Here is a 144,179-nt window from a genome sequence, read left to right as displayed (position 1 = left end):
TACATATTGTATGTAGAATGTACAACCTGTTTTAAAAAAACATGATTCTAAAAGATAACGAAAAATAAGCATGTGCTCTTTTAACTGTTCTTGATCAGGGCTCCATTTAAAAAAAATGAGTTCAGATGATCAAGTTCTTTGAACAAGGAGTAGGGGAAACCAATGGCAATGCTATGTCATCTCGGAAATTATATAAATTATTACCATCAGTATTACAAGGCTATGAAGGATGCATTCACATCTCTTCTGTTATGGATACCTTTGACAAATTCTGTATACAAAAAAAAACAAGTTCCTTTTGTATCATAACTTTAATCATTTAGATTATTTCTCCTACATATTTTTATATATTGCTTTCTTTAGTTCAAATTGGAATCTCAGATTAGCATCTGGAACTTTTAAACCTCTCCTCTCTGTCCATGCCTCTGGTCGACATGTGTACTTCAGAATAATTCCTGACTGTCAGATGTATAGCAGAACTTTCACATAACTTCTTGATAAAACTGTCTATATCCCTTTTTCGAGACTGCAAACAAAAAATCGAACAGGCAATTAAAGAGGGGCCGGGTTGAAACCTCATTCCCCCCGTACAAACAGATCCCCGATCCGAGCTCTTTCCCGGTTCTGCCTCTGGATTTATACATTAGATTCATCACAAAATATAAACATGTTAGAAAAATGTACTGAATTTATTGTTAGCTAAATTATCAATGTTAGGTTATTGCATATTCTTCAGAGCTGTAACTAATGAATTGAAAAAGAGGGGATGGATATACGTACTACACATTTGTCTGTCTTTTCAACATATCTAACACACATGTGAGAAAAATAAGTTTTAGAATACGAAATATCTCTCTCATTTTGTAAACAGATATTGTAGGATTGTTAAGGTATTTTTTTTAAAAGCACCCCCCTTTTAGTGTAATATACACCACAAAAAAAACACATTTAGTTAGGATAAAGAACTGATAAACGATAGTCCTATAATGTAAGACTTCAGAGTTTTATATAATTTACATTCAACATGTTTATCGGATTTTTTTTTACTATCAATGTTGAACCATTAATTTTTATCGGATTTTTTTCAACTACCAATGTTGAACCGTTCAACAATGATAGCAAACAAAAATCCGATAAAAAATGTTGAATGTAAATGATATGAACCTCCAGTCTTATATTAAAGGACGATATATAAGACTTCTAAGGTTCGTATTATTTACATTCAACGGTTTTATCGGATTTTTTTTTACTATGAACCGTTCAATATCAATAGAAAAAAAATCCGATATAAAACGTTGAATATAACTGTATAAGTGATATGAACCTCCGAAGTCTTATATAATAGCACTACGGTAAATAAAATAATTGAAATTCAGTTAATTGAGTGTGAGAGGCTATTTCAATCCACTTTATGAGTGTGTATTATATAATGTTACAATGTAACAAACCTATCAAACACACCGTGTAAAATAACATTATCTCCCCTGGAAATGCTTAACAACAAGACACAAAAAACTGCTACCTTTTTTTGCCCTACATCACATAATTATGGAAACACATTACATAGATAGGGAACACTGTGCTTGTGTACACGTTTGAATGTGTAGGTGGCACACTCAGAACGATCGTCTCTAGATTTTTTGAAAAAATCTTCCATCGCTTTCCGGGTTCACGTAGCAACACGTTTCTTTCCCTTCTAGCTATTCCTGATTATGAATTAATTCAAAACATGCAGTTATCCCAAAGCAACAACTATTAAACAACTCACCTATACCAATGGTGATCGTCTAATTCCTAGCAAAGTCATTTAATCGTAACTTTCTTGACGACACCCATCGTCGTAGCGTCTACATTGGAGTTTGCGAAATTACATGATTTGACAGGAGAGCGAAATAAACAAGGGGAGCAATTTTATCGAACCGCATTCCGGACTGAGAATATTGGCTAAAATTCATAATTACATTGTTTTCTAACATTTGAACATCTATCAAAAAAAGAAAGGCGTGGTACATTTTAAACATTAATCATGAATCATGAAAACGAGAATGAACCCAGCAATAAATAAAGATATTCAAGATTTTTTTATTTGTAATAATAATTCACAATAGAAAATAAGTCCAAAGTGACCGAATACAGACATAAACCAGATATTTAAAGAAAAACTTTTGTTCTTTGGGTAACTGACAGGCTACAAGAACTGGTTTGAATATTGATACGACGTTTATTAACCATTAGGATGATATTGCGTTGGTATGATGTGTACATGGCTGTGTTCATATATACATGTATTTACGTTGTTTAAATACATGTAGATTTGGATAAAAAATATTATTCGTCATTGTTAGCGTTATCATGGGAAACATGTTTACAAAAACAAGAAGAAAACGAAGAACAGAATTAAAAAAGCAATACATTTAACAAGACCATAGCCAGTGCATTGTATTTCAAACATGTGACAATGATTCAGTCAGTGAATTTACTGTTTACTCAAATATAATAAATGTATATAGTCAACGAAGGATAACACACTTTTGACACAGTCATACAAGCATTTTAATTTGCTTTGATATTGTGAGAAACGCCGTCCTCTCTGACTGTATAATTCCCCGTTTGAAAAGTTTGTGAGGATATGCAGAAGCAAAAAAGAACAACAATAATTAACTGCAAGTCCATCAAACCTATCAAAATCAAAATAATGTATTAAACCTGATTTTATACATCTCCCAATTATATGACAGTGGTTTATAGTTTTGTTATATCGACAAAATTATGTGAGCAAACAGGTTAATGTGACAAGAAATGTACCCAACAACAAATTCTGCACAGATAAACAACACAACTGACTTAAACATAAAAAACAAATAAATATTCCTTACAAAAACGCAAACAAAAATGTTGCTGTAGCTAATAGAAAGTTTGATAAATATGCAAAAAAATAATTGTATACCGTATGTTATATACACTTTCTCGATTTATACGCATAAGTTAAGATAAAAATACAATGTACAAAAAATGAACACAACACTGTAAAACAAAAACTCCAGATTAAAATTCGCATATCAGTATCAGCATGACGAGGCCTTTTCAAAGTCAAAATATTCGATAGCGGGATGCATAAATGCTGAGCCCCAGAAAAACAAAAGAAACACAATAAAAGGACAAGTGAAGGGAAAACAGTTAAGTAAATCAAAAACTACAAAACTTCAGCGCCTAGAATCTATAACTCAAAAGCATCATAATATAAAACCGGTGCATTTTGGAAAGACAACCCATCAGTGCCCTTAAAAAGCATACACAGAACACAAAAAAATGTAATACTTCCACAAAGGCAAATAAGATTAAAACACACAAATATTATGTTCACATAAATGATACATTATTAGAATTTTATATGGATATGATTTGTTTCGTCCTGGTGAAATTTATGCGACCACTGATATTGCAAAACGCAAATACTAGGATGAATTCGAAATATCTTGAATACTATTTTTTTTATCATCATGGACAGTACGCTTTTGTATATAAAGACTATTCGTGCTTCTCATAACAGCTTCAGAACATTGCATAGGAAAAAACAAAAGGTTTATAAAAGTTGTAATTTCATTGTTGAAACTGTTGTGAAAGCATTGATAACATACACACATTTTTATATAAAGGGTTTCACGCTTTACATGATGTTTGTTTTTGGTCAACGATTTTACATACAAATAAAAAGGGGTGAAGAAGCATTTAGTTCTTTTTTAACTTTAAAATTTGAGAATGGGAACTATGGTAACGTAAGCTCTATTCATCGTAGTAAATGTTTTCTTTGTTCATAGTTTTATAATATGTATATAATCAAAACATTGTAGTTTGTTGCGCCATAAAACGTTCAAATGAAATAAAATCCAGGTCAATAATGAAAGAAAACTGTTCTGAATAGAGATTTATAAATTCACTGAAACAATCTTTTTTTTTAATTTTTACAGTCATCATATTAAACATCATCAGAAAATATGAATATTATGATTTCTTTGAGGAAAGTAACATATCTCTCAGTTTATAATTACTCTTAAATTAAAATATTGTTTCCGGTTTAAAGTTCTCACTCTGGTTGTTAAAATCCCCATGGATGTGTTTTTTTTCACTGAGACTGAGATTAAAAATTGTCCAGAAGTTCTTTCGAATTTTAAGAATCCACATACTGTTAATACCATTACGCGAGTACAATAATTTTGTCGTTCAAAGTAATAAAATCAGCTCAATTTCAGAACAGAACCAAGGTTATCACTCGGACAATACAACTTTTCGCTAAATAATTATTTCACCCTGCTGAACTGTTTAACCACACCACATTCTGTATGTATGTGTCTGTCCGAAGTCAGAAGTCTGCAATTCAGTGGTTGACGTTAGTTTATGTGTTACGTATTTGTTTTTCGTTTATTTTTTGCACATAGATTTGGCTTTGAGTTTTCTTGTTTGAATTATTTTACATTGTCTTTTTTTTTGGGCGATTTATAGCTGACTATGTAGTATTGCTGTTCGTTGTTAATGTCTGTGTCCTTTTGGTCTCTTGTGGACAGTTGTCTTATGAGTAATAATACCACATCTTCTTTTTTATATTTATTGATTTTGGAGGCCGTACGCTGACCTATAGTTGTTGAATTCTGTGTCATTTTGGTCTCTTGGGGAGACTTCTCTCATTGGCAATTATACCACATCTTCTTTCTTATATGTAATATCTGCATTTAAATGAAAAGAACGATTGTAAAACTTCAATCATAATTTATTTCTCATGCATTGCGCAATAGACAGAATGGAACCTATAGCCTCTAGCAGCATAAAAGAAAATACAATCTTGTGCACTTTGAAATGTGCCATTTGGTTCTCCATCATCAAATGCCAAGTACGTCATCTTGACCATTTTCCCGTTCTTTTTTATCCATCTCCAATCACCACCGGTCTTGTATCTATTGATGTTACGTCCACCGACATAATAATGCACACCTTAGAAATAAAAATAAACAAAATTGTACAAAAAGAACATTCATGTGATATGCATTTAGACCTAAAATTTAATGTCAAAAGCGTCATTGTGTGAAAACGGTTCCATTTGACATCAACTAGTGTTTAAAAACCTTAACTATTGTTAATTGGTAATTGCTGAATGACTTTTCTTGCAAGTGTTATAGCGTATTTCAAAGTTTGTAAGCACGGCGAATAAACGAGTTTGTTAAAAATATGTTCTACTTTCTTGTGTGCTCTTTCAAACTGAACTGAATCTATGGTTCTTTACTTATACCTACTATTGTTCTTGTACATTTCCAAGTTAACGTAGAAAAATATGGAGTTCACGACTAAAACAAGTGTTGTTATAGTGTTTCGTCTAAATTATAAAGAAAATACCTGTGTTCATTTTTAGAAGTTCGTACTTCATCAACATAGCTTCATTTAGAGTTTCGAAATTTTCCAGGTATGCACCTCGTCGGAGGCATTTTGTCTGAAGCATAACAAACGTCCAAAAGAGGAAATACAATATATATAAATTCTTTTAATTATAAAACAATAATGCGAAAGTTATATGTAATCTTGAAGACACTATATAACATGTGTACAATTAAGTTGTTTTCATTTTTTTTTATCTAACTATTCCTATAAAAGAAATATCATCAAATGAATATTTCACCTGTTTGTCACTTTTTGGCGAATTGGGTTAGTGGAATTAACAACAGGTCTTCAATGCAACGAGAAATTCCCGCACCCGGAGGCGTCCATCAGCTGGCCCCTAAACAAGTATATACTAGTTCAGTGATAATGAACGCCATACTAAACTCAAAATTGTACACTCCAAAGAAGTATTTTATTTGTTTTTTAATCTTTCCATAGTCGTGAACATTCTTGTAATTAGATTGACAGTTGTATTAAAATAATACATAAAAATGGGAAAACAAGAATCGACCACTATACCTCATCAAACACCAAACTCCGTCTGCTCTTATACAAAAACATACAATCAAAAGTATCGACAAACGAAACAATTGGTCAAGACAGCATAACTTGTGACTTGATATGGACAAACAAAGTGTTAGCGTAACATAATTTTTATGTGGACGTTCTTTGACTATCTATCTAATTGTTTCTAATGATGTTTTCACATTTTTTATAGCTATTGGTTCATTGTTTAGTCATACCCGATCACTCAGGAGTTGATATTAGAATCACCCCATTTTGATTTTTTCGAAAGAGTTCTTATAAGGTAAATACACACTGTTACCACGGTTACTGAATAAAAACCAGTAAATTTAATGAGCACATGTGATCAACGACCACTTAAAAGATAGTTATAATATGCTCCACCTCGTTGATAAGCAAATAATTTTCATCAACTTTTCGATGTGACTATGTCGACCCTATGCATTGATTTGATGAGTATATACATATGACGATTTCTATAAATAACTTACAAACGCAGCATCACCGGATATTTTATCTTTTTGTATAAGATAACATCCTTTACCAACTCGTCGGTATGGATAACTGCAATCATCTGTAAAAATAAAAAAATAAAAACGTTTTACCTAGATATACTCTGGATGCAGAAGTTTAAATATTGATTGTTGAAAGGATACACGTACAAGCCGGAGGTGAAAAAAAACGATATGGGTTGATACATGCTACATCAATATATATAGCTATAGTCTATATTTTGCCATGAGACAAGAAGAATCTATTTATAATACTGATTACTATTTTTTGGCAAACTATTTGTTATATGATTCACTCCCATTTTATTCATATTAGAGAGTTTTCCCCCATATATTTCATTTGTTCGCCATTATTTTCCAACATATGTCTTATGTATTTTACAAATCAGTTATAAATAAAATCACTCGTAAAATACTTGGCGACTCCAATTATTTCTATTATATTTTTCCACTTGTCCAATTACACCAAGTTTTTCTCATTCATTTTATTAAAAATTCTTAACGACATCTGTTATGTAAAAACACGAAACAATGACGTCATACCGACTTTACACCTCATATAGTTCTGAAATAAACAATAGTTACAGATAACTGGGCAGTGATTATCCTTTATCAAATGTATTGGTAACTAAATATATATTTGTTAATTGTGCCATTATCATCGGAGAAGATAAATACAAATCGCAATATTTCTGAATAAATAGTGTGCATTATTTAAAAATAAAATATATATATATATATATATTTGTTAATTGGCGATAATCATCGGAGAAGATAGATACACATCGCAATATTCATGAATTTAATAGTCTGCATTATTAAAAAAAAAACCAACAAAATGTTACCATACCAGCATGACAATAAACCAAAACAAGTCCAAATAGTACAAACAAACAGTACAAGGCAAATTTCGTGCTAACAGTGTGGATATTTCCAAAATGGTAGTCAATATTAACATAAATGTTGGTGTTTTTATATCAGATTAAATTTCATTTTAGTGATAGAAATTAACAGATTTCTTGAACCTGATATTATTTTTTAGCACGATTAAAATTAATAGCATGCAATTAACATGTTTAAATTACAGAGAGGAAACAATTACAGGACTTTATTTTGATTAGTAAACCAATTTATAAATTCAATATTTTACCGAAGCATTACCCAAAAGTAGAAAATACTGATCTAAGCCTGGTTTTATAGCCAGCTAAACCTTACAATTTTATGGCAGTCGTATAAAATTCCAGAATATTTATTTACTTATATGTAATTTAAGTATTGTTTATACAAACAGAAAAGTCATTTCAGTTTTCAAGTAATTAATTTCATGATAAAGATGCTGACATCATGGATGCAATTAATTAACATACACAGACCACTTGTTATATCTTGAGGTTAATTTGTCTAACATTTGACACTTTGAAGTTACAACTGGAATCTCACTAGGAGGCACACTAATCTTGTCTTAATCAGATACATGTCACAAACAATCACTGTGGAGAGGAAGCAGAATATGATACCAGATCTCTTCAATACTGATTACACAATAATAGTATATTATTTGAGGGTCAGTAGGTCAGTCTCCTCCCCTGGATGTTAGATGTACCCAATCTGTGTGTGAAGCCAATTGCATGGTCTTTGTATAATCAGTTTCTTGGTTCATAGCAGTCTGACTAGTTGATGGAGTTTTACAGTGCTATTATTCAATTTACATCCCACCTCCCCCTTCCTATAACACCTTCAATAATGTTTCATGACTAGAGAAACAACTCAGCTTAAACTAGTGATATATTTTTTCTTTATTTCAGTTTTCCTTAATATAATTTTAACACTGGTCATTTCTAAAATTTCATTCATCCCAAAGCATTTCGGGGACAAATTTTATCAAATTTATTCCAGTGCCAGTTTGATAGACCCCAGCTACTTCACGAGTACATGGGCTATCCCCAAGTCAGACCCTTGCACTACCTGGCTGCCGATGAGACGCCTAGTCTCATCACCTAAGTGGAGAACGCTCGCTTCACATTCCCCGGCTGGCGCATTGTCGGGCAGGCAGGTTCTTCCTTACACTGAAGGTTGCAAGCTGACTTGCTCAGGCAGGAACTCAAAATTGCGTTTGTATGCTGAGTGTTTCTCAAGGGCCAAAAATTAAATGACTTTTTAATAAATATTATTATTATTCTAACTGTCTTTCTGCTTTAAGCAAGTATGATTTGCTGAGACTATGTTTTGGTTTACACATAGAAACCCCTCATATTTGCCTTGGTTGTAGTTTGTTTTGGAGCAGTTATTTGGTCTTTTTTGCTCATTTATGTGGGCTACTTATCATATTGCCATGCTGACTTTATTGAGATTTGCTATATCAGGATCCCTCAACAGTTGCACAAACAAAGATTACACAAACAAAAGATTACACAACCTCCTACTGAAACTACAGAAATAATATTTCCATATGAGACTACAAGAAATAATATTTCCATATGAGACCACAAGAAATATATAATAAGAGTCTACAAGAAAATACAATAGAACACTACAAGAAAATACAATATGAGACCACAAGAAAATACAATATGAGATAGCAGGATACAAACACCTTTGAAGTTTGTATAAATACAACAATGTGTGACTAAAACAAATTAACAGACATTATAGGTAGAAATGTCAAAAATAGGAATGTGTTATAAACGAAATTACCATAAAACCAAATTCATATATCAACAACGAAAAAAAAAAAGTCATATAGACGAAGCACATCAGCAAAATAAAAAAAAAATGGCAAGGACACAAACATATAGCATTGCACAATAACGCAATAAGGGGATGTATTAATGGATATTACTAACTAAAGGCAGCAGTAGTATACCGATGATCAATAGTTATAGACAATATAGAGAAATCACATCCGGGTTACAAACTAAGACCGAGGGAAACACATCAACTATAAGAAGTAGAAAAAAACCAACAAAAACAATAAATTGCATAAAAAAACTACGGTATGCTACGGTTTCTTTATTTGAGGCATTTTTAAATGTTCGGACTCCTTGGTTTTTCCCTAACAAAACAGGGTAAATATTTTACCGAATAACATCAATTTTTCTTTTTCATATAACAGTTGAATAGCTCATAAAAGGTGATTTATCAAAATTGAAACTGATTCTGGATAAATTTTCTGTCGATTTGGAATCCAAAGTATACCATCGCAAATATAAGAGTCCGAATAAGCCTTTTTCCACCATTTGTTTTATGCAAAACCTTTTGAAAAAAAATCCATCACCAATTAATTTGTTTAGCTTTTTTGTTCCTGAACTTTTTCTCTTCTGACTTGTCGTATCAATTTTCAATTTCACCTATTTTCATCCTTAAGTAAAATTTCCTTATTTGAAAATTGATTGTCTTTAAGATGTATTAAAAGATCACATGCAATGCTTTGGATCACATTTCGTAATGTCTTCTCGTTTACAAATAATTTCCCGCTTATTACATAAGTTATGATGTTTTAAATAACACAAACAAAAGATTTAAATCAAAAGCATTTATAATAAAAACACAAATCCTTGAGGAAAACCATGACAATAGTAAAAATCTAACAAAAACATTTACATAGCATTAATAAAAAAAAGCAGGAACAATATGAATATATCGGTAAGTTAAACAAAGTAATTTCAAAAGTTCGTTAGTAGATGAAGTTTTTTAAATATATTTAGGTAGAAGTTAGAAAACAACTATAATGAATGTTTCATTTAGTGCCACCATTGCTGTAACCACAGAAACAAAAGAGCTAAAGGATGGTTATGATTTACCTGTATATGGACTAGATAATGGTACTTTTTACAGCATCCATGTACCAGCACTGATTTGTATATGCTTAAGCTTGATATGCGTTATATCCGTTATAAGCTATTCATTTTATCATCAGCACATATCAACATTCTTTCATTGGACAATATGCGAAAGATTTGCTGTTTATATGGCAATATGTGATGGTCTTTTTAATATTTCACATTTTTCTGACCATTTGCATATAGTTCTTACAAAGGAACTACCAACACCAAAATATCTTTGTGCATTCTATGGATTTTTGCTGGCAGAATTTGTCACAGCTCAGAATTTATTAGTCAGCATCGTTGCAATTAATGTTTTTGTTTTAGTCTATTTTCGGAAGAAACTTGACTTTGGATGCAGGGATTATCGTCTTCTTGTATTCATTTTTGGGGCTCCTGCATTAGGACTAACAGTAGCAGCTGGATTAGGACAGCTAGGTCCTAATGGAAGCTTGTAAGTAAAAACATAAAGAAGAATAACTTATCGTCGACGCACTGTGTTCCTGTCTTTTCGTGGTCATGCGATTCCGTTATTTTTTATTTGTACTTTGCTATGTCTTTCTTAATCGATAACCGAGATAAAAACAAAAATCGTTAAACTACTGTCGCTTTAATTTATTTTTTGTCTAATTTGACTGATTCGATCTTAACAAAGCTTTTGACCATTCAGACTGCTAACATTTTGCTTTTAAAACGTGATTTATATGCCATGTTTACCAATTTTTAAATCTCGGTGTTCTATTTCAATATATACAAAATATTGAGCGAACAAGATCGGATGGGTTGAAAAGGAAAGCATCTGCCTTGTCAATGCATGCACCAAAAAATTGTATGCAAATACAGTCCAAATTTACCGTTAGTGAATATAACACAATCATCCAATTCCCAGATCAAATAACTATTTAGGTATTTTAAGATTCAAGTCTCTTGGTTGAGTATACCTCATCACAATATTTATCGCGGATATCTATTACAGAAGAAAAGGTGATCATCAGAATTGAAAAAAAATTGTTAAGCCTTTTTTTCCGACAATTCTTATATATGTCGTTCTTCTGAATGTTTTATTTTTCTTGTTATGAAATTCTGGTAACCGACATAAAGAAGGAAGAAGTTCATCGTCATTTATGGTGTTTAAACAAAAAGATATGAGGAAGGGTTTTTTCATTTTCTAAAATCTCATATTTTGTGACTGATATTAGGATGTATGTTGGATTTTGCTATGAAATCCGATTTCCTTTGTAAGAAATTTCAAATAATGATTTATACATGCAAACAATATATTGTTAGAGAGTTTGTCTGCTAAAATTTTGAGATTTGTGATGTTTCAAAATATCATCAACATTTTAAAGGGGCACTAGCTACGAAATGTATAAAAAGTATGATTTTTTTTGTTCAATAATAATTTGCCTTAAGCAGCCAGTATGGTTCAATTTTGTCAAATTAATCGAAAAAACATTTATGATGAAGAAAGTGAATAATTCGGTCGCATTGAGTCCGTATTTATGTGAACTTCTATTACACCTCTTAACTAGAGATGGATAGCCCATGAAGTGTGCATTTAAAGATAAAGAATGTAAACATTGAAATTGAAACAAAGGTAAATCATTTGATAGACTAATTCAATCCACAAAAATAATTTTTGTACAGGTGAAAACGATGATAAATATTTATTTGTAATCTATAATATGGAATTAAACAGACCTTGAAAATTCAATTACACGAGTTGGGTTTCTATTTATATCTCTATGTATGTTTATATTGCTTATATGACCATCGGAGCTCTTCGGAGGTTAACTCAATAGTTACTTAGATGGCGTCAAGACTAAAGATACGAAACGAAGCCATATATTATCTAGCATTTTGTTATGTAGCTAGCTAAACCTCTCACTTGTATGACAGTCGCATCAAATTCCTTTATATTGACAACGATGCGTGAACTAAACAACTAGACAGAATAGGTAAAATGTCAAAAATAGGGCTACAGCAGTCAGCATTGTGTTGTCATCTTAATCACTTTAAAAACAAACAAATGTAACAACATGAACAAAAAAACTCAAAAAGACGTACGATGGTACCATTATCTGTTTGTTTGTATTTTTCTTTGTTAGCCATGGCGTTGTCAGATATCTTTCGCCCCTCTTTTAAATACGAAATTGTTTGAAATAGAAAAAGTGCATAGAGGCTTTTAATGTAACACTATTAATTATGTTCGAGATCAAAAGAATTAAAAACACCCATATTTGATATTTCAAATAATTAAAACAAACATGCAATGACAAGTGCATTTAATAACTAAACTATGACAGAGAATATTGGGGCACCACGTCTAGTTTAGCTAAATAAAATATAGAATCAAAATTTACAATTAACACATTCCTTCTGCAGACTCCCTTATGGATTAAAAAGGCACTGGGGGATTTTGCAACACCATTCAAGGTATAATTAAATCATTCAGAAAATAAAAATATTCTTTCATTACATTGAGAAAGGAAATGGGGAATGTGTCAAAGCGACAACAACCCGATTATAGAGCAGTCAACAGCCGAATTCAAAATGTTTTCCCTACTGCAAGGAATAGATCATCGCGGACTCCTTACAATGTATATAATATGTTTTCTCAATTATTTCAACCTTTAAATAATATTCACTTTTTTCTTTTCAGTTGTTTCTTCGATGGTGTCAATGGACATGTAGCCAACTTTATATTTACAACCATTTTTCTTTCCGTCATAACAATGACCAATATAATTCTTTACGTCATTAGCTGGTTTCGTATCTATAAAGAAGTAAAGGCCATCAAAAACCCACATAAAAGTTTGGAAGCATCGCACAGAGCTGCGAAAACCATGTCTCTATTCGTTACCGCTTTCCTAGTACAGTGGTGGGCCATGGCAACGTATGGTATTTGGCAGTGGGAAACGGATGTTCCACAAATTTTGTTTCATTTCGTGACAACGTTCTCAAATTTAGGAGGTGTACTCAATGGCATAGTATTTATCATTATTGTTCGTAGGAAACATGACGGAATGGATTCATCAAGTAAAACACACGATATCAAAGAATCGACTACCGACAAACAGTCAACATGCACAGAAATCTAAAGAATCAAGTTTAAACCTAACTAATCTTTCACCGCTTTTAGTTATTCTTGAATTGTATAATCTAAATTTTATATATTATCCGATATTGAATTAATACTGCATCAAAATTTTGCGTACAGGTACATTATGTTGTTGTGAGCACTTACATACACATATAACTATAATAATCATAACAGTTTAACCAAGTGCCTTTACTGATTCTGCCTAGAAAGCTCTAACGGTATATGTGCAGTATTAAAACCAAAGTAGTTTTTACTCCTATTTGGGATTATTTCCAGTGATCTAAAATAAATAGTTTTGCGGTCTAATGTCAATATATTCTATTAATGAGTTGGACTTTTGAGGAATTATTCTAAATGAATTGATGGAAATACAGTGTTATTATCTTTTTTTCTTTCTTAAAAAATATTGTTTTCATACATGCCTCTAAAAGCTCTTTCAGTTTAAAAAAAAATATAGCTGTACCAAATTATTGGACACTTGTAAACATTTAAAAGAGAATGAATGAATTGTATGCTGTCAAACTGTCCAGCCTATTTAAATAAAACAGTTGACTTCTCCATTATTGTCGTTTTTAATCATTCTTTATATGTATAGCTGTTGGCATCGGGATACTCTAACTATTTTTTAAGTTTTTAATTGTTTGATTGTTAACAGATCGACAAATGCTCTTAATTGTAAGGAACAACAAACAGTAGTATGCCCAGTGTCCATAAATTCCTTTAGTTACGTTGTTAAAGTTAACGAATAACATACGACTTATAGTTATCAAAGGTACCATGATTATAATTTAGTACGCCAGACGCGTGTTTCGTATACATAAGACTCATTAGTGACGCTCATATCGAAATAAATGTTTTTGAAAATTATATGAAAATCAATATATTTTACAATCATGATTGTTGTCGTAAGTTTATTTTACCACCTTCCACTTTCACGACTTGTCGGTGTTTTTCTATGGCAGTTCCTTTAAATTTCTGACCAGTTGAACAGTTTAGTTCGATAAAAAAAAATTAATTTGGTCAGAATTTTGAATAAACTGTACACATGGAAAAAAGTATTGCAAAACCAAATTGAAATTCAAATTAAAAAAACACTCTTTACTTTTTTGTGATATAATTTATTGAAATAGAGCTAGTTAAGCACTATTTATGATAGTTTAATCAATAAATATCGACTCGATAAGTTCTTATTTGAACATACTGTAACAATAGACAGATATTTTTGTCCACATTGGTTTCAACACTTCAAATAACCAAGTTTATAAAGTTATGTGATTGACATTTTTTAATTGTTCATCCAAAACTCATACTTGCAGCAAGATGGCAGATACTCAGCATGAGAGACGCAGGTATGTCGCTGTGACAATTGGACGTTTTGTTGGTCATCACCATTCCACTATAAGTCGTTTTGAGAATAAAAAATCCAGCAACAAACGATATTGACCTTCCGAGATCACAAAGACTCCCTATAACATCTGCTAGGGAAAATTAAGCATAATGAAGGTCTGTCAGAAGGAAACCCATCGCAAACAATACAATCTTAAAAAGAGAGTGATTATCATACAGGAGCATTTAGACAAGAACTGTTCGATATAGGCCCATCGCTACTGGTTATCGTGTGATAAGAGCATTTGGGGAACCTTTGCCTATGAACAAACACACAGTTGCCCGTATCCAATATAATACAAAGCTCGCCAAAGTTGGAAATAATCACCGTGGAAGAAGATTTAATATTCAAATGGAATTTAGTTTATCTTCTTTTGCACGATCGTAGCCCGAATTTGAACCATATTGAGCATTTTTTGGAACACTATTGGGCGTAAAGTGCACAATAGAACACCCAGTTCAAAAATTTCATGAAATAAACAATACTCTTCGTCAGGAATGTTTACTGCTACCTTAGCAAAAAAATAATTGGCCTTTATGGCAGGAATCAGAAGACGTTTAGATGCGTTTATCTGTTTGAATGGAGGCTGCGCATAAAGTACTAAATCTTTGGCGTATAACGATCAACCATGATATGAACAATCATCTAAAGATTAATTTTGTAATGTATGACATTGTAAAGTTCGACTACAGTAAAAGTTGTAAAATGCATTTTTTTTGGTAAAAAAAACCCACTTCATTTTGTTATAAATTCTTTGGTTAGATAAAACTTTTTTTTTTATACATTTTTGTTCGTTTTAATGCTAATTTTATCATAAACTACATTTCAATATTATTTTACAAACACTTTATCATATTCCATCCAAAATAAGAGGCGGATTTTATAAGTTTTGAAAAATCAAGGTGTTGCAATACTTTTTTCCATGTGTATACAATAAGTTGAGATTAACACTTACAGTCAAGTCATAGTATGAAACAAATAGTAACGTTTTAAAATAAAGTGACACAAACAGTGAGAGTAAATGACACACATACAAAAAAGTGTTTAAATAAAGTGAGACAAACAGTGAGAGTAAAACACACACATATCAGAAAGTGTTTAAAAGAAGTAATACAAACAGTAACAGTAAATGACACACATATCAGAACATGTTTAAATAAAGTGATACAAACAGTAAGAGTAAAGGACATATCAGAAGCAAAGAAAGATGTTGGAAGTTTGCTCGGGATTTTAACTTTTGGAATTGAAGGAGTCAACCTACCAAACTACAGCAGGTCCAAAATTATTAATAAGTACAATGGACTAGCAAGGGGTTCTTTAGTGATTTTATTCACACTGACTGCATATAATATTATTAAACCCTACAGCATATATAACAATAATAAAAACACGTTAAATAGACAACACATAACAACATAAAACAGAATTATAGACAAAGGGGAATAAATCAAATATATTCCAATGCCCTAACTTCACAATCTTATATTAAAACTTAAATGCACTTATAACGTCTTATAATCATGTGCTATAAAGTAATTCAAATCACTAGCAATTTCAAAGTAAGTGTTACGACGTATTCATATAAATGTTATACCATGCAGTTTCAGGTAAAATTACATATAAACACTATAACACTATTTGATATCACAAATGATATCAGATATGTTCCTTACGTCGTAACTACAATCCCCTTCCCTTTCATAAATGTGACCTATCGAATTATACTATTTACCGGATTTGTAATCATATAAGCAACACGACGGGTGCCACATGTGGAACAGGATTTGCTTACCCATCCGGAGCACATGAGATCACCCCTAGCTTTGGTGGGGTTCGTGTTGTTTATTCTTTAGTTTTCTACGTTGTGTCATGTGTACTATTGTTTGTCTGTTTGTCCTTTTCATTTTTAGCCATGGCGTTGTCAGTTTATTACGATTTATGAGTTTGACCGTCCCTCTTTTATTAAAAGCACTTTGGAAAATTAATGTCATATTTTTAATAAATAGCGTCGTTTTCCAGAAATTCCATTGAAAATGACAAAAAAAGCGTGAAAACCAAAACTTGTGCTTGTGATTCAATTGTTATTCACTATAAAATCAAATAACATATTTTATTTAGAGCTATGGATGTTAATGACATAACAAGTATACTGTTATGACGCTTCTTGTTAATTAAACAGTCAATTACAACAACCATGCAGTTGCCCCCCCCCCCCCCAAAAAAAAAAGAAAAAAACGCCATCTGCAAAAAGATAGTTTTTAGCTATTTTTTTATAAAACAATTTGTATGTAGTCGATATTAAGTTGAAAAACACATATCTAAACAGCCGAATGTTTGCGCCTGTCCAAAGTCAGGAGCCTCTGGCCTTTGTTAGTCTTGTATTATTTTAATTTTAGTTTCTTGTGTACAACTTGGAAATTAGTATGGCGTTCATTATCACTGAACAAGTATATATTTGTTTAGGGGCCAGCTGAAGGACGCCTCCGGGTGCGGGAATTTCTCGCTACATTGAAGACCTGTTGGTGACCTTCTGCTGTTGTTTTTTTATTTGGTCGGGTTGTTGTCTCTTTGACACATTCCCCATTTCCATTCTCAATTTTAAAAATGTTAAAAACAGAATACACAGGTCATTCATGCTTTTAGGGGAAAGTTTTGGAGCAAAACCATGATATTTTAGTTTTTCAATATTTAAATATTTATATGTTTTCTTACTTTTCCTAGTTGCTTATACTGCATCTTGTAATGACTAAAGAAGTGAAAATTATCACAAGCGGTATTCTACTGTTGCTTTTATTTATCTAGTTTTTTTTTTATTGTTTTTATGTCATTTAAAATTACATTATGGTTGTGGATATTTATTATGTATTGAACCCTAATTTGCTCTTAGTGATTTTTCTCACTTACTTTGTATATGTTGTCCTCTCCGGTTTCTAATGCTGCGAGATCTCTCGACAGTAATTAGTGATATATAAGTTCATGAATAAAAACGTACAGAGTGTTATGTATAGGTGTAAAAAACATGGATTAAAACAATCTGACTAAAACTCAAATATGTCATGACTCGCCTGCTCATTTATCGTATGAGAATAAAGAGATCTACATTTTGATAAGATTTGGGTTAACTTTATGAGATAGCTAGCAGGTATGTTCTGGCGAATTTAAAGAGATTGTTATTTCTAACTAAATCTAAATATGAAACTAATCACTTCACGTATAACCTCCATATGTGCACTTTGAACATCCTTAATTCTACCAAGCAATGTAGGAGGAATCTTGCTCATTTTTAGTGCAGCAGATGGATATGTGAATGGAAAGACCAAAAACAAATGACGTAGGTATAAGAAATTTTCTGAGAATAGAGCTCATTCAACACTTAGTTTGCATTTGATTTGGAATTGTGGTGATTTGTTTTATAAGGTCTGCATAAATTTTAGGAAAAGAAATCCATACAAGTAACATAAAATGGCATTTAGTTTAATTTTGGTAAAATTTTGGAATGTTCAATTTTAACCTTTGACCATACAAATTATTCACGACCGGGCAAAACAGAAAGTACACGTAATAAACTTTCGAATGATATATAATATAGCCGTATGTTAGGTGGGTGCATTAAATTCTTAAACTATGCGTCTTTTTTGGAAAATGTCACTCGCCTACTAATGTACTTTAAAATATATAGAAGATTATGACATTTCTAGACTGTCATCGATTTATACTATTTAATGTTTATTAAATATGTTTTAATGATAAAGGTTTTCTTTTAATATGTGTGTTATTAATTTCCATCACTTCCTCTGCATACTCTCATGTATTGTCAAAGTTTTACCAAGGCTAAATAAAGAGGTTCAGAACAGGAAAATGACTGAGGTCTAATATAGTTAAGTATAAAACTGAATACTTAAGATTGAAAATCATAGCTGTATCAAATAGAATAAGCACGTCATACTATAAATCATACATCCTTTCAAACGTTTTCATCAGAAAGTAAATTTTTATTTAAAATGTAATTCAAAATTTCCGTATGTAAAATATTTTTTCTGTAAACGATAATTTACAAAAAGTTATTTAAGGTCATATGATGGTTTTAGGTAAAATTTCAACATGTCATAAAGTTACAGATTACAGATATCGTCCGTTTTTTGCATAAATTTAGGTTTTCAAAACACCTACAAATGATTTAGTTCAAAAGAATTTATAACAGTTACTTAATATTTAAAAGGACAACATTAAAGTGGTAGAAACTGAACAAAAGAACAATCACATAAATGTCATCAACAAACCAGGAACAACGTAAATACCTGTCAAGAAGTGATCTAGAAAAAAATTACAAAAGCATATTTATTATAGTTTCGCAGCAAGAATCTGATGTTGTTTAAATATTTTTAAGTAGAAGATAAAATAAATATCTATGATGAACATTTCATCTAGTACAATTAGTGATGTAACCAAAACAACAACAACGGAGCTAAAGGATGGTTATGATTTACCTGTATATGGGCTAGCTAATGGTACTTTTTACAGCATCCATGTACCAGCACTTATTTGTATATGTTTCAGCTTTACATGTGTTATATCTGTTATAACTTATTCGTTTTACCATCAGCACATATCTACATTCTTTCAGTGGACAAAATGCGAACGATTTGCCGTTTATATTGCCATATGTGATGGACTTTTTAATATTTCTCATTTTTCTGACCATTTGCATATAGTTCTTACAAAAGAACTACCAACACCAAAACATCTGTGTGCTTTCTATGGATTTCTGCTTGCGGAATTTGTCACAGCTCAGAATTTATTGGTCAGCATTGTTGCAATTAATGTTTTTGTTTTAGTTTATTTTCGGAAGAAACTTGACTTTGGATGCAAGGATTATCGACTTCTTGGATTCATTTTTGGGGCTCCTGCATTAGGACTAACAGTAACAGCTGGCTTAGGACAGTTAGGTCCAAATGGTAGTTTGTAAGTACAAAAACATAATAGATGTTCTAATAATAGCACCAAACAAGGCGATATACTTGATAAACACTTTCATTTTCAACTAGGTGATGATGGCAAAGCAAATGTTGTCTAAACAAACTTATACTAATATTAAAGAACGTAATTAAGAAGTTGTTTTAGCGATGTCAAAAATATCGTTAATCTATTTCCGTACAAAACCTGGAGAAATTTTAGATGAGGGTGATTTATCGAGACTATAGGCAGGACATTCATATCTTTGATTTCAATTCTTTAGAAATGGTATTGTTTAATGGAGACGAAACACACGTCTGTCGTATTAAATTATAACTCTGGTACATTTGATAACTATTAATGGGAATTTACACCTGTTTATTTTAAATATGACACCAGGAATATAAAAGCGAAGTATGACGCTGCCTGTTGAGTTTACCTTCCTCTTAACACAATATTATCGGTAATATTTGATTGTGGGGGAAATGGTAATAGCAATTCAAATGAGCTGTTAGTCTAATATTCAAATGATCCACCCATATGTCGTTCTATTTCAAGGTTTTCAATATGAAGTAAATAGTCTTTTATTGTACTGATACACAAGGACAAAAGACGGGTTTTAAAAAATCTTCAATTTCCTCTTTCGTGAATTGTGTAAGCTGGAAACTAAAAGAACTAGAAGGCCGTACGGTTGCCTATGATTCTTTACACAAAATTCATTTGGAATTTGGTGGATGGTTGTTCTATTGGCAATCATACCCTATATCCTTATTTTTATCTAGAAAAAAACGTCTGTGATAATTTGGATTATCAAAACAAACACCATTAGTTGTACAAATGTAGTTCAGAGACAAACGTTGCAGTGGAGGATGTTAGAACACCATTCAAGGTATAACGAAATAATTCAGAAAAATAAAAATATGCGGCAATGAAATAAAGGCAACATTACAATACCGCTGTTCGAAATTCATAAATCTATTGAGAAAAAAAACCAAACAAATCCGGGTTACAAACTAAAACTGAGGGAAACGCATCAGATATAAGATGAGAACTACGACACAACAGAACACAACATTAAAATGTAACACACGCATAAACGAACTATAATATAGCAATGGCCATTCTCCTGACTTGGTACATGCTATTTTAAATAAAACATGATGGGTTTAACCTGGTTTTGTGGCATGCCAATTCTCCCTATTGTATGGCAATGTTAAATTTAACATTAAAATGACAATATTACATGACAGGACTACATTACAAATAAATGGGAGAACATATAGGACAGAGACACACATGAATAATACCTAACAAAAGGTACCAGGTTTAAAATTTAATACGCCAGACGTATGTTTCATCCACACAAAACAAACCAGTGACGCTCAGATGAAAACAATTCGAAAGCCAAAAACAAGTACAAAGTTTTAGAGCACTGAGGACCAACAGTTTCAAAAAGTTGTGACCAATACGGCTAGGGTTTTCTGCCTGAGATAAGAACATCCTTTTTATTTAGAATAGTTCCTACTTTTGCAAACAGTAAATTTTATAAAATGACTATATAATAGATGTACATGATAAAACCGAAGTGGTGACTTATTACAGAAGAAAAACGGACACATTACATGAAACAACATAAACCAGCACATAAAAATACACAGCCGAGTTATCCAAAGCTATGAACGCACAACGTGACGTCACATTTGAATTTCTAAAAAGATTTTCCCAAAAATAAGATAGAATTAGTATGGAATTAGATTTGTAAGACTGATATAACATTTATTAATAACAATGAAAATTACAATACTAATTTATATAAAATTGTTGTAGTAATTATATAAATAATTACATTATCTAGCTAAATACTATGTCGTTGTTTCTTCTGAATCAAACTGTAAACCAAATATCGTATAAACTTCGTTGCTCCAAACTAAAATCTAATAAATGAACTGATTGATTATCTTTACCATAACACACAAATACAAAAAAAATAGGATTTACATAAAAAAAAACGTTAAGACATTGACATAAACTGATGCGAATAACAAATATAACATCAAAACTAAATACCTGAATTTGGGATAGAAAAGTACCGTGACACGTCTTATAGCAATGCGAATTGACACTCAGCAAGTCAGTCACTATCGGGAGTAAGTCACGTTCGGTAATTGAAATATCAGACGACGCAATTAACATGTTCTTCCTACTGCATAAAAAGGTATCTTTGGAATCCTTATTGTAAAAAATGTATCAAATTACCGTATAGCATAGCGTATTATTTTCGCGGAGTATAAATTTCTTTTATTTTCGCGGAAAGAACAAAATCGCCAAAATAAATTCCTCCATTTTGAAAGTGCATATGCAAAGGTACCGATAAAAGTTTTGAATCTCCCAAAATAGTAAACGCCAAAATATGTTGTTTACCTTATTTAATGTTATAAAATAACCCACTATACGGTACTTAAATCATTGACTCCTTTAATGATTTTTTTGTTTTTGTTTCAGTTGCTTCTTTGATGGTGTTAAAGGACAGATAGCCAACTTCATATATACAACTATTCTACTTTCTGCCATTACAATTACCAACATACTTCTTTACGTCATTAGCTGGTTTCGTATTTATCGGGAAACGAAAGCTATTAAAAAATCGCGAAAATCTTTGATCGCTTCGCATAGAGCGGCTAAAACCATGTCTTTATTTGTTTTCGCTTTCTTAGTACAGTGGTGGGCCATGGCAACGTACGGTATATGGCAGTGGGTAACGGATGTTCCACAAACTTTGTTCCATTTTGTGACAACGTTCTCAAATTTGGGTGGTGTTCTCAATGGAATAGTATTCATCATTATTGTACGGAGGAAAAGATACGGAACTGATTCTTCAATTAGTATACAATATATCAAGGAATCGACTACCGATAAAACAGTTAATACGCACAGAAAATTAAAAAGCGAAGTCTAAACTTTACTAATCTTTTGTCGCTTTTAGTTATTTCTTGATTTATTTTATTTAGATTTTATGTAAATAGAAATTGTGTACAACATCAAATTATGGTGAACAAGTACATTATGTTGTTACCAGCACTTCAATGAACTATCATAACAGTAAATTTCACTGTTGAAAAGAAGAAGAAACAGAGGAAGAAGAAGAAGAAGAAGATGATGAAAAAATAGCACCTTATACTGTTATTTGCTTTCCATTATCTTAAGTACTTTAAATCCCGATATGTGCAGTATTCATATGAAACGATTGCATAGCATACCTGGTTGTTCTGTCTCTTTGGGACCTTCTGTTTCCTGTGATATTAAATTATAGTTCTGTAGTTTAATGTTAACCAAATCATAGAAATAACTTCTATTTCTACACCAAGGCCTTGATTGTCGTATTTGGTACATTTCTCGGAATATTCGTCTTATACCGTCTTTCAACTTCGTTCTTGGTCTTACAACTTTTGTTATTGTCCGACATTTGCGGCAGATTTTCGGCAAATTATAATCTGGAAGAAACGAAAACACACCTGTTCATATCGCAAAGTGCTTTCAATCCCATTCAAAAAAGTTCAGTTTGAAAAAAGCAATCGGTGATCGGAAATATTTGGAGGTTACATTTATGTTGCTTAGCGAACCAAACCATACTGTCAGTCATATCTATAGATTAAATGGCATTACATTTAAAACTCTAGTGGGAATGCTACATTTAAAGTATAAACATAATGTAATTGTGTCCTGAATATATAAAATGCTTGCCTTATTTTCAACATTAGGATTGTAGATTAAAAAAAAAAGAGATATATTTTCAAAATAAAATTCAACAAGAGTGCAGACCGATTTACTCATGATTTAACTTACATTGAAAGTCTGTGACATGGTTCTACTTCGAGTGTCATAAACAAACAAATGCTTTACTTGGCAATCACGGCGTCCAAAATGTGCCAAATAGTTACAATATATTTTTCAAGCATAATTCAAAAGTATAAAAAATAGTATAACCTGATCAGTTTTTATTTAGTTGATTAACATCTAGTAGAAAATGCATGAAATGAGTAATTTCTCACAAACACAATTTATAATATAACCCATTTATTGTTACTCTGGACCCTTTAATAGACAGCAAACCTCTACCGTACATGATACCATCATTAATTTAATGTAAATAACGTAAATGCATATATAAACATATATCTCTATAACTCTATACAGTGCCACCTACTTAATCCGTTACCTAAGTATTCTAACATCCGGCTTTAACCGACACACTTGCATTGTCCCAAATTATGCCTATCTTTGAAGACAAAACCTGAGTATTCCAACATCCTGCTTAATCCGACATTTTTTTATCCCTTAGTGTGTGTCGGATTACACAGGTTGTACTGTACAAATATATTATAATTTAGTATGTTATTTCTATTTTCATTTGATAAATAAAACTCTAATGATTGGAAAATCATTGTCAAAATTTCTTTATTTCTTAGCTCGTTCAACTATATCTGAACATCGCAAAAAAAATGCATTTATCTTTGTTACCATCTAAAATATTACTGATTGAATAAAACAAAAAACAATATGTTGTTGATGTATCAATTTCCATTTTAATGTAAAATAATCATTGGGTCACCGACTTCGTTTTTACGGTATACATTATCCACAGTGGTGTTCTAGCTTAAAAATACAACAAAACATCGAATGTATCGTAACGGCATCGCGTTACAGGCCGTAAAACGTTAATTTATGAAGTTTTTCACGAACAACTAGGCAACAGATTGATTATCAGACAAAAATGACCAAATGATTATGTTAGGTCATTAAAACAGAAATTTATGTATCAACAAAATATAGTTTTTTAAGAAAAATTTATATATATATTAGCAATAAAAGACAAATTTAAGAAATATTTTCGTCGATTGTATGTGCTTTCTATACAAAAGATGTTTTAAGAATTCAATTAGTTTTAAGATGAATAAAGAGATAAATGCATTAATATTTCAATTTTCATATATAGTTCAAGTAGTCAAAGTTGTACGAAAAATATTAGACAATTCTGTCAGATAGCCTATTTACTATTCACTCACCTTGATAGGAAGTGAAAATAAAGAAATATTGACAATACTTCACAGCAACTTAACCTTAACCAAATAAAAGAAATTCGTTATCAAGTTTTGAAATAATTTTACTCGATATTTTGCAAAATATTTATCCTATTACACATCATAAGACTTAGTGAGTATTTCACAAGAACTATGTTTTTTCAAGTAGTTACCATGGAAATAAGGTAAAGGACAATGGAATATGACAGAAACAATAATTTTCATGAGTTAAATCAGATATTTGAAAAGTATTCATCTACGCAATTATCAAGCCTATGATATTGACTATAGTTTTTATGTGTCTTTTACTCTTTCGTACACAATTAAAATTGGATGTAGGTTGTTTATGTGTCTATTTCAAATTTGTTTTGTTTGGTATGTTTGAAGGTTAATCAAATGATTGTAATATTTTATTTTCTCTGTGATTCTCTAGTACTAGTATTCTAATAAATACTCATAAATTATGATAAAAAGGCAAATAAAAGTATAAAGCTCGCATGATTTTGATTTTCGGTACAAATACAAAACCATTTGCTTTCTTCTTTTTTCTTTTTATAGATTTTAACTCTGAATATAGACAACCAAGCAAGTTAAGATAAAAGGTGTTTTTTTTTCATTCAAAGGACAATGACAAGCTGCCCAGTATGTAGCAGACATGGGAAGTCCCCTAAATTATTATGTTATAATTAAATATGAGGTTAATTATGATTCACGGTTCAACCTCCTTGCCCGATGATAAATAGAATTGGAATGTTTTTAAATTTATGTCGCTAGTCCTTTTACGAACTGTGTTCTGCTTATTGTTAAAGTGACCTGTAGTTATTTACTTTTTTCGTCATTGACAATTATGCCACATATTGCAATATTTACACTCGTTAAATATCTATATTTTGTAAAATAAATGTCCCTAAAGCATCATGCATGTACAAAGCTCCTTATTAACACCATCTGCATTTAAGGGACATAAGTTGTCAAATTTTTGTTCACACATTTAAATCAAACTAGTTAAACAAAAAGTATAAAACTAACAATGCATGGACTCGATGGCATGTATCTGAATTTCGCATGTTTTTGTCTAGACGCCGTCTAATTAACCATTAAGATGACATTCAAAGACAGCCGACGGTCATATTACCTGATATAAACATTAATATAAATATAAATAGATAGGGACCACGTGCATTTAGATTTTTCTATGTCTATTTTATTTCATATTGTAGATTAAACTTATATTTATCGTCGTTTTACCTGTATAAGAATTTTTTTGTGAGGGAAAGAATCAGTCAATCAAATGGCTCATCCTTGTTTTACTTGCAATATTGATATTCTTTTCCTTTAAATCGCTTGATTCATATGCAACCAATCTTCATATAAGGGTTCAAATTGAAGGTCACAAGGCTATGGATTCAATGAGGCAATCAGCGATGTTTCTAAGCTTATTTTTACAAAATTGAACTGGACTGGTTGCTATATGCGAATTATTTAATTTATCTGATTTAATTTCTCATTTTCATTAATGATTTAACAAATTAAATAAATCACATTTAATCTCTTTTTTCTATTTCGTAGCTAATGCCCCTTTAACAACTTTACAATATATAAACATAGTTTTAACTTTCGTCTATGGTTAGATATAGGAAGATGTGGTGTGAGGGCCAATAAGACAACTCTCTATTCAAATAACAATTCATAAAAGTAAACCATTAAAGGTCAATGTATGGCCTTCAACACAAAGCCTTTGCTCACTCAGAACAAAAAGTGTAAAACCATTTAAACGGGAAAACCAAGTCTAATCTATATAAAAAAACACGAGAAACGAAAAACACGTATAAATTACATACACAAACGACAACTACTGTACATCAGATTCCTGACTTAGGACAGGTGCAAACATTTGCAGCGGGATTAAACGTTTAAACGGTACCAAACCTTCTCTTTTTTCTGAAACAATAGCATAACATCACAACATAGAAAACCACACGACAAAATATCAATTGGAAGGCTGGACTCAATCAAAAAAAGTAAATTAGTGTTGCTTATTTTATTCTAATCATTATGAGGTATAATATACAGTTGTATCGTATGTGGTGACTATGTGAATCGCATCTATCCCATCGAATTGGAGATAAAGGAAACTACAGATACAGTTAAGTCGGCTTCATATCTTGACTTACATCTAGAAATTGACAATGAGGGTCGGTTGAAGACAAAACTTTACGACAAAAGAGATGATTTCAGCTTTCCAATTATGAACTTTCCATTTCTAAGTAGCAACATTCCAAGAGTTCCAAATGGTGAAGTTGAAATCATCCCTTCGTAAATTTTACGGACGCCATCACGAGTTGGTTGACCGTTATGGAATAACCGTTTCACAAATGATATCGGATATGTTCCTTACGTCGTAACTACAATCCCCTTCCCTTTCATGAATTTGACCTACCGAATTAGACTATTTACCGGATTTGTAATCACATAAGCAACACGACGGGTGCCGCATGTGGAGCAGGATCTGCTTACCCTTCCGGAGCACCTGAGATCACCCCTAGTTTTTGGTGGGGTTCGTGTTGTTTATTCTTTAGTTTTCTATGTTGTGTCATGTGTGCTATTGTTTTTCTGTTTGTCTTTTTCATTTTTAGCCATGGCGTTGTCAGTTTGTTTTAGATTTACGAGTTTGACTGTCCCTTTGGTGTCTTTCGTCCCTCTTTTGTATCGTATGTGACGAACATGACAAAATATTATTTTTCATTTTTAAAACAAAATTCCTGAGAAGCCATTTGCTAGTAAATTCGTTATGGTATAGTGAGCACCACAAAAATAACCTGTAATTTGAACAAAATTAAATTTTAAAGTTTAATTGCCATACAAACGTTTATCACATTGACAAAATGAATAATAAGAGAAATTACGACAGTGTACAAAAACAAGTTGTAAGTACAAGGAAGCGAATATACTTCTATTTTTATTTCAATCATAACATTTGGTGCACATCGGTGTTGTGTACATTTAAATACTGAAGATTTCATCTCTGATGAAAACAGCTTACATCTTGTGTGTACATAACTACTATTTAATGATTCATTCTAGGGTAAACATTAAATTATTTTCAAATAACAAGAAATAAACCAAATATTTAAAAACAATGTCCAAGGAAGCCTTGGTAACACGTCATTACAAACATTTATCATAATGCATATGTAATGGCATATCCAACCCTGAAACCATCCTAAATGTCTCCCTTTGACTAGTAAAAAAGTATCAATATGACACTTTATGTTTGTTAAGAAGTTGGTTAAGAACTCACTAACAAAATAAAAACTTGAATTAGCAGAAAGGTGTACAAAGGAGTATAAAACAGATGGATGGACAGAGAAAATGTGATTTGCCAACAGCTAGCACTTGCACATTAAGCATTAGGTAATAGATTGAATGAGTGTCTGATGCAAAACCTTAGAAACATCCAGAAGAAAAATTATAATAAAAAGTATTATCATTCATTTTCAGAACGACAACCAAATTAGAAATGAATACACCCATCTGTGTACCTGATAACGATTTTCAACATGATAGCCCCTAAATTACCATGTAATCTTTCATAGACACATTATTCTGACTTTGAGCCAAACAATATAGGCTCTTACTCTTAATTGGTGTCTAGTTTGATCAATTGACGGATCAACCCCAACATCCTCCTGCATTTGAAGCAGGTGCAAAATAAAGATGAGGAAATATCAACTTATAAGGTATTCAAATAAACATACAAAAAATCAATATAGACAAAAAAGGTTATACTATTATTAGTTAAATCATACCAGAAAAGAGGAAAATGGAAAATTCCTCTATTACTCACTAACTTACAAACAGTTTTAAAATGCACAGAAAGAGGTAGGTTCAGTAAGACCCCTTTTTGGCCACAAAATATAGCAGTCTTACAAAATTGTTAAAATGTAAACTTTTAGTTATCTATTGGAAGAAGAATGCTTCTGCTACATAAATATGGGCAGTTTTTGACAATACAATGCACATATATCGATTACTAGCATCATTAAGTCATGCTAATTTACTGAAATTTTAACAATTTGAGCATTTAAGTTAAATTTCAGACGGTTTCCGTCTAAAATGAAAGTGGCCGCATTCGTGTTTATTCATATTATTGAAATGTAGTTGATGATAACACATAACATATATAAAGGTTGAGGATGAATGCGATTGCGGCTACTTTCATTTTTTGACAAAAAACCATCTGAAAAGTGACGTTTTTTTGCATATTTGATCGAGTTTTCATATTTAAGCTTGAATCGGAGCGTTTTTAATGACTAAATCAGTTAAAATCTTTTACTTAAACTAATTGCATCAATTTAAATATACACTTAAGTGTTTAAAAAGTGTCCAAATCTGTCGTTCGATGAAACGGATATTTGAGGCCAAAATCAGCCCTTACTGGACCTGCTCCTTTAAAAACTAGAGGCTCTATAGAGCATGTGTCGCTCGCCTGGGTCTATGTGAATGTTAAACAAAGGACACAGATGGATTCATCACAAAATTGTGTTTTGATGACGGTGGTGTGTTTGTACATCATACTTTACTGAACATTCTTGCTGCTTACAATTACCTCTATCTATAATGATTTTTGCCCAGTAGTTTCAGTGGAAAATTGTTAAAAATTGACTGAAAAATTGAATAATAAGAGAAATTACGACAGTGAACAAAATCAAATTGTAAGTACAAGGAAGCGAATATATTTCTATTTTTATTTCAATCATTACATTTGGTGCACATCGGTGTTGTGTACATTAAAATACTGAAGATTTCATCTCTGATGAAAACATTTTACATCTTACGTGTACATAACTACTTCATTATGATTCATTCTAGGTTAAACATTTAATCATTTTTAAATAACAAGAAATAAACCAAAAGTGGTACAGATGATTTTTTTCAATGAATTGACATAACTATATACAACAATATAATGTCCTCAATATTAAGCAATATTAGCCCATATCCATGCACCGCAGATGAGCTGGGCACAACGAAGCCGTTACGAGTAATGAAGTAATTTTTTACTTTTCTATATTATTACAATAAACAAAGACAAAATAAATATATACAGTCCCTGGCATCACCTAGGGTTTTCTGTAAACATACAACCAGAGTGGTATTATAACGATGCAATTATCAACAAAAAAGAAAACTACACCATACATGTACGTGCTGAGTGTTCGTGTAGTGCAATACGAGTAGTCAGATAAAACTATAAAATTGTACTTTTATAATCCAACATGGCATCACAAGAACAATTTGATGATTTGAAGACCCTTATTATGGGAATAGATAAGAAAGTTACTGTCTTTTCTACACAGCTGAATAAAGTTGAACGTAACTTGACAAGTATGATAAACGAGGTGAAGGCTGATGTAAATGTGCTCAATGTTAAGTACGAGACCTCCCACAAAGAGCTGAACACTTGTCGTTATGATTTCACAGAGCTCGAAAGAGGTGTTCAAGGTATGGATGCACAGATTCAATTCATAGAGAATGATAAACTTGAAAAACAAAAAATGGAGTTACAAAAGCAAATTGGTGACCTTAAAGAGCAAGCTGTTTTACTAGAAAAACATGATAGAAAGTATAACATACTGATATACGGTATAAATGACACCAAAAAAAGATGAGAGTGTGTATGCTATAACAAGAAAACTCTTCAGTGAAGACATGCATATTGATGAAAGAAAAGCTAATGCTATACCCATCGCAAATGCACATAGAGTCCCTACACATGGGAAAGGTCCAAAGCCTATCATTGTTCGTTTCCTGCATTTTGGGGATAAGCAACTCATCATGTCCAACGCGCACAACTTAAAAGGGAAAAAAATACGCATACTTGATGATCTGCCAATTTCAATGAAGGAGGAGAGATTTTTACTTTCGCATAATGCATACAAAATAAGAAAAAGGGACAAATTACAAATAAGAATTCTAGCAAAGGGGGCCCACATGACATTAGAGACTCGTAAAGATAGTTCAGAAGAATGGTCTATATGGGGATAACTATTGTACTGCAGTTTTATATACTTGTATATACATGTATACTATTCTAAGATAAAAACTGGTTACTATATTTATAAAATGTCATATATAATATATAATACTATTGAGTATATAAATTAACTAAGAATATAAAAAGATATAAATTTAATAATGAATTCTAGAAGACATTATATATATTACATTGAAACAAGAATTTGTATTGTTTAGATTTCTATTTACAGGCTTTAGATTGATAGTTCATGTAGTAAGTATAGAAAAACAAATGTTGCTTTTTTTATTTGGCTTTTATTTTATTTTAAATTTTGCTTCTTTATTTTTGCTCTATTTTGTTTGACTAGTTTTATTTGATACATTAGCTTTTTATCTTAGCTTTTATTGTTATATTGAATAAATGCATGCATGCTTTAGCTTACATATAGGTATTATATGTTATAATTTGATTTGTTTTGTTTTTTTGCTTCTTTCGTTCCGCATTTTGTGTTCAGTTGTTTACACATTACAGAAAATGCATGCTTTAGTCTATTTCAATGCGTATGAATTTATAAGATCACCTTAAGAAGTGTGTATTTAAAGAATTGGAGGATGTGCGGGGTGCTTTTTTTTATATTAAGACTCTACATTTCTTAAAAATAAACATTTCTCTTTTTGTTTATATAGATTAGACCGTTGGTTTTCCTGTTTGAATGGTTTTACACTAGTAATTTTGGGGCCCTTTATAGCTTGTTGTTCGGTGTGAGCCAAGGCTCCGTGTTGAAGGCCGTACTTTAACCTATAATGGTTTAATTTTTAAATTGTTATTTTGATGGAGAGTTGTCTAATTGGCACTCACACCACATCTTCCTATATATATTAAGATTGAAATAAAACATGTACATTTTGTACAATACTCAAAAGGGTATAGATATTTATACCTTAAGGTGAGCTTTAAAAATGAATATTTAGTGTTTGATCTCAATTATAGTTAATTAACAAATTGTGTATGCTTATCCAAAGATGAAAATTGACACCTCACATGTTGTAGTGATGTGATATAAACATATAAGACAAACTTGACCAGATCAGATAAGGAAGCATAGAAACAATGGACATTTTGTGGTTTTGAGGTGCTTCTTGTGTGATCTCTTCTCTTTTGTCTAAACAATTATTTAATGTTTAAACCTAATTTATTAATTATAAGTTTGTAAGAAATGGTGTTTAAATATTGAGATGTAGTACATATTATTATGTAGATCAGTACAAAACTTATAATCCTGGTACCTTTGATAACTATTAGTCTGGCCTAATTTTGATCTAAAACAAATTGAGTTATCTCCCCTAGAACACAGATAAGTCTACATTAAGATTAGAAATATTTTAGTTTCATATTATATATTTTAAATGGGTTTCTTTTTCGTTTTTGTTTGTTTATTTTATGTATATATTTTTTACAAAACATGGATTTCTGGTATTTGGCATATATATGAATATTTTTTTCAGGAAGTGGAATATTGTGAAATCAGTCCTGATGTCTCACATGAACTACTTTTTCCTTTGATTTTACAAATATCATACTTCACAGTTGAAGAACAAATATTATGATGGAAGGAAAAAACATTATAATAATGTCCTATAACTGTCAAGGACTTCACATGAAGGAAAAACGGGGAGATATTTTTGATTATCTTAATTCAAAGACTTAAATATATATTGTCTCCAGGATACACACTTTATAGAACAAGAGGAAGTTTTGATAAAAAACCAATGGAAAGGCCATTGTGTTTTCAATTCATTTGCTTCAAACAAAAGAGGAGTTGCTATACTTTTTAAAAATCATTTTGACTATAAAATACACAAATTTAAAAAAGATGGAGATGACAATCTGGTGGGATTGGATCTTAATATTGAAGACAAGAGATTTACTCCGATAAATGTTTATGGTCCGAATATTGATACTCCCTGCTTCTATGACAAATTAACAGAAGCTATAGATTTCTTTGGAAATCAGCTATGTATTATTTATGGGGACTTTAATCTTGTTCAAAATTTCAACCTTGATACCCATAACTATATAAATATAAACAATCCAAGATCTAGAGAGAAAATTTTAGAAATTAAAGAATATAAGAATCTTGTTGACCCATTCAGAGAAATATACCCTGATGTTAAAAGGTTTACATGGAGAAGGAAAACCCCCCTTTAAACAATCTAGATTAGATTTCTTTTTGATTTCTGAAAGCCTTATAGATGACATTTGAGAAGTAAACATTGGTAATAGCTACAGGTCAGATCATTCACCAGTGATTTTAACTTTAAAAATAAATGAATTTATAATAGGCAGAGGCCTCTGGAAATTTAATAACTCTCTCCTTCAAGATCCTGAATATGTAAAACTAATAAAACAACAAATTACTAACACAGTCGAGCAATATAAAATTCCAGTGCATAGAGGGGATGCTTTACATTGTATTGATAATTTTGAAATTGATTTTTCAATTAATGATCAATTATTGTTGGAGACCCTTCTTCTTGAGATTAGAGGTAAGACTATTTCTTATTCAACATTTATAAAAAGAGAAAGGACAAAACAGGAAATCAAACCGACTGAGGAAATAAAAAAATTAGAATATGAGGTAAGTATAGAGGACACTCTTGATGAAATAGAAGCCAAAAAATGTCAACTTAGAATTTTGAGACAGAACAAGGTTAAAGGTCAATATGTTAGGTCAAGAACCCAATGGATTGAAGAAGGAGAGAGGCCAACAAATTTCTTTTGTAATTTAGAAACACAAAACTTTGTCAATAAAACTATTAAAAAACTAGTTACTGAGGAAAATACTGTAGTAGAAAATCAAAAAGAAATCTTAAAACAATCAAAAATATTTTATGAGAAACTTTACAAAAGACAAGAATGTCTTAAAAAATTAAACCTATCAAGGGAATTACCATCTTTGACATCTAAATTAAATGATATCGAAAAAGAATCATTAGAAGGTAACATTTCCTTTGCTGAATTAACACAAGCTTTGAAAAGGATGAAAAATAATAAAAGAGGGACGAAAGATACCAAAGGGACAGTCAAACTCGTAAATCTAAAACAAACTGACAACGCCATGGCTAAAAATGAAAAAGACAAACAGAAAAACAATAGTACACATGACGCAACATAGAAAACTAAAGAATAAACAACACGAACCCCACCAAAAACTAGGGGTGATCTCAGGTGCTCCGGAAGGGTAAGCAGATCCTGCTCCACATGCGGCACCCGTCGAGTTGCTTATGTGATTACAAATCCGGTAAATAGTCTAATTCGGTAGGTCAAATTCATGAAAGGGAAGGGGATTGTAGTTACCACGTAAGGAACATATCCGATATCATTTGTGAAACGGTTATTCCATAACGGTCAACCAACTCGTGATGGCGTCCGTAAAATTTACGAAGGGATGATTTCAACTTTACCATTTGGAACTCTTGGTTTAATAGCTTCCTTGTGAGCAGTAACCCTATATCAAGAAAATCATGATAGGAAATGCAAGCACGGGAATATCGTATCAATTGGGAGATATATACCCTGTATGCAGGTGCTGCTGGAATGTTGCTACTTAGAAATGGAAAATTCACAATTGGAAAGCTGAAATCATCTCTTTTGTCGTAAAGTTTTGTCTTCAACCGACCCTCATTGTCAATTTCTAGATGTAAGTCAAGATATGAAGCCGACTTAACTGTATCTGTAGTATCCTTTATCTCCAATTCGATGGGATAGATGCGATCCACATAGTCACCAAATTTTGAATTGTTTAGTGAAAGAACGTCATCTATATAGCGGAAAGTAGAGTTAAAGAATATTGCTAACTTCTTATCTTTCTTCCTAAGAAGTTCCTGCATGAAGTCAGCCTCATAATAATAAAGAAACAAGTCAGCAAGTAGAGGGACACAGTTTAAAAGTCCTGGGTCAGATGGTTTTACTGCAGAATTTTTCAAAGTATTTTGGATAGACATTGGAAAGTTTGTTTTGAGGTCAATAAATTATTCATATCAGATAGGGGAAATGTCTGTCACACAGAGGCAGAGAGTTATCACATGTATTCCTAAAGAAGGCAAGTCAAAACAGTTCTTAAAAAATTGGCGTCCAACTACACTTTTGAATGCAACATACAAACTAGCTTCTAGTTGTATTGCTGAGAGGATAAAGTCAGTTCTAAACAGAATTATTGATTCTGATCAAACAGGTTTTATCCCGGGTAGATTTATTGGGGAGAACTGTAGACTTATAAATGATCTTTTACAATTTACAGAAGAAAATGATATCCCTGGTATATTATTACTCATTGATTTTGAGAAGGCCTTTGACTCTATATCATGGGCCTTTCTTTTTGAAAGATTGAAGTATTTTAATTTTGATGACTCTATTATGAACTGGATAAAAACATTTTATAATGATATTACATCTACTGTCACCCAGAACTGCTGTCTGTCAGACTTTTTCCGTGTGGAGAGAGGCTGTAGGCAGGGTGATCCTTTATCTCCTTACCTTTTCTTGCTATGTGCTGAAATATTAGGTATTTTGGTAAGAGGTAGTGATGAGATAAAGGGTATTACGATAGACGATTCAGAGTATATCTTGTCTGAATATGCAGACGACACATCACTGATTTTAGATGGGTCGCCTTCCTCGCTGGATGCATCTCTCCGTATATTACAGTTCTATGCTGAGATATCAGGACTGAAAATTAACTTAGACAAAACAAACGTTATATGGATAGGTAGTAAAAAACATAGTCAAGACAAAATATGTGTAAAGTGGGGACTGAAATGGGGTTTCAGTACCTTCAAATTATTGGGTATCAATTTCTGTGTTGATTTAGATAGAATGTTAAATCTAAATTATGCTCCTCGAATACAAGAAATAGAAAAAATATTACAAAAATGGTCAAAACAGTCACTTACCCCATTTGGTAAAATAACAATTATAAAGTCATTAATTATATCAAAATTTAATCATCTGTTCCTGTCTATCCCAGGACCAGATGATAATATGCTAAGTCAACTTAATAGTAAAATTTATTCATTCATTTGGGATGATAAGCCTGACAAGATCAAGCGGGACCTTCTATGTCAGGAATACTTCCGAGGGGGCCTTAAAATGATTAATTTGAGAAATTTTATACAAGGTTTAAAACTAACTTGGGTTAGAAGATTATTAAAGTCAAAATCTAAGTGGATTCAATTATTTACCTCCACCCAAAATATAAATTTTACAGAGTTGGCTTATTTTGGAAATACTAAAAAATCAAAAAACAAATTTTGGGATGAAGTTTTTCATGCCTGGAAAACTAACCAGACACAAGTTGGTTCCTTTTTCCTTTTTCCTTTTTCGATATTCAAATTTTGAAAAATATTACAAGTCCAAACTAAAAAAAAATTTTCCTTATAATTTTTTTTTCCTCAGAATTTTTTTTTCCTCAATTTTTTTTTTCCTCAAATTTTTTTTTTCCTCAAATTTTTTTTTCCTCAAAATTTTTTTCCTCAAAATTTTTTTTCCTCAAAATTTTTTTTTCTCAATTTTTTTTTCCTCAAAATTTTTTTTTCACAAATTTTTTTTCCTCAAAATTTTTTTCCCTCAAATTTTTTTTTCCTCAAAAAGTTTTTCAAATTTTTTTTCGTTTCCTTATTCGGTTTCTTTTTCCTTATTCGATTTTCATTTCCTTATACAGTTTCTATTTCCTTATTCGATTTCCATTTCCTTATTCGATTTTCATTTCCTTATTCGGTTTCTTTTTCCTTTTTCAATGTTTATTTCCTTTTTCAGTTTCTATTTCCTTATTCAGTTTCTATTTCCTAATTTGATTTTCATTTCCTTATTCGATTTCCATTTCCTTATTCGATTTCCATTTCCTTATTCGGTTTCTATTTCCTTATTCTGTTTCTATTTCCTTAATGGGTTTCTATTTCCTTATTGGGTTTCTATTTCCTTATTGGATTTTCGTTTCCTTATTCGATTTCCATTTCCTTATTCGATTTCCATTTCCTAATTCGGTTTCTTTTTCCTTTTTCAATCTTCATTTCCTTTTTCGGTTTTGATTTCCTTATTCGGTTTCTATTTCCTTATTCAGTTTCTATTTCCTTATTGGTTTTCATTTCCTTATTCGGTTTCTTTTTCCTTATTCGGTTTCTATTTCCTTATTTGATTTTCATTTCCTTATTTGATTTTCATTTCCTTATTGGATTTTCATTTCCTTATTGGATTTTCATTTCCTTATTCGGTTTCCATCTCTTTTTCGATATTCAAATTTTGAGTCCAAACTGATTTTTTTTTTTCCTTCAAATTTTTTTTCCTCAAATTTTTTTTTCCTCAAAATTTTTTTTTCCTCAAAATTTTTTTTCCTCAAAATTTTTTTTTTCCTCAAATTTTTTTTTCCTCAAAAAGTTTTTCAAATTTTTTTTTTCGTTTCCTTATTCGGTTTCTCTTTCCTTATTCGATTTTCATTTTCTTATACAGTTTCTATTTCCTTATTCGATTTCCATTTCCTTATTCGATTTTCATTTCCTTATTCGATTTCCATTTCCTTATTCGATTTTCATTACCTTATTCGGTTTCTTTTTCCTTTTTCAATGTTCATTTCCTTTTTTGGTTTCTATTTCATTATTCGGTTTCTATTTCCTTATTGGATTTTCATTTCCTTATTCGATTTCCATTTCCTTATTCAATTTCCATTTCCTTATTCTGTTTCTTTTTCCTTTTTCAATGTTCATTTCCTTTTTCGGTTTCTATTTCCTTATTGGGTTTCTATTTTCTTATTGGGTTTCTATTTCCTTATTGGGTTTCTATTTCCTTATTGGATTTTCGTTTCCTTATTCGATTTCCATTTCCTTATTTGATTTCCATTTCCTAATTCGGTTTCTTTTTCCTTTTTCAATATTCATTTCCTTTTTCGGTTTCTATTTCCTTATTCGGTTTCTATTTCCTTATTCAGTTTCCATTTCCTTATTGGATTTTCATTTCCTTATTCGGTTTCTTTTTTCTTATTTGGTTTCTATTTCCTTATTCAGTTTCCATTTCCTCATTGGATTTTCATTTCCTTATTGGATTTTCATTTCCTTATTCGGTTTCCATTTCCTTTTCGATATTCAAATTTTGAAAAATATTACAAGTCCAAACTGAATTTTTTTTTCCTTCAAAATTTTTTTCCTCAATTTTTTTTTCCTCAAAATTTTTTTTTCACAATTTTTTTTTCCTCAAATTTTTTTTCCTCAAATTTTTTTTTCCTCAAAAAGTTTTTCAATTTTTTTTTTCGTTTCCTTATTCGGTTTCTTTTTCCTTATTCGATTTTCATTTCTTTATACAGTTCCTATTTCCTTATTCGATTTCCATTTCCTTATTCGATTTTCATTTCCTTATTCGGTTTCTTTCAGTCACCCTTTGGGGTGTTCACTATTAATGTAATTTCTACAGTTGGAAATGGTGAGATTTATAACCTGCATGTCATGATTTATCATCTAAAACTTAAGCAGTAAACAATCTATAAAGTCAGTAGAATGTATGATTATACATTAATTTTGCCGTACAATTTTCTACATAAGAAAATGCCTGTACCTAGTCAGGAAAATGGCAGTTGTTATCCATTCGGTTGAGTTTTGGATTTTTCCATTTGATAAGGGACTTTCCTTTTTGAATTTTCTTCAGAGTTTAGTATTTTTGTAATTTTAGTTTTTAATGCCTGTACCAAGGCAGGAATATGGCCGTTGTTTTCTATTCGTTTGGTGTGTTAAATTGAGCTTTTGGCTTTGCAATTTCATAAAGGACTTTCCGTTTGAATATTCCAAGGAGTTCGGTATTTTTTATAGTATAACTAATCGCCGTATTTGAATATCAAAATAATACAACGCGTGACCGAACGACGCATTAAACGAGTGCGCAGCACGAGTTAAATCCATAGCGGCGTTCGGTCACAAGTTGTCTTATTTTTGATATTCAAATACGGCGATTATTATCAATGTAATAATGTTATTTATCATTTCTTTTTTTTTATAATTACATCTACGAATAAAGATTCTTTGAAAATCACTGACATCATGCTAAAGTTACGGACAGCCCTATTGGTATAAGGAAAAAAGTTACGGACGAGGTGTTTTGAAGTTACGGACATCATAAGTGTTTTGGAAAATCGTGCTGTAATCAATTATTTTGTAGTAATAAACCACGTTTTACATTGCAGAGTTTTCTTAAAAGATTTATATAACTTTTTAATTACTGAACATTTCTTTTGTATTCTTTGTATTATAATCATATGAAGCAAACTTCCTAACCGAAGCCAGGCGGCTCCATTTTGGGCTGTAGGTAACTTATGTTACCCACGGCCGTTTAAGCACAGTGATTACATACATTGTACATAGAATGAATACTACTTTGACAAATCCTTGTACATGAGAGTTGTCTGTCAAATCTTTATTTCACAAAAAATGAATTGCACCGCAATGAACTCAGCTCAAAGCAAAGCACTTTAATGATACACTTAGACAGAGAGCTCAATCCAGTGATATACTTTGTACTACAGATCCTTCATGAACATCATCGACTAAAACCATATATCACAAACATGACTTACTTCATGGTTGGATCTGACAGAAAACCTGAAAAAGACATGAATTTTATCATCGTATTTTAAGTATATATACACAGATTAAAACTTAGGCGCATTTGTGGTAAAAGCATTCAGTATCTAACAACTTTCAATCGCTTTATGCACAAATTAATATAGGTAGAGTGCCTCTCTTGTCGGCAATAAGAACATACCTCCACTTATTTTTAGTCAACTAATGAAGAAACATTCAAAACTATAAAATTTCATTCAAGACTTATCAGTGTCTATTTGCCATCGCCACTGAATCAATGATATATATACACATCTATACATGTGTACTGGCCGGACCAGTGAGTGTAACCAAGATGACTGGGTTAATGTAAGGATAAAACAATCAGGAGCTGACTTTTATTTTACTACCAATCCAAAAGATGAAAAACTGAAAATACAAATATAAATACAATTTTACAATGTGTTCAATGATAATTTAAGTCCATAAAATATACGGATAAACAGTTCGTAGACATATAAAGCCGTTAAATAATAAATAATAATAAATAGATAAATATTCTTGCACACGTCGGGTTCTGTCTGGAATTAAGTTGTCTCATCGCAGATACGAACAGTTTGAACGGTAAAATGTTCATAATTTCTTTATAACATAAGAAAAGATATTAAAACAGTTCATGGCTGATGTAAATACAAAATTTGTAATGTTTTAAATGTAACTCACCCTGTGGTTAGCCATGAATTGTTCCTTTGGACAACGTGTCCGCTGAATGTTCCTTGTAGTTGTGCACATGACACGCTGAGCAGTTTTCGTTACTCAGAGAAAGGGGAAAGTATCATGGATTCCTACACTGTCCTGTATAAAACTCCTAAAACTGGCGCACATTAAGCGATGTACGCAATGAAACGTTAACAATATAAAATGATGGTCACTTGACGAATAAATGAGGAATGAGTTCCAGAACAACATGTAAGACTAACATTAAAGTATATCCGACTAAAACTGACGTTCGATCTTTACTACATCTTCATCCCAAAAAAGCTCGCTATATTTTTCCTTTTTTGTCTTTTGTTCGAGCCTGTATATTGACCTCTAGATATCTTTCAATTACATCCAGTTTGGTGTGTGTTGATGTTTGATAGTTGAAAATATAAGGAAATAGTAACCGAATAAGGAAATGAAAATTTAATAAGGAAAAAGAAATCAAATAAGGAAACAGAAACCGAATAAGGAAAAAGAAACCGAATAAGGAAATAGAAACCGAATAAGGAAATAGAAATCAAATAAGGAAATAGAAACAGAATAAGGAAACAGAAATCGAATAAGGAAATGGAAATCGAATAAGGAAATGAAAATCCAATAAGGAAATAGAAACCGAATAAGGGAATAGAAACCGAAAAAGGAAATGAATATTGAAAAGGAAAAGAAACTGAATAAGGAAATGAAAATCGAATCAGGAAATGGAAATCGAATAAGGAAATGGAAATCGAATAAGGAAATAGAAACTGTATAAGGAAATGAAAATCGAATAAGGAAAAAGAAACCGAATAAGGAAACGAAAAAAAAATTTGAAAAAACTTTTTGAGAAAAAAAAAAATTTGATGGAAAAAAAAATTGAGGAAAAAATATTTTTAGGAAAAAAAATTTGAAAAAAAAAAATTTTTGAGGAAAAAAAATTTTTGAGGAAAAAAAATTTGGAGGAAGAAAAAAATTTGGGGAAAAAAAATTTTGAGGAAAAACAAATTTTGAGGAAAAAAAATTTTGAGGAAAAAAAAAATTTGAGGAAAAAAAAATTCTGAGGAATCAATTTTTGAAGGAAATTTTTTTTTAGTTTGGACTTGTAATATTTTTTAAAATTTGAATATCGAAAAAGGAAAAAGGAAAAAGGAACCAACTTGTGTCTGGTGGAAAACTATGTCAAAACTCAGACATCCATTTTATTTTGAGGAAGTCATTTCTACATCTATATGGCATAACGAACATATCAAAATTGATAATGTCAGCGTTTACTATAAAAATTGGGCAAACCATGGGGTATGGACTGTAAATGACCTGTTAGATGAACATGGAAATATATTACAGTGACTTGCCTATAGGTGTTACTGTAAAATTTTACCTATAGCTCAACCTGTTTTCAAAATTGTCAACACAATAGGGACATTTAAATTGACCAGTTGGTATTGTTAGATTTAAATCTACCTTGATGCTACCTGTAAAAACTTTTATTCACCTAACCAAAATTTTCAGCATGCTTTTTTCCTGATTTTTTTTTTTACCTAGGATTATTCTATTGTGAGATTTTTATTTTACTGTCATTCAAAATCTTATGAGTGATCAAGCCAAACAAGAATGACTATATCATATATTTTATTTTCTTGCAGTTAATTTAAAATTGCATGACCTAAAATGCACTACATTTCATCTAAATGTTTGCATAGCCACTACTAGCAGTGTTTAATACCCTAAATAATCCAGTCGTAATATTTCACTCACTTTACAGCTTATTTCCTAATGCATGCAGAACAAAACTTTGGTTAGCTTGCTTGCTTTGTTTGTATATTGTACAATCATTAGGATAACACCAAATTAAATTCAAATATGATATATACAGGTTAAACTATGCCTATATATATTGTTTAAAGATGCCAATCTTATTTACAAAGCTTGTATAAACAATAATACAAACAAAGCAAGCAAGTCAACCAAAGTTTTGCTTTACATGCATTAGGAAATTAGCTGTAATGAAACCTCAAAATCATATTTGAATAAACAATTTCATTTATTTATTTACACTAATATTTGACATCTCATCCAGAATTCCAAAGATTTTAAATAATGTCTAATTTTATTCATTTTTCACTACTTCACTAGATTTTTTTCTAAATCCATAGTATAAATTCTAATTAACTTCCAATTATATACATCCTAATTTAACAGGTGCAGAATCTTATACATATTTCAGAATCATTTCCATTACTATATTCCAAGTAGTTATCCTCACTTATATTTTGTAATATATTATTTATATTTTTACTATATATCACTTCACCTGATTTTAATATATCCACAGTAAACACTTTATTTCAATTCCTATAATAAATTCCAAATCAAACAATATTTGATTCAGAATTTTATAATGACTATTTCCAATTTCACATTCACTTAAAACATTTCCTCATGTTAGGAATATTTTAGAATATTTTACTTTCATTTTTCATTTTATCACTAGATTAGACTATATCCACTGCATTACTTCAACATTTTATTTCATTTCCTATAATAATTTCCAAATCAAACAATATTTGATTCAGAATTTTATAATGACTATTTCCAATTTCACATTCACTTTTAAAAAACATTTCCTCACATTAGGAATATTTTAGAATATTTTACTTTTATTTTTCACTTTATCACCAGATTATATCCACTGCATTACTTCAACATTTTATTTCATTTCCAAGATCCCATTTAAATAGGGAATCATCTTAAATTTGTAATAGATCCCAAAATTAATAATGAATATTTCAAAAATCACATTTAAAGCCACAGAAACATGTTGGATGAACTCACACTATATATCCTACTTGAATTCCAGTTTTGAAATTTTGAAATCTTTAAAACAACTAAATCCCATCGTATGAAAAATTTAATTTCCTTTAGGAAACACAGCATTTTATGCACAAAACTCCCACTAATATTATAATAGATTTCAAAGAAAAATCACAGCAAGGTATACTCCAAAATTATTTCGAATTTTATATGTCAGCATCATATGTAAGCCCCACAAAACGGTTTGAATGAATTATTTCCTCCTTGATGTCCTTCATGACAATAAAATCTTAAAAGAAACTCATCACATTTTAAGAAGCAAAATTGCTATAAAAAGTCTGAGTAGTGAATTCAAATAAAATAAATCCAATATTGTATGCACAATGACACCAAAAGATTTAAAACATTGCAAATAATAATCCAAAATGAGAATCTTGAAGGGTCATGTGAAGAAAAGAACAACATATCCCTCTGAAAAGATAAACTGTAAACACCTGAGCAGCTATTTCTTGTTTCACTGGCAGCTGGACAATACTATGTATAAGGGTTAGAATTTTAAAGAAGCATTTTGGTGTAAAAACAGTTAAAATTTTCAAACATAGTAATACATATTTATTTTACTCTTTTACTGATTTAGAATTTTAGGTAAAAAATAGATAAATCATATATATCAGGGATTTAAAACAATGAAAACCAAAAATGTTTTCTTCCCTATCAATTTTTAATAGAATAATCCTAGGTAAGAAAATATTCAGGAAAAAAGCATGCTGAAACTTTGGGTTAGGTGAATAAAAATCTGTACAGGTAGCATCAAGGTAGATTTAAATCTAACAATACCAACTGGTCAATTTAAATGTCCCTATTGTGTTGACAATTTTAAAAACAGGTTGAGCTATAGGTAAAATTTTACAGTAACACCTGTAAGCAACTCACTGTAACATATCAAAATTTTGAAATAATGTATAATTTTAAACCCATGTTTCTACAGTTTTATGGACTTATATTAGCACTAAAAAGGTGGCTACAAGATATTGGAATCAACACTGAAAGAAAAAAAAAACATCAAGCTATTATACCTTTTAATATTAATATTTTCTTCAAGTCCGAAAAGGGCTCAAAGGACATGTATACTATTTTAAATCAAGGAATCTTACCTACAGATTTTGTAGCAGAAAAAAAATGGGAAGGTATTCTTAACAAAGTTGTAGAAAATTGGAAAAAAATACATATGTGTGTTACCAAGGTTTCAAAAAACACTAGGTTATGTTGGTTTCAATATAGAATTATTCATTATATTTTAGGGACAAATGCTTTACGTTTTAAAATGAAGCTTGTTAGTTGTAATTTGTGTACATTTTGCAAGGAAGAGCCTGAAACTATAGAACATTTACTTTGGGGTTGTCATATTGTAGCCGACATTTGGCACAATCTAAATTCATGGATTTTCGATAAGGTTCTTATCGAAATTCCACTTAATTTGAAAATTTTAGCCTCTATGAAAATTGTAAATTGAACTTTATTAAAAATAAAGTTATCTTACTGACGAAGTTTAAGAAATTTAACTTAAATAATCAAATTCTTAAAATTTTCGTAATTTAGCATGACTTAATGATGATAGTACCCGATATTATGCTAAATTACTAAAAATTTAAGAATTTGATTATTTAAGTTAAATTTCAGAAGGTTTCCTTCTGAAATGAAAGTGGCCGCATCAGTGTTCATTCATAATATAGAACTGTTAGTTGTATTTGATGATAACACATAACATATATAAAGGTTGAAGATGAACACGATTGCGGACACTTTCATTTTTTACAAAAACCATCTGAAAAGTGACGTTTTTTGGCATATTTGATAGAGTTTTAATATTTAAGCTTGAATCGGAGAGTTTTTAATTACTTACTCAGTTAAAATCTTTTACTTAAACTAATTGCATCAATTTAAAGATACACTTAAGTGTTTAAAAAATGTGTAAAACCTTTCGTTCGATGAAACTGAAATTTGAGGCCAAAATCAGCCCTTATTGGACCTACTCCTTTAAAAACAATCAAGTTTAAATCCATCTAATCTGTTACCGCTGTTGGATGGTGTACTAAAATTTTGCATTTTTCAAAATTATCAGTAAATATATGTTCTCACAGGGTCACCAGTTCTTCACATTTTATTTGATACTTGAATAACTAAAATATAGTATTCAAAATATATTCTAGACTTATTATAAGGGATTTCCGTTTTAAAATTCCTCGTAGTTTAGTATTTTTGTGGTTTTACTTTTTTCTACATATTTATATATTTACAAATATGGGTAGAAACTTTTTTGTTTTAGATATGTACTACTAGTACATATTTAAAAAGTCTACTTTCCTGTGTGTTTTTTTTCTTTTTGACCGGTTCAGATTTAGTGGTGTAACATCTAATTAAGTTTATCCAAATTATTTTTGCAAATAAAACATAATTTCGCTCAAGTTTTAAAATTGCAATGAGGTGAGAGTCATTTTGTTCCATATTAATATGCCTCATTGTGACTTCGAGATGATAACAGCAATAAAAGCGCTTTTCCAAAAACGTATGTAGTTACATTCCTGGTATATTCCGGCCATTTTTGTTTCTATAGGAAACCAATTAATGTGGTCAACTTTTGGATGCACCAATTGTGTAAGATCTTCAAAGGGCAATAACTCCATAAGGGGTCAATTGGGATTTTTTTGTCATATTTTTATAGTTCTTACTTTGCTGAACATTATTGCTGTTTACAGTTCATATCTATCTATAATGATATTCAAAATGAAAATGAAAAACTGCAAAATTTCGTTAAAACTACTAATTTGGTTATTATCTTGAATATTATTAAAGATAGAGATAACTGTAAACAACAATAATGTACAGCAAAGTAAGAGTTAAAAATAAGTCAACATGACCAAAAGGATCCATTGACCCCTTAAGGGCATACGATACAGTTACAGGGAAGGTAATGACGTTGCTAACGTAATTTGTTATTTTCGCGACGTCAAACTGTGACATACCGGTATCGGGAAAAGATGCATTTTTCGACTTATTTTTAACTGATTTAATTTGAAAACGAGTTCATGGACCCCTATTTTTCAAAACGGCATTTTGCTTCATTTTGCAGGGAGATTATGTGACCCAAATTTTATAAAACTGTAAATAGAGGATTTTTTTTAATTCGATAAACATGCAGTAAAAAATTACGTTTTTTCCACAATTCATGAACATTTGATAAATATGAGTTATTTCTGAATGAAAAATTGCATATTTTTTTAGGATATTTATAAAATACAGAAATTACCGATTATTTAACAAAAAACAATTTGTGTTTATCTTTTATAACAAAACAGTAATGTCTTTCTTTCGAAAAAGAAACTACGGCCACAAATCTGAATTTTGAGCAAATATACAAAATTTCGACCTCATTTTACTCAAAAAGTAGCACATGAAGGTATATTTTTTATTACATATTTGATTTCAACAGGTAAAAAATAGCTTGTATGCAAAGTTTCATGAACTTGTAAATACAGGACCAAAACTTTATCGTATGCCCTTAAGGAGTTATTATAGGATTAAACATATTTTTTCTAGAGGTTATTGATGTGTAAACCGGGGCGATTAACTCACAAACTGAATAAAAGTCCGAAGGACTTTTATGTCAAGTTTGTGAGTTAGAGACCCGGTTTACACATCAATAACCTCTTGAAAAAATGTGTTTAATCCTTATAATTCTTCAGCCAAACATACGCGGTTATTAATTTACATTATTACTTTGATGGCTACTGTATGTACCATCAGAAGCACAATGGCATGCCGTAACTAAGGAGTACGCCACCATCTTGACTTAAAAAACCTAAATGTTCGATAAATGCAACAGAAACTAAAATGAACTAGCACCTACCTCAAACACTCTATTTTAATTAGAAACTATCCGAATTTGAAGCGTACAAGTAACGAAATAATCTTCCGTCTGAAAGTTTTCAATCGTATGACGACGTGTTTTGCCATGACGTAAATTCGCCAAATCATTCGTGAAATTTCCCGGAATTTTATTTAATTTTTTTTTTTATACATTTTCGAAGCTTTAGTGCATTTATTTTATTTCTCTTCTTTTTTTTTTGGGGGGGGGGGGGTATATATGCATTAGAATATAACCAACTGTTTTGCAATTGTTTTATAATCTCGACTTGCTGAAAATCCCAGTATCCCTGCAAGAATGTGTATCGCGCATGAATAGATCACAAAAGTAGTTTCGGAAACATGGTTTATCGAAGTGTAAACCAAGAAAAAAAAATCTAATTGACCAATCCAATTCAAGTATTTATAGATATGCAAATGATATAAGAATTATTGCCCTTTATAGTCAATTTTTGACCATTTTTCGTAATTCTTAGTTATCTTTTACAAAAAACTCCTCTGAAAATTCTGGGCCTAATAAAACCAAACTTGGCTACAATCATCATTAGAGTATCTAGTTTTGTAAAAATATTACCGGTGACTTGGCCAACCAACCAAGATGGCCGCCATGGCTAAAATAGAACATAGGGGTAAAATGCAGTTTTTGGCTTATATCTCAAAAACCAAAGCATTTACAGCAAATCTGACTAGGGGAAAAATGTTAATCAGGTCTTGATCTATCTGCCCTGAAATTTTCAGATGAATCAGACAATCATTATCTTGAATATTATTATAGATAGAGATAAACTGTAAATAACAATAATGTACAGCAAAGTAAGACCTTAAATAAGTCAAATGACCAAAATGGTCAATTGACCCCTAAGGAGTTATTGCCCTTTATAGTCAATTTTCATAAAATTTGTAAATTTTTACTAACTTTTTCCACTTCAACTACTTGGCCAAGATTATTATAGATAGAGATAATTGTAAGCAGCAAGAATGTTCAGTAAAGTAAGATCTACAAACACATCACCATCACCAAAACACAATTTTGTTATGAATCCATCTGTGTCCTTTGTTTAATATTAACATAGACCAAGGTGAGCGACACAGGCTATTTAGAGCCTCTAGTTTTGTCATGGTGTTGTCAGTATCTCTTCAGTTAATTTGTTTTGAATGTACCTTTGATATCTTCAGTCTCTTCAATTTTTCTTTTTAAAATCAAACATTATTTGATGCAGGTTCCTTGTGTCTTAGGGGATTTATAATGATGACAAAAATGACATGAATGATATAGCTTGTCACCTGTTTCAGTTCTTACAGCCTTGCCTTTAAATATTTTCCTACTGAAGGTAAATCCAGAAAAGCTTTGGACGCATATAAACTGTTATCACAGAGATATGTCTCGCTTTTTTGTAATTTCAATAATGCAAATGTTGAAATTTAAATAGCAACAATTTAACATATTCAAAGTCAACAAACCATGACTGAGAGAACATGGCTTAAAAATATCCATGGAAATGAGATGTGTCAATGCTAATACAGCTGCATACAAATCTCTATTGACTTATCATAAGTTTTTCCCTTTAAAACATGTCAACTAAGCAAAATTCCAAAGTCAATAAACCATAACTGAGGGGCTTTGACCAAATAATCTCCATGGAAATGAGATATGCCAATGATTATACAACTGCATACCAATCATTATCAACTTACCACTAGTGGTTTCCCATTAACTGACCCAATCACAAACATACAAACAAATAAGCAAAAGTTTCAAAGTCAATAGACCATTACTGAGGAGGCAGGCCCAAATAATCTCCATGGAAATAAGATATGCCAATGCTTATACAACTGCATTCCAATTATCCTTAGATTACCACTGGTGGTTTCCCATAAACTGACCTAATCACAAACATACAAAAAAATAAGCAAAAGTTTCAAAGTCAATAGACCATTACTGAGGAGGCAGGCCAAAACAATCTCCATGGAAATCGGATGTACCAACACTAATACAACTGCATACCAAATACCTTTGACTTACCACTAGTGGTTCACCATAAACTAGACCTAATCACAAACTAATACATTATTGACGACAAAACGGCAAAACCGCCAACACCGTAAACAGCATACCTATGTCTCACTTTTTGACTCAGTTAAGCGCAACAAAAACTTGAAGTGTTTTTTTTTCATATCTGACAACAAAATCTGCATTGACAACTAAAATCTATGTATAAATAAAAAGTTTTCACTTTCCTTTGTCAATATGATGCCTTCTTTTTTCCCATCCTTATGTGGTATTCTATTTACAGTTGTATCATGTGTGACAAAAATTTCAAAAGATTTTAAAACCAAATTCCTCAGAAGCATATAAACTAAATTGATTTTTAAAAAGTTTCATTGCCATACAAACATTTATCACAGTAACAAGGATTGAATAATAATTGTCATAAGATATATAACATCAGTGTACAAAAAAATATATTTAAAGAAAAGGAGTGGAGATGCATCTATTTTTATTCCAATAATTACATTTTGTGGTCATCAGTGTTGTATTACATATAACTAATGAATATTTCATCTCGACAAAAACAAGTTACATGTTCTAAAATACTTTAAAATGATTCATTCTATTGTAATGAGAAATAAACCAATCTATTTGAAAAAATATCCAAAGAACCAAGGGAAAATTACAGTTACAATACACATATTTATTATAATGTATCGGAAATAAGAAACCCAACTCTGAAAGTATTTAGTAAGTCTACTATGACCTTTCTAAACTCTATGGCACTTTGATTGTTTATAAGTAGCTAGTGAAGAATTCACTTATAGAATAGAAACTAATCTCAGCAGAAAGATAAAACAGTGAGACACATCAAAAGTAAAAAAAAATATGGATGGACAGAAAAAAATATCTCTTGAAACTTCAGCTACAGGCTGTAAATAATTGAATGATGTCTTTTAAAAACGCTCAGGAGCAATTGTTTTGATAAAATAAAATTATTTTAAGGACAATATCCAGTTGATGAAAAATGAATACATCCAACTCTGTACCACACCATATCCTTTTTTATACTTTATACCCTATAAATTATCTGTTTGAAAAAAAGACAAATCACCCTACAACGACACATCATTCTGACTTTGAGAAAACTAGTCCTTGCTGTTACTCCTAAATGCTGCATGTTTTTCAGAGAAAGAGCAATTGTCATTTCTAAATCCTAGTTTGAGCAATTGACAGGTCAAACTTACCATCCCCATACTTAAAGCAATAAGATGAAGAGACCATCATGGTAATTTTGAAATCTCAATGTCCAAACATCACACTATTAACTGTTGCCTATTTCCCACTTCTATGCCTTAAAACTTATAAATTTGAATAATAGTAAATCTACAATCAAAATGTTATCAAACAATAGATTCTACTTGAACCAACTATATCCAGATTTAAGTATGACAAAATTTATCATATAAAATTAATACATAATAATAAAAAAGACCAAACACAAGGTGACCCACTTTCAGCAACTAAATAACCATTGAAAAATCTCCATGAATACCCACATGAACCAATATGTAACAAACCAGAAAATGCAGAGACATTAAAAATCCCTCAAAGTAGGACATACAATAAATAGTCATGACTAATATATTAGTTCAAATATCTTTACAATATTTCCTTTCAAGTAGTCTTCATATTTGGTGGAGATTCAAACCATCAAAATTGAGTGCTATTTAAATATACATGATTTATGCTCTATTTTGTCAGTTATTTCAGTTGTTCAATATAGTACATAAATACACAAATTTTATCAGAATTTACTGTAGTTGATTAATTAATCCCTCATAAAATGTATGAATTACCATTAATTATGCAAATATTCCAATCAAAACTTCCGACATTATTAAACAGTCAAATTAATTTTCATGTAAATCATTCATATTTGTACCATATTCCTTTGCAATTATTTCAAAAGCAATCAAATCATTTCACTGTAACATCAATTTAACATTAGAAATTAAATCATAATGCTATTAATAGATTTGTGTGCTTATGTAATAAATGATTGGTGAAAAACAATATTTAATGTGTATGTATTTTAAAAATAATCTTTTTATTTGTTTTCGATAAATTAAATAAGTTTATTAACAATGTTTTATTCTTCAAACAAAGGTATTAAAACATTACAATATTAGAAACAAGACATTCAGCTTGATTTTGCAAAAAAATCATATTCTTAATATGTTAGGATGTCAATTGAACACAACAAAATTTATTCTTTCATTTGACAGCGAATTTAAACTACAAGTATCTAGAGTAAAAATATGATAATAATGTTCTATTAATTTCTCTCTTAATAAAATATAATTGTCATATCTCACTCAGCCTTGAGTTGAGGCTTCTACATGTATTGACAACAATACTTTTTATTGTTAAGATTGTAGAGTAATTCTTTTATCCATAAAACATTAAACTACATTTTTTCAGTAAGTGTCTGAACAGTATTGTTAATGGGACTTAATCTACAGACTTGATTTCTGCTTTTAAATAGTGGTGTTCAAACAAAATGTACTTAGGCCATAAAAATAGAATAATTCATGCTTGCTAGCCCAAACCCTACCACCCAGAAAATAGTAGCCTTCTCCAAATCTTTTATTGACCTGATATAAAAAAGTTGTTGTTATTTAGAGCTAGGCATGTTATAACAAACATCTGACACTCTTTGTCCCAAAAAAATATATGCCTACTATTTACTGTATCTACCGAAGAGTAGGGTTTGGGCAGATCTAAATATATTTTAAGTGAAGCCTGAACCTCACAACAAAACCAAAATTAGCCCCAATGACAATAAACAGCCATGAACTAGAACAAAACATAAAAAACCATTACAAACATCTATACCTATCACTTCTATAATAGCAACAAATAGTACATTCATTGAAAACACACAAATCAACAGTCTTATGGAATTTATAATCAAAGGACACTGGCAACAAACATAACAGTCTTCAAAAGCTTATTGAAAGGTTACTGGGACATTGGTCTACTAAACAACACCTTTATAATAGCTATGTTTTGGAATTTTACTTTAAAAGATTCTTGATATTGTCTTAATTTTCTGGTCACATCTCTATGTTTAGTAATATTTAACCATTTACACTACTAAATTTTTAATGAACATTTCCTAACAACAAACAACCTTTGGAGGGACTAAAATTATAACATTCAGTCAGAGGTACTACTTATACAGGCCATATTTATTTACATGAGGGTTTAAGTAATTGTAACTTGTATCATGTGAATGTGTAAATTTTTAAGATTGCAATTTTCTATCAAAATTTGAATGATCTCCTTTTAACCATTTAACTGTCCTTAAATTATACTTTTGGGGATAGAATATAAGACTTCAACAACAAAAAAAGACTTAGAACACTATTTACATGTATTTATATTTTGGTTTTAAAAATATCAATATTTCCAAGGGATATAATTCTAACTCCAAAAGTATCACCTGTTCAAGTAAATATAAAACACTTGTATAAGAATTACCCCTGACTGACATTCTTAACAAACAACACTAAACATTTAATCTAAACAATAGAAAAATTATAAATTAGCAATAGAAAAATGTGCATAGAACATTTGCATAAATATAAATATAATGATCCTTATATTACGATATAATATGTAGACTATAAATAAAAACTTTGTGTGTATATTTTTATTGTGGTTTTTTATAAACCCTGAAAATGTGAAAGGCCACAACTCTACAGTCTTAACTGCAAATGTTTCATAAATTAGTAAGCTCAGTTTATTATATAAACTTCAAAGCAGACACCATGGACTTTAGTTGTTTTTAACTGTATATTTTACTGTCTATATATACGTTCTAAACAAACAATGCTGCAGCTGATGTAAATTTTCGGTTTCGTCAGAATATTTCCAAATTAATAATTCTTACTTTAAAATCTATGCACTATGTTTCACTTTGTATAAGCCACACAAACACTTTTGTAACAGAGATTAAATGAAAAAAAGAATAAATTTGAAGCATAAAGCTATCCAGAGTTTAATGTTACTCAAGAGCCAACCATTTTTTAAGTATAAAGGAATAACACTAGTTTGATTGTACTAATTAAATTGTCTATTATAAGGTTTCTTTACAATATTTTCAAAAATTATTGCACTGAAAAAAGTCTTTTCAATAGATAATCTAAGTATAAAAATATAATCATTTGAGATTCCATATTTCTAGAAAGAAAATAAGAACTCAATGGAAAAAATCATAATATATATCACTTTAAGCTCATTCTAGTACAAAAATCCAATTATTTTAACTCAAAACCAGTCCTTTAAGGAAATCATGTTTTTCATTTAGAATATTGCCTTCTATTTTGTGTGTGTTTATATATAAAGTCCTAAACTACCATAAGTGGTTTAAATCATGGTTTCAAATACTTTAACCAAATTAATAGCAAATGATTTTGGGGCAGAAATAAAACTTAACAGTATATAAATTTTCAACAACATGACAAAAAAAAGTTAAAGCCCTCATCTGAAAAGACAAACATGTTGTCATTTTGGCAAATTACAAGGTTTTGGTTTTGTTTCATTGGTTTTAAAGGTATCTGTCTTTCTAAAACGTAAACAGATTTATTTAGACATCTTCTTTTGTTTTGTGCTCATCCGTCTTGGCCAGGTTGACAACAGGTTTGTGAGAATACAGAAAAGTGGCTGCAGTTACAATTCCAAGTGCCACTACTGTGTACATGTCTATTGATATGCCAAAGATCATCCAGCACAAAACTGCAGTAAACATCAGTTCTAAAGCACTGGCAAATGTCTTCAAAATGGAATTCAGTGATCGTAGGAATAAACTAGTGACTATGCCAATAGCAGCATTGTTCAGAACTATACATATCACACTTGGTTGGGCCATAAGTTTAATGTTACTCAAGAGCCAACCATTTTTTAAGTATAAAGGAATAACACTAGTTTGATTGTACTAATTAAATTGTCTATTATAAGGTTTCTTTACAATATTTTCAAAAATTATTGCACTGAAAAAAGTCTTTTCAATAGATAATCTAAGTATAAAAATATAATCATTTGAGATTCCATATTTCTAGAAAGAAAATAAGAACTCAATGGAAAAAATCATAATATATATCACTTTAAGCTCATTCAAGTACAAAAATCCAATTATTTTAACTCAAAACCAGTCCTTTAAGGAAATCATGTTTTTCATTTAGAATATTGCCTTCTATTTTGTGTGTGTTTATATATAAAGTCCTAAACTACCATAAGTGGTTTAAATCATGGTTTCAAATACTTTAACCAAATTAATAGCAAATGATTTTGGGGCAGAAATAAAACTTAACAGTATATAAATTTTCAACAACATGACAAAAAAAAGTTAAAGCCCTCATCTGAAAAGACAAACATGTTGTCATTTTGGCAAATTACAAGGTTTTGGTTTTGTTTCATTGGTTTTAAAGGTATCTGTCTTTCTAAAACGTAAACAGATTTATTTAGACATCTTCTTTTGTTTTGTGCTCATCCGTCTTGGCCAGGTTGACAACAGGTTTGTGAGAATACAGAAAAGTGGCTGCAGTTACAATTCCAAGTGCCACTACTGTGTACATGTCTATTGATATGCCAAAGATCATCCAGCACAAAACTGCAGTAAACATCAGTTCTAAAGCACTGGCAAATGTCTTCAAAATGGAATTCAGTGATCGTAGGAATAAACTAGTGACTATGCCAATAGCAGCATTGTTCAGAACTATACATATCACACTTGGTTGGGCCATAGCGCTGAGACTCGTAAATGTGAAGGCATTGGCCAAATCTCCTTTAAATCCCAGAGCTACGACATTACAAAGGATAGAATCTAAATACATGAATACATTCTGTACCATTATATGGACGTCAACCCCTTTGTCTTTCAACAGGTACTCATTGTACACACCTGCAAAACATGAGCTAAACACCTGGACGATGATAAGAAACAGATGTGGATCAAGGTAGGACATGAAATCTGATGATGTGGCACCTGTTTTCTCAGACATTTTGCCATATTCTTTCAAGATACATCCAAATGTAAGGCATCCTAATGATACCCACTGGAGAGTTGTCAACTTCTTATTGAAAACAATCTGAAAAGAACAATTTTAAAATGCTTACTACAAATGGAAAATTAAGACATCAGTAACCACCATGGATGTACCAGTCAAAGTCTTTTTTTTATTGATCATATTTGAAATTCTCAGAATTTTTGTTGAACATGTTAAATGATGAAAATACAGTTCAAAGTTTGGTTCGTCCAAAGCTCTTTTCTGGACTTTTCTTCATCAGGAATGGAAAAAAACCAACACATTTAAATTCAAGGATGTATTATCAGTTGTGGAGGTATACAATAATAAGGGACCTTGAAATAGCCCAAACCATTTCAGGTCAACTTTGACAAAACAAGTCAGACATTAATTACCTTACAATTTTAAGAAATGTATGCTTTTTAAGAGGCTTTCTAATCGAGATAAGCATCTAAAGGAGCCTGTTTTTCAGTGGCTGTTGTTTGTTGCTGAATGTCATATTTGTTAATATTTTTTTTCTTCATAAATTAGGCCATCAGTTTTAAATATTTTAAAATATTTTTTCATATGTCCTTTTTGAGACTTTTAAAAGCTTGTGGTGTGATATCATGGATATAGGTGTTGCTAATTTTATAAGGTAGTTCAGTGACCTATAGTTTCCCAAATTTCACATGATTTGGTCTATGGTGGAGAATGTTCAATTGACATTTATATCCCTTCTTCATATTTTCATATTTATCTTGGGTGAACTTTATTTGTATTTTTTTCTTTCCTGTTGAAAAACAAGAACTCACCTGAAATATGACACCAGTCAATACAACTCTGAACTGTAATAATAGGAAGTATGTTGTTGGATCATAGGAGGCCAGGTTTACAAAAGCCAGGTTATTGTATAAACAATATAACGCTGATGGTACCATGTAATACAGTAGCACTGAAAAAAAAATTAATAATATAAACTGTGTGTCACATTTTTGTACATATATGTTAAGTATCAAAAGGAAGAAAAAACTTCTTTTAAGATTATTATTTATCAAACCCATGTAATGCGTTAATTTCTTCACACAATTAAAGAAACAAATATTTATGCTTTTACAGTTATGACAGTAGTAATAAATAATGATGTGACACACCAATAGATTTTTGAAAGTTCCAGTGGCTAATAGTTCATGCATATTTAAAATGAGAATAAATAAGCAAGTTAATAAGATCAGCAGAGGGTAGGAATAGTAATGATAGTATGAAATACATGTCAAACAATTATTTGGAAATATTGATATGTAGAATAGGGACAAGAATTTAGTCTGCGAACAGGTTATCTACTACTAATCTCTAAAAAAAAGATGTATCAGGAGTTTTTTTTCTCAAAGATAGCATCCACTCTCCCAAAACTTGGATTGAGATTAAGTCACTAATTGAAGGTAATAATTGAAAATTCTGCATGACTGTAAATGACAACCCTGTTGTACCAAACTAATGAGTACATTTTCATAATTTTCCTTCATTGTTATTTAATATTTCAATTTAACTCCACAAACATGAACATATTAATGAAGTTGTTCAAGAACTGAAATCTGATGTTTCGAAAATTTATTTGAGTTTTTACAATTTTCTGTTTATACAGTCAGCTGTTTTTCAGATTTTTGTTATTTGTTTAGAATTTCATGCATACACTGTATAACTATGTACAGTACTGTTCAAAAATATCGATTCGATAACTTTTTTCTCCGATTTCCGATTTTCTCGGAATCACACCGAGTACCGCGGATTTCACTCCTAAAATCCTCCAAAGATTCTCTCCCAACACCGCGTGGCTGTTAATTGGTTTATTGCCCATCGGATGTACTTCAAATTAACGACGCGTGACAACATAATTGGATTACCCAGATAATTTACCTTTGAACATTTAATCGATCTTGGTTGCACAGATGTGCTTTAAAATCACGGTATTATAAATTGAACAAATGTTTTCCTTTCTTTGACAGATACAGATGTGACAATATCATTTAGAATAAGATAATTCTAATCTTTTATATTTGTGTCTTATGCCGTTATCTTTAAAATAGAACGTACATTTGTACATACGAAAAAGTATGAAGAAAATTGTTATTTTGTGTTTCTATTACAGTCCGGTCAGGTCATACATTGTGTTCTTTCAGCAAGGACGATTTTGCCACAATTACATGTAGTTTCTTTTATAACTTATTCAATAAGCAATATCAGCGCATTAATTGTTCATTATTAAAAAATCAACTGGCTAATAAAATCATGTTTTTTTTCGGTAACCCGATTCATCGGATCATCAAGTAAACTTAATTTATTGAGCAATGTAAAATATGATGTTTCACCACCTCGGTACATTTATACAGACTTGAATAATTCAAATTACGAACAGAAACTGTTAAATGACAACTCTGTTGACAAAGGAAATAATTTCAAGTGATATTGATAGTGCTCGTCATTTTCGCATTTTACGGAACGGTTTTCAAATTGACGAAAGTATTTATATCAATTTCGTCATTTGAATTTGGAAAGTGAAAAATATTTTCACATTAATTATATTATAAATGTACTATAATTCTACCGGTGTTTGACAAGTTTATGACGCTCAATCATTTTACGTTTACAAAAGATGTTAAAAGTTGTGATGATAAGTAATCCGCTTATCGCTATCCGATAGGTCACTAATCCTTTAATTATTAATAAAATTTATCAAACCTCATAATTGCCCATTATAATATTCTATTCCAGTTAAATCAGTCATCAATTTATTTTCAAAATTTCCCAACCGCCTACAATTGGCATTTCTTTATCGTATTATCATGATTATTGTCATTTGAATACAATCAGTCACCCCGGACAATTTCCATCATAATTTCAATTAATACATCACCAACTGTAAATCTATATTATGCATGGACATAAAATTAATGTACTTTCTTTTTTGAAAGATAAAACATTAAAATTTAAATAGTTAAAAATGTGTTCACGTTTATTCGGATAAGAATTATATTTTCCCGATAAATCAATTGTAAAAGGACCTTCTGGAGCCTCAATACGATTGCACAAAAATGTCGTTCTGCAACTTTAGAAACCTTGAATGGACTTTCCCACGGTCGGCCAGAAAGGTCACCTGAGTTTACTAGTACGCGATATTTTTTCCCGCCCTTTAAAAAACTCGTGCTGTGGATAACATTGATGTTAACTATTTTTAGCATTTAACATTGTTAAGTAAGTCAAGTTCAAGTTCAACCCAAACTGTTGATAACTGAGATGTGTATCGCGGAATTGTCTTCGCACGGCAAATAATTGTTTTTAAAATCTTTTGTTGAAAATACACAAATTTACATTCATTGTGCGAAAGTTAATATTAAACAAAGACGAATTAATGCAGCTGGAAGTATTCCTGTTGTAACGGAAATGTATTATTATTCTGCTGTACTGCCAACAAATCGTAAAACGAAAATGCCGCAATTGTTAAGCATAACGAATGGTGAATAATATTTTCCTTTTAACTTGAATATACAAAACTTTCAAACACGTAATTTTATTTAACTGCTCAGATTAATTAAGCGAAAGTTTCCGGTTATTTTTACACAAGTATGCTCATTTCGTAAATAAAATATTAATTTACTGGTGAAGACATCGAGGTCAAAATTAAGTAGTTTTCATTTTTTATAAAACTTAAATACAATTGAAAGAATTAACAACAACATTTTGCTTTTAAATCTTTTATTCATTCCAGCAATTAGATAATCGTAAAAAGAAAATGCCGTAGATTTACACAATTAATACGGGGCAATCATTTTGTCTAATGAATGGTGAATAAATTTTCCTTTTTACTTGCATATATAAAACTTTAGACTTATAATTTTTAAATGAAGACTTTAACTTTGAAGTAGAATATTTTGTTTTTCACATATTCCGCTATATTTTATAATCGTTTTTTTTTAAAGCAAGTACATTAAGGTTAAGATATTTTTAGATGGGCTAACAAAAAATACGAAAATATTTTGACTTTAGTTTTTATTACCACAAATGAAATTTAGTTAGTATAAAAGACATTCAAAATTATACACCTGTTTGACACTTAAACTGGTACAGTAGACCGGAAATATAACTCTATTACTTCAACCTTTACCTGTCAGGTAATCCAATTACCCATTCAGTCTTGTGCCGGTATAGATCAAAGTAGGATAAGGGCAATTAATTCCTCGGTGTAGAGAGTGAGCTCGTTATCACAATAAACATTTACCTGATTTTGGGAGAGATTACTCCCAAATTCCTCCCAACATTTTGGGAGGAATCTCGGAGTTTGTCGGAGTGGCTCCGACATTTTCCTCGGTGTAGGGTGTGGGAGAGTTGGTACTCTTGAACTGTACTGTAGTATACTGCATATTGCCCTACATACATGTATACCTATTATTATCGCTATTTTACAAAATTATCCTTTCCTCTTGCTGACTGATAATTTTCTTTCTCAGTGAGGTTGAGTGAAAATTATCACTAAAAACTAAGGGCATTGCTAATCAAATGACACATTCGTCATAGGTTAAATAGAAATAAACAGATTATCATTGGTCATCTCAACTCAATTGCTTTAATTTTCTCAATCACATTGAGATGATCAACGATAATCTATATAATTATATACATTTTGTGTATACGATATACAAACAATAGATAAGAATTCCTTACCATCTTTATGCTTGGTAATATCGGACAGCAGAGAACTGACTGTATTACTGAAAATTAAATGAAAATACTATGGAATGATGATTAAAAATAAACATAAAACAAAATAAATGATGTTCAGTGGTTGTAGTTTGTTGATCAGGTTCATAAGTGTAACTTTTTTATATAGATTATACCTTTGTTTTTCCCGTTTTAATGGTTATACACTAGTTTTTTTTAAACCCTTTAAAGCTTGCTGTTCAGTGTGAGTCAAGGATCTGTTTTGAAGACTGTACTTTGAATTAAAATGGTTTACTTTCACAAACTGTGATTTTAATGGAGAGTTGTCTCATCGGCAATCATACCACATCTTCTTATATCTATGAATGGAAATAGAAATATATCTTCTTGAACTAGTACAAATGTACATGTGCATGATTGCTACGAGTAAATTTTGATCATTAAATATATAAATTGGTGCATCATTTTGAATACATGCATGTCAAAACATGGTCCCTACTTAATGAGACAGCTACTGGTTAAATACCTTCATCATGTTCATAATTGAAAAAGGCAAAATAATCAAAAACAACACTCCTAACAGTTGTCATGAATTCTCACCTGACATAAAATATAACTCTAATCTGCAGTATTTGTGAGAGGTCAGTAAGTGCTTAAATTGGTCAGATTAACAGAAGAAAGAAACCTGTCAACTGTATTAGTATCACATGTGTGTGAAGCCCTTACTATTGAAAATTAGTGTGTAAGTTCTTGTGTTGAAATATAAAATGTTCTTGCATTTCATACATGTGTCACATTAATGCCTTTTTTTTATCCACATTTTCAGTGTTATATAAATAAGATGATGTACATGGTATGATTGTCAATGAGACATCTCACCACAAGACACTTAATAATAATTTAGATAATAAAGCTACATTTGTTTCCTTTTTAATATATAAGAATATACATACATGTATACACTATCAATGTATTTTTAGCAGATTAGATGTAGAACTCAAATTTGCCTTTGTCATTTTAAAATTTCTTTGAACTCCTTGAAACTTGAATAAAAATATAGTCTTCAATCATCTAATCATAAATCACACATGAATCATTTATAAAATTATATAAGTAAAAAACAAAAATAGTTTATGTGTGTACTGTGGAAAGATTTCACAGTATTGTCACCTCCATAGTAAAACTAAGGCTGAAAACCCTGTCTAAAATGATTTTTTAATGAGAAACATTATAAATATTAACAAACAAGATGCTGATAATGATATGACTGTAAAAATAGATTTTATATATATATAAATATACATGTATTCAAGTCAGTGTTCTCAAAAGAAATTTCAAATTGTGTCCAGAAAAAAAATAAACATAAGGGTATTTCAACATTTGTCCAATGATAAAATGAGCTAGACAAATATTCAATTAATAATAACTCACTCTTTTAAAAATATACAAGCTGCTGCCACAAGCTTGACACATTCCGTCAATAGCACAGCTGTAACAGTATTGTAATTGTATGTGTTATCTTTACTTTTAGATGCTGTTACCAAAATACCTGAAAGAAAGCAAAGATTTAGGCATTATTGTCAGTACAAATGTATGTACAAAAAAGCAGTATTTACACATATTACAAAACATAAAAAATATTTTAAAATGCATTCTGGTTTACATCAATGTACATACATGAACATATGTCATGTACTGTAAATGTATTGTGTGTCTCAGATCAAATATAAGTGTTTGCAAAATTCAAATTCTATGTCATAATCATTGATAATGATAATGACAAAAAAATCAAAACTCAAATCAGTAAAACAACTGGTTAAACATATAGCTAAAAAGATAATTGATAAAATTGAGAATGGAAATAGGGAATGTGTTAATGCTACAACAACCAGACCAGAGCAGACATAAATAAATAAAAATTTCTCAATCTTACAAGTTTCTACATGTCTAGATTGACCACCAGCCTATGGTTATAGCCTATGTTTTATGACCTCCATGGTCACTTTTTGTTATTGTGTATAGTATATTACTGTTTAATTACAATTGTACTTCATCCTTGCAATGGTTGTGCCTGATGGCACATAGGACAAGGCCATGATTCATAGCATATGGTGAGTATTTATCAAAGGTTGTCACAGGTTGTACTGTATTTCAAATATGAAGGAACAGATCAACATCTTTTTTAATAAATAAAGAGTTAATAATATATTTGTGATATAATATACATGTATTAACTCTGTCTCAACTCTACAAGTTTAGTTCACCATTATACAATTTTGGTGATAATGTGAGTGGAAGGGCTATGCACCTTTGATGTTATGAGCAATGCCTTTCTGTCCTTAAAACATTAGATATAGAAAATCCAAACTAATCTTGCCATTTTTGTAATAACATCAGGGTTCCCGCTAAGACACATATACTCGTCCTGGACACATGGAAATCGAACTGGACGCGTCATTTTGTAAACCTGTGAGTCCCTAGGACGCGTCCTGATTGTATCCCCTAAGTCCCAGAAACATCGTTTTGCCTAGAAGATTTATGATATCACATTGTCTGAGCAGTTGTTTAGACAAGAAACTAAACCAGAAGACAAAACATCGATGTGATACGTAGATCATTATTTTTGACAGCTGATAGATTTATAATTTATATAATTCAGGGCTTTCCCTTGAAATTGAAGTAGAAGGCTCAAATTAAATTATAGGCGGCTGTAGATGTAAGCTTGGTGCTTTACGGCAGGGGATCAGGGTTAAATAGAGCAAAATCCTGCATTTTCACAATCTCCTGGCACCTAATTTCATCTTTCAAATGACCATTTTTTATGTATGAAATTAAGGAAAGAAAAAAAATGTCAAATATTTTTTTATTTTCATTACCTTATGCTTAAAATTTATTTCCTTTTAAAGGAGTTTTATTTAAAAATGTATAAAATAATCCGGTTTGTTAAAAATCTACATTGATTTGTTTACATACATTGTACATGTAACTACGTGCATTTGTAAACAAATGACCCCCCTTTTCTTGCTAAAGACTGTTACGGGAATTTAAATCATACAATTATTTCTCAAGCATTGACAGAAAATTAATATATCCCGACTTTCTCTGTTTTTGTTTACTGTTCAATAAGTCAGATACATAAATCATTTGGAAATTTTATTTATTTGAGGTCGAGTTGACAATATTCTACTTTCATTTTTGCCCTTGATTCTCAGAAGTCACGTGGGCTTTGAACTTCAAAATATACTGTTTTCCAGATTCTGAACAAACATGAACAATATGATCTACTACATTTTCTTTAATTTGACTGATATTATTCCATAACATAAGATTGTCATCCTATCTGATTGTCTTCATGTTTTAAAAGCCAAAAAAAGGCAATGAGTTAATGACCATCAGAACGTCTCTATAGTTATCATTCAATGACCACCGAAAAGTCTCTCTTGTTATCTTTGAGAAGAAAAGATGCATTCTGACTTTAAATAGACAACCAATTAGTGACCTGAATTCATGTGAACTATATTTAGTCTAAGGTAAACACTGACTTTTATCCTGCTTATCGTAACCGCGACTTTGCAACAATACGTCTTTCGGTTGCCTGTAAACATTTGAAAAAGATTTTTTTTTCTTTTTGAAAATATCTTTTTGTCAGTGAAGTAGCTGGCACTTGAAGCCATTGTTAACAGCGGATTTCCGCTGGCTACCGGCTTCAATGGAAAGCCCTGCTCTTTTGAATAAACAAACATTTCTAAAGGTAAATGTCATTGTTGTTTTTAAAGTATTGCTCAAACATGCCAAATTTTTAGAGGATTCAAACCTGACTTCCGAATGTCTAAAAACATTTCTGAACTTCACAAAAATCCCACTTCTGGCATCCATTGCTTTGTGTGCATTCCATTCAGTGTCATCAATCTTGTAGCACATGTATCAGGCAATACAGGTCAATCAAATTGTATTTAAGAATTTCAAAATGACAAGCACCTTAACGTTAATATCACAAGTAAAATCCCTAACAACAGAACCAAAATGGAAAGTGTTACGGTATTTCTGTTTCTTTTTTAACAGATTTTTGAGTTTTAAAATTATCTTTTTGTTAAAATCATACAGATTTGTCCTCTTTCATGGGTAATGCCTGCCTCATATTACAATTTATTAAGATCATGAAGATTCAAAATCATCTTTTTAATACTGTTGTTTTAATCTTGCATAAATCAGTATTTCAACATTATCAATAAACAGGCTTTGTTATCTTTTACAGTTTAAACCTATAATTTACTGTTTACCAATGCTACGACATCTAGACCCTAACGAAAAAGAAGAAGATTCAGGCAGAGACATATATACACATACAGGGCAGTGTTGTTTGTTCTTGAAACTGACTCATGGGCATGGACCATGGTTGTCTTGTCATGTCATCACTTACCTTGATTTATAAACAGTGCCATATACGAAATAAATATGATCAAACTGAATTTCGTTGGAAACAAATCTTCTGAACACCACCCCATCTTGATTTTGCTATGAAATTGATTATGTTAGACTATCGAGTTTGTGCACGCAAATTTTTTTCTCGGGGTTGACAATTTTCTTCAGCTGCCAAACATAAAATGTTATTGTGAAAAACGCTTTAACGACTAGATAATAACCGATTCCTCGGCCCATATGAAACTCGGACTTATCTAACTCGGCCTTTCACGTATAATCAGTTACTTTACTAAATCTAGAATTAATTATCAGTGGCGGACCCAGAAATTTTCATACGGGGGCTTCAGCCATGCTTCAGTGATTCCCTATATAATCCACCGAAGTTTTCCCATGAAAAGGAGGGGGGCTGGATGATTAAGAATGATAAAAAAGATCATTTTTACCTGAAACTTTACTATTATTACGTGAACAAGATATATCTTCAATTAACAATCTTTAAAAGTAACAATTGATAAGCACAATCTTCCCTTTATTGATTTTTATTTGTCTTTTCTTTCATATTAATTATTATTTTCTTATAACCGGCTTTCAAAATAATTGTCTATTTGTTTGAACTGGAAATATTACATGTGTATTGTTGACACCTTTTGAATCTCATTAATTTAAGTAAAACTAATTATCATATCAATCAATCAAGTTGGAAAATAATAACTGTAATTACATGAAAATGTAATCAAATAAATACTCCGCAAACGGTCAAGAAAAGACAAGACAAGACAAGATCGACTAGACAGTTCTATTCTCAAGTTAACATTGTAGGCTGCATATACATGATATATATATACTTCCTATGTATTTTACTATAATGTTATCAATGTTAAAATATTGTCATAGACTGGAACATTTGACAGAAGGACTAATATATGATGCGTTTATATGTTGTAAACAGTTACATAACTCTAATGTAAATACATCATGGTATTCTAGTATAGATTATATTCAGAGAGAAATTGAATTACCAAATTTTGACCAATCAATTGGTTCTTTATGTCAGTATGTTAAAAATAAACTATGTAAAAGTTATGTCACATTTTGGAATAAACTGAAGTATCAAACAATTAACTCTGAAAAAGGGAAGCTTGGTACTTATTTTCCATAAAAAATTGTTTTAAAAAAGAAAAATATTTAGAATTGCAGGACTTCAAAAAAAGGCAGTCAATTTTTAAATTAAGAATAAGTGCTCACTCTTTAAAAATTGAGACAGACAGATATTCAAAAAAGCATTATAGGAAGATCTGAGCGTCTTTGTACTAATTGCTCACTTGGTAAAGTTGAAGATGAGCTTCATTTTTTATTAGACTGCCCTCTTTATGATATTCAAAGGGACGATTTTTTTCAAGACATTTCTAACAATTGTTATAATTTTATAAACTTAAATAAATCTTCTAAATTTTTATGGCTCTTGACCCAAGAAATTTTTACTCTTATGGAAAAACTAGGTTGTTATATTTGTGACTGTTTTGAATTAAGGGGATCAGGCATGAACACTGACATTTAGTCAAGTAAATAATTTGAAAATAAATACATATACATGTATAATGTAATTTTATTATTCTTTTATTCACAATATATATGTGTTTTTTAGCTTGATTCTAACTAATGCTTATATTCCAATTATATATGTATATGCCTCTATTATTGCTGTTGTTACTAATTATGTAAATCAATTGTATCTGATTTTATGCCCTTTATGGGCCCTGTAATTTGGGAAATAAAAATATTCTATTCTATTCTGTTCTATTCTATACACATTGGTACATGCAAAAAATGAAACGGTAATATATAATATATATAGGATACAAAACTGATTGTGAACATGTCGATAAAAGAATGTTACATAACAGAAAGGAGAGCGTGATATTAGAGGGTGCCGTCTCTTCACAAGTTCCAGTACACTCTGGTGTACCCCAAGACACAATCATTGGTCCATTACTGTTCCTGGCCTACATTAATGACATGCCAGAAACAGCATCTACATCAGAGACCAAATTGTTCGCGGATGACAGCCTTCTCTTTCGTACCATCACCAACCAAGCTGACAGTGAACTTCTTCAAAAGGACTTAACAGCATTGGAAGACTGGGAAAACAAATGGCAGAAGAGTTGTAATGCCAAAAAATGCCTTGTCATTAGAATATCCCCCTAAAATAGACCAGTGATACAAATATCGTACCATCTTCACGGTCATACTCTAGACACAGAGGAAGCAAGTAAATATCTTGGAGTAACCATCAGAAACAACCTAACATGGGATAAACACATAGACAATACAGTAGGCAAAGGAAACAGATCGTCGGGGTTTATACGTAGAAACCTCAAAGGCTGTACAAAACCTGTAAAGGCAGCTGCATATATGTCCATGGTAAGACCCGCAGTGGAATATGCAAGCACAGTATGGGACCCAACCGCTCAAAATAAAATCAAGGCAATTGAACAGGTTCAGAAAAGAGCTGCACGATTTGTGAATAACAACTACACAGACCGAACACCTGGCTGTGTCACACATATGGTTAAAAATCTAAAGTGGGAAAGCCTCGGAGAACGGAGGAAAACAAATAGATTATGCATGCTATTCAAGATCCAGCATGAACTTATAGATATAGACCGTCACCAATATTTGACCCCGAATGATAACCGGACCAGAGGTAAAAACCGCTTCTTCCAAGAAAGAACAAGTACAGACACCTACGGCCAATCTTTCTTCCCGAGGACAATCAGGGACTGGAACAACCTACCAACAACAGTTACAGCGACCAACACCGTTGAGGGATTCAGAGCTGCCCTGAAGGCATGATCTGAAAGGAAGTAGGAAAACCAGTTGTAAATAATTTTAATTGTATATTTTTTTGCGAACGTTTTAAATGTAATTTGTAAATAGCCAAGATAAATCTTTCTGTGTTGCCCGACACTGCGTAAAGTTTTCGCGCGGAACCATTAACATTCAGCAATGAATCCGGTTCCTTACCTGGAAGAAGAAGAAGAATTAATAGTGATTATAATAGAAAAAACAAATAGACAAAGGCTAAACTGGAAGAGCTGCTAGGGAATTTACAACCTTTATAAATTTACATATATTTTTAACTTAATCCTATGTGTTGTTTGTAATAATTTGATAAGTTTGATTAAATTAACTCTGGTACTACTAGTATGCTACAATAATAATTATTAAAAACAGTTCTCGAATCGTCACTAGGGATCTACAATTCAAAAGAATGTGAAATTTGTCAACTTATTCTTAACATTGACATGAAAGAGAGGAGAAAGATTCTAGACGGACATCCACACTAATAAAGTAAACTGACAACGCCATGGCCAAAGAGGAAAACAACTCGGAATACAGGCAAATTATAGTACAGAAGACACAATATAGAAAACCAAAGACTCAGCAACACGAATACCACCGAAAATTGGGTGTGACCTCAGGTGACCGGGCTTGCTCCGTGACATTTTGCATAAATTACAATATCTTCTTTCTCTATCTAAACCTATCCTTCTACTAGTTAAAATTGATAATCTATGATTTTCGTATGTTTATTCAAAAAAGCATTTTAATTTCAATGATTTCTCAAGCTTTTAATATTTTCGTAATAAACATACCAATGAAAATTTATAAAAAAAAAACATCGGTGCAATGACGAGTAGACGAGTAGCCTTTTTTTTTTTAAATTAGGTCTGTTTACAGGTTCATTGACAGTCAATATTCGAAAGTTTATTTGTCATATGTTAATATGCACAAGAGACTTTAGATTTATCGTAAATAATCTGAACTTAAAACTAAAAAAACGTTTTTTCATTTGTACAAATATTTCCATATTTATTTTTTAGACCAACGTAATTGTTTACGTTTTTTTAAATAAAATATATGCTAACTTAGCGACAACAACTTCACAGGCGGTTAAACTGACGTCAATTCTTACAAACCAAAAAGAAATATTATATAAGCATGTGTAGTCACGTTTAAAAAAAAAAGAATTGTACAAGCGTCTAAGTTATGATTTTCGGTTTTAACTGTTTTATTGTATAAATTTCAAGATTGTTATAGTTTAATCAAATTAGATTGATATGACTCATTTTACATCATAATCCTCGAGTCATAATAATACTGATGAAGGATATTTGTTATACGAAAAAGTTATAGATAATTACATTTAATTTTTCCTTTTTTTGTTATCGGTGTTGTTTAGTACACTTTTTAGTCTTTTATATAATTTATTTATTGTGTACATGTATCGTTACTCATAACGATTCAGCACCCTCGTTGGAAAGCTCCTCGACTAGTATTCACAACAACAAATTGAAGTTTTTAACGACATTGACTAGCTATACAGCCATTGCATGGTCGGCTCGATGCCCGAAGGCGTTTATGGAGCGTTTAAATATTTTGTGCAGTTGGTCAGGAACAAGTGGAAGACGCCATTTTGGTAGGCCGTCATCTTGGTTTTGTGAGTTGTTTTGGTTTGGTTTGTTGACTATTTTGATGTGTTATCTTCACAACGTCTGCTTTCATCATCACCCGTTTGATCAGCTTGGCACTCCGCTAACAACGATGGTGGAGTACTGGTCGAGTTCGGACGTAGTAGTAACGATGACAGTAAGCGATATTAGGACCAAAGTCGTGAGACAGTGAAATGAAGGTCGGTTATCCAATATGTAGGATACAGCCCTCGGAAGTGAGTAGGCATACCCCACCCCCAAAAAAAACCCTAACCATAATGGGTTTTGGAGTGTATGCTGACTCGGGTGTTGACGCGGTTTCACATTTGTACAGCGTTGGATTGGTTTCCGTCATAGAAAATAGTATGTCATTGATCCATTTATGGTAAACCCTCAACGAGGCGGATAAAGAAGAGTTGACCGAGCACGTTCGTTTAGCTGTGTGGACTGAGACGTGACTGTAATGGACTAATTATATTCAGACGTTTTAAACGTGTATTTATATACATCTGGGTTTCGCACAGCTCTTAGAACCTGACAACTGAATTTGAGTTCTGCTGCTAACATTACATTGGAATGAAATGCAATTATTTCACATTCAGTGAAAGACTTGTCTGTAGGTTAAAGATAAAAGAATAGGGACAGGGATTGCTCTGTCATCTACCGGATATGGAAAAATAAGAAAGCCAAATTATCATAACTCCTTACCTCCATCTCTATCATGGTTTATTCAGTTTCATTGTCGACGTTAACATGAGAAATGATCATGAAACCGAACAAAACTAAATATTTTCCTTAAACAAGCGAACAACGTTCAATCCTCACTCCTCAATATAATCCAATTTCTGCCTCTTAGGTCACATATATATATATACAACAATAACGACTTCTTTTAGCTCACCTGTCCCACAGGGCCAAGTGAGCTTTTCTCATCACTTGGCGTCCTCCGTCGTCCGTCGTCGCCGTCCGTCGTCGTTAACTTTTACAAAAATCTTCTCCTCTGAAACTACTGGGCCAAATTAAACCAAACTTAGCCAAAATCATCATTGGAGTATCTAGTTTAAAAAATGTGTGGCGTGACCCGCCAAACCAACCAAAGATGGCCGCCATGGCTAAAAAAAGAACACAGGGGTAAAACGCAGTTTTTGGCTTATAACTCAAAAACCAACGCATATAGAGCAAATCTGACATGAAGTGAAATTAATTATCAGGTCAAGATCTATCTGCCCTGAAATTTTCAGATGAATCGGACAACCCGTTGTTAGGTTGCTGCCCCTGAATTGGTAATTTTAGGGAAATTTTGCTGTTTTTGGTTATTATCTTGAATATTATTATAGATAGAGATAAACGTACGCTGCACTCGTCTTATATTAATAAGAAAGAAAGCTGAAAACCAACTAAAGTTGTTAAAAAAAAATAACAAAACATATAACATACCAACAAAATGCTACTAATATCTTTACTTATAAAACCAAAATGCCAACAAACAAACAACAGCTGACATGGTAATAAATATGATGTTTCGAAGCATCCCATGAAAGCTGAAACTAATGCCCTCTTTATGTTTATCAAGGTGGTTATACATGTAGTCATCCGCAAAGTGTAATATTTGTTGCAGGGACATTAAAGCCAGGATGTTCACATTGTCATTAAGATCCATCTCTGATTCATAATTTTTTACTGGTAGGATATGTGACCTAGGTAATCCCATAATCTGTGAAACTCTTTCGACTGTTTCCTTGACCAAAGGACTGTAAAAAACATTAGATAAATCTTCCTCTGTTTTTTCACAAATCTTGTCTATCTTTGTTAGCAAAACTACTTGCGGAATACCTACAATGTATATAAGAAAGAGTTGAATTAGAATGATTGCACATGCTCTCATATGTTTGTGTTTCCGATGCAAATGTCATATAAGTATTTTTCAAAGTTAATTTTACTCATGGATGGAATTTTTCTATCGAGTTTCTGAAAAAAAATGACAATGATATTGTCTGAGATGCTGCCAAGTGTTATGTTTATAAAAGCTAAAAAAAAAATAGAAAGAAGAAGACCCTAATCATTATTTGAGCTTTTCTCATCTCATTTCATACTTTGTCGTTTTCAGATAAAATTTAGTAGAATGCATTGGCGTGGTGTTATTAAACCGAAACAACAAACCACTCAACCATAAGTTTAAGTTGTTTTTCATATATGATAATTCAAATGGGATCATTTTTATAAATGTTGAAATATTTTATAAAATAATAAAAGCAATTAAAGTTCTTTACTGTCATACCTCGTTGGTTCATGCGCATCTGTAACTTTTTTAACCTTTCGGCGACCTTTTCTGCCATAACGTCAACGGTGGTGCCATCTAAAACAAGCACTACACAATGAATTGTTTCACTGATGTGTGCACTCTCTACAAAACCTAGTGTGTCTGTTGAAACAGGGACCGATGGATTGAACTACAAAACAGAATGCAAATAATCATAATATGAGATTGAATTCACTAGATTTGTTTCTAGGTTTCTTTCAAAATAGAGTCGAACTGATATCAGCTAAAGATCCGATAAATTTTAAAACATTAAACTATATCTTTCCATTTGGAATGTGACAAAGGAATTTTAGACCCAAAAATAATATCCAATTTCCCGTCCAATATTACCTTTTTCTATCATTAGGCATTGTTTTCTGATTAAGGTTATTACTTATTATCCAAAGTTTTATTCTAATGAAAATGAAATGACCACTTAAAAAAGTTCAATATCAAGGAAGTAGAAATATAGACATCAAAATTAGGAAGGAAAGGCTGTATAATGTAGTTTAAAGTTTTGAAGTATAACAAATTCAAATCGTTATCATATATTTGGCCACACTTATCGCCTTTTTGATATTATCAGCTCTTATTCATCGCTCTAGAATTTCATATATTTGGCGTCGTGTGTCGTATTGTAGAGAATACGCATCTGTTAAAGTTGATGCTGTTAATCTGTTTGCATCTTTTAATCATTAAAATGAAGCAACTAAAATATAGAACGGGTATCCCAAAATTAAATAAATTTTGTTGGCTTTTTGTCTCTTAAGGTTGTGTTGGAAATGAGTATTGAGAAGCTCATATAAGAGACAGTTTTTAATGCAAATACTAGAAGCAATCTCAAATGTCTGTACCAAGTCAGGAATATGACAGTTGTTATCCATTTGGTAGATGTGTTTGAGCTTTTAATTTTTGCCATTTGATAAGAGACTTTCCATTCTGCAGATAGTATTACATTTTTCATTATACTTTTAAACTTTTCAAACAATTATTCTGAAAATCATTTATAATATATAGTTTTTTTATAACCAACATTATCTTAGGAAGCAAATAGAAAGAAAATAAAACAATTCACAGAAGCAGCGTGAAAAATAATAAGGTGTCAGTTGATTAGATTTGTGTTACCTGGTATCCATCTTGGATGTTTCCATCAAGCAAATAACAAATTTCATTCGCATCTACTCCTTGGTCAGCTTCAATTCCTCTCGTGTCATGAAGTCGGAAATTCATTGGCTTCCCTCTTATTCCTTTTCTAATTTGATACATTCTATACTAAAAGGGGGAAAATGAACTCGATTAAAGGGATATATATAAATGCCGACTGGAAATATATAGATTAACGGCCGTTTGTCGTAATACTCTACAAAAGAGTGCGATAAAAGATAAAAAGACCTTATCTTTAAAAGTAAAGAAAAAAACAATAGTATGGTAAATCATTTTACGATTAAAGTTCGAACTTGTTTTTTAAGAATTTCTAGGTGCATTGTTTCCCATACATTGCTGATTAAAGGCTGAATGATATTGTGCATCAATATACATGTACATATGGCAAAAATTAGTATGCAATGAAATGTCGTTTGGTTATCAAAAACAGTTATGGTAGGCTTTGTTGTTCAAATATACCCTGGTATGGTCCGAGCAGATGAAACCACTTGAATGTTATTCATAAAGCGATATCAATTTATTTAAAAATTTACACAACTGTCGATTCAACTATAAAGGAGAGGAAACTGATGTGGTTTCTTTTAGGCATACAAAACACCATCTGTTTAAAACCCTTACACCTCGTAAGATCGTACAAATAAAACGTATTATACTCATGGTTAACTCCATGTCACTTTTATACATATACAGTCGTTAATTACAGCCGACAATAATACATGTACTTCAGTTATTAGATATTTAAACCTACCACAGTTGTAAGACTATGCTCTGCATTACCACTACACGCCTGACTTGTTATATATCCTCTGAATATTGAGTTTATAGTGTTGAAGAAACTTGACTTTCCTGAGCCTACCTGTCCCACCAATAAAATCCGTGCTTGATGAATTTTTAAACCCGGCAAAGGTCTATATTTTTCAACCTTTTCCTTTAGCTCAGCCAGCAGCTGCAATGACAAAAACAAATTAAAGAAATATCCATTTTATTTTTAAGAATTGATCTTATGCAAACATGAAAAGACGAAGTAAAAAAAATGTTTTTTAGCTATCGTCAGCACACAGGTATTTCAGTTTTGCCGGATGAGTGCAGTTGTTCATACTATTTTGTACGGTATAGTTTGCAATTGTCATATATTTGGTAAATACTGAATAAATAGTTATCAAAGGTACCAGGATTATTATTTAATATTCAGGGCGCGCGTTTCGTCTACATTAGACTCATCAGTGACGCTCATATCAAAATAGTTATAAAGCCAAACAAGTACAAAGTTGAAAAGCATCGAGAGCCTAAAATTCCAGAAAGTTGTGCCAAATATGACTAAAATAATCTATTCATGGGTTTTCGAAAAATTAAAAGTTTTGTAAACAGGAAATTTATAAAAACGACCATATAATTGATATTCATGTCAACAGCGAAAACAAAACAAGACAAATTGTATTAGGTGAACTTGAGGGAACCGTAACCTAAGATAATCATGCCAATATTTGAACACTAACTGGCTATAGTATTAATGCTATCCCCAGTGATTGAGAGTCCACTGGCACTAACCCTGTGGTAATTTATAAAACATCAGATGTCAATTCGAGTGTGTTGAAACGTGAGAGAAAAATATCGTTTGACCATACAGATGTAGAACGTTCAAAACTGCAGTGACAAAGTCAATGGTTGTCTTTTGACTGATAAAACAATAAAACTGAAATTATAAGCGTTTGCCTTGTAAATTTTGTTCTTTGTCATGAGCTCACGTGTTTTCTATCATTTTATGCAGCTCGCGGTTGTGGATGTCTTATCCTCTTTTCCAATTTTGCAATTTAACATAATGAAGTATAAGTGTTTTCAGTTCTGTTAAAAAAATTCTGGAAGATACCAATATTATTATATAGTATTCCATCAATTCTGCTTGAACATAGATCAATAAGTTGGTTCTTTATGTGTTTATCTTTTGACATTAGTAAAGAGGTTTAAATCAATACCTCATAACATAGAACAAAACTTGTATTCTAATTACTTCATATAGACTAAATGTTACTAGCAACTTATTCCAGACGAAGTAAATTTTATTACACCAATTAAAACATGTTTGATAGCGTACTGCTATTGGATGCTGGTATACACGAAATATTCACTTCTTTAGTGTTAAATATATTTAAAATTTTATGTTGTTGTCTTCCAAACTTATTTCGATAGGTACAAATGCACATTATGTTCTTACCTTTGTATTCCATTTAGGTGTCTTTCTCCATGGCTCCTCTAAAAGTACAATAACAGCTATGCCAATTTATAAGATGTTCAATTATTATTATCACCCTGTTTGATACATTGACTATTTCACTTGCTTGATAAGCATACTTCTGTATTTTAAAGCAACATTCTAAACATATTTTGAATAATATATATACCTTCAAAGCCATCCATGAATATCACCAAAACATATTAAGAAATTATAATAACGACGATTCAAATAAAAAAAAATCTGAATTTCAAGGTATTTGAATAAATTACTATTTTTGGAAATCAATGATATCAAATTTAAATCCATCAGGAGGTGACTTTACTTTTTGTCTGCTATTCTTTCTTTTTTCTCCTAAAAGAATATCTTTATTGCACTTTTCTTTGCTGTTCTGACAATGTGTCTGCTATTCTGTTTATAACTTCATTGGCTTTATCGCTTATTTAACATTGAAAAATGTCTGTTTTGCATTTTTTAGCATTCGTGGTGGAGATGATACAATAAACAACATTTGAGATCGCCCAAGGTTTTAGAGGTGTGCGTGTTGATCAGTCCATAGTTTACTATGTTGTGTTATGTTTATTGTTGTTGGTCTGTTTGTCCATGTTTTTGCCATGATGTGGTCAGTTATTTTCGACTTATGATTTTGAATGTAACCTCGGCATCTTTCGTCTCTCTTTGTCAAGGTAGTTTATCATCCCAGAAGTTGCATTTCTTTTCCAGTTATTTTGAGTAAAATATACTCATTGTTTAAACGTACATTTCCTAAATCATTAATGAATTTGTTTGTTTTGTTTTTTGTTTGCTTGTTTACCTTTTAAATTGATCAGGTCATGATAGATGCTTACATTATAAATGTCACTCACCCTCAACTAAATATACTTCAATGTCTTTTACTCTCAGGTTGCCATTAGCAATAGACTTATAATTTTCGTCATTCATTGTGTAGGATGCTCCAAAATTTGTTTTTCCATTCAAGTTGAAAATTGTACCATCAAAGTTAACTTTGCCAGAAAAGGTTTGCAAATCTCGGTCACCAAATGTTGGTCCATAGTCAGCATGGTCATATATGCTATTTCGATAATTAGCTATTGGCATTTTTACCGGTGACCATGTGTCATTTTGATAAAGTTTGAAAAGGAAAGCTTTTGTGTCCGATTGAAAGTTTCCAATACTTCTCCAACTGACTGAAGTGTATCCTCCATATATGAAATTATCATGATTATAAAGGATCGTAACAGTTGGGCCTTTATTGTTACAAGCATTATGGAAAGCTGTTGAGGTACACCCGTCTCCAGAAGCCTTATACAAAAGTGTGTACTTTTTCATACCACCAATCCACTTTGTCATTTGGCTTCGATCTTCCTTTCTAAATTCGACAATCATTTTGATAACCTGCAACTGTTATTGAATTGTTTCGATGAATATATTGTCTTATGATTTCACTACTCCCTACCTTAATATCCTTTGATTAATTCAAAACATTATCCAACGACAACTTACTTCCTGTTCGTTTATACCAAGGTTATATGTAATATCTTCCGTCATCCGTGACTTACGTCGTCTATGATAACGTTTAACTGGTTATATACCTCTAGTGTACTTTCGTTTCGTAGAAAGGCGATTTTCTACTTTCTCCTATTACATGTATTAGTAAGGGAAACATTTAATTTTGAACAAATAAGAACAATGTTTAATCGAATACATCAAATTTAGTAACGAGTGTATGTCAGCGCAAAATTTTCTTTTACGATTATAACAAAGCGGAAATAATCACCGAAAAAGTTGTGATATGTTTGATATTCAGGTAGTAATTTAGGAAAAAACAATAAAATTTAACGCATTAACATGATTTAGTATGTGGATAAATAAACTCATCATAGATACCAGGACCAAACCCAGTATATACGCCAGACGCGCGCGTCGTCCACAAAAGACTCATCAGTGATGCCCGAATCCAAAAAAGCTGAAAAATTACCGCACAACGTATCATTCACTAACTGCATTAGGGACGTGTAAACTACTTTTCAAGTGTGGTTTATGTTTTTTTACTATACAAATAATTGAAGCAAGTGAAGGTATACAATAATCTTTTTATATAATATTCGTCGAGTCTTGACTGGAAAAAAACGCAACGTCACAACAACAAACTCAGAGAACAGCAAAACAATTTGTTTAGCTTCACAGTTTAAATTTCACTAACGAAGAACTGTTATTAAATGTAAGTTAACCACATATAGATCTCCCAATTGATACGATATTCCCGTGCTTGCATTTCCTATCATGATTTTCTTGATAAAGGGTTACTGCTCACAAGGAAGCTATTAAACCAAGAGTTCCAAATGGTGAAGTTGAAATCATCTTTTCGTAAATTTTACGGACGCCATCACGAGTTGGTTGACCGTTATGGAATAACCGTTTCACAAATGATATCGGATATGTTCATCACGTCGTAACTACAATCACCTTCCCTTTCATAAATTTGACCTACTTAATTAGACTATTTACCGGATTTGTAATCACATAAGCAACACGACGGGTGCCGCATGTGGAGCAGGATCTGCTTACCCTTCCGGAGCACCTGAGATCACCCCTAGTTTTTGGTGGGGTTCGTGTTGTTTATTCTTAAGTTTTCTATGTTGTGTCATGTCAAAAATAGGTTTTTTATGTATAGCTGTGTTAGTTAATGAAGTGTGGTTTAGTATGCCCATTTGTGGGCATTATCTTTTCTGGTCTATGCGTCCGTCTGTTTGTCTGTCCCGCTAAGTTAAAATTTTAAGTCAAGGTAGTTTTTGATGAAGTTGAAATCAAATCAACTTGCAACTCAGTACACATGTTCCCAATGATATGATCTTTCGAATTTTAATGCCAAATTAGAGTTTTGACCCCAATTACACGGTCCACTGAACAAAGTAAGTGATAGTGCGATAAGGATATGTGCGTACTATGGACACATTTTTTTTTATATGAATTCAAATTGTTTAAAAAAAATTGGGAACTGAAAACTAACAACTTAAGTAAGCATAGTATGGTATATTGTGACATGTTAACGACTTATTTTCTGATATTTTGTAATCTTGTGTAGACATCTCAGATTCAGTGTTGGCCTCTATTATCGTAGACATTTGTGCATATGATTGAGTTCAATTGGTATTCAAATATAGTTTTGATAATTCTGTGGCAATACAGTAAAACAAATATGTAGAAAATTGTAGATAAAACCTGATTTTATAGTTAGCAATACATTTCAATTGTATGACAGTCGCAATAAATTCATTTTATTAATAATCATATGTGAACAAAACTTATAAACATTCTAAGTAATAGACTCCACTAAATGATTAAAGATCTTTTAAATCAGTTTACACTAGTTTTGAAAAAAAAAAATATTTATAAAATATTAAAGCGGAATATTTTACCAAATCAACATGTCAATCAATTTGGAAGATAAACAAACATTCCGAAAAAGGTTGTACAGTCATCATCAGATTTCAGGAAAAAATCTAAATGCCTGGAAATTTCAGGCAATATCTTAAGTTCTAGGCGTGAGCTTATTGCCTAAAATTTACGCTTAATGCTTAGTTTTATTCATTGCCGCTAACATATACAAATGTACAATTTAAGGCGACTAGAAGGATGCATAATACGTATCAAAAATATATATTTTAAATATATAAAAATATGTTGAAGTATCTTTAACTGTGTTTGTTAACTTTACTATCTAACTAAAATGTTTAATGCTCATCAGTGATGCTGTAATATTTAAAAAAAAAAAAAAAGGACTAAAGGAAGTGCAAATTTTAGGAGCATAAAATGCTTAAAATTTCGAAAGTACACGACTAGCACTATCATGTTCAAATAAAGGCAATGTAGGATATTGACAATGAGACAACTCGCCACAAGAGACCAAATGCATTAGAACCTAACTATAGGTTGTTTAACATCTTATTTATTTCTAAAAATATATAATTGATACCAACATGTATGGAATTACAAAATAATAAATAAATCACACCGATAACCAAGTTAATTTTTTATAAGGACTTCACAGATAATTCATATCTAAAACATATATTTTGGAACAACAAAGCAAGGAATTTCAAAATAGTAAACTAAAAATACCAATAGCCAAAGCTTGTTAAATTCATTTATTTAAAGAATACGGGAAAAAATATAATCTACTGTGAAACATATGTTTTATAAGCATACGATTTATAAACATATGTTTTTATAAGCAACAAAGCAAAGAAATCACAAAAAAGTAATAACAAAATCGTGCTGTGTAACATTGATTTTTGAAGAAAAAAAACGCATGATAATAATTGTGTCCATAACGACTACAGCACTGTACAAAGTATGACCACTGAAATATATTACCATGATAACCGTCGTGGAACGAATTGTTGATATTAAATCTTTTCGATCTTAATAGTTGTGCATTCAATGTTTCAATTTATTCAGTTTGTGAATCCAAAAATAAAAACCACACAAATTAAATAACATCAATCAAGTAAATAGATTTAAGCAGAATACATTTCAAAAAGGTATTATCTGTAAGAAAAAAAGTAGTTCATTGTGTCAGCAAAATCTGTGTTTAAATGACACAAAAGTTAATTTTAAACATGTTTTTAATTTTTTTTTAGAGAAACCTTTAACCAATTCTTACATGTATACATTTTAAGCGTATAGTTATGAACATGATTATCCACCAAACATTTATACATAATAAAATCAAATGTTTTTCTCCCTAATACTCAGCTTTTTCATTTTTCCCTCTTCATTTTGGTCAAGGTAGTTGTCCATGTAGTCATCACAAAAATGTAAAATATGTTGCAAGGTTATCAAAGTTAGAATGTTGACGTTATCATTTAGCTCCATCTCCGATTCGTAATTCTTAATTGGAAGAATGTGTGACCTTGGAAGTCCTATTATCTGTGATACTCTGTCTATCGTTTGCTGAATAACGAAGCTGGAGAAAACCTTCGAAAGGTCTTCACATGAAGTTTCGCACATCTTATCTATCTTTGTTAGCAAAACCACTTGTGGAACTCCTATAATATGTTTGACAATATTTTACTACATTCAACTATAATCATAGTAAACATACTAAAAAAAGAACAATGGCAAGGACAGAGGCAAGATATTGTTTTAGGTCTTTTCTGCCTCGGTTCGTAAAATACATTTGAAAAGAAAAAAAAACACAACTTCCAATCACAAAATTTACTTAAAATACGTCTTTCCAAAACAGACATATGTTGCCGGATTTGTTTACCATTCCAAAACACCTGAGATCGGTTTAAGTGAATATGAGGTTGTTATGTCAAACTTTTAATCTAGTGTGTTTAGAACGTGTCCTTTCATTTTTTATTTTTTTTTAAATGTACAAACACTGTCGTTTTTTTCTTTGAATAATAATGTTGATGTTTTTTTCTGGTGAGTCCTGATAGTTTTTTTTTTATATATCTATTGATGTACTTAAAAATTCCATGAACGTGTATTTATTTTAGAAAATCTAAAATCTTCACGCTCGATGGAGACCTCAAGTAAAGACTATCAGTGCACGGCTGACGAGTATAAACTCAGACTATCAGTGTACGGCTGACGAGTATAAACTCAGACTATCAGTGTCCGCCATTTTTTTGGTAGTATCCAGAACGGAATCCTTCTAGTCGTAATGAGGATGTAAAGTAATATATTTTCAGTGTGAACAGTTCCCCTTCGAAATTCTATGAAAGTCCCATGGTGGATGGTTTCGATGCTTAATTTCAGAATACATCAAACATTCAGGCGCCGCCTTATTGGTTTCACCAGTTTAGAAGAACTTATCATGTGAATCAATTTTGAATTGTTTAATTGTTCTCGACATAAATAAGAAAGTTTGAGACTCCCAAAAAATAAAATCAAAAGGAATTATTATTATAATTTCGTTGGAACTCCAAACCAGAACATTTTCAAAATCAAAAGGTAGCTTACATTTACACATTCAAACAAATTTGTTTTTTTTGTAAGTCGATTTGCACATGGTATGTTAAAAGTCCCTTGACTATGAAGGTTAAATTCCCATATCTCAAATCAATAGAATTTAATTCCTGTCACTCTGTAACGATATTCAAAACAAATTACTAAAAACTAAATATGTTTTTCTGTAACCTATCCAAATAAAAGATTGTATTTTATTAGTAAATTGATCTAGGCAAACTGACAAGTTAAAGTCCTTTATTTCTGTAGCTGAAAACATTTTTTTTTACAATTGATTTTTTATTCGTTGATTCAAGTAATTACACGTTTTATGATGTTTCATCAAAATACTTCTTTTTTGTATAAAAAGTCAAATAATCACCGGACAAACGGACAGAATGACAGCTAACATAAGTGAAAGAAAAACTGTGACGCACAAAATGGGTGTTGTAAATATGTGTTCAGCTAAGTTGTTGCACATTGAATTGAACACCCATCAACAATCATATAATATCTTGCATATTCTATTTTATTCACACTTTTAGTCACTTTAGCCAAAGATGAAAAAATCAACAAAACAAAATTTCAAATAACTTTGACCAATCAATAAAATTATACATTCGAAATAACTGAAACAAATAATAAATATATTTCACTTCCAAACCGAGTTTCTCGACTTTTTCAGAAAATTGACTCAACAATGGAAGATTGTTCCTATGAAACTGCTCTTTGAATGAGAAATATAAAACGTAAGGTTGATAACTGTTTTTGTTGTTGAACATTTTAAACTTACCAATTAACAAATTTTATTTATTCATGTACAGCCTCCTTCGTATGGTCTTCTTGTAACTTTTTAGTTTAAATTTATACTGACCTTTTTGATTCATGCGACTCTGAAGTGCCTTCATCCTTTCAATAACCTTCTCTGGCATGACATCAATTGTGCTGCCATCTATGACAAACACCACACAATGTATTTTGTCTGATAGATGAGGGATAGTCACAAACCCTGGAATGTCTGTTGATAGGGGAACTGAAGGATTGAGCTGAAAATTGTACATTAATTTTTTAATTTGTATAGTACATATAAATAGAACACTGTATATTTTGGAAAGTATGATGCTCCTCAACTCAACTTTGTACATGTTTGGCTTTATAACTATTTTGATTTGAGCGTCACTGGTGAATCTTATGTAGACGATACGCGCGTCTGCCGTATTTAATTATAATCCTGGAACGTTTGATAACTATTCACGCTAGATATGATCAAAGCTGTAGTGCATGTTCGTGGGCGTTTTCTTTCTATGTATTAGAATAATTTCTTTGCCAGTAAGAGATTTAAATGTATACGTATATGAAAAAAACATTTATGGAGCAGGATCTCCTTACCCTTCCGGAGCGCCTGAGATTACCCCCCTTTTTGGTGGGGTTCGTTTTGATAAGCCTTTAGTGTTCTATGTTGTGTTTTGTTTGCTATTATATGTCTGTTTGTCTTTTTCTTTTTAGTCATGGCGTTGTCAGTTTATTTTCGAACTATGAATTTAACTGTCCTTTTAGTATCTTTCGCTCCTTTTTTATTGCAGTTTTTACGTTGCTGCTTAGATTCGGTCATTTAGGTTATGTAAGTTTCGCACAAAAGAAATATCAGCTTATATAGTCACAGAAGATTTCATGTATGTGTCAATAATGAAATTCACTCAATCGGATCACAACGAAGTGATTTGTGTGATTCATTATAAAGTTTTCATTGATCAACAATGGTAATTGCATAGGCACAGAAATAAACAAACTCGCTGGGGATTATAATTTAACATAGTCAATACTTGAAATAAAATGCTTAGAATTGTCTACTGTTCATACCCAGTTTTGTAAGGACAATACATTGTATTGTCTGAAATGTTGGTGGTTTTTTTTTCGATATGAACTATCATTTTTTCAGATATGACAATCGATTACCGGTGCTCAAAATATGGTGGTCCATTTTGATTGTACATTCAACCAAGAAAATCAGTGTTTCGGATGAACTCCAGTGTGCGTTGCTACAGTAAAACGTCACCTTATGGTTTTGTTACCATACATGTGATTCAGAGTCAACTGGGAAAATGTCACTATACAGAATTGACAACATCGGTAAAATAACACAGATTATACGACCTTTCTTTTGTCTTTAGAAGTAATTATTTCATGAATGTGACCGTTATAGTTGTGTTGCCGATTTCAGTTGTCCATTCTCATAACTATTTTGGTTGGCTCCTATATCTTGCTACCTCTACTGATAAAGTCCGCCAGAAATGAATATGCTATCTCGTCACGTACCAATTATGATATGGAAACAACATAATATTTGGTAGAAGGTATCTGCAGCTTCCTATACATGAGATATCTTCTATTCATTTATTTCTTTTAGCTGATACCATTTCTAGGGGCCGTCTAAAACTCGCAATGAGGTGAATGTGTTTAGTCCGTGTTGAAGGCCTTACAATGACTTTTCTTTGCATGCATATTATGTGTTTTTACTGTGAATGTTATTGGATTTGTTTCACGGATGGATACCATATATCTGTTGTGTTTCTATTATACTGATTACTAATATTCCTTAAGATCAACTATTGTTGCGTTTATTTTCGAAATGATTACAACATCGATACAGTCGCTGAAGTAATGAATAGTTAAACTATCAGTGATCTACTCAATCTCATTTTAAATATCATTTCAGATTATTTGTTGTCAACATAAGTACTACTAATGTTATAATATATCGAATCATAAGCTAAATGCTGTATATTTTATCAACGCAAGGAAGATACGGTTGACCAAATTTGATTCCTAATCATGAAACCACACTTCTGTTTTACTTCATTATCTATACAAATATTGCTACCTGGTGTCGATCTGGTATATGACCGTCCAATAAGAAACACATTTCATGGGCATCAATACCTTGGTTTGCCTCAATTCCTCTAGTATCATGCATTCTGAAATTTAGTGGTTCGCCTGATGTCCAGTTTCTGATTTGATACATCCGATACTACAAAAATAAATGCACTAAAACTTATGTGATACTATTTCTTTTAAAAACAATAATTGTGAATAAAAAAAACATTGATCTTAAACAAAGTTAGTGGTACCACCAATACTCAAATAATGTGAAATAATTGGGCCACCATAAAAACATAACATAACATAAACATTGAGTTCCAATGTGACTGTCAGTATGTGTACATGATACACTATATAGGAAAAACGATGATATGTATTTTTAAGATTATCATTGTACGAAAAAATTTAACAAACTATGTGACTTAAGGATGTTCTTAGATGATCTTGAGTGTAATTAAATAAATCAAGAATTTAGAATTGATACTTTAAGCTGGAAGAGTACTAATTAAAGATTAAAATAAGCTAAAAATAGTGATAGGTCATGGAGCTCCTTTTCTAGATATTTGATCTATAAAATATGGAGGGGAAAGGTTGATTCAGACTTTTACCACATATTATCATTGGAGTTATTTCGGTCTCAAAGCAAAAGAAAGAAAATCAAGAATATACTTAAATTTTGTCAAATGACCTTTTATGAGCCATTAAGTCTTATATTAAAAGATAAATAGGTGTTATTGACGTTGTATTGTATGGAAAAACACCACATTTGACACAAATTCCAAAAACCTCACCGAAGTATATCCTTAAATATTTTTTTTGTTTTAGAAAGAGAAACCATGGCCCTGAAAAGTAAAGATAAGCTGGGAACAAATGAGCTCAAAACTTTATTATGAATTTTAAGAACTTGACAAAATTTTTACATTGTTATTTCAAAGTTATTGGTACCGTTAATTCTATTGTTAACTTTTTAAGGGGGCTCGCGGGTATAAATCATTTTTTTAAAGGATTTCGCTACTTTAAACAAAAATTGTCCTTTACTGAATAGAAAAATAAAATTAAAATATGGGGTCACCGTTCTTTACGCTCACAATCTGCCTTCGAGAGAAGCATGCATTTTTGTTAAGGTACTTTTCCCCGTTGAACGAATAGGAGAAAAAAAGGTAATATAGAAAATAAAAAAAGAACTAAATTACAGAAATCGCCACAATTTTACAATAGTTTAGTTTAAGTACAGTTTAATTAAAAATATTGGTCACCGATGAGTGAAATAATTTTTTTTTCAATTTTAATGCAAAACATGGCATGGAAGATAATTTTGAGATAAAAACATTTTTAAAGTCATCATGGGCCAAAACGAATTATTTTTTTCGATATATTTTTGTCCAACATCATACGTTTGTGATTGGTAATCCAATTGCGACTCACTTTGTCCGAGCTATAGCAGATTTTTTGCATTACTATCAAACGGTCAAAACATAAATAACAATATATCATCGCCATATTTTTCGTTGTTGTGATGGTTGTTTGTTGGAGAAACCTATATTCGTTTGACATATTCTATCCTCTTTGGATTTCGATCATTAATTCTGCACATGAGAGCAATTAGATACACTAAAAATACGTAGACAAGTCATTACAAAAAAGTGAGTATTGATTAAACTAAAAGCAATACATGTAGTCCAATTGCGACTCACTTTGTCCGAGCTATAGCAGATTTTTTGCATTACTATCAAACGGTCAAAACATAAATAACAATATATCATCGCCATATTTTTCGTTGTTGTGATGGTTGTTTGTTGGAGAAACCTATATTCGTTTGACATATTCTATCCTCTTTGGATTTCGATCATTAATTCTGTACATGAGAGCAATTAGATACACTAAAAATACGTAGACAAGTCATTACAAAAAAGTGAGTATTGATTAAACTAAAAGCAATACAAATCTTTTCAATTATAATACTACTCACAACAGTTGTTACACTATGCTCTGCATTACCACTACATGCCTGACTTGTTATATAGCCTTTGAAGATTGAATTGATGGTGTTAAAGAAACTGGACTTTCCTGCTCCTACTTGTCCAACCAATAAAAGACGTGCATGAGGCACATTTAGTTCCCGAAGAGGTTTATATTGTTCTATCTTTTCTTTCAATGCATTGAGTAGCTTATATGAAAGATAAATATTGGTTATATTTAAATGCGAATTTTGCCGTTATAGCAATAGACAACTAAGATAGTTAAATATAAACTTATCAATGTACATTTTGTCCGTATATGTCAATTTTATGAGTTTTGTAAGTGAACCAACATTAGAATTGTAACTTTGCCAGAAAAAAATTCAGAGTGTTTTAATAGTTCATTGTACATTATGCCTGTTTTTGTAGCTAAGGTGTTGTTTTTTGTAATTCCAAATTCTAAGTGTGAAGATGAAAGTTATAAAGACAAAAGACTCATCAGTGACGCTCGAATCCTAAAAAGTTCAAAAGGCCAAATAAAATACGAAGTTGAAGAGCATTGAGGATCAAAATTCCTTAAAGTGTTGCCAAATATAGCTAAGGTAATCAATGCCTGAGGTAGAAAAGCCTTAGTATTTCAAAATATTCTAAATTTTGTAAACTGTTAACTTATAAATATAACCATATCAGTGATAATTTATATCAGCACAAAAGGTGCTGACTACTGAGCTTGTGATACCCTCGGGGAATTAAATCTTTACCAGCAATGGCATCGACCCAGTTGTTGTAAATAAACTCATCATAGATACCAGGACTAAATTTTGTATATACGCCAGACGCGTTTCGTCTACAAAAGACCCATCAGTGACGCTCGAATCCTAAAAAGTTCAAAAGGCCAAATTAAATACGAAGTAAAGCACGAGAAAATTGAATAGTCTTTACGATAAACCTGTTTGCAGGTTTAAAGTTTTTGGTAAGTTCCTGTAAATGTTCTTGCTACTCCCGTTATATATTGTATAAGTACGATTGTCGTATTAAAAGGAATTACAAATCCTGAAGAAATAACAAGACAAAGTTTAAGCTTATTTGTATCAATCTACTATTCTGTGAAAATATATATTTCTTGATGCGTTTTAACTGAACATTAAATCTACAGGTCAGAACTCGAAATATTGATAATAAATTAACAAAAAAATATGAACTTGATTCTAACTAACTATATATTAACAAAATCAGAAGTACGTATACCATAACTTAACTGAGTTATATGCCAAAAAGTCTTTTTCTTGGTTTTAGACAATACCTTCTGTATAAGGGTCAAGTGTATGGATATTTGTGAAATTTTACCATAAGTTTCCATACCTCAAAAGGAAGGTTACGATTGAGTACAAAGGTTATGGCCCAAACCATTTAGGAATCAGGATTTTTAAAGATCACGGACAACAACTCAAGTATACATGTAATTCTACGGATCTCTATCAAATTCTACCACTATTTTTTATATAAAAAAATGAAAAGTTGGGAATGATTTTGGGACCAAAAAACAATGCTTTTTTTATATAAATTTCTTATTTTTTAATGGGGTTTAATTCAAAGTCCTGAGTTGCTTTCATTCTTCGATATGCTGATTTTAACCGTGTATAACCATTTTAGATTTTGAAATACATTATCAAGTTGGTCCACATTGAGGTCAATATGGTCAAAAAATAAACTTACTTTGACTTTAATATTAAGTAGATAAAATGGTTTCATGTATTTCGATTTTTTTTGTCAAATTTTAATGATGGTCTAATTCGGGGTCAAAGTGTAAAGCAAAATTATATCCGTATGACATTTGATCCGGAGGTAAAATGTCACAGTAGTTGTTGTTATTTTTTTATCCGGAGGAAAATATTTCCCTGGGATATTTTTTCCTTTGCCGTGAAATTCTATCTGGGTAGTTAACTTATTGAATAGTTATTAGAAAAAAACTTATCCTTTTAAAAAAAACTATGAAATGATAATATTTAGTGTATTTGAATTAAAGCGAAATAGTTAAAAAAAAATGTATAATTGAAAAACATTCCTGAAATATTCAGGTCAATATCATCCTTTTAAAAAGAAAATTATCATGAAACATAAGAAAGAAAACCAGAAGTAATTTCAAAGATCGTAATTGTGAAAATAATAACATGATTGAATAAGGTTAGTGAAATATGTGATTATATATGTAAAAGTGAGTTGTTTTCAGAACTTAGTACAAATATAAACAATTTATAAGTAAGGTAGAAATATAGTTGCATTACTACTGTTAACAGTAATAGAAGAATTTGAGTATGATGATACTTTTAACTATATAAATAGTTTTGTCTGGGGACAAAGATGTAGTTGTTAATCATATGGAAATCAGATATATCATAGCATAACGATATATATTGGGAAAAAAGCATGTTTAACAGCTGGATAGTATTTACCTGTGAAATGTTATCTGTCTTATTAAATCAAGTTTTTAGTCATCTTTTTATATAAATGGATATATAAAAATTAAGATTCAAGGAAAATTGTCACTATGAAATAGATTCAGAAATATATTATATTAATATCTTTAAAATATAAATTCCTCATAATTACCTCCCTTTGATAAATTATGCAAATTTGTTCTACCTTTGTGAAACATTTATAATTATAGACAGGTATATATTGATTGTGAGTAACGTACATAGTAGTTAATATGACTCTATTTCACACGGTTCTGTGAAATATAGTACGGCAAATATATACCGGGACATACTATCCGCATAACACAGATAGATTTTCACTACTCTGGAAAAAATCAACCTGTGAAATACCATGCCTTGAAAAAAATTACCGGGACAAATTATCCTCAGGATAAAATATCACAGAGGAAGAAATAAACCGTTACAAAAGTTCTTATTTATGTGATTTCATCAAAATTTGATTTTATTTGATTGTTTTCCATGTTGAATCTAACTGTTTATTAGGATTTTGAAATTTGGTCAATAGTCAAATTGATCCACACGTCTAAAGGGTCCAAAATTAAACTTTGCTTTATTTCATCAAAAATACAATTCTTGGGATTTTTTTATATGGTAAATCTCACCATGCATTAGATTTTTTATTTTAAACTCCGTTTTCAAGTTGGTCAAAATCGGGGTTCAAATTTGTTCTTTTTTATACTGTGTCTAACTTTGTATCTAATTTGGATTTTAGGTTCATTATCAAATCTGTCGACATTGAGGCTCAAACGGTTCAAAATTATACTTTGGTTAATTTTATCAAAAATTTAATTCTTGTTTTTTTTGTATTGTGAATCTAACCACGTTTTTCGATTTTTGATAACGAACTTATATAGGTGAAAGCTCAATTTCAAAATTTTAAGTTCTTAGACAGCATTTACCCTTAGTTATCACGCTATGACATGTCAACTATTTAATCACAATCCAATTCATAGCTGTTTTGCTCAATCAAATTAAAATTGTTTATTGATTCATAGCTGAAAATAGATATAGCATCATATTATTATTTTAGAAATTATGTATTAACATACTGTTCATTATTCTATATTTTGAAAAAAATAATCAGAGGCAAGCTTTATAGTTTTTGTTTTAACAAATTGTATTAATGATGAATGATATTGTATATTATTATTTTTTTTAACAACTTTGGACGAGATTCGAGTAAGTTTTACATAAAATCCCCTTTTTTTGGATTGATTGAAATTATTCAATCTATGACCGATACTGATTCTGCGTCATATATTGATATATCATATATATATTACAATCCAAATGAAAACCAAAACATATGAGGTTTGGGCAAGGTGCAGCTACAATGATAAAATTTCCTTTGGCATTAATTATGAATAGTCCTGTTTGTAGTGAAGAACAGCAGTTATACACTACTCCTTTGCAGTATATAACAACAAATGATGCCGAACTGGTATTGTTTTTCTATTTTTAACTCACATATGATTATTTAAAGTTATATTGCAGTCCAAAAAGTACCTTTTCATCCCATTTTGGGGTCTTCCTCCATGGCTCATCGAGAGGTAATCTAGCAGGTAAGTCTATTTAATAAAATATTTTACATATAGTTATAAAGATTCAGGCATTCAAATTGTATATGACAGAAGCGGGTTTCTTATTCAAAGGACTCATCAGTAGTGACTTTCAAGTCATATTAAAAAAAAGAATTGTGTGTCCATTTCCAATTATCATTCAAGGCTTTAATCAATGCTGGTGAGCCATTGTCTACGACATCAAATTTACTTTGATTTACTAATTTGTTATATACATATTCCGGGAGTTTGAAGTTAGAATTAAAGTCAGGTAGTTAATACTAACCGATATGTTTTGGAATCATGTGCATGTTTTCGTAAATTGGCTCCTTTACCTTGGCCATTAGTCGTTTCATTTTATAGATTAATATTGTAACAGTATTTTAACAGTTTCATGACAAACTCAATTTGTTACTGTCTAACAGAAAAAGTCATTGATGGAATTGGAATGAAAATTTTCAAACTGGTATTTGGTTTAGATAATATGAAACATTGTTACCAATACATGTATTTGTATTTCTTGTGTTAGTGGAACAGAAAAATTTTATGTAATGGCGTGCCCTAACGGACTTGATTCCTTAATAATGATTTAGATACGAGCATGCTTTAAACTTACCCTCTACCAAATAAACTTCTATATCTTTGATTTGTAAATGACCATTAGCTATAGATTTATATGTTTCGCCATTCATGGTATATGATTGGCCAAAATTGGTGGTCCCGTTTAAATGATAATACGTTCCACTGCTGTTTATACTGCCTGTGAATGTTTTGAGATCAAATGCACCGAAAGTAGGACCAAAAGAAGCATCATCGTAAATAGAAGAATTATTACTGCCACTGAACGGCATTTTTATTGGAATCCACCTTCCATTCTGGTAAAGACGAAATAGGAAAGCATATGCATCGGCATGATAACCTCCAGCACTTCTCCAACTAACGGAAGTATACCCTCCAAATACGGAATTATTGATATTGTACAAAATAGTAACAGTTGGTCCTTTATTATTGCATTTATTATGGAATGCACCCGCAGAACATCCATCCCTTGTTGCTTTGTATAGCAGTGTGTATTTTTTGTTTCCATCAATCCATTTATTCATTTGCAACTGGTCAATCTTCTTTAATTCAACGCCCATTTCATGCAGTTTCTGTCTTAAATGTGTGATTTATATCGATCATTATTATATTTGTAGATAAATTTATCATAGATACAAGTATATTACATGATATGTTATATGTTTGACAATTTTACAATATTCCATACACTTAAATTAGGACGAAATAGATAAGATGTAAACATGATTTTTTATTATTGATTGCTTTCTGCTTTTAACAAGCTTAAAATTTCTGCGAGTACTCTCAAATCGTACTCTCGTTTTTATTTGACCCATTGGAACAATTTGTAATGTATTTTTGATATGCAATGTTAACTTATTTTGTGTTATATCTCGATTTACTGGTTGGCGTCTCTTAAAGCGCTAAAACCCATTGAATTTGTTTTCACCTGTCCAAATATACGAATATGACGAATAGCGCAGCATAGTCCTAATTCAGAACCCAGTTGTTAAAATATCACATACGCGTCCTCGTTTCTCGGGTGTTTTTTTCATATAAATATATTTTCTAGTTTGAAATGTTTTACACTAGTAATTCTTGTGCCCTTTAAAGCTTAATCAATTGATGGTTGGTGTGAGTCAATGCTCCGTGTTGAAGGCCGTAATGTAACCTTTAATTGTTTTTACACATTGTGAATTAGAGAGAGAGAGTTGTCTTATTTCGCACTGATACCACATCTTCTTATTTATATGTTAGCATACATAGGTTATCCTGCATTATCTATTGCCAAACTCTTAAACAAAGTTCAGTTGAAATAAAAATGCCGCTAAAAAACTTTAATTAGGTGAAGACGATTTTGATTTGACCTTGGTCCATTTCATTCGTGTACACAACATTCGATTTTTTTCTTAAAGTTCGATATAAAAAAGAAGATGTGGTATAATTGCCAAAGAGAGAATTTTACTAAATGGCAGAATGCTCTATCCCAAGCTAAAAATTCTAACTAAAAAAATATATGGCCATACACTGCTAGCACGGGGACACATTCTTCTGTATAGATTCAGATTTTTTTGTCAATTGTTTAATTTGATTATTGCGGAAAATATAGATTTGAAATGAGACTGTCTTTCAGAAAATAAAACAGTGCATGAAGCTGCGATAAGGGAAAGACCATATAAAAAAATTCTAAAAAAAAAATCCGATTGACAATATGATAAAAAAAAAATTATTCTGGTCAAGCAGATTTCTTTGATTAAAACTTGTGTTATATATGGTTCTATTTTTAAACAAATTGACAGTAACAAATGAATCCAATGTACAGTAGAAAAAGTGTGAAGAATCGAATCATTGTGACTCCTGGAAAATGGAACTCTTTGGTGTTTTGATTTTCTTCAATACGCTTTGTCATTAATTCGATAAATCAATTCGTATAAATTGTAACATTTAACACGATTTGAAATGATAAAAGATTGTAATTAAATGATTGATTTTCCTCGTTTGATAGGAAGCGATGATAATAATATTTTAAATACACCTATCTCAATTTATAGTTTATATTGGTTGTAGTGCATAGATCACAGGACAATAACAAATCTCCATATATTAAGTTCGAAGTAATAGACAAATATATCAATAATACCCTTAAAACTTTTCTTTTAATTACTTTGGTATTTTGATATTAAAGATCCCCCGGATTTTACAAAAAGAAACACTCACCTGAGTTCTCAGTTCAGCCTCTTTGTTTTGACATGTAATCGTTTGGGTTACCTCAGCCGTAAGAAGGATGCAATATTTTTGACAGGAAAATTTCAGGTTATCCTTCTGTGAGCTCCGTTTGAAAATTATCTTTCTTTACGATATAGCTCTTACTAATGATCCTTATTATTCATGAATACATACATTGTACATGATAACATGATTTATTTTACTTTTATTTAATACTTTAGTATTCTAAATTATGACATCATATGAGAAATAAAGGTAAAATGAAAGTAGGATTTTAGAAAATACTGAAATTTGATAAAGGATACAATCAGATCATGTGTCCAAAGAGCAATTCAATGATTTATTTAAAAAAAACAATCTTTCAATTTATCAATTTATAACATGATAATTGATTTGTTTACTTACAGTATAGTAGCATAATAAAGGTTAAGCTTTTAACCGAGCTTATAACAACATAATGTCGTATGTTTTAGCTGCAAATTCAAACTTTCTCAACAAATTTTGAGCTTTGTCCTATAAAATAAAATTATTCGTAAGTTCAACTTATAGCGTTTTATAGATTCAACATATACAACCTCGTACATTTTTTTGCTGTTCAAAAACATGTAAACTTTTTTCGCATCAATAGCGTTAACAGCAATGTATAGAGGAGATTGACTATGTAATGCTTTTGATTTTATATATATAAAAAAGTAAAATCATTTAAATCTAATATGATCGGCTCATTGGTTTTATTCCAATTGAAGCACTTGTGTAATGTGTACTATTGTTTATAGATATAGGAAGATGTGGTATGGGCGCCAACGAGAGACAACTCTCCATTCAAATAACAATTGACATTTCTTCATAACACATGATACAATTATACAGTAGCTAAGAAATATTTTTGATGTAAGATTATTAAATCACATAACAAAATTGGAAATATATAAGGAAAAAAAGAAATTAACAGAGAAAACAAATGTGCACTCTTTTATAAGTAAATGTCAGTATTCTGTTCAAAAGAAAAGAATACCTTAGTTGAATTGGGCAAAACTATAAGGAATTTTCTTTGCTCAATCTTTTTCAATTTCGTAATGTTTTTGGCCTTAAACTTTTTTGTATTCGAGTGTCACTTATAGTCTTTTGTAAACGAAACGCACGTCTGGCGCGAATATAAAATTGCAATCCTGGTATTATGAGTTTTTTGCAACCACTGAGTCGATGTCACTGCTGGTTGAGTTTTTATTCCCCGATCTTAACACCAGCCCAGAAGTCAGCACGTCTGTGTTGACAGACTTGAATTATCATCAATATTTTCATAATTCTTATAATATCTGCTTAAAGTTCTTTGAAGTTTGAAATACTTAGGGTTTTTTAACTCAGAAATAGATTACCTTAGCTGTATTTGGCAAAACATTCAGGAATATTTGGTACTCTATGCTCTTTAATTTCGGTCTGTATTTGACTTTTAATATTGTTTGATATCGTCTATCGTCACTGAGTGTTGTGTAACCGAAATGCCCATCTGGCGCAACTATAAAATTAAAATCCTGTTGTCTATGATAAGTTTATTTGCAAGTTACAGTTTTTAAAAACATGGTTTATAATAAGACCTTTTAGCTTATCCTATATCAAAATCTGTCAATACACTGTTATTAATGATTTGATTGCATACGTGCTAACACTTTCACTATTATGACACATTCATTTATCAAGATTATACATCACATATTGTTGAATATCAGATAAAAACTAACGAAAGTATTTTAATTATATGTGAATGATGTTCACATGGCATATCATCTTGTTCAAAAATTCGTACTAAAAACAAACAATAAAAACGAAATATAGTTGCATTAAAACATTTAAAGTGCGCACATACACACATTTCGACCTATAATTGTTTATTTGGAAAGAGAGTTGTTTAATTGGCACTCATACCACATTTTTTTAATTTTTATATATGCAGTGTATGTAAAGTTCGGATTCTAAAATACCATTTTCACTGTATACATATGCCGAACATTTCTGATGTAGAATGGTAAATAAACAGATGAAAAAAAAATATTTTTGAAGAAAATGAAGAAAAATAGTTCACATGTATATGTTTAGTAATAAATAATACAAGTTGGACAAAATAAGAGATGATAACGGAGTTTCATCGCGCCAAAAGCCTTCCATACCTGAAATTATATCCCAAAATAGGTGAATATTTAGGTCGTTTTACTAACAAATCGTGCAGGTGATTAAAAAAAACTAGCAGGAAAGATGTAGTTGCAGAAACATATTCATTTCAACACAATTATTAATGTTGTATAACGTAGAATAGCTTTTCTTATTCAGTTTGTCCATATTGAATTGAATTCCAATATGATGCTATATTTATGCGAGTCGTATTAACTGTTGAATAATGATACGTTACTTTCATTTTCGCTGTAGAGCGATTCATTGGTATTGTATATGCGATGCATTTTCACTGTATGAATTTTATTCATTTTTATGCATTCAATCCTAATTAAGGATTTTATAGTGCTGACCTTGAGAAGGCAAGTTTGATTGAATACTCAAATAAATTCAATAGATATCTATTTCAAATGTAACACATTGTAGTCATAATATAACAACATGTGGATCATTTAAGAGTTGAAAGTGTTTTTAAATTAATGAAAACACATTAAGGTCAAGGATCATTCAGTAAATGATCAGTTCATAGATTAAACAAAAAAAAACTCAAAAATATTGAAATGTACCTCAGAAAATGTAGAATAAAGTATTAATGTCACCGACTTCATTTAAAATTTTCTTATAGGGTACTAAATTACATTGAATATATAGAGAAAATCAATATCCAATGATATGACACTTGATCACTAAATACGTTCATCTATCATGTTTATCGATATAGAATGGGATAAAAAGGGATAACAAAAACAATAACACTAAAGTTTTTTCTAATACTTTTTTATAAATCAATTTTATGACCAATATCAATGACGTTTAATTTACTAAATCTAACCGTATATCTAAAGTAATAGGTTTTTTTTAATTTTTGGTCCGGTTTTAAATTTGTCCACAGGGTTCAAAATAAAACTTGAGGTTCTTCTGTAGGCTGATTCTTCTTAATTTTTGGCCCATTTTACAAGTTTGTGGGATCCAAACTGTCTACAAATAAATTCTTTTGAATTTCAACAACAATTGAATATTTGGGTTTCATTGGCATGCTGAATCTCACCGTGGTTTTAAATTTGGGATTTGGGGATTTTTGGATTTTTGTCCAAGTTATCGAAATGGTCCACATTGAAGTCCAAACGGTCTAAAATTCATTTTTTTTTATTTCATCAAAAATGAAGTCTTGCTTGAATGTTGTGTACATCTTACCCCAAACTATTCAGGGTTCGACCTCTGTCGTAGAATCAAGGGTGCTCTAAAACATGTATCAATGCACATTTATCAGTACATAGATATAGGAAGATATTGACAGAAAAAGTTTGCCCAACACAACTTGACTTATATTTCACGCTTTAAAACTTTGGATAGTTGTCACATATCGTTTCATTCTATACAGTAAAGTAATGCAAGCAACAATCGAGCTTAAAACTATCTTTCCTTCAGAATATGGACATTGAAGCATTTTGGGGCTCAACAGTTAGTGCAGCGGCGAAATATGAAAAGACGCTTAGTTAAGGAGTTTAATGCACCCAAAGAACACACACCTGGATTTTTTTTTTTAAAAAGAAGACATGTTAAACTTACATTTTAAACATGCAGTAAGAAAATCGTATGGTCGAATATCCGTAAAAATGGCTTTTTAGAGCTTTATGTAGTGTATAAAAAAATTCACTGATACACTAAAATGTTAATTATTATTACGAATCACAATATTTCGGCTATTTTTTAATTTGATAATGTAAGAATATATAACTGACGATAAAACTAGTCAATGATTGTTTTAAAAATATTTACACCATCAACATTTTAAAAACCGTTTTATTTCAGTAGTTGTGGTTAACACGATTTTTACCGGTTTCCGTTAAAAACAGGATAATTATAAAACACTTCATTTGTGTGTATTTTGGCATAAATATACACTTTGATATTTACTTTATACAAAACAATTTTCGTTTGGAACATTTCTTCTTCGATTTACAAGAAATTTTTGTGTTTTGAATAGAACACATCAATCTGTTACACAATTTATATAATTCCGGAATTACCGTCCGGGACGTTTATTTTTGTTTAATCCTCACTCTGTTCAGTCTTATCACTGTACAGGAAGCCAAATGTCGATTAGCATTTCACATTGAAATTGTTTGATTAATATCAGTTTTAGGGTTTATATTTGTCTTTACACTAGTTTTATATTTGCTTTGTTGTTGATTTCATTGTATTTTTGTTATTTTGAATACCCAGAGTGGTAATATATTGGTTTTTTTTATCATTGTTTACATTGTGTTAAGTAATCGCTTAAAAATATTCCAGATCTGTTGTGAAAATTTTCCGGACAATGTCACAGTTCGGTAAAACTTACCCCAACAAGTGCCAAGAGAGGGAAGTCTTCCTAAGATTGGCTGGAATGCATTATTTGTCAGATTAAAGCCCGGAAAAATTATATATTATCACTGACAAAGGCAAAGCTAGTTTCATTGAAGCTACTTAACTACGGAAAGATCAGATATATTTGTAGAAGAGTTGTGTTCTATTAATCAATTGTTTTCGGAAAATATTGATGTCAAATACCATAGGTCTTGTTGTAAATCTTACACCAGTAAGAAGAATCTATCTTGTTATAAACAAGAATTTATGGAATCGGAGGAGACTAAAGGTGATGCTAGCATTTTTTCACCTGCTGCAAGCACATTTAGAATCACAACTCGATCAAAGTGGTATTCCTGTATTTTTTGTTAGAACAAAACTTACAAAAAAGATGCTAAATTGCACAAAGTGGAATCAGAAGACAGAATTAAGAACATATTTGAGGCAACTAGAAATAATTCGGATCTTGAAATTGAGTCATGAACATTTTACTGAAAATGCCCTTTATCATTCGGCCTGTATAACTAAATATCTACCGAAAACACCCCAAAAAGTAAAAGCAGAATCTTTGGACCACGATACTGCATTTGTGAAGCTGGTATCAGAAATTAATTCAGACCTGATGGTAAAGCATAAGGCTTTTATGATGTCCACCTTGCTTGAGAAATTTCGTTGCTTGCTTCCACAGGACTTTGCTGACAAATACACAACATATAAATTGCAAAATAAGTTAATGAATTATTACGGCGCCGCAATTTTCATACAACCACTACAAGGCCAGGGTAAATCAAATATCATGTTCAGCAGCTCAATATTTATCGGTTGCTGACATTTTTGATAGATATGACATTCAAAATTCCACCAAAGCTCTGAACGGGAACGTCGATCAAAGTCATTTTTCAATCCAAAAGTGTTTCAAGTAATCGAAGGAAGAATCATTCCAGACTGGAAAAAAATTCTTAGTTCATGTGAAAACAAGCAGTCACTTATAAAGTTTCTTGGTGAATTCACTTTGAAATATATGAAAGAAATAGTTGTCTAATGGATGGACATTAACTGTACCTTGCTGGATCATTTCCCAATCCAGAAATAGTGAAAATAATAAGTCCCAAAGTCCCAAAGGTATATCAGATTGCAGTGAATTGTCAAGTACACAAGAAGAGGCAGATACACGTAATATCCTGCATGCATTGAATGCTGAAAAAACTGTACAGGGAAAACGGTATAAACGGTCGCATTATTGTAAAGTCTCCGGATAGGGACGTGCTAGTACTTTTAATACATTATTTCCTACAGATGACTCATATATCTGAATTGTGGTTTCAAACAGGAATGATCACTAGCATTAAGGATTGTCGGCGTTATGATCCTAAAGGAAAGTCCAAACGCTGCCATAATAATCTGAATAGTTTCCGGGTGAAATTAGCCACATGTAAAGATTCTAGCTTGGTCCGACTCCCTCCTTGTGAAGCATCTTTCAAACAGCACGTCCTTAGGTCTTATTTCCAAACCAAAATCTGGATGCCTGCACATATTGCCAAGTCTGTTATTGCATCGCCTCTACAGTTTGGTTAGAAAGAAGGAAAGTGTGGTCTTGAACCTGTCTTGTTTGAAGGTCAAATGTCATCTGACTTCCTCCAAGATTTGGTGTGCACATGCAAAGGAAAATCAGTTTGCAGTAAAAGTTGTCCTGTACTGAACTTTGTCAATGTCAAGCATCAGACCTTTGTAAAAACATCACTACACACCTGGCAGATTTAGATGATGATAATGATGCTTGATTACCTGACCTCCTTACGTCTTATTAATGCTAATTCTTGCACACACTTGTTTTGCTTTTAGTTTTTGTCCACCTTTTCTGTTGATTTAATATACGTTTAGTTTACTTTGACACTGAAGCTATTTCCGTTTATTATGAAAGGACGATCGGCATTCCGAATAACTATTTACACCACTGGGTCGATGTCACTGCTGGTGGACGTTTCGTCCCCGAGGGTATCACCAGCCCAGTAGTCAGCACTTCGGTGTTGACATGAATATCAATTATATGGTCATTTTTATAAATTTTCTGTTTACAAAACTTTGAATTTTTCGAAAAACTAAGGATTTTCTTACCCCAGGAGTAGATTACCTTAGCCGTATTTGGCACAACTTTTTGGAATTTTGGATCCTCAATGCTCTTCAACTTTGTATTTATTTGGCTTTTTAACTATTTTAATCTGAGCGTCACTGATGAGTCTTATGTAGACGAAACGCGCGTCTGGCGTATAAAATTATAATCCTGGTACTTTTGATAACTATTAACACCACTGGGTCGATGTCACTGCTGGTGGACGTTTCGTCCCCGAGGGTATCACCAGGCCAGTAGTCAGCACTTCGGTGTTGACATGAATATCAATTATATGGTCATTTTTATAAATTTTCTGTTTACAAAACTTTGAATTTTTCGAAAAACTAAGGATTTTCTTACCCCAGGAGTAGATTACCTTAGCCGTCTTTGGCACAACTTTTTGGAATTTTGGATCCTCAATGCTCTTCAACTTTGTATTTATTTGGCTTTTTAACTATTTTGATCTGAGCGTCACTGATGAGTCTTATGTAGACGAAACGCGCGTCTGGCGTATAAAATTATAATCCTGGTACTTGTGATAACTAGTGGCACCCGTCGTGTTATTTGCGAAATTACAACCCAGTGATTTGGTCTCATTTGTAAGTTCACATTAGAGTAAAAGATGAAGGTATTATGATTACGATAACTGGAACATGTTGGAATACAATTGATTAAAAGTAAAAGATTGATATTTGTATATATGTTCAAATGATTATTTTTGTATAGTATTGATGCTTTGTCGCTTAGTCCGAGCCAACACCTCCCCCCCCCCCCCCCCCCACCCCCTTTCCGATTTTCCTTTGACTTAAGTGTGAGTTGATTTGAAGAGTCTCATTTTTTAACCAAAAAAGTATTAGTTTTTTTATTTGTGCGAGCCTGCGACATAAATGTAGCTGCAGTGAGACATAACAACGGCATCGAAAGTGGCGTTATTTCGGGACCTTTTATAGCTTACTATGGGGTATGGGTTTTGTTCATACACCTAATCGCTATTTATTCCATTCCGGATAAGTTCTAAAATTTCACAACTTTTTCATCCAGTTGAAGCTATCTGGGACCCCGTTTAAACAATTCACCATGTATAATACTTTTTAATGAGACCTGTTTAAACTACCGTAAATACTTCAAACAAAATATTTCTTAACTTCAATTTTAATTTCGAAAAAAGTGGATCATACTTTCTCAAAGTTTCTTGATGATCTCTGTCTAAAGTTTTTCCTCCCTCAGCTCACTGCTGATGGCCTCCATTTTCGAGCCGCGTGACCTTAACAGGAAGTTGTATAATGACTGTTTTTCCAGGAATGGACTAAATAGCGATAAGGTGTATTGTTGAAAACCATACAGTTTTGTTTTAGTAAAATAAAACCGACTTAAACTGTTTTGACATGATAAATTTATAACCTACTTGAAGTGTTTTAAAACTTGTATAGCAGTTTTTCCTCAATATCAAGAAAAAGGCATCTACAGAAAAACATTTTGTCTTATTTTTTTGACCGATGAATGTACAGCCGATCAACATTACGCTTTTCCACTGAAAGCAGCAATATTAGGCGAGACACAGCGTTCCTTGGACTTTTTTATAAGTTATATGGTTCTCTACTGACCCCATACGGATCCATAGAGTGTTAGTAAAATCCATAGGGGGTGATGTCCAAGGCCGAGTCCCCTTTGAATTTTATTCACCCTCTATGGATCCGTAGGGGTCAGTAGTTAACCCTATAACGAATTTATCGGACGCTGGATTTTTTTCTGCGGCGTTTTGTTGAAAAATAAACAATGAAACACAACAACATTAATAGATGACGTCGCCATTAACGTGTCATGAACCCCTTATGAAACTTACTAACCTCATACAGTCTCATAGGAGGTCACGTCTTGACGGCGTTTAACCAATCACAACGTGATAATTCATATGTGGTCCGATAAACAAATATATTATAATACTGTTTCTATTTGAAAACTTAAAGATCAAATTACAGGACCAAGTGGTTTGGGGATATCCCAATTATGTCAGAAATACTGCAAAATGTTTAGGATTTTATTTTTTTATTATTGTCTGCCGTTCCTCTTTTTCATACCAAATAACTCTGACCACCCACTCGAACTTTAATTTGATTTTTAACTTTGGCGATACCCACCAAAAGCACATTAAACAAACGACATATTGAAATCTGTTAAAAATCGAATTTTTTTTCACATTGTGCATGGTGGCCTTTTGTAGCTGACTATAGGGAATGTTGTAGGCTGTAGGGTTGCATATAAATGATTTCTTACATCCACTGCTTTTAAATTCTGGTGAATAGTTGTCTAATTGGCAATCACACCACATCTGCTTTATTTCAACTCCTATGTTGCGTTTTGTATACTGCTATATTGTTTATTTAGTATGCATATCCCGGAGCCCTCTTTTCGGAAGCCCGAGCAAAAATCCTTATTCCGCGACAGAAAACTTAATTACGATCTCAAAAAGACATATAGCTAACAGTTTAACTGAAACAGTAACCCAAACTTTAATTTGAACACTCATTAGATGGATGGCCAAACACATCAAGGTACATACAGTAAGGAAATATATCTAAAAAAAGAACAGTTTTTTTCAGAATTGGTCACGTGGTTATACCTCATCAAGAAATGGGACAACCACATCAAAGAATGACAGGACCACATCAAAGAATGACAAGACCACATCAAATAATGAAACTAACACATCAAGTAGTGTAAAATGGTCAAATTTTGAAACATCATTACGTAATGTTAAAACCATATCAAGAAAAGACAAATCATAATTACGAAATAACAAAACCACATCATGTAATGATACACTTACGATACGTTAAGTTACATACACATCAAGTATTGGTAAAACCACATTGACTTATGACACAACCATATTAAATAATAGTGAAACCACATCGGGTAATGACAAAACCATATTGAGTAATGACAAAACTATATCAAGTCAATACGAAACCATATCGTGTAATATCGAAATATCATTAAGTAATGACTATTCCATTTTGAGTTATATCAAAACATCATTACGTAATGTCAAAGCCATATCAAATAAAGACAAACTAATATTAAGTAATGATAAAACAACATAAAGTAATATCAGAGTTCCGAATAAGACAGTTCAACATTCAAAGAACGCTGTGTGTATCACGCAGAAAACAATTCTAATATAAAGAGCTGCCAAATCGCCTGAAATATTTGGCAATCAGAACAAAGAAACCAACAATAAATCGATTTGTTTATAAACCAGCAACTACCAAGTTATTCATAATAGATTTCAAAAACTCTAGAATTTCCTATCTACTGCAATATAAATCCAAAATAGTTACTTGAGAAAACTGAAAACATAAACGTGTTATAAAGTTCTATGTGCGAAGGTATGTATATATGAGGGGGCTCGAATTAGCTTTCATTTCTTCTTTTACCCTTTGTACATGTTGTACTTACAAAGACTTGGTTTGAGTCGGTTTTATAAGTAATGCCAACTGAGAGCAAACATACGAAAAATTAATTAAAAAGATATTTAAATTATATAGGAGTGGCGAAAGATACCAAAGAGACAGTCAAAATCAGAGATACAAAATAAACTGACAACGTATTAGTTTAATAAATTGCCTTTTATTCATAGTAAGATATATTCCTTTCGAAATCAGATGATTCAAGTAACTTTTTTTGTATTACAAGAGTTGGATTCCTGGTGAAGCAAAAGAGAATAAAACCCTTCCTAACAGTTTACCATCGAAAGCTGTAGTATATGCAGTAGATTCGAAAATCCTATGTTTGCGCTATTTTAATACATTTTTTGTCATTTTGCCTTATTGGTATATATGTCGTATACTATTTTCAGAAAACTCTACAGCTACCTCAATTATACACTGATCGTACAAAAGGCCAAGTTGTTTGGTAGTTTGATTTATTGCTGTCAAATTTAAGGATTAATGAAAAGCTTTAAAAAAGCTAGATTTTTCAATTCGGGGTGAATAAAGATACACTCATAAAACTTTACAACTATCTCAATTATATAGTGATCCTAGAGAATGCTAGGTTGTTTTGTGGTTTGGTTAATTGTTGTCAAATTTAAGGATTTAATGTATACCTAAAAAATGGCTTGAATTTGCATGTCGGACTAATTCAAATTAACTTGGATTTTCGCAAAACTATACAGCTATCTCCGTTAGATATGATTTCCAGATTGTAATGTAAGTTGGTGTATTGATGTCAAATTTAAAGATTTGAATGATCAAAGTAATTCAAGCTAGAATTTCCAGTTCATACTGAAATCAGAAATTCTATATTTGTTTATAATTTTTTCAAAACAACTTGTATTTTCATCAAACCATATAGCTTTTTAAGTTATATATTGATCTTAAAGAATGCCAGGGTGTTTGCTGATTTTGTTTGTTAGTATCAAATTTAAGGATTTAATTGATAGATAATTAAATTAGCTAGAGTTTTTAGATCCAATTAAATTCAGATAGTCACCTTTAAATTTTTTCATTTTTTTCCCCAAATCAACATGGTTTTCGTCAAAATTTTCAGCTATCTTTATAATGTATTGATCTTACAAAATGAAAGGTTGTTTGGTAGTTTGGTGTATTGATCTCAAATTATTCAATAACAACAAATTGTACCTTCTGCTTTTAACAACCGCAAAATAAAGGACTGTGTTGATAGGTAAAAAAGCTAAAGAACATAGTTTTGACGAAATTCAGATTGATACTTAGTTAAATTTAAATACTTAAATTTGACAGCAATAAAAAAAGAAGTCAATAACCTGGTATTTTGTAAGATAAATATATAATTAAGATAGCTTTAGATTTTGAGGAAAAAACTATTTAATTGAAAAAATAATTCACAGGTGACTCTCTGAAATCAGTCCGAACATAAAGTTATAGCTTATTTTATTACATATCAATTAAATTCTTAGACTTGACAGCAACAAACGAAAATACCAACCAACCTGCAATTCTTTAAGATAAACATATAACTTAGATGGTGTATAGTTTTATTAAAATCCAAATTGATTCGAAAAAAGATATAAAAAATTTAAGATGATTCTGAATTTAGTGGATTTGAAAAGGTAATTTAAATAATGCAAGATCACTATCTGAAAAGTCTTGCTTTTTACCTATTTATTTATTTCTTAAATTCATAGCAATGAAAGAGGGACAAACAGATACAAAAGTGACAGTCAAACTCTTAAATCTAAAACAAACTAACAACGCCATGGCTAAAAATGAAAAAGACAAACAGGCAAACAATAGTACACATGACACAGCATAGAAAACTAAAGAATAAACAACACGAACCCCATCAAAAACTAGGGGTGATCTTAGGTGCTCCGGAATGGTAAGCAGACCCTGCTCTATATGTTGTACCCATCGTGATGCTTATGTGAGAACAAATCCGGTAAATAGTCTAATTCGGTAGGTCAAATTCATGAAAGGGAAGGGGACTGTAGTTACGACGTAAGGAACATATTCGATATCATTTGTGAAGCGGTTATTCCATAACGGTCAACCAACTCGTGATGTCGTCCGTAACATTTACAAAGGGATGATTTCAACTTCACCATTTGAAACTCTTGGTTTAATAGCTTTCTTATGAGCAGCAACCCTCTATCAAGAAAATCATGATAGGAAATGTAAAAAAATTGAGAAAGGAAATGGTGAATATGTCAAAGCGACAACCACCCAACCTTAGAGCAGACAACAACCGTATTAGAAAGGAGCTAAGACTGGCGTCCAAAATATGAACCAACACACAGTAAATTGAATTGTGTAAAAATGAGAAAACTGTTCGGCTAAAGACGTCCTTTTACCTTTGAGAATCACAATGTAAGACTATCTCTATTATAGATATAGAATTATTGCGGCAACCAAACTCGCAAATATTTCGTAAAAAAATAAAGCTCTGTTCGGTTATAACAATTTTATTATTCTTGAATAAATATACGCTTTTTGTCACCATAGTTCTCACTTATTAGACACAAAGATCAAATCAAGCATTTCGAATAAAATTCCCTCAAAATGCCATTGGTTGCAAAAATTTAACTTAAAACAAAATATAACATTCCTTTAATAAGCTTATCATGCTGCACATGTTTTGATGTTATTAAAATTACGAAATAAAGCTGAAGTTATTAAAAACTAAACAGATGAAAAAATAATCATTCATAAAACCACAATCCCAATAAACAAACAAAAGCTAACATAATAAAAATAGTGATATTACTAAGCACATCATAGTAGTCCTCGCCTTTTTGATTATTCATACCGTCATCCGCAAAATGAAGCATTTTCTGCAAGGACAGCAACGCTAGGATGCTCACATTTGTATTAAGATCCATCTCAGATTCTAAATTTTTTACCGGAATAATGTGCGATCTAGGTAATCCCATTATCTGTGATATTTTGTCGACAGCTTCCTTGATCGGAGTACTGTAAAATACATTTGATAAATCCGTCTCCGTTTTCTGGCAAATCTTGTCGATCTTTGTTAATAAAACAATTTGCGGAATGCCTGCAATATTAATGAAAAATATATTTACATTGCATGGTTGTTTCATAAGCAACCCTACTTTTGGTCGGCTGAAATCAATCGTAAAGTACTTCAATGTCAAATTATTTCTCAATGAAATTCAAAATGCATGCTAGCGCTAACAAAATTTTGACATAATACATAATTTCATGGTTGTAGAAAAATTGTTTGAAATATATGGAAGGTAATAAAAGTAAGTGTCGATCGCTCAGACATTTTTAGTATGAAGGACAGATTCAGAACGACTTCGGCATAATAGAATTACAAGTTGCTTTCTTTAAAAAAAAGAAATGCAATCGTAAACCCAAATGCTTGTTTGGCATTATATATATATTAGATAATTGTTTAATAAAGATGTATTGTCTTATATTACTTTTGTTGTGCATAAGAATTAGAAACTGACATTGCCTGTTTACTTAATGTAATACCGGCTTCACACATCAACGTATCACGTATAGATCCGACGTACGTCGGCCGTGGCCAAAAACAATCATACACGCTACCAATACGCTAGTAATTTTGACCTGTCAATCATATCTGTATCGTGTGCACAACTAGCTTAACGCATGTATTGGGTGTGCGTAAAGTGTACCTAAGTGTTTCCCCTAGTCTTTCTACATTCCCAACTGCAGGTCTGTCTATATGTGAATGTTTGTCAATAAGTCTGTCACATTCGCCCGTCTGTTTACATGTTTACCAGTCCGTCTATGTCCACTTTTGTTATCAATAAGGCTGTTTAGTTTTGTTTGATTTTTGTTTTTAAATCTAAATGGTCGGGGCATTTAATAGCCGACTAAATAGTGTTTTTTTTCATTTTTGGAGGCCGTTCGGTAGCCTCAAAAGACTTACTACCACGTCATTGTAACTCTGGTTAATACTTGTATCATTAGTGCTGGACCATGGTCGATCCTATGCACCTTTGAGGCAGGCGGGATGTTTGTGTAGATCTTGTACAGCTCAAACTAATGGGAGTAGTTCCTGTACTTCTATGTCTAGTCCAATGTTGCATGGTTGGAGAGGGTGTAATATCTTCTGTAGGTTTGATGAAGTTTCACCCGTATCGGACTTCTTTTCCTGAATGAAAGCTTTAATTAAGGCGACGAGTATTTTTGTATGAAATGTGCCCTTAACGTGTCTCAAACTTATCTGTAGCGTTTTCAACGCTCGTGTAGCGTGTATATTATATGCGTGCAGTTTACAGGTCTCCGCTTGACAAACGCTTGAGCTGAATGAATTTTTTTATGTTCCATTAAAATTTTCCTGAAGTAAAAGCGTTCACCAAGCGTATACCTTTGCATTTCGACGTACTTCAAACTTATGGGCTTGCGTAGCGTTCCTCTGGTGAGCAACTAAGTTACGCATACGATGATACGAACTTTGTTAATTTTCTTTTTTGACTGATTGTTTTACATTGTCATTTCAGGGCCTTTTATAGCCGACTATGCGGTACGTGCTTTGCCTGTTGTTGAAGGCCGTACGGTGACCCATAGATTGTATTTCTGTGTTATTTTGGTTTCTTGTAGATAGTTGTCTCATTGACACCAAACCATATCTTCTTTTTTATATTCGATATCTTATCGCCGGCCTGGTTAAGTCTGCTAAAAATGCAAGCATGATTCATTTTTATGTTATCAGTCGTAATTAAAGTGGCACATTTAATTCGTTGTTTCATTGCTTGAAGTATCATTTCTTACATCTGCATGGTCAAATGTGGTTTTTTTTTTAAATAAATTTTAGACTTAGATTTCAGTCATGGTTATTTTCCCCCCTTTATACTGAATATCTATACTTATCAGTCGCATTTTAATGTCGAAAAGGATTCAGAGGTTATTATGTGACCTCCTTGTTTAAAAAAAAAGTAAATAATGTTGCAATATCTAAACAAAGAAAATAACTTTAAATTTGCAATTTTAATGAAAATAAAAACGGACATAACTTTCATAATTAATTTTAACGTTATTTTCAATAAACAATTTTTTTTGCTGAAAAATGCTCGTTTTTACACCTATTTGAGGCACGTATTTATGATTATATTTCCATGCCCTTGGTCTATCCTAGACGTAAAATTTCGAAAAGTGCTAATACTTTTTTAAAAGATTTTATTTTTAATTGTTCTCGTTTAAAATATTTTATTTTTTCATATTCAATATCTATTAAATTTTATTTTTAATAACCATTTTTTTTTTATTAAAGTTGCAATATTTAACCAAAAAAAATAAATGCAAGAAAGACTTCCCTTTAATTTCAGTATAAAAAAATAAATAGCTTGCTTTTTACAACATGCACATCTTCACTAAACGAAAAATCTAAAATAAAATGCTACTAAAACTCTTTCTAAAGATTTTATTTTTAATTATTCTCGTTCAGAATATAAAGCGCATTGTTTACATGAAATCTTATCTCATATCTAAACACAGCTGCTTACATCGTTTGACTAATTAAAATACTACGCATGTAGGTTAATATTAGCAGCTAGTAATTGTGTGCAAGAAAATATTATATCATAATAAATTTCAGATCATACGTAAAATATCTCTATAGCAACTTAAGATGCTAATGCATATTCAACAGATTAGTAAGCTATTGCGCATGTATTTGAAAGGTGGTCATAGAAAGAACAGAAGTGTTCCGAATAACATCCGGTGTTCCGAAAGACTACATCACTCGTCCAATATATACTGCGTAAACCCTCAGGGTTTTACGCAATAAAAAGATGCATTCAATTATAAAGCTAATATGATTGTTTTAGAAGAATAAATCCATTTAAATAATATGTTATACAGAGTAAAACATTTTATCATATTTGCAAATAAATAAAGGCAACAGTAGTCATAACTAGATTGAGAGAAAACAAATCCGCGTTAGAAACTAAAACGGAGGGAAACACACGATTTATAAGAGGAAAACAACGAAACAAACACTAAGCTGTCTTATGATAACAATAACCATATCATTAAGGGTAGAGATATATTTTGAAGAAAATGTTCTATACTAAAATGGCATTTAACTATAATGGTCGAATCAAGACACCAAGTCGATGTATATAAGGTAACACTGAATTCGCCTGTATCTTTTTAAGTAAACAAAATCTGACAATGACAAGATTTGAAACACGTGAAGATTTTTTATTACGAAACAGATATTAAAGTTTCTTAATAATTTCTAGATTATGAACTAACAATTAAAATTTTTAGTATGTTATAATTTTGTATTAGTATGTTATAAGCTGTGTATATACTAGTATAGAAATATAGAACTTTTTTGTTTTTACACTGATCGACTTTATCACTGTAAAAAATCAAATGAGCCCAAATAGCGAGCCTGATATTTCGCAGTGATAAAGTCAGTATTACAAAAAAAATCCTTTATTTTGTTGATTGGTAATAACGTAAAATAGATTAATAAAGCAAATAACAAACAAATATTTTATCGTGTCGAATCACAGCGAATCACACTTGACGTCACAGCTTGAAATGTTGTCCCAGTGCAGTAAACATGGCGTTCTCTTGCACAAAATATTGAAAATGAAATATTGCAAGCGTTTTATTAATTATATTTGGACACTTTAACAATTCCGAATATAACCGGTAAGTCATTTTATTTTTATTTTTTTCGCAAAGCACAGAATGAAAGATATAAATCAGCAGATCTGTTATGGTTTTAGAAGATCAAGCTATTTTTCTCTTGAATAATCTACCTATAAAAGTAGCAAATAATCTTTTTGATTCTTTAGTAAAACCAATTATGACCTATAATTCAGAAGTAACATATTTGGATACATATATTTCTTTTCATCGAGCCAAAAGCAGAGCCTTAACTTCAGGAAAAGAAATTAATCAACTGATTTAATAGACAAAACCCCCATAGAAAATATGCATCTTAAATTTTGTAAATCTACTCTAGGGATAAGAAAAAATGCACCCAATTTAGGAGCAAGAGTTGAATTAGGAAGATTGCCTATAGAATGTTTTATTTAAACACAAACCCTTTTATATTTAGCTAGAATATATAATAATAATATTAATCCATTGTTAAAGGAAGCTTTTTCTCTAGCACAGTCTCTAGATTTGACAGGAACTTACTCATGGTATACATATGCTAAAAATATTGTTAAAGAGACTAACGTTGACCTTAATATTCTTTCTACTTGTAAGGACATAAAAGATGTAAATAAAATAAAAAACGATATAAAGTTAAAAATAAAAAATAGATATGAAGATTTAATTCAAAATAAATTTCAAAACATCGATGATAAAAGTAATTTTTTTCTCTATAAAAAACTTAAAAAAGATTACAAACTAGAGTAATATCTAAATACATCTAATTTTCAGATAAGGAGAGTAAACACTAAATTTAGAATAAGTGATCACTCACTCTTGATTGATAAGGGGAGATATTCCCAAGAGAGAAACGTCTTTGCCATAAATGTAAAATACTAGAGGATGAGAAACATTTTTTACTATATTGTGAGTATAACAAAACTCTAATAAATGACTTTTTTCATCACATATGTGCAGAAAATAATAATTTTAATAATTTAAATGAAGAAGAAAAAAATCATTACTTACTAAATCCATCATCGCCTTTACAAACAAATAAGTTGGGATCCTTCTTGAAAAAGTCATCAGAACTGAGGAAAGGGGACTCTTAACAACTTGTTTGTTGTTATAAATTTTAATGCTGTTGATATTTTGTATGTTTAATATGTATGTATATATGTTTATTGTATTAATATATGTTGGTCACAAACTGTAAAGTTTATATGGCAATAAAATATTTGATTTATTTGTTAATGTTTATTTTGACCTATTACGGCTCCACTCAAAACGTTTTCTAGATTGGGCCCCTAGTAGTCCCTTTTTTCAAAATTTATCCTGGACCCGCATTTAGATTTGTTGATCTGTTCTTTAATCTATGTGTACATATTGACAATTAAACCATATCTTGTTTATATTTGTCAGATGATCTCACAAAATTGTCGGATTTTTTTCTTTTTCTAGCGGCCCTGATGCGATAACGGAACCTTTTTGGTCATTATCTAAGTGTTGCGTTTAAATATGAATTGTAGCACTTCATAGTGACTAAAAAGGTTAATTTTCAGGTCATTAAAGATTGCTTATTCTAGCGTTAATATTGATTCACTTATAGGGTCTTTGCATCGGAACTAAATACATTATTTCAAAAACCAGTTGTTGGCATGACACGGGTAATGTTCTTCTCATATGTAATGATGGGATGATACTTAACCCCTAACGGGAAGGATTGTGCCTGAAATTCATATGATGAAATCATAATCTTTGAATCAGTTTAATTGAAGTCTGGAGTTGGCATGTCAGTTAACTACTAGAAGTGTGTTGTTATTTATGTATTATTGTCATTTCGTTTATTTTCTTTGGTTACATCTTTTGATATCAGACTCGGAATTCTCTTGAATTGAATTTCAAATGTGCGTATTGTTATGCATTTACTTTTCTACATTGGCTAGAGGTATAGGGGGAGGGGGAGATCTCATAAACATATTTACCCCGCCGCATTTTTTCGCCTGTCCCAGGTCAGGAGCCTCTGGCCTTTGTTATTCTTGAATTTTTTTTAATTTTAGTTTGTTGTGTACAATTTGGAAATAAGTATAGCGTTTATTATCACTGAACTAGTATATATTTGTTTAGGGGCCAGCTGAAGGACGCCTCCGGATGCGGGAATTTCTCGCTACATTAACGACCTGTTGGTGACCTTCTACTGTTGTTTCTTCTATGGTCGGGTTGTTGTCTCTTTGACACATTTCCCATGTCCATTCTTAATTTTAAACAAATACACATCAAGAAGAAGAAACTAGAGGCTCTAAAGAGCCTGTGTCGCTCACCTTGGTCTTTGTGAATATTAAACAAAGGAAGAGGATGGATTTTCCCATCACTTGGCGTCAGGCGTCGTTAACTTTTACAAAAATCTTCTCCTCTGAAACACTGGGCCAAATTCCACCAAACTTGGCCACAATCATCATTGAGGTATCTAGTTTAAAAAATGTGTCCGGTGACCCGGCCAACCTTCCAAGATGGCTACCATGGCTAAAAATAGAACATAGGGGTAAAATGCAGTTTTTGGCTTATAACTCAAAAACCAAAGCATTTAGAGCAAATCTGACATGAGGTAAAATTGTTTAACAGGTCAAGATTTATCTGCCCTGAAATTTTAAGATAAATAGGATAACCCGTTGTTGGGTTGCTGCCCCTGAATTAGTAATTTTAAGGAAATTTTGCTGTTTTTGGTTATTATCTTGAATATAATTATAGATAGACATAAACTGTAAACAGCAATAATGTTCAGCAAAGTAAGATTTACAAATAAGTCAACATGACCGAAATAGTCAGCTGACCCCCTAAGGAGTTATTGTCCTTTATAATCAATTTTTAACAATTTTCAGAGTAAATCTGACATTGGGTAAAATTGTTAATCAGGTCAATTTCTACCTGCCCTGAAATTTTCAGATGAATCGGATAACCCAGTTTTGGGTTGCTGCCCCAGAATTAGTAATTTTAATGAAATTTTGCTGTTTTTGTTTATTATTTCATGAATATTGTTATAGATAACGATAAACTGTAAACAGCAATAATGTTCAGCAAAATAAGATTAAAAATCAGTTGACCCCTTTAGGAGTAATTGCCCTTTATAGTCAATTTTTAACCATTTTTCGTAAATCTTATTAATCTTTTACAAAAATCTTCTCCTCTGAAACAACTTGGCAAAATCTATCCAAACTTGGCCACAACCATCTTTGGGGTATGTAGTTTCAAAAATGTGTCCGTCGACCAGGCCATCCAACCAAAATGGCCACCATGGCTAAAAATAGAACATAGGGGTAAAATGCAGTTTTTGGCTTAAAACATAAAAACCAAAGCATTTAGAGCAAATATGGAGGAAAGTTGTTTATCAGGTCAAGATTTATCTGCTCTGAAATTTTCGGATGAAACGGATAACCCGTTGTTGGGTTGCTGCTCCTGAATTGTTATTCTTTAAGGAAATTTTGCTGTTATTGGTTATTATCTTGAATATTATTATTACATCTATATAGAGATAAACTGTAAACATCAATAATATTCAGCAAGGTAAGGTTTACAAATAAGTCAACGTGACTGAAATGGTCAATTGACCCCCTAAGGAGTAATTGTCCTTTATAGTAAATTTTTAACAATTTTCATAAAATTTGTAAATTTTTTCTAACATTTTCCACTGAAACTACTGGGCCAAGTTCTTTATAGATAGAGATAATTTTAAGCAGCAAGAATGATCAGTAAAGTAAGATGTACAAACACATCACCATCACCAAAACACAATTTTGTCATGAATCCATCCTCTTCCTTTGTTTAATATTCACAAAGACCAAGGTGAGCGACACAGGCTCTTTAGAGCCTCTAGTTTCTTCTTCTTGAGGTGTATTTGTTTAAAATTAAGAATGGACATGGGAAATGTGTCAAAGAGACAACAACCCGACCATAGAAGAAACAACAGTAGAAGGTCACCAACAGGTCGTTAATGTAGCGAGAAATTCCCGCATCCGGAGGCGTCCTTCAGCTGGCCCCTAAACAAATATATACTAGTTCAGTGATAATAAACGCTATACTTATTTCCAAATTGTACACAACAAACTAAAATTAAAAAAAATTCAAGAATAACAAAGGCCAGAGGCTCCTGACCTGGGACAGGCGAAAAAATGCGGCGGGGTAAATATGTTTATGAGATCTCCCCCTCCCCCTATACCTCTAGCCAATGTAGAAAAGTAAATGCATAACAATACGCACATTTGAAATTCAATTCAAGAGAATTCCGAGTCTGATATCAAAAGATGTAACCAAAGAAAATAAACGAAATGACAATAATACATAAATAACAACACACTTCTAGTAGTTAACTGACATGCCAACTCCAGACATCAATTAAACTGATTCAAAGATTATGATTTCATCATATGAATTTCAGGCACAATCCTTCCCGTTAGGGGTTAAGTATCATCCCATCATTACATATGAGAAGAACATTACCCGTGTCATGCCAACAACTGGTTTTTGAAATAATGTATTTAGTTCCGATGCAAAGACCCTATAAGTGAATCAATATTAACGCTAGAATAAGCAATCTTTAATGACCTGAAAATTAACCTTTTTAGTCACTATGAAGTGCTACAATTCATATTTAAACGCAACACTTAGATAATGACCAAAAAGGTTCCGTTATCGCATCAGGGCCGCTAGAAAAAGAAAAAAATCCGACAATTTTGTGAGATCATCTGACAAATATAAACAAGATATGGTTTAATTGTCAATATGTACACATAGATTAAAGAACAGATCAACAAATCTAAATGCGGGTCCAGGATAAATTTTGAAAAAAGGGACTACTAGGGGCCCAATCTAGAAAACGTTTTGAGTGGAGCCGTAATAGGTCAAAATAAACATTAACAAATAAATCAAATATTTTATTGCCATATAAACTTTACAGTTTGTGACCAACATATATTAATACAATAAACATATATACATACATATTAAACATACAAAATATCAACAGCATTAAAATTTATAACAACAAACAAGTTGTTAAGAGTCCCCTTTCCTCAGTTCTGATGACTTTTTCAAGAAGGATCCCAACTTATTTGTTTGTAAAGGCGATGATGGATTTAGTAAGTAATGATTTTTTTCTTCTTCATTTAAATTATTAAAATTATTATTTTCTGCACATATGTGATGAAAAAAGTCATTTATTAGAGTTTTGTTATACTCACAATATAGTAAAAAATGTTTCTCATCCTCTAGTATTTTACATTTATGGCAAAGACGTTTCTCTCTTGGGAATATCTCCCCTTATCAATCAAGAGTGAGTGATCACTTATTCTAAATTTAGTGTTTACTCTCCTTATCTGAAAATTAGATGTATTTAGATATTACTCTAGTTTGTAATCTTTTTTAAGTTTTTTATAGAGAAAAAAATTACTTTTATCATCGATGTTTTGAAATTTATTTTGAATTAAATCTTCATATCTATTTTTAATTTTTAACTTTATATCGTTTTTTATTTTATTTACATCTTTTATGTCCTTACAAGTAGAAAGAATATTAAGGTCAACGTTAGTCTCTTTAACAATATTTTTAGCATATGTATACCATGAGTAAGTTCCTGTCAAATCTAGAGACTGTGCTAGAGAAAAAGCTTCCTTTAACAATGGATTAATATTATTATTATATATTCTAGCTAAATATAAAAGGGTTTGTGTTTAAATAAAACATTCTATAGGCAATCTTCCTAATTCAACTCTTGCTCCTAAATTGGGTGCATTTTTTCTTATCCCTAGAGTAGATTTACAAAATTTAAGATGCATATTTTCTATGGGGGTTTTGTCTATTAAATCAGTTGATTAATTTCTTTTCCTGAAGTTAAGGCTCTGCTTTTGGCTCGATGAAAAGAAATATATGTATCCAAATATGTTACTTCTGAATTATAGGTCATAATTGGTTTTACTAAAGAATCAAAAAGATTATTTGCTACTTTTATAGGTAGATTATTCAAGAGAAAAATAGCTTGATCTTCTAAAACCATAACAGATCTGCTGATTTATATCTTTCATTCTGTGCTTTGCGAAAAAAATAAAAATAAAATGACTTACCGGTTATATTCGGAATTGTTAAAGTGTCCAAATATAATTAATAAAACGCTTGCAATATTTCATTTTCAATATTTTGTGCAAGAGAACGCCATGTTTACTGCACTGGGACAACATTTCAAGCTGTGACGTCAAGTGTGATTCGCTGTGATTCGACACGATAAAATATTTGTTTGTTATTTGCTTTATTAATCTATTTTACGTTATTACCAATCAACAAAATAAAGGATTTTTTTTGTAATACTGACTTTATCACTGCGAAATATCAGGCTCGCTATTTGGGCTCATTTGATTTTTTACAGTGATAAAGTCGATCAGTGTAAAAACAAAAAAGTTCTATATTTCTATACTAGTATATACACAGCTTATAACATACTAATACAAAATTATAACATACTAAAAATTTTAATTGTTAGTTCATAATCTAGAAATTATTAAGAAACTTTAATATCTGTTTCGTAATAAAAAATCTTCACGTGTTTCAAATCTTGTCATTGTCAGATTTTGTTTACTTAAAAAGATACAGGCGAATTCAGTGTTACCTTATATACATCGACTTGGTGTCTTGATTCGACCATTATAGTTAAATGCCATTTTAGTATAGAACATTTTCTTCAAAATATATCTCTACCCTTAATGATATGGTTATTGTTATCATAAGACAGCTTAGTGTTTGTTTCGTTGTTTTCCTCTTATAAATCGTGTGTTTCCCTCCGTTTTAGTTTCTAACGCGGATTTGTTTTCTCTCAATCTAGTTATGACTACTGTTGCCTTTATTTATTTGCAAATATGATAAAATGTTTTACTCTGTATAACATATTATTTAAATGGATTTATTCTTCTAAAACAATCATATTAGCTTTATAATTGAATGCATCTTTTTATTGCGTAAAACCCTGAGGGTTTACGCAGTATATATTGGACGAGTGATGTAGTCTTTCGGAACACCGGATGTTATTCGGAACACTTCTGTTCTTTCTATGACCACCTTTCAAATACATGCGCAATAGCTTACTAATCTGTTGAATATGCATTAGCATCTTAAGTTGCTATAGAGATATTTTACGTATGATCTGAAATTTATTATGATATAATATTTTCTTGCACACAATTACTAGCTGCTAATATTAACCTACATGCGTAGTATTTTAATTAGTCAAACGATGTAAGCAGCTGTGTTTAGATATGAGATAAGATTTCATGTAAACAATGCGCTTTATATTCTGAACGAGAATAATTAAAAATAAAATCTTTAGAAAGAGTTTTAGTAGCATTTTATTTTAGATTTTTCGTTTAGTGAAGATGTGCATGTTGTAAAAAGCAAGCTATTTATTTTTTTATACTGAAATTAAAGGGAAGTCTTTCTTGCATTTATTTTTTTTGGTTAAATATTGCAACTTTAATAAAAAAAAAATGGTTATTAAAAATAAAATTTAATAGATATTGAATATGAAAAAATAAAATATTTTAAACGAGAACAATTAAAAATAAAATCTTTTAAAAAAGTATTAGCACTTTTCGAAATTTTACGTCTAGGATAGACCAAGGGCATGGAAATATAATCATAAATACGTGCCTCAAATAGGTGTAAAAACGAGCATTTTTCAGCAAAAAAAATTGTTTATTGAAAATAACGTTAAAATTAATTATGAAAGTTATGTCCGTTTTTATTTTCATTAAAATTGCAAATTTAAAGTTATTTTCTTTGTTTAGATATTGCAACATTATTTACTTTTTTTTTTAAACAAGGAGGTCACATAATAACCTCTGAATCCTTTTCGTCATTAAAATGCGACTGATAAGTATAGATATTCAGTATAAAGGGGGGAAAATAACCATGACTGAAATCTAAGTCTAAAATTTATTTTAAAAAAAAACCACATTTGACCATGCAGATGTAAGAAATGATACTTCAAGCAATGAAACAACGAATTAAATGTGCCACTTTAATTACGACTGATAACATAAAAATGAATCATGCTTGCATTTTTAGCAGACTTAACCAGGCCGGCGATAAGATATCGAATATAAAAAAGAAGATATGGTTTGGTGTCAATGAGACAACTATCTACAAGAAACCAAAATAACACAGAAATACAATCTATGGGTCACCGTACGGCCTTCAACAACAGGCAAAGCACGTACCGCATAGTCGGCTATAAAAGGCCCTGAAATGACAATGTAAAACAATCAGTCAAAAAAGAAAATTAACAAAGTTCGTATCATCGTATGCGTAACTTAGTTGCTCACCAGAGGAACGCTACGCAAGCCCATAAGTTTGAAGTACGTCGAAATGCAAAGGTATACGCTTGGTGAACGCTTTTACTTCAGGAAAATTTTAATGGAACATAAAAAAATTCATTCAGCTCAAGCGTTTGTCAAGCGGAGACCTGTAAACTGCACGCATATAATATACACGCTACACGAGCGTTGAAAACGCTACAGATAAGTTTGAGACACGTTAAGGGCACATTTCATACAAAAATACTCGTCGCCTTAATTAAAGCTTTCATTCAGGAGAAGAAGTCCGATACGGGTGAAACTTCATCAAACCTACAGAAGATATTACACCCTCTCCAACCATGCAACATTGGACTAGACATAGAAGTACAGGAACTACTCCCATTAGTTTGAGCTGTACAAGATCTACACAAACATCCCGCCTGCCTCAAAGGTGCATAGGATCGACCATGGTCCAGCACTAATGATACAAGTATTAACCAGAGTTACAATGACGTGGTAGTAAGTCTTTTGAGGCTACCGAACGGCCTCCAAAAATGAAAAAAAACACTATTTAGTCGGCTATTAAATGCCCCGACCATTTAGATTTAAAAACAAAAATCAAACAAAACTAAACAGCCTTATTGATAACAAAAGTGGACATAGACGGACTGGTAAACATGTAAACAGACGGGCGAATGTGACAGACTTATTGACAAACATTCACATATAGACAGACCTGCAGTTGGGAATGTAGAAAGACTAGGGGAAACACTTAGGTACACTTTACGCACACCCAATACATGCGTTAAGCTAGTTGTGCACACGATACAGATATGATTGACAGGTCAAAATTACTAGCGTATTGGTAGCGTGTATGATTGTTTTTGGCCACGGCCGACGTACGTCGGATCTATACGTGATACGTTGATGTGTGAAGCCGGTATTACATTAAGTAAACAGGCAATGTCAGTTTCTAATTCTTATGCACAACAAAAGTAATATAAGACAATACATCTTTATTAAACAATTATCTAATATATATATAATGCCAAACAAGCATTTGGGTTTACGATTGCATTTCTTTTTTTTAAAGAAAGCAACTTGTAATTCTATTATGCCGAAGTCGTTCTGAATCTGTCCTTCATACTAAAAATGTCTGAGCGATCGACACTTACTTTTATTACCTTCCATATATTTCAAACAATTTTTCTACAACCATGAAATTATGTATTATGTCAAAATTTTGTTAGCGCTAGCATGCATTTTGAATTTCATTGAGAAATAATTTGACATTGAAGTACTTTACGATTGATTTCAGCCGACCAAAAGTAGGGTTGCTTATGAAACAACCATGCAATGTAAATATATTTTTCATTAATATTGCAGGCATTCCGCAAATTGTTTTATTAACAAAGATCGACAAGATTTGCCAGAAAACGGAGACGGATTTATCAAATGTATTTTACAGTACTCCGATCAAGGAAGCTGTCGACAAAATATCACAGATAATGGGATTACAGTCAAAAAAAACAGTCAATCTTGTCAGAAGGGAAATATCAAACCATTGTCTGGTGTATACATAGCGTTTTTGAAAATTTAATGAAATTTTTCAACAGTTCTTTGAATCGACTATACTTGTGCATATTGCTAAGGAATATTGTTGGGCAAATACTGCTCGAATCAATAAATCAAGTAGCATTCTATAAGGTAGTTCGAAGTTTAATCTACCAAATAAAAGTGTTCAATATTATATCTGTTTGGTATTTTAAGACTGTCTCGGCATTCTAATGGGAACCACATGTGTCCCTATTCTTGCCGATTTTTTTCTTTATTATATTGAGGCTGACCTCATATAGGAACTTTTTAGAATGGAAAATAAGAAGTTAGCTAACTCCTTAAACTTTGCTTTCTCACTAAATAATTCAAAATTTGGTGACTATATTGAACGCATCTATCCCATCGAACTAGAGATAAAGGATACTACAGATACAGTTTAGTCTGCATCGTATCTTGACTTACATCTAGAAATTGACAATAAGAGTCGATTAAAAACAAAAATGTACGACAAACAAGACGATTTCAGCTTCCCAATTGTGAACTTTCCATTTGCATGTAGCAACATTTCATCTTCACCTAAATACGGACTATATATCTTCCAATTGATACGATATTCCCGCGCTTGTATTTCCTATCCTGATTTCCTTGATAGCGGGTAGCTGCTCACAAGGAAGCTTTCAAACAAATAATTCCAAATGGTGAAGTTGAAATCATTCTTTCGTTAATTTTACGGACGGCATCACGAGTTTGTTGACTGTTATAGAATTACAGTGTCACAGATGATATCGGATATGTTTTTACGTCGTAACTACAATCCTCTTCCCTTTTCATGAATGACCTACCGAAATATACTTTTTTTCCGGATTTGTTATGACATGAGCAATTATGACGGGTGAGTTTGTGGAGCAGGATCTGCTTACCCTTCCGGATCACCAGAGATCACACCACATTTTTGGTGAGATGCGTGTTACTTAGTATTTAGTCTTTCTTGTGTACTATTATTTGTCTGTTTGTCTTTTACACTTTTAGCTGTGTCGTCAGTTTATATTTGATTTATGAGTTTGACTGTTCCTCTGGCATCTTTCGCTACTCTTTTAAGTTCCGCCACTTAGGCTGGTAACCATCTACAAAGCGAACAAAGGAAATGGAACTCTTTATTGGAGAAGGTTGAAAATGCCAATTTTGTATATTTATATGTTGCACATTTGTTTGTATGGGATTTTCAAAAGTTGACTGTATGTGCAAAGTTAATGCATTTTATTTTCGTGTTTCAACATAAATTACAGTATGGATATTTAACAAAAAATTACAAGACAGTCGATTGTGGTAGTTGTAATTGCATATGGATCTCTTAAGTGCAGTAGCATATAGTCCGCCGAAAAAATCACAGAAAGATAAAAACAAATAAATCTATGTTTCAAAATCATGAATTTCCACCCCTGCTTGTGTTAACAGTATTTTGCTCTTGGTTCAAAATCGTGACCGTTTAATTCAAGTAAACATAACGAATTGAGAAAATCATAAAAATGTTTCATCAAAATATCTATTAGCTATAGTATATATCATTGCAAATATCGCGTCAATCCGAATGTAAGCGTATATATGCGAAATTTGTCCGGCCTACTTGTAGTAGACACGTAGATTCGTCGAAAATCTCTTATATTTTCAATGAGTCTTTGACCTGAAGGTATACGTTTATATAACTCGGCATATATGATCCGTTATAATTCCACAAGTTTGATTATGTAATTGTGCAACACTTCGAGAGCCCAAGTGCAAACAGGTGTTAAATTGTTGTCACTCATTTGTCTGTTTCAAATACGTCTTGAAGGAGAAATGCCATTTGAAAAAAAAAACAGAAAAGATAAAAATGCAGGCAATCCTGTGTCATCGTCTATAAGAACACTGCTACATCCTACTTTTGTAAGTATCTTGAAAGTCCTGATCATCATCATAATGGCTTTCAAAAAGGGGCAACAATTCAACTTCAAGGGATGTTTTGTGGGTTTTTTTTCGGATTCAATTTTTGTTTTTCGCGTGATCGTTGTCATTCATTTTTTTCAAATGTTGTACTGTTACACCATTGTCCTGGGTAAGGGCAGGGTTGATGGTCCGCTAACATGTTTAATTCCGCAACTTTCTGTATGTGATTGTTACAGTTATTGTAGGAGCCTATAATTTAGATGTTGTCGGGTTTGGTTTTTTTTCGTTCAATGGTATTTTTCAATAAATCAAGACGTTAGTTTTAATTACTTTAAATTTGCCATTTCGGGTTCATTTATAGCTGACTATGCAGTACGGATTTTCTACATTGTTGAATACCGTACGTTGATCTATAGGCTTTGACGATATACTAGCATGTTTATCTATTATCATAAAAATTCCTAATATCTCATAAAGTTAGTAGATTTAGCTAACAAGGTCGTTATATTTGAATAAAGTAACATTTATTTTTAGTGGAAAATTGTTTTAACGTTAATAAAGCTATTATTAAAATTTGTTTGCTAAACCTCCCTGTGATCAATGTAAGATAACTCTGGTCAATTTTCCTAATCATTATGTCATTAGAGGAATACAATTTAATTCGGTTTTCATTTATAGTCATTTTCAAAAAAAGTTAAATTTGTTTTATGTACATGTAGGTTCCAATTATAATTTTTCACTAATGCATTTGTCATAACTTTATGAAATTTCTGGCATAAAGTTGTGGCTGTGGTGAGCTGTTTTTGTGTTTGTGCGTATGGGTGTCAATGTTTTTGTATTGGCTTTTATTTTTTGGTGGTTTGTTAGGTATATGCGACTTTTTGTATTTCTTTTGTTCTTATAACGTGACTCTGTACTTTAAAAGATCCCGTTAGTATGATATAATTCTATTATATGTCATTATGATATACATGTATTTCTATTATGAATTTCAATATACGTAGAACCACAAACGTCAAAATCTTTCAATTGCGTAGTGGAATTAACTATTTGTAGATTCTTATAAATTCTATATATAACTTTTGGACTAGTTTAAATCTCGGTCTATTTCTGTAATTTATTCTTACATACTCTTAGCTAACATTGCCTATGTAAATTTTAAAATTGTTTGTACGCACATTGAACGATAAAATTTTCTGACGTCAAACACTCAAATCAATGAATGTGTTAGTAGATAGTAGATGTTTTTTGTGTTCTGTTAATTGTCCCTTTTAAAATTGTTATACGATGATGAGTGATGTACCCATATTTTGACTATTTAATTTATTGTGTCTGTTTATTTAACGATTCAATGTAAATATAACGGAATTTGATGAGACTGGTAATAAAGTGAGAGGGTAGTGCTATAGAACCAGGTTTAATCCACCATTTTCTACATTTGAAAATGCCTGTACCAAGTGAGGAATATGGCAGTTCTTGTCCATTCGTTTTTGATGCGTTTTGTTAGTTGATTTTGCCATGTGAGTATTGACTTTCCAAATTGATTTTCCTCTAAATTCAGTATTTTGGGGTTTTTAGTTAGGGGTGTAACACTTCTTTCATGTATTTGTCTTTTGAGGTCGAGTAATACAGATGAATAAAGACAGCATGTCTGCTTCACTTGAGTTCTGACATAATTGTATACACAATATTAAAGGAACTCATGGTTTAAAAAGTAGCAGGATCAATGCTGTTGGAGATTATATGATGCATACTACATCTTGAAACATTGCATTCTTGACAGCAAAACGAATCATGTGTTATCCACCTGCATATTGTACCTCAAATTAAAAGTAGAAAAAATCCTTTTAAATTATTACCAGATAACGGCTTTAAAAAGAACAGATTTTTGAGAACTTGGAAGAAGATTCTATAACTATTATTCTACAGTAACTTGTCTTATCACCCTAGAAACTTGATGATCACGAGATAAGTTCGAAGCGAGTCTTTGCACACCCATGACGGTCTTGCACGTTCAGAAAATCGATATGTAACAAAATAATATTTAATAGATAATAGAATATATCTATTTTTTTGTAATATCAATTAATTTTAAACATTACAAAACAAATAAGTAAAATTATATATATATTAATATATATATACAACTCGTCTAAACATCAACCCAACAATGTTAGATCTGTAAATTTGCTTTCGCAAATTTTTGGTTCTTCCCTCGCCGGGATTCGAACCCATGCTACTGTGATATCGTGACACCAAATCGCCTTCACTGCAGCCGTCCCGCTGGACCACACGACCACCTGGGCTCTCAAAAAAAGAGCTTTTGGTGGGCATGTGTTACCTTTCCACGTCAGTTTTAATCTAGCGGCGTACTACAGTACATGATATATAAGGCATGAAGATGTTATTGTTACAGATCAGCTAAATTATCTATAGTAAAGGATCCTACAAATAAATGTAAGACACAGTCACAGAAAACACATGCCCACCGAACGCTCTTTTTTTGAGAGCAAATTTACAGATCTAACATTGTTGGGTTGATGTTTAGACGAGTTGTATACACATTATGTACACAGCCATGTATCACCATCATTGATGGCGATCCGATGGATACATCTGTTGTAGGGTTGTCACTGACTCAGACGTACTTATGAATATAATCATTTTCTGTGACTGTATCTTACATTAATTTGGAGGATCCTTTACTATAGATAATTTAGCTGATCTGTAACAATAACATTTTCATGCCTTATATATCATGTACTGTAGTACGCCGCTAGATTAAAACTGACGTGGAAAGGTAACACATGCCCACCAAAAGCTCTCTTTTAGAGCCCAGGTGGTCGTGTGGTCTAGCGGGACGGCTGCAGTGCAGGCGATTTGGTGTCACGATATCACAGTAGCATGGGTTCGAATCCCGGCGAGGGAAGAACCAAAAATTTGCGAAAGCAAATTTACAGATCTAACATTGTTGGGTTGATGTTTAGACGAGTTGTATATACATTATGTACACAGCCATGTATCACCATCATTGATGGCGATCCGATGGATACATCTGTTGTATGGTTGTCACTGACTCAGACGTACTTATGTATATATAAATATATATATATATTCATAAATGTCTTTAATAAACCAATAAAGATAACTAAGATCTAGTACATTTATAAATTTGGTAACATTTCAAAGCTCAATGAAATAACTAGGCGCAAAGATTAAATTATGACCTGTTCAAGGTAGACAATCAACATTGACTTTTTTCGGAATTGAACATAGTACAAAGGAGGGCAACTCTTGCATACAAATGATACATCAAAAGAATTACTAAACACGAATTAGGCGCCACCTTCAATGACAATTCTAAATTATAATTATGACCACCATTTGTAAAGCTATAGAAAAGTGACAGCTAATTAATATTAAACCAAAGTGAAATACATTTGTTTGAAATTCTAAAACCCTACTCGGAAAAAACACAAACTACTTGATTTTCAAGCTAAAAATTAACATGTTTACAAATTGATAAAAAAAAATATGGTGGTTAAACATTATAAATCTATAACAGTATACGATTTAATATGATCTCGAATGTTTGCATCAACTTACCCAAATATATATAGAATAACCATACATTGTCTCGAAATATCAATGTTATTTGTACAAGGCTTAGAAACAGGTAGAAAGCGAGGCTGTGCCGAGCATTTCTACCTGTTTCGAGCCGAGTACAAAAACAGATTGATATTTCGAGACAATGTAAGGTTATTCTTCATATACTGCAACTCCTAAAACTGTTCTAAATGAAGTATTTTGGGTAAAAAAACATCATTTCTTAATTTGAAGCGGACGACGTTAAATTTCCGCGAACATGTACGTGTTATTGACGTCATAAATAAAACTCTACGGAAACACATTGTCAACGTCATAAACAAGATGATATACGGTCAGTGACTGTATATAACATATGAATATACGGTCAATCCAACTGACTGTTCAAATAGCACAGTCATGTAACACAGCAGCAGTTTATATATATTTATTAAAAACCAAATCATTTTGTATTTGTCTACATTAAAATCCATTTTTGAAACAAATCCTGGTAAAGATTTGACTAAATACCAACATCCAGATATGTTCCGGTAAATAGGCTAGATATACCATTTCTTATTTATATATTGACATCGATATGGAAAAAAATAATCCGAAAATATAGCATTACTTTACAAAATGCAAGAAAGAAACTAAATGATTTTAGAGGAGTAGCTTTTCCCTCTTTATCGTCTTTCATCCCGACTGACCTACTTGTCAAACCTTAAATAATTTCAACAATTAATAAACCATTTGTATGAAAAGACAGACCTTGTCATCTATTAACGTCACATATCTGTTTCATAAAAAGTAACTTTTATTTGGCAATTAACTCATGTTTTGAAAATATGAAATTATGAAATATTCAATATACCTCTTTGGTTCATACATTTCTTAAATTTATTCATCTTCTCAGTTATATTTTCTACCATCACATCTATGGTGGTACCATCTATAACAAACACCGCACAATGAATTTTCTCACTTAAGAGCGGGTTCTTTATAAAACCTGGTGTATTTGGTGAAAGTGGAACTGATGGATTGAACTGTAAAATAAATCGTAGTCCAGGAAAGCATTATGGTAAAATCCTGTATTGAAGTGAAAGTATGAAAGCAGGTACATCGTCAAAAAGACTCCGATAATGTTATACACTTTTTAACGATTAGAATTTCCCGGAGGTAGACGATATATACATATTATCTGTTTTTATGCTAGTACAAAGTAAAATCACAAAAATACTGAAAATCAATGCGAAAAGTCCATAATCACATTGCAAAACCAAATAACAAAACGCACCAAAAACGAATGGACAAGAACTGTCATATGCCTGACTTGGTACAGGCATTTCCAAATGTAGAAAATGGTGAATTAAACCTGGTTTTATAGAGCTAATCTTCTCACTTTAATGACAGTCTCATCAAATTCCGTTATATTTATAATGATGCGTTAACTAAACACACACACTAAAATAAAACAGTCAAACTATGGGTACAGCAGTCATCATCGTGTAACAATTTTAAACTGATAAGTAAGTTTAATGTAGACCCAACATTTTACATTTTAAGCTATTTACCTTTAATAAATTTCAACAATGATATTCCTGAAGTAATATTAAATTCTGGATTTTGACATTGGAGACCCTTTTTTACTTTGACTTGGTGAAATTTGAAATATGTACCATACTGTTTAGATATAGTATCTATCATTCATATTTCTAATGAATTTTATTTGAAAAAAATGACATAATTTTACATTTTATCTTTTGTAACACATTTCCGTAAATGGCATACGTTCCACTCGAAGTCTGGTATAACCAAAGGTTTCGATTTAAAATAATTGTTTACCTGGTGGCGATTTGGCACATTCCCATCGAGTAAATAACACATTTCTATTTCATCTACCCCCTGGCCAGCTTCTATTCCTCTAGTATCATGAAGTCGGAAATTCATTGGCTGTCCATTTTTTCCACTTCTTATTTGGTACATCCGATACTAAAAAGAATTTAACAAAGTATATGGAAACAGTTTAAGTTTTTGAACTGTTTCACATGATAAAAGAAACACTCAGGGTATTGTTATTTCAGATATAAGTTCTCAAAAGGAAACAATATATTTTGACCATTGTATTGACATCTTGATTACATAAAATCATTAACAAATTAGCTGGCATTATGATTCAAGTGTAACAAGAAGCATTATAATTTTAAATCGTACAATATGTTGGGTGAACTTATTCATTGATTTCTATGACGTATGTGCATATTCGTTTAAAACAAATATCACAAGAACTTATTTAACTTTCAATGTTAATTAGTACAAAATTCATAGTTATGGTTAAGGAAAAACGTAATTTTAAGAATACAATATGACATTTTGAGAAGCGTTTTTGTTACAAGTTTGAATAAAAGGGGGAAGAAATATACCAAAGGGACAGTCAAACTCATAAATCTAGAATACACTGACAACGCCATGGCTAAAAATAAAAAAAGACAAACAGAAAAACAATAGTAAACATTACACAATACAGAAAACTAAAGAATAAACAACACGAACCCCACCGAAAACTAGGGGTGATCTCATGTGCTCCGGAAGGGTAAGAAGATCTTGCTCCACGTGTGGCACCCGTCGTGTTGCTTATGTGAGAACAAATCCGGTAAATAGTCTAATTCGGTACGTCACATTTATGAAAGGGAAGATGATATTAGTTACGACGTAAGGAACATATCCAATATCATTTGTAAAACGGTTATTCCGTAAAGGTCAACCAACTCATGATGGCGCCCGTAAAATTAACGAAGGGATGATTTCAACTTCACCATTTGGAACTCTTGGTTTAATAGATTCCTTGTGAGCAGCAACCCTCTATCAAGAAAATCATGATTGGAAATGCAAGCACGGGAATATCGTATTAATTGGGAGATATATACCCCGTATGCAGGTGCTGCTGGAATGTTCCTACTTAGAAATGGAAAGTTCATAATTGGAAAGCTGAAATCATCTCTTTTGTCGTAAAGTTTTGTTTTCAATCGACCCTCATTGTCAATTTCTAGATGTAAGTCCAGATATGAGGCCGACTTTACTGTATCAGTAGTATTCTTTATCCCTAGTTCGATGGGATATATGCATTCCACATATTCACCAAATTTTTAATTATTAAGCACATCATCTACAAAGCGGAAAGTAGAGTTAAAGGATATTGCTAACTTCTTTTCTTTCTTCCTAAGAAGTCCCTACATGAAGTCAGTCTCATAATAATAAAGAAATAAGTCTGCAAGTAGAGGGGCACAGTTTGTTCCCATTGGAATGCCGACAGTCTGTTGAAAAACACGTCCTTTCAACATAACAAATATGTTGTCAATCAAGAAATCAAGCATCTGGATAATATCAGTTTCAGAGGATTTTTTGTTTGAATCAGAGTGATTCTTTACAAAGTAGAATTTTGTAAAGCAAAATATAGTCCAATGAAGTATATTACCACAAGACAATATTTAATAACTATGTATCATGAAATATTGTCCTCGTCTATGGAAAAATGTCCAGCGAAGGACAAATTTGCATAGTGAAATTGTGTCTGTATATAGACAATATTTCACAGATGAATACTAGTACTATGGATTTTTGTCTTGTTAAAGGGGGGTTATATTTTGTGTGAACTAAGACAATATTTCATAGATAAATACTATGAAATTGTGTCCTGTTAAAGGGAGGTTATATTTTAGTTATATTTCGTGAGTTTTGAGACAATATTTCATAGACAGATTGTCATGGAATTTTGTCTCATGAACGGGAGGTTATCAACATATATTCATGCATATAGGATTTTTTTTTCTGCAACATTGGGCCTGTTTAGATATTTACAAAATAAGTGATTGTCAGTACATTACTTATAGTTGTACAGTTCAATGTAATAAAATAAAATCTACGTTACACAATTCTTTAATCTATTAAAATTTAATCATGAATGTAACGCGTCTTCTGATTGGCTGACGTTTTTTTTTATCAGCCTATATACATAATTAAATCATATGACCGTGACGTCATCAACGTTTTTTCATGGTTTTCTACGGTTTAAAATGGAATTTAGAATTAGATTATAAGAAATGACACTGTTAAATAGCCCGCTACGTGCGTTATTCAGTGTGCACCATTTTTTTTATGTTATTTCTTTATAGATAGAAAAAAAATTACGGTCATTCCTAAAATGAACCATTTGTAATGTTTCTATGCAAATTTGAAACGGAGTCACTATTATTTATAATATAAATTTTCTACTTTCAAAATAATTTCAGATATAAATCTAAAAAATGGTCATGCTGCAGGCTTGTGTAGTATTTCTTATTGTGAAATAATAAGTTTTAAAATATTCTCAAAGCCAGTTTTTCATAGTAAAGTATTGTCATGAACAGAATTTCATAGTGAAAGAGTGTCCAGAAGGAGGTGGGGGGGGGGCGGGATGAGGAATACTTTTGTAAAGAGTAGAAAAGTCAAATGTTTCAATACTGTTACAAGATGATTGAGAGTTAGGTGTATGTACTCTAAACGATCTTTGGAATTTTTAAGTATCCACATCTTATTTACGCCACCTCTAGAATAGGCAGTTTCACAATAACTTTGAAGCCCGTCTTTGATTGCTGATAAAATAGATGTTAATAATTTAGGTTTCGTGGAGCACTTGGAAGACCCTGCAATATACCGTTGTTTGTAAGGACACTTATGTAGTTTAGGTATTCAATACTGTGATGGAAGATCAAGTTCTTCATCTTTGGTTGAAATTCCTAAGGAACATAGAACAGACCTATGATTATCCAGGATTTCCTCTTTGATAAGTATCATGAGGGTATATGTTGAGTTTCCAAGTGAATTGTAAATACCTTATTCGTTTATCAAGCAGTTAATGTAATGAGTTTTACACACAAAAACGATGTTGTTTGGGGCTTTTTCTTCGAGGACAACAACATATTTGTCATGGAGGTCTTTAAAGATTGACTAGCATTGGCATTGATAGACCCATTCAGGTTTTTTTTATTCTGATTTTCACAACGATCTCACTACCTTAATCCATTCGAAAAGAATGTCTACGTCTTCCTTCTCGCACTTAGCCCATTGTCTGGCATAATCCTCGTTTTCCATCAAAACTTTAAAGTTGTATTTCCAATTGATGGATTTAGGCCCACGATATTTCGGACGACTTTTCGATAACACATTTCGTAGAAAAGTGTTATTTACAATGTTGAGGTCACCGGTAATAACGTGGCCAGCAGGAATATATGTGAATTGGGAATTAGCATAAGTGCAATCAGGAGGTTTAGACTTGAAGTCGTCAATATCGAGATCCTGCAAAACGTGCAATAGGTTGTGTATGTATAAGAAATGATTGGTATAGACTGGTCTTTGAAATAAGGAGGTATTTTCGATTAAACTAATTTATAATGAAGGATATTGCATAAGTTGACGCCATCGAGACCTTCGTTGGCAAAGGAAAGATTAAGGAAAATGTTTTTTTTCTCTTTTTCGTCTTTTCCAATGTGGACTGGCTTGAAAAGTCTGTGACTTGCAATATCCGAAATGATAGCTTCAAGTTTGTATTGGTTTGAATGAGGGTTTGTAACAGTGGATTCCAAACATAAATTGAACAGAGTAACTATATATTTGTTTAATGAAGAATGAATGAGGAGTTTGCATTTCAATTTGAAAAAATCATAAATACTAGAGTCATCAATTAAGTTTTTTTCATTTGTTGCAAGTCAATTTATCACATAAATCTACAATAAAAATTCCTCGTATTTTCGAAAATTCTACATCAGAAATGATTGCATTAATAGAAATAATTCATCGCATCTATAGTTAAAATGGATCGCTTTCATTTATTTGAACTTAAATGCTGTTTTTGTACATTAAAAAGACATATCACAATGAACATTTGTTGAAACTTAACTTCAAATTAAATATTTTGGTATTTTCGAAATGTAAACAAATACAGTTTTCCCATGATCCTTTATTCTTCAATAGACATACTCGATTATGATAGTGAAAATGAACAAGCTGGGTTCGCACTTTAAACTGCTTATATATCATTTGTAAAATTGATAAAAATTGATACGGAACATATTTATCAACAAAAGTCTTCCAACACCCTTTTTAGAAAAGAGCCAGACGTTAGTTCACAAACTTTATGCTCAGACACTGGTGATATTTTAATACAATATAAGTTAAATACTGAATAAATCACTTTAAACACAGCCATTTTATACGGTACTATAACACATCCGTGATATCGCGGGTCTGTGACTGAATTAAAGAAAATAACTATGCGTAAGCCTAATTTTAGTATTGGTATTGTCATCTGATAAATTCATGCTGATTATAAGATGCACAGTTTTCTCTGCTTTCAACAGCTTTCTGTTTGAACCCGTCGACCTGGAACTTATCAATTATTGGTATTATTAATTTTATTTGAAAAACAAAAGGGCCTGGAAAGGAGTATTTTTTTAATCAACAGCGTTGTCCTTTATAAGTTATTAATAAAGTTGAATTCTTTGATTCGCTGTTTTACGTCATTCCGGCTAACAAATTGAAAACTGAACATGCTGTACGCCTTATTTTAAGTCCAGATTTTTATTATTCATATTTTCATCTTAGAAAGTCATACTGATTAAAATACTTCAATCGGGAACAATGTGACAATGATTGGATTTAGTAGTGTCAACCCTGTGATTACGACCCGTGTTTAGCAAAATCCTGAATACAGCGTTTGGTGGTGCGCCTGTCAGATGCGGAACGTACAGATAAAGTAATAGGTACAAATGTAACAGGTGAATATACTATATTGGTATCGGTATCGGATTCGACCCGGAACTTCTTAATTATTGGCAATATTAATTATGTGGAAAACAAAAGGGTCTGGAGTGGTGTAATTTTTAATCAACATCATTGTTCTATATTACATTGTAGTTATATATAAAGTTGAATTCTTTGATTCATCGTTTTTACGTGATGATGGCTGACAAATTGGACCTTGTTATCTTAGTATTAAAGATATTATTGAATTGGTGTTCAATTGGCAATTTGGTTTGTTCGCTCTTCTTTAACTCTGGACAGATGAGCATAAGTGAATTCATAACAAAATGATTTCAGAAAAAAAAGAAACAAATTAAATTCCATTTGTTGTTCAATCATATTTTTGTTTGTTTGCTAAAGATTGAAGAAACCATTAGGATGTTAATTCGTTGGATAGTTTTTTAAAAGTTTGAAAACAGCGTTTAACGCGAAGTTGACCTAGGACGATTGTGACTGTTATATGAAGTCCATCTAGTTTTATTATCACAAACTATCTATACTATAAACTTTATATGATGACCCAAATGGACACTCAAATTATATGTGCATTAGATTTGTTATGGGGAGGTGTGTATTTAGTGAAGATAGTTATTATAATAGATCGGTCTAAATATACAAATATATATATTCCTATCGCGTAATATCCTGCTAGTGATCAATTTAAACATTGCCATATAAGCGAGAGGGTTTTTTTCTAGCCATAAAACCTAGTCCAATCAACTTTTTTGTTTCTTGAACCAAGTCAGGAACATGGCAGTTGTAATGAAATAGTCAGGTTTCAATGTGTGTCGGCGTTTGTTTTTTGGGGGGTTTTGTTTTGTTTTGTTTGTTTGGTTTTTTTTATTTTGTTTAATTGCAGTTCAGTGCTTCTGTTGGTCCCTTTTATTCCTCTTATAATTGATGTGTTTAGCTAGATTTAGTTTTTAATCGGATTTGTTTTCTCATACGATTTATGATTTGGAACAGCGATATACTACTGGCTTCTTTATTTAACAACAAAAAGCAGTAGGAAACTATATACCAGTCTAAATTTGGTTTGTATATATAGCATTGGGTTGTCAACTATGATTGATATACCCTTAATATGTTTTAATAACAATTTAAAGTTTTTATTTACGCTTTTCAAGATAACCTCAAACAGCTGACATTATATATACAAACTTACTTCTGTTGTAAGGCTCTCTTGTGCATTTCCACTACAAGCTTGACTTGTAATATGGCCTTTAAATATTGAGTTGATAGTATTGATGAAACTCGACTTTCCTGAACCAACTTGTCCTACCATTAAAATGCGTGCTTTAGTAAATGCAAATCCCTCTGAGGGTGTGTATCCCTTTGTTTCTTTCTCCAAATCATCCAGAAGCTAAAATGACGAAAAACCCATTCAATGTATGTCTAATTATTCCCAAAATGCTATGTATAATTATGTGCCTAAAAAAGAAAGGAATTAAAAAGCATTATGCTTCAAAAATGGTAGCCATGTTACCAATCAGGAAATGTCAAACTCTTATATTGAGAATGAAAATGGAGAATATGTCAAAAAGGCAACTAAAGAGCAGATAACAGCCAAATGCCAGCAGGTGATCCCTTTTTTTTAGCTGGTCCGTAATTTCAAACTATTTTCTTGGATATTCAAACCGTTCATGTTAAATAAAGACATTTATTGACTTTGAAAATCACCCATATTCAGCCTAAAAGAATAAAATTGGAACAATACTTCGTATCATAAAGTGTAAGGAAGATTATTCCACAAATACTCAACATTTGCACGAAAACGGTATCATATTGTTTTAAATCTTACCTTTGTGTTCCATTTGGGTGTCTTTCTCCAAGGCTCACCACATTTTGCATCAGCAGACATATCTAGTCATTGAATATAAAGTATGTGTTACTAGAAAGACCGACAGTTCCATGTCTTAGATATATCAATGATACGTTAAGCAAGACGAAATTAAGATGTTTTGGATTTTTTAGAAAGCGATCATTGCTCAACTTGCTTTTGACAATGTTTGTTTGAGGAACTATAATTGAAGACAATCAATGAAAATCTTGATAAATCCTATTAACAAGAAGAAAGCTCATCAAAGATATCAGGTTTATAAAATTATACGCTAAACTGCTTATTGTCTATAAAAGACTCATGAATGACATTCAAAAGTTGTATTCGATTTTTACAGCACTGGGTCGATACCTCTGCTGGAGGACTATATCAGTGCCCAGTGGTAGCATTAGTACAATAGTTAGTACTATTTAACCTTTTCTAAAATGACCATTTTTTAAAAACTTAAAACAATGAACATGTAAGTTTCAGTAACCATTGGTGGTTATCATGATAAAAGTAATAGCTTTTTCCCAAAAGCTACTCGTCTCTTAGCTGAAATTGGAAAGTGTATGCAAAATTAAAAAAAGGCTTATACAATTTTACTTGTGTATCGGGATAATGTGTCAATACTGGGATGGTGATTTCATAACTCGGGTCTTAATCGTTTGTATCTGCATGTTTATATTTTTTAAATATGTTGTTTTGGTTGTTTGTTTACTTCTTTGTGCTAGAAAAATGTGGCGCTTTCGCATGACTGCTTTTCGTTCATTAAAATTAATATATTGACATTAAATGTGTACAGATTGAAACATAATAAAGTTTAAACATATAAAGTAACACAAGTAATATATTTTCAACGATTTTTCATATCTTTTCAAATCATGATACTGTTATAGATTGTAAAGAAGGTGATATGATCTGCAGTGATATTTCAAATTTCAAACACGTTATAAGACATTATACTGTTTAATATTGAATCATTTTTTAATCTTTTACTTGTACATGTCTTCACATCTTTTTACTATACTATTAATGTTGGGTGTCAAAAAGGTCCTTATCGTACTTATCCTTCAAAATTTAACTAACTGAAAAAAACCAGTAATATGTAATAGTCCTTTTGTTTTGCGATCATAGTCTCTGTATGTTCAAACTTGTTTTCAAATCTTGCAGAAAATATACAATCCAAATCTATCTTTCAAAATGCTAATAGTATCTTTGAAATTTGTAATTTTCTCTTATTTCGCCTTCTCTATGATTTGAAATGTATATTGAATGAATAAATTAATCTTTATTGCAAAAGCATGGACATGGTATGGCAAAATTTACAACAAATATTACATAATATAAAACATGAAAAGACAGCAGAGAACAATAGTATAATACAATGACATATAAAGTTATGAGACTATATCACAGCGAATATTCCATGCAGTTTTTAAATAAATGCATAATGTGATCGTAAGAGACTTACTACTAAAAGCTTGCAGTAAATTTAATAGTTTGGGATTATTAGATCAAGTTACGAATCAAATCTACTCTAACATCGTTAGGTTGATTTTCTATAGATATAGGAAGATGTGATGTGAGTGCCAATGAGACAACTCTCCATCCAAGTAACAATTTAAAAAGCAAACCAATATAGGTTAAAGTACGGCCTTCAACACGGAGCCTACGGGGCGCCGAATGGGACTCTTGTGGTTTTGTATTCAAAATTCAATTTTGTACGGACAAACGTGACTTTTGTTCAACAAAAATGAGTTCAGTTTAACATAATTTTTATCATACTATAAATTTAAAATTTTGTCATACAAAATTATCTTATCTATCAGCGGACAAAAGTCACTTTTGTCATGACAAAATTCATTTTTGTTAGACAGACTTGACTTTTGTTACCTAATTTGAAAATTGGGCGACAAAAGTGAATTTTGTATTCAAATTAGTTTAGTTTGGTTTCTGTGAACTAATTTGCATACAAAATCGACTTTTGTTAGACAAAATTGACTTTTGTGAGATAAAATTGACAAAATTGACTTTTGTGAGACAAAGTTGACAAAATTGACCAATGTGATCAACAAAATTGACAAATTTGACTTTTGTGGGACAAAATTGACCAATGTGAGACAAAATTGACCAATGTGAGACAAATTGACTTTTGTCTAAACAAAATTGACAAAATTGAATTTTGTCTCAACAAAATTGATTTTTGTCTCACGAAAGTCAATTTTGTCTCACGAAAGACAATTTTGTCTCATAAAAGTCAATTTTGTTGTTACAAAAATAGAATTTTGTCGTCACAAAAATGAATTTTGTCGTCACAAAATTGACTTTTGTCTTAACAAAATTGACTTTTGTCTTAACAAAATTGACTTTTGTCTCAAAATTGACTTTTGTCTCAACAAAATTGACAAAATTGACTTTTGTCTCAACAAAATTAACAAAATTGACAAAATTGATTTTTGTCTCAACAAAATTGACAAAATTGACTTTTGCCTCAACAAAATTGACAAAATTCACAAAATTGAATTTTGTCTCACAAAATTGAATTTTGTCTCACAAAATTGAATTTTGTCTCACAAAATTGAATTTTGTCTCACAAAATTGAATTTTGTCTCACAAAATTGAATTTTGTCTCTCAAAATTGAATTTTGTCTCACAAAATTGAATTTCGTCTCACAAAAGTCAATTTTGTTTCACAAAAGTCAATTTTGTCTCACAAAAGTCAATTTTGTCTCACAAAAGTCAATTTTGTCTCACAAAAGTCAATTTTGTCTCACAAAAGTCAATTTGAAAATTGAATCGTACCTCACACAATTGACTTTTGTGATTTAATTTCCATATCAGGTAACAAAAGTCAATTTTATAAACATATTTGCATACCTTTTCGACAAAATTGACTTTTGTCATGACAAATATGAATTTTGTCATGACAAAAATGAATTTTGTCTACACAAATGAATTTTGTCATCACAAAATTGAAGTTCTCACAAAACAAGTCTGTAACACATAGTTTTGTAAGACAAAAATGATTTTGTTATGACAGAATTGAATTTTGTACAAAAACACAAGAGTCCCATTCGGCGCCCCGTAGAGCCTTGGCTCACACCGAACAACAAGCTATAATGGGCCCCAAAATTACTAGTGTAAAACCATTCAAACGGGAAAACCAACGGTCTAATCTAAATAAACAAAACGAGAAACGAGAAACACGTATATATTACATAAACAAACGACAACTACTGTACATCAGATTCCTGACTTAGGACAGGTGCAAACTTTATATATATATATATATACATACAACTCGTCTAAACATCAACCCAACAATGTTAGATCTGTAAATTTGCTTTCGCAAATTTTTGGTTCTTCCCTCGCCGGGATTCGAACCCATGCTACTGTGATATCGTGACACCAAATCGCCTGCACTGCAGCCGTCCCGCTAGACCACACGACCACCTGGGCTCTCATTAAAAGAGCTTTCGGTGGCCATATGTTACCTTTCCACGTCAGTTTTAATCTAGCGGCGTACTACAGTACATGATATATAAGGCATGAAGATGTTATATATATATATATATATATAAACGAGTCTAAATTGAAAACTACGTTCAAACCTATGACTGCGTTGGATAAAAACCGCAGTTTTTATACGTGTGCATGTCAAACAAATTTCGTTGTAGAAGGGTCTAAAAACAGCACAAACAACATTTTCCAAAAGACCAAAAGAGTGAAAAAGTATATTTAAACAAAACGCATTTGACTAACAGGTCGAACAACTGATGTTCTTTAACCCTGCTGACTGCCATTGGCGATTGCCAAATAAAATTGATCACAAGATGTAACAAAATATATATATATATATATTGCATAAAGAGTAAAAAAGTTTGATTTTAAACCTGTTCATTGTTTCACAGTAATATTTCACTTATTTTTATGTTTTTGCTTATATGATAATTGTTTACGTGTTTTAAAAACTACTCTATACATCTAAGCCCCAGTCCCACTAGACCACGATCGCACCACGCTCACCGCGATCTAAAATAAATTTAGATCGTGGTGAGGTCGCGGTATAAACGGCATGAAAAGGTTAATTTTCGTTGCTTTCACGATGCTACTACGTCCTAATTACGCTTCTACAACGATCCCGCTACGATTAAACCACGTTCTCACCGCGCTTATTCTGCGACCTCACTACGCTTATAAAGACCTTTCTACGCTCTTCACGTTCCCACTACGACCATACCACGAGTTATCCGATTGCAACACGATCTTACTGCGATTATAGCACGTTCTTACCACGATTATACTACGTTCATACCGCGATCTTACTACGTTATCAGCAATACCGTCAATATCGTGTTTCATATCAATATAGTTCCATTCCTTCTATTTCTGATTAAAACGGAGATTTCTCGGAAACAATACAGTCATGCCACCAAAATCTACTAGAACACATGGGCGTGGTGGTAGGGGTTGATGTAGAGGCAGAAGGAGCAAAGTATGAACGCCATACTAAACTCCAAGAAACTAAAATTAAAAATAGTACAAGACTCCTGACTTGGGACAGACGCAACATTAGTGGGGTTAAACATGTTTGTGAGATCTCAACCCTCCCCCTATACCTCTAGCCAATGAAGAAAAGTAAACGCATAACAATACGCACATTAAAATTCAGTTCAAGAGAAGTCCGAGTCTGATGTCAGAAGATGTGACTAAAGAAAATATTAAACAAAATGACAATAATACATAAATAACAACAGACTACTAGCAGTTAACTGACATGCCAGCTCCAGACTCCAATTAAACTGATACTATATACATAAGTAGTATAAAACTTGTTATCAAGAGATGACCAATCAAACTTTATTACAACCTTTTGCTTGTCCATAAAGCTCAAATGACGATATTTTAGTGAACGATAGCAGAGATGACACAGATGTGTCAATATATATAGGAAGATGTGGTATGAGTGCCGATGAGACAACTCTCCATCAACGTAAACATCTATAAAAGTAAACCATTATAGGCCAAGGTACGGCCTTCAATACGGAGCCTTGGCTCACACCAAACGGCACGCTATAAAGGCCCAAAAAATACTAATGTTAAACCATTTAAACAGGAAAAACCAACGGTCTAATCTATATAAAAACGAGAAGCATTGTTGAGCCGTTAGAGCAAATGGATAAATACATTCAGACAAACAAAATCTAGGGAGTTTTTTTTATATATTTTATGTGAAAATGACAATAGAAATGATGGTCGTAGTGTGAACGTAGTAAGGTCGTGAGAAGAGCGTGATAAGGACGGCAAGGGCGTGCTAGAATCGTACTATGGTCGTGAACAGCGTGGTAAAGTCGTAGTGGAAGCGTAGTTGGATCGCGGTGAGAACGTGATTGTCGTAGTAAGGTCGTCATAACGTCGCTGTGAGATCGTAGCGCAATCTCTCCGAATAGAATCACGCGTTCGCTACGTTCTCGCTACGATTGTACAGCGATCTTTGCGATCTTAATACGATCTTAGTGCGCTCTCACTACGCTTTTACAACGACATGATTTCGCCACGACCGTACCACGATTGTTTTGAACATGTTCAAAGTTGTCCACGCTCTTCATGATCTTGAAGACCTCACCACGACCGTGGTACGACCTTACTGCGACCTACACGATCATACCACGATCATCAATATTTGCATTTTTTTCACAGATCGTAGTGCGATCGTGGCCTAGTGGGACTAGGGTATTGTTGTGCGGGAAAGAGGGGGAAAGCGCTGACTAAGGCAGTTGCCTCCCCTTTCCCGTTAAAGGGTTATATATGTTGTTGTTGGTCTGCTGTTCTACATGTTTGTGTTCTCTATTTTTAACTCCAATAGTTTGGGGGACTATCGTTCGTATTCTTTCGAGGCTTCCTGGTGAATAAAACAAAGATGTCAATATATGTTTATTTGGAGTCCAACCATACGAGTAAATTCATCAAATACATAAATATGAAATAAAAGAATTTGGTTCTTAAAATGTACTTGAATTAACATTTATCAAAATACTTTATTAATTAATCAAAATAGTTTATCATGTTATTTATGGTAACTTTAATAAAGAAAGATTTATGTTATAAAATTATTACATTAAAACATTACCAAGATTACTTTAACTTTTCATTTAACAAAAGATATAAGTTTACGAACCTGGTGAATAAAACAAAGATGTCAATATATGTTTATTTGGAGTCCAACCATACGAGTAAATTAATGTTTCATTCCTTAAGGTTTCCTATTTTAAACCCTAAGAACACGTGCTGGTTGGACTTGTTTTATTCACCAATCAAAATGACTTTTAGAATACTTATTTGTATAAGGACAGTTTCTATTGGTTAGATCTCTTTTACCTTATTCACCTTTTTGCATAAATTGGGGTTACTATTTTTAATTACTTAATACTTTGTTTTTACGACCATTAGAGAAATCCGATTATTTGGTTAGATAGAATTCTAAGTGAACAATAGAAAAGAAATAGATATATTTGCTAAAGGAAATACTTCTTAGAGTTTAAGCTGCCAAACCTTATTTATGTCGCTAAGTGTCAAATAAGAAGAATTGCACATCTAATACTTATATATTAAAAGTTACATAACATTAAAGACTTTCTAATTATAACTTTTTATACAAATAGCTTTATACAAGAATTAGGTATTTTCTACAATTACATAGAAGATTTACTTAGTTTTATATGAAATATCAAAATTTATTTCTTTAAATATTTTACCTCATTTTACCTTCATTATATATCCCTGTTGTTCGAAGAAATTGCTCCGCAATTTAACATTCGAATTTATTTCTTTTAAAACTTGTTTAAATTTAAATTATTATTTTTTTTTAAATATTCTCTTAACTGGATTTGACTATTTAACTTTGTGGCTTATGATCAGTTTATATTAGATGTTTTGGTTATACAAGCTATTATGACCAAGATGACCAATTGCGTTTTAGATATTCTTGTTTTTATTTTTCTTATTAATAAAACAATTTTATTCTTTAATATTTTACGGAAGCGTATTCACTGGGGTAAAGCTGATGACCGTAACTGCATTCACGGTCATCCCAAGATGTCAGCTGAAAAAATAGGTCAGTATTTTTATTGTATGTTAAGGTGTTTCTACATCATTTTCTTTACAAAGCATACTTTGATACGATGTAAATTTATAAAAGATTCACACGGAAGTAACAAATCTCTACCGAGGAACGTGTACAAAACGGGAATTTGTATTTGAAAAATTCGCTAGGATGACCGTAAATCGTAATTGAGATGACCGTAACAGGATTAGCGATTCATAACAAGGCTGACCGTAATTGGTTAAAAGATGACCGTAAAATGTTAAGGATGACCGTAATTTATAAAGAATGACTAAATTTAAAAGGATGACCGTCAATTGAAAGAAATATCCATATATGTATGCATTGTCTTTTGTTGAGTTTGTCGCAATAGGGGATCGGTAAGTTCTTTTTAACTATTTGGCGTATTTTGAGTTTATATGAAAATGATAGTAAATAGTATAATCGATGTTCTGAGTAGTTTTGATTTAAATGGACACTATAGAGAATAGACACCTGCAAACAATATGTGATTTTAACTGTGTAACTGAGTGGACCGTATTAAATGAAACTCGTATGTCTGTTTATTTTGCTATCTTCTGCATATTTAAAAAAAAAAATGCAACTCAAAAACGAGGTAAGTTAGTTTTTTTTCTCAAACATAGACTTTATATAACTTTTACATATATAAAGGTACTGCCATGCTTTAAGGTTTATGTACCCTTTTGTAGCAGTTTTTGTACGATTTTTTTTTTAAACATCAATTGTATCAAAACTACAGATATAATGAATAATAGATACAGCCCATTTTAAACATATACTAGGGAGAAACTTAATGCAAAGCATTATTATTTACTGGTGCATTGCATGTAATAGAAAAAGAGTACTTTGTGGCAAATAAACCAAGATATTTATCGAAAATCCACAGCCTTTAATAAAGAGATTTTTGTTATAAAATTTGAAACATAGATTACCCACTTGCTTTTCTATGATGTGCTAGTGTTTATTTTTCATCAAAAGTTCTAACCAACCTGTACGGGAGAAAGGTAGAAAAACCAGTCACAATTGGTTTTACATTGGTCTTTTTGTCTCTTTTAATTAAATACAAATAATAATAAACCTTTTGGACAAATGTAGAGTTCATAAGATAAAATATTCCCTGTGGAACACCTCTCCGCCACCTTTTTGTACTCTGTATTTTCAACCCTCGAATTAAGCTTTCCAATCTAATTAAAATTAAAACCTTGCTTTCTAACCAATCTGTTCATGTACCGGACCGGCAACTTTCTTTATTCAGTACGAAAATCTACAGTGCCGTTATACACATGCATGTTGCTTGCTTGGAGTATACGCCCCGAAAAGAAAGGAATAGCCTAACTCCAAGATACCGTATATTCCTGCATCACGTGATTTTTACCACGTGGAGCTTACATTAGAATAAATACCGAATATGGAAAGTGAAACTACAATTCAAAACATAAAGTCCGAAGGCTCAAAAGAGAAAAAAGAAGGGTGTTTTGGCAAAGGGTGCCGGGATAATTCTCTCTGTGTTCAAAATATACGTGAAATATTTGCCAATGTCTCTTTTTTGTTCTATAAATTCTAACCCAGAGTTTTCTATCTGTTACTCCATGCCAAGAAAACCTCGCTAAAAATTCCGATCGACCTCCTACGGCACCCATCAGTATTTAAAGATTTGATTTCATTCAACAAATAAATTTATGACCTTCATGTACGTGTCGCTTAGAACACAGCCATATACCAAATGGTAAATATTAATCATCCATGTAATTTGCTCTGTGGGGTGTTTGCAGAATTTCAACGGGGGCAATTTCTTGGCATGAATTTCAAAATACCTCGTGCAGAGTAACTTAAGGTGTACTTGATTTGGTCCATATTTTTATTTGTTCTAACCAATAACTACATTAATAAACTTGTTTTAAGGAAATCAATGCTAGCACTGCATGCAATAATCCTATATCTATCGGTCATCATATTTTTGTCTACTATCATAATGTTGTTTAATAAATACGCCTTACAACAACACGATTAATTATTTGATACAAAAAAGTTAATACAATTGAATTAATACGGATATTTCTTAGAAATGACGATTATACTATGAAAGTTACGGTCATCCTTTATAAATTACAAATGACGATTATACTATGAAAGTTACGGTCATCCTTTATAAATTACGGTCATCCTTTCGAAATTACGGTCATCATTTTACCAATCACGGTCATCCTTATTATATGTTACGGTCATCTTGAAAATATTTTAAAGATGATTTACGGTCATCTTTGCGAATTTTTCAAATTCAATTTCCCGTTCTATACACGTTCCTCGGTAGAGATTTGTGACTTCCGTGTGAATCTTTTATAAATTTACATCGTGCCAATGTATGCTTTGTAAAGAAAATGATGTAAAAACACCTTAACAGACAATAAAAATACTGACCTAATTTTTCAGCTGACATCTTGGGATGACCGTGAATGCAGTTACGGTCATCAGCTTTACCCCAGTGGTATTAGCGCCACACATTTTTTTTTTATATTTTTCTTCCTATGTTTGCGTTATAACGCAAACCTTTGCGTTATAACACAAACCTTTGCGTTTTAACGCAAACCTTTTGCGTTATAACGCAAACCTTTGCGATATAACGCAAACCTTTGCGTTATAACGCAAACCTTTGCGATATAACGCAAACCTTTGCGTTATAACGCAAACCTTTGCGTTATAACGCAAACATCTTTATTTCAATTATTCATTAAGTTTTGTATATATGTCCGTCTGTCATTCATTTCGGATGTGATTTACTAGTAGATAAAAAAAGAAACATACATACAAGGCCAAATCATTATAATAAATATGCATAGGAATAATGGAATAATTGAAGTGCAATTATACATAAATTAAGACTGATTTGTGCATCAGAAAAGTATATAATTTAACAAGAAAATAGATATAGTATATAGTCATATTAAAATTGAAAGATCAAAAATAATGTCATACAATTGTGAAACCTCCAAGTCAAATAGACAAAATGATCTTTCTGCTTTAAAATGAATTATTAATAAGGAAACATTTTTTTTTAAATCTCAGAATATGATCAAGATTCTTTGATAGAAAGTCATTGAATTTTCATTTCAATATAATGAAGTATTTTTAAGATGCTTGGGTAGCAATTTGAATAGAGAGAACATAATTTTATTAATGAAACATCTTCATTCTATACATTTATTGCCAAAGGGTAGCTTGTTTGAATGTAACCTACTTTACACAGTTCTCAAACGAGAGCTTACTTTCGAAGTATATTTATATTCGGTTATAGCTATATTAGCAGGGTTGATTTTTTTCTTAGGTATAACCTCAATTTACTCAATTTTCTTTGTAATATATATACTAGTAGTAACTTGGATATCGTTTTTGGGGACCTTATAGTTTGTTGTTAAGTGTGAGCCAATGCTCCGTGTTGAAGACCGTAATTCGGCCTATGATGGTTTACTTTTACGAATAGTGACTTAGATGGAGAGTTTTCTTATTACCACATCTTCTTATATTATTATGCTCATTATTAGTCATTGATATGATCTAATTATTCAAGTAGTTTACTTTGCAATTACTACAAAGGTGATAAATTTTATTATATCCAGCCTCCTTCATTAATAACTACTGTTTCCTTTGAATCTTAAATAAGAAATAAGATAAAACAAATGTTTGCGTTATATCGCAAAGGTTTGCGTTATAACGCAAAGATTTGCGTTATATCGCAAAGGTTTGCGTTATATCGCAAAGGTTTGCGTTATAACGCTAAGGTTTGCGTTATAACGCGAAGGTTTGCGTTATATCGCAAAGGTTTGCGTTATAACGCAAAAGGTTTGCGTTATAACGCAAAGGTTTGCGTAACAACGCAAAGGTTTGCGTTATAACGCAAAGGTTTGCGTTATATCGCAAAGGTTTGCGTTTAACGCAAATGTTTGCGTTAAAACGCAAATGTTTGCGTTACAACGCAAAGGTTTGCGTTAAACGCAAACATAGGAAGAAAAATTAAAAAAAAAATGTGTGGCGCTAATACGCTTCCGTAATATTTTACATTTTCGATCTCTTTATTCTGTATTTTAGGAGCGTTGGTGGGTTTTTTTCATATTATTATCATTATTATTATCGTTTCGCTATTTCTTATATGTGGTAAGCCCGCTTTTCTTGGTAGTCTGCTCGAACTCCAAACATACCCGAGTCATTTCCTCTTGCTGGAGTATGCTGATTTCCTGGGTACTTTGCTCCGACTCCAGAACTACCGCAAGTCATACCCTCATTTTCTTTTTTTATTTCCTTAAGTCGGATTTGTTGTTTGTTTTACAATGGATTGTTTTCTAAAACATTTGATTACAGTTAAGATTTAACA

The 144,179-nt window shown here is 31.5% G+C and overlaps 6 protein-coding genes across 6 annotated transcripts; 2 read left to right on the top strand and 4 right to left on the bottom strand.

The window, feature by feature from the left end:
* Positions 1 to 10,183: 10,183 nt before the first annotated feature.
* Positions 10,184 to 13,431, top strand: LOC134709280 (uncharacterized). Its single transcript, XM_063569448.1, has 2 exons — positions 10,184 to 10,739; positions 12,948 to 13,431. The coding sequence occupies exons 1-2, from the start codon at positions 10,192 to 10,194 to the stop codon at positions 13,384 to 13,386; spliced, it is 987 nt and encodes a 328-aa protein (XP_063425518.1). The 5' UTR covers positions 10,184 to 10,191; the 3' UTR covers positions 13,387 to 13,431.
* A 5,755-nt stretch (positions 13,432 to 19,186) lies between these two features.
* On the top strand, positions 19,187 to 22,684 carry LOC134710535 (uncharacterized). The gene is made up of 2 exons (XM_063570906.1): positions 19,187 to 19,737; positions 22,231 to 22,684. The coding sequence occupies exons 1-2, from the start codon at positions 19,187 to 19,189 to the stop codon at positions 22,682 to 22,684; spliced, it is 1,005 nt and encodes a 334-aa protein (XP_063426976.1).
* Positions 22,685 to 54,093: 31,409 nt separating this feature from the next.
* LOC134710527 (UDP-galactose transporter senju-like) lies at positions 54,094 to 64,365 on the bottom strand. Its single transcript, XM_063570898.1, has 5 exons — positions 64,093 to 64,365; positions 61,104 to 61,221; positions 59,676 to 59,722; positions 55,772 to 55,911; positions 54,094 to 55,040 (listed from the first exon to the last, which is right to left on the bottom strand). The coding sequence occupies exons 1-5, from the start codon at positions 64,175 to 64,177 to the stop codon at positions 54,414 to 54,416; spliced, it is 1,017 nt and encodes a 338-aa protein (XP_063426968.1). The 5' UTR covers positions 64,178 to 64,365; the 3' UTR covers positions 54,094 to 54,413.
* A 5,680-nt stretch (positions 64,366 to 70,045) lies between these two features.
* On the bottom strand, positions 70,046 to 75,849 carry LOC134710526 (interferon-induced protein 44-like). The gene is made up of 6 exons (XM_063570897.1): positions 75,147 to 75,849; positions 74,263 to 74,300; positions 72,799 to 72,996; positions 72,012 to 72,158; positions 70,866 to 71,037; positions 70,046 to 70,420 (listed from the first exon to the last, which is right to left on the bottom strand). The coding sequence occupies exons 1-6, from the start codon at positions 75,664 to 75,666 to the stop codon at positions 70,047 to 70,049; spliced, it is 1,449 nt and encodes a 482-aa protein (XP_063426967.1). The 5' UTR covers positions 75,667 to 75,849; the 3' UTR covers position 70,046.
* Positions 75,850 to 79,011: 3,162 nt separating this feature from the next.
* On the bottom strand, positions 79,012 to 90,272 carry LOC134710534 (interferon-induced protein 44-like). The gene is made up of 6 exons (XM_063570905.1): positions 89,750 to 90,272; positions 89,081 to 89,142; positions 85,088 to 85,285; positions 83,120 to 83,266; positions 81,113 to 81,284; positions 79,012 to 79,331 (listed from the first exon to the last, which is right to left on the bottom strand). The coding sequence occupies exons 1-6, from the start codon at positions 90,270 to 90,272 to the stop codon at positions 79,012 to 79,014; spliced, it is 1,422 nt and encodes a 473-aa protein (XP_063426975.1).
* A 14,451-nt stretch (positions 90,273 to 104,723) lies between these two features.
* LOC134710533 (interferon-induced protein 44-like) lies at positions 104,724 to 132,729 on the bottom strand. Its single transcript, XM_063570903.1, has 5 exons — positions 132,670 to 132,729; positions 132,034 to 132,231; positions 125,877 to 126,023; positions 124,906 to 125,077; positions 104,724 to 105,076 (listed from the first exon to the last, which is right to left on the bottom strand). Exons 1-5 carry the CDS (start codon positions 132,727 to 132,729, stop codon positions 104,724 to 104,726), a joined length of 930 nt encoding a protein of 309 aa, XP_063426973.1.
* Between the last annotated feature and the right edge of the window lie 11,450 nt (positions 132,730 to 144,179).

The sequence above is a fragment of the Mytilus trossulus genome, chromosome 3 (genome assembly GCF_036588685.1).
Source record: "Mytilus trossulus isolate FHL-02 chromosome 3, PNRI_Mtr1.1.1.hap1, whole genome shotgun sequence".
Classification (NCBI taxonomy): Eukaryota; Metazoa; Mollusca; class Bivalvia; order Mytilida; family Mytilidae; genus Mytilus; species Mytilus trossulus.
Note: the sequence above shows the minus strand (reverse complement) of the source record. Positions and strands in the feature narration are given on the sequence as shown.

Coding starts and splice junctions, on each gene's coding strand:
- LOC134710535 (XM_063570906.1), top strand. CDS start 19,187: ATGAACATTTCATCTAGTACAATTAGTGATGTAACCAAAACAACAACA. Junction 19,738..22,230: donor TTAGGTCCAAATGGTAGTTT/GTAAGTACAAAA, acceptor TTTTTGTTTCAG/TTGCTTCTTTGATGGTGTTA.
- LOC134710527 (XM_063570898.1), bottom strand. CDS start 64,177: ATGGGGTGGTGTTCAGAAGATTTGTTTCCAACGAAATTCAGTTTGATC. Junction 61,222..64,092: donor GGCACTGTTTATAAATCAAG/GTAAGTGATGAC, acceptor GCTTTCTTTCAG/GTATTTTGGTAACAGCATCT. Junction 55,041..55,771: donor TGACTGGTGTCATATTTCAG/GTGAGTTCTTGT, acceptor TGTTCTTTTCAG/ATTGTTTTCAATAAGAAGTT.
- LOC134709280 (XM_063569448.1), top strand. CDS start 10,192: ATGAATGTTTCATTTAGTGCCACCATTGCTGTAACCACAGAAACAAAA. Junction 10,740..12,947: donor CTAGGTCCTAATGGAAGCTT/GTAAGTAAAAAC, acceptor TTTTCTTTTCAG/TTGTTTCTTCGATGGTGTCA.
- LOC134710533 (XM_063570903.1), bottom strand. CDS start 132,729: ATGTCTGCTGATGCAAAATGTGGTGAGCCTTGGAGAAAGACACCCAAA. Junction 126,024..132,033: donor AAGAGAGCCTTACAACAGAA/GTAAGTTTGTAT, acceptor AATTCTTTTTAG/TATCGGATGTACCAAATAAG. Junction 105,077..124,905: donor GAAATGTATGAACCAAAGAG/GTATATTGAATA, acceptor TTAATATTGCAG/GCATTCCGCAAATTGTTTTA.
- LOC134710526 (XM_063570897.1), bottom strand. CDS start 75,666: ATGATTGTCGAATTTAGAAAGGAAGATCGAAGCCAAATGACAAAGTGG. Junction 72,159..72,798: donor AGCATAGTCTTACAACTGTG/GTAGGTTTAAAT, acceptor TCCCCCTTTTAG/TATAGAATGTATCAAATTAG. Junction 70,421..70,865: donor GATGCGCATGAACCAACGAG/GTATGACAGTAA, acceptor TATACATTGTAG/GTATTCCGCAAGTAGTTTTG.
- LOC134710534 (XM_063570905.1), bottom strand. CDS start 90,272: ATGGGCGTTGAATTAAAGAAGATTGACCAGTTGCAAATGAATAAATGG. Junction 89,143..89,749: donor AGAAGTTTATTTGGTAGAGG/GTAAGTTTAAAG, acceptor TTTATTAAATAG/ACTTACCTGCTAGATTACCT. Junction 79,332..81,112: donor GAGTCGCATGAATCAAAAAG/GTCAGTATAAAT, acceptor AACATATTATAG/GAGTTCCACAAGTGGTTTTG.